This window comes from Anabrus simplex, chromosome 1 (assembly GCF_040414725.1).
Source record: "Anabrus simplex isolate iqAnaSimp1 chromosome 1, ASM4041472v1, whole genome shotgun sequence".
Taxonomy (NCBI): Eukaryota; Metazoa; Arthropoda; class Insecta; order Orthoptera; family Tettigoniidae; genus Anabrus; species Anabrus simplex.
In genome coordinates this window covers 571665471-571809649 of record NC_090265.1, presented here as the reverse complement: position 1 = coordinate 571809649, position 144179 = coordinate 571665471, and positions in this window count along the sequence as shown.

The window sequence follows — 144179 nt, the reverse complement described above, 5'->3', positions numbered from 1 at the left end:
AAGGTAACTTTCTTTTCTATCTTACCATTCCTCTCGATCATACATACTGATACCTATCACACTGGTCCATCATAGCATCCCAGCTATTCGATTCACACTATGGAGACGCTGATAGCAATTGGGAGTTTACACACTGAACGGAATACTGCAGAGCAGTCTTCACAGCTCTCTGTGGATAGTTCATTACAGCACTGGAACTTGGCATTAGTAGAATAATAATAATGCAATTTGCTTTACGTCCCACTAAATACTTTTACGGTTTTGGAGACGCCCAGGTGCCGAAATTTAGTCCCCCAGGAGTTATTTTACGTGCCAGTAAATCTACCGACACGAAACTGGCGTATTTGAACATCTTCAAATACCTCCGGACTGAGCCGTGATCGAACCTGACAAATTGGTGTCAGAAGGCCAGAGCCTCAATTATCTGAATCACTCAGCCCGGCGGCATTAGTAGATCTCGAGCATAGTACTGATCGTGAATAGTGAGAATATTTACCGTTTTTCATTTGATCGAACCTCAATGTAACACAGCACGGCACAGCACAATGTAACACAGCACTTGGAATTATATGCTGACAAAAATACGACTGGATTTCATAGGTAGTGCACACGAAACGTTTCACCAAGCAGGAATGGCTCACCTCTACCGCACTCCGATATGCATTAACGAAAGCGGTGATCATTTTGAACATTTCCTTCACTAATCGAATGGCCATGCACAAGTCCATTGCACCTCTGTCGGTAATAGCTTATTTTATTGCAAATAGATCTACTTAGAGAGCTACTTAGAAATGAACATAACAAAGTACCTGCAACATGAGAACTGCACATTTAGATTTGTCTTCGACAACGCGACCCCACACGAACATTTAACAACGAAATAAAAACGTCCTATATCAGACTCACACCTCCGACTAACGAGCAGCGCTTTCCTCCTCTAACTTCCAGCACGCTCGGCCATCACGAGCTGTCGTTTGCAAGCATTATATCAACACTACTTCTAGTCGTTCAGCCATCATACTCTCTATACATGATCTTTCTGTGGTACTGAATTTTCACAATTCTTCACTATCATTCGGAATTTTATCGTTAATGCTGATTTCGCTCTATGGAATTATGGAAAGAATAGCCAGACCAGACATCACTGTGAGTTGCCAAAGTCAGTGTTTTGGGTTAGACTATAAACTGCGGGTTGCATAAAACTGAGTAAAAAGGGGCAGCTGTACCACTCGGTATATAAAATAACATGTCCTGACTGACTGACTCATCATCGCCGAGCCAAAACTACTGGACATAAAGAAATTACATTTTGGGGATACATTCATATTAAAGTAGGGGCTGCTTGGCCGATGAGGTAAACGCGTGCTCGGTTCGCCCGGAAAAACGTGGGTTCGAATCCCCGTCAGGAAAATTTAAGAAACGAGATTTCCACTTCCGGAGGTGCACATGGCCCTCAGGTTCACTCAGCCTACACCAAAAATGAGTACCAGGCAAAGGCGACCGGGCGTAGAGCTAACCACTCTACGCCATCACGTGCCGAGGTGAACAATGGTGGAAGCCTTTACCTTCAACTCCTCCAAGGGCCTTCATGGAGGTGACTTTGCTTTGCTTTGCTTTGCTTTTATTCATATTAAAGTGTACGTGCTCACGAAGGAAGGATTTCAGGATGTTTCGTCGCTATGGAGGTGAAAAGGAGTGTGAATTGTTTAAATGAGTATATCTATATTTCAAAAACTTAAAAGTTTACAGAGGTAAAAATTGGTATTTGGAATCTCCTTTAAAAAGAAAGGAACAAGTATTTTCTTGTTTTTGGAAAATCGACTTAAGGGGTGAGAAAATAAGTAAAGGAGTTGAATTCTTTTTAAGAGGATACTTATATCTGAATATGTTACAGACGTGAAAGTTGGAATTTTTAATCTCCTTTAAAAATACACACGTATTCATTGTTTTCGGAAATTCCACTTAAGGTGCTGAAAAGTATTGACAAAGCGGGTGAATTTTAAAAATAAGTACCGGTATAAGAACTAACATGTTACAGACATGACACTTGGTATTTGGATTGTCCTTTAAAAATACAAGAACATGATTTTTTCGGAAAAGGCACTTAAGGGGGGTAAATGAAATGGCATGTGGCTTTTAGTGCCGGGAGTGTTCGATGATATGCTCGGCTCGCCAGATGCAGGTCTTTTGATTTGACTCCCGTAGGCGACCTGAAAACTTTCTTTATTTTTACAAGAGATCCCAGATACTAATTTTCACGTCTGTAACATCTTAAATTTTTGAAATATAAGCATACACATAAAAAAATATTCAACTATTTTTACACTTAACGGGGATGAACAGAAGTGAAAAAATAGCTGAATTTTTTGTGTGTATGCTTAAGATATAACAAACGTGAAATTTGGTGTCTCCTTTGGAAATAAAGAATTTTTTCGGAAAATCCACTTAGGTAGGGATGGGGGTGAGGGAGGGGCTGACAAAGGGGCTGAATTATTTTTATGGGGATACTTACATCTCAAAAACTGAAGATGTTACAGACGTGGAAGTAGGTATTTGGAATCTCCTTTTAAAATAAAGAAACCTTTTATTTTTTTTTTCAGCTTAAGCGAAGACTGTTTCTTACATGTACTGTACAGTTCTATGTCGCATGACCATCTTAGTTCCAAAAAGTGATACCGTAAACGTGATTTACTAAGAGTTTCTGGGGTAAATGAAACTCAGTTTTCCGGTGAGTTTTTATACTTTAATTTTCAGATAATGTCCTAGTACAGTAAAAAGGAACGATTACTTTTATCAAATTATGAAATCCACGCGAGCGAAACAGTGGATAACTTCTTCTTCTTCTTATTATTATTATTCGTCTTCTTCTTCTTCTTAATCGGTTTTCCTCCCAGGGTTGGCTTTTCCCTCGGACTCAGCGACGGATCCCACCCCTACCGCCTCAAGGGCAGTGTCCTGCAGCATGAGACATTGGGTCGGGGGATACAACTGGGGAGAATGACCAGTACCTCGCCCAGGTGGTCTCACCTGCTATGCTGAACAGGGGCCTTGTGGATAGGATGGGAAGGTTGGGAGGGATAGACGAGGAAGAGGGAAGGAAGCGGCCGTGGCCTTAAGTTAGGTACCATCCCGGCATTTGCCTGGAGGAGAAGTGGGGAAACCACGGAAAACCACTTCGAGGGTGGCTGAGGTGGGAATCGAACCCACTTCTACTCATTTGACCTCCCGAGGCTAAGTGGACCCCATTCCAGCCCTCGTACCACTTTTCAAATTTCGTGGCAGAGCCGGGAATCGAACTCGGGCCTCCGGGGGTGACAGCTAATCACAATAACCACTACACCACAGAGGCGGACCTGCGGGTAACAGTTCGTGTAAAATAAGAGGCTGATACACACCAACGATATAACTTCTTCGTTGCTGACACACTGCGTTTTAGGTGCTTACATGTGAGGCCAATTCTATATTAGAGATGCTTGACGCCTATCACTTAATCCAACGCTTCTTTGTACCCCACATTCATCATTCTGTTACCGTGAATACAAACGAGGAGTGACTCGCTGTTACTAATACGGGAGTATGCGACGTATATTTGGCTGTGTGAGAAGCAGCTCGAACTGAGGTCATGTGCAGCTTTCAGAGTCTGTCCATGTGACTTGTTGATAGTCATCGCGAAGCACAGACTGGCGAGGAACTGCAAACGGAAATTGGTAGGGAGCCTATGTTACTGTCGCATCTGGAAGTGTGTGCTACTGTTATTACTTGGCTACGATAGGTACTTCGGTAGTCGAAATGAGGTACTACCTAGGCATTTCCCTCGAAAATGGGCGAGACATTTGGAATTATCATACTGACAATGGCCGATGTAGGTGTACAGATTAATACTCCAGGCATCCGAACAGTAGGCTATGGTGAATAAAGGTCTTTACCAAAGAAATGAGTAATAAAAGTAACTGACCAGTTATAACAAGTCAGAACTACGCGCAACCATAATAAATGCGCTAGGACTGAAACATGAAAATACCCCGTTAATATCTCCCTTATTATTCCTCCTATACAAAAATAATTGTACACGAGAGAAAATTTTTATAAATAGATTTCCATGAATGTTGGTATATTCCCATTAAGTGCTAGTCTTGGACACTTTGTGGAAGATCAAGTCCACTGTTCCGGTCTTAATATAAACTCCCAGTCCATTCGGGGATTTTAAATTTGTAGGAGACCTTAAAAACACCTTTGGATAGGTGGTTTATAAATATGAAGTTTGGTTTTGAAATAGTTTTCTAGTTATAAATCAGCACCATGCGCACCCGCTGTTGGGTTATGTCTGCTAGGAGTTACACGGTAAAATATTCGATAATAATATCTCCCTTATCATTCCTCCCATCGAAATAGTGTGTATAAGAAAGTGTTTTAGAAACATATATCCATTATGCTGGTAGGTCATGGATGTTTTGTGGGAGAGGAAAATCACTGTTCCTCACCGCCAAAATATTCAGGGATTTAAAAATGATATGGACCCTAAACAAAACATTTAGATAGATGGACTCTACATATGAAGTTAAAATATATCCATTAGTTTTTAGTTATAAAAATCAAACAAACGGACACCAGAGCTAAAAACCTCTGGACAGTAATTATTAAACACCTGAATAAGATAACTATAAGAAAACTTCGCCAAAATAATCAATTAACAGACACACGATCGTTACGATTTTATTTATAGTCCCAGAGAAGGAGATATGCTGTAATAGAGTAAATTCTCACTTCATCTCACTCATCTTCTTTCAGACGGTTAGTGACCTGTATCAGGGTTACGGTATCATGGATTATGAAACCCTGTAAATGGTCCCCCATCCGAGATAATCTTCTCCGTTCACATCTACATATCCCTTCTATCTAGTCTTCTGTGATCAATTGTATCAGGCTGTATTTGTAGTTTCGCAAAATTGTTGTGATCGGAATAGACTGACCTCGCAGGTTTTCCCGGCACGAAGGAGTGCCTCTTCTCAACAAGAGACGTCTGACCGCATTTACGGATAGCCACACGAATCTGGAATCATTTTTTCCTCTCGGAAAGAAAAGTGTTACAATAGGACTGGAAGATAGCAAATCATAATTATCATTATATAAAATAAAAATTGCATATATATATATGCGTATATATGAATGAAAAGAAGGCTAAAGAGAAAATACAAATTAGCAGATAAAATGGAAATAATCCTTCGGAACCATAAGGGATCTCACCTTCTTGGGGAAGGAGCTTGTGTCTTTAAAGGAGGTTTCTCTGGCTCCAAAGAAAACTCACTTCACTTCCTATGTGTGTCCAACGGTACTGTAGCCCTGTTTAAGTGAGGGAAACATAGGAATTAAGCAGCTTTATAATCTTCATCCACTAGCAAGGCCTTCTCTGTAGCCTTCACAGAGCGTACTGTGGGTATGTTTCACAATAATTAATACACAAAACAAGGCAGTATGGAAGTGAAAAATGGCTATCCATATACAAAGTTTCAACATGTGTACCTTGCTAACAAACCTCGAAACACTGTAAAATATGGAGAGTAGATGTGAATGGAAAGGAAACTAGAGGGAGAAAGAATGTAGATGGGAGAGGAGATGATGAAAACTGAGAGACAGAAAGGTGGGGAGACCGAGAATGAGGAGAAAATTCACCAACAAGCCAAGCCGGAAACACGGAAATAATCCTAAGTGACATTTAATTACTTAAAAAGGATTTGTTCTGTCACGTATAGAGTTGCAAAATGTTTTATTAAATCCACACGTTATTTTCCCGAGTGGCTGTATAACGCGCCTACTGTAACAATACGTGCAGATAACGAGTTTTGTAATGTGAAATTCACGGTTGTAAACATACTTACAGGATAAAATTGCCTTGGTGAAGTTACGAGTAATGCAGCCCATAGAAGCTCATGGCGGCGTACTTCATAAGTTCTTAATATACTCCTAGTGCGTTGTTCTAATGGGGAGCCCAACGTGCTTCGTGGTCGGGAAAGAACAATATTGTGGCTCATAATCCATTAAGGGGCTTGAACCTCATGACAAGGTGACTGCTGTTCATCAGAAAGTATTCATATATTGGAGCACCGAGCAAGTGGCCTGCAGTTAGGGTCGCGCAGCTGAGAGCTTGCATTCGGGAGATAGTGGGTTCGAACCCCACTGTCGGCAGCCCTGAAGATGGTCTTCCGTGTTTTCCAATGTTCACGCCAGGCAAATGCTGGGGCTGTACTTTAATTAAAGCCGCTTTCTTTCCCCTCCTAGCCCTTTCCTGCCCCATCGTTGCCCTAAAGCAAATTGTAAAAGTATTGGAGCGTCACGTGGTCAGTGTGTGCGTGTGGTAAACTGTTTAGTACTATAAAAATATTAACAGTAACAACGTTATTGGTTCTATGTTCTATTCACTACTTTTTTTTTTGCTAGGGGCTTTACGTCACACCGACACAGATAGGTCTTATGGCGACGATGGGATAGGAAATGTCTAGGAGTTGGAAGGAAGCGGCCGTGGCCTTAATTAAGGTACAGCCCCAGCATTTGCCTGGTGTGAAAATGGGAAACCACGGAAAACCATCTTCAGGGCTGCCGATAGTGGGATTCGAACCTACTATCTCCCGGATGCAAGCTCACAGCCGCGCACCTCTACGCGCACGGCCAACTCGCCCGGTATTCACTACTTTAAGCGGTTTTCGAAGAAGATCAAATGCAAGAAATTTATCTTGAAGTTCGTCTACGTGCAGGTAAAATATTGCTGGTGTACATGAGAACCTTCAAATATTACTGGATTAAGAGGAACCGAAATAGCCAACTTGGACTCAGAATGCTGGCGGTCTACCCAACACGGTCTTCCTTCCTTCTTTCATTTTCTACCGCATTATCCAACACCTGTTGTCTTGTGGATGCAAACTGCTTCGCACATTTGGATGTGGCCCTGTTTTAAGGCCGGATGCGCTTCCTGACGCCAACCCTGTATGGAGAGATGTAATCACTACTGCGTGTTTCTGTGGTGGCACGTAGTGTGGTGTAGTGTGGTGTATGGTCTGAATATGAAGAGGAGAGTGTTGGGACACACACAAATACCCAGTCCCCGAGCCAGAATAATTAATCAGAAGCGATTAAAATCTCCGACCGGACCGGGAATCGAACCCGGGACCCACTGAATCGAAGGACAGTACGCTGACCATTCAGCCAACGAGTCGTCAGCCCAACACGATTTAGGCCGCGTGCACACCGAGCGCGCTTCGCATAGTGTGTCGCGTGTTGCTCAACGCTAAGCGTCACGCTAAGCATAACTAGTGCTTTGTTCGTAATCCAGGTGTTCACACCGTCCGCGCTCTGCTGCGCTGAACGCCTATCTTACAGCTAAGCGAAGCGCCAGACAACGCGCAGTGTTGGTTAATTGCTTAGCGTTACCTAGATGGTTCTGAATCTGTGGAAGAAATTATTCATGCAGTGTTTCAAAGAGAAGAAATATGTAACCCAAGACACAGAAACTATAAAAATGTAACTGTTTTGCAAAATAAGTGGACTTAAGTATCTACAACAGTTGTATCGCATTCCTACAGTAAACATATACAGTAATATTACTTCTACTGTCACACTTTACTGGGCTTAGAATTGTGACATGATGAAATTGGGTATGGATTTTAGTGCGGAAGTGTCCAAGGAGAAGTTCGGCTTGCCAGGTGCAGGTCTTTAGAATTGACTCCCGTAGATGACCTGCATCATGATGAGGATGAAATGATTATAAATACACACATACACCCAGCCCCCGTGCCAATGCAATTTACTAATTATGATTACAATTCCCGACTCTGCCTGGAATCGAACCCGGGACTCTGTGACCAAAGGCCAGTACGGTAACCATTTAGCCATGTAGCCGGACACTTTGTGACAAAGTGCATAGAATCTCCCAGACTCTGTCATATCGGTTTATAATTTTGCCAATGGAGGGTGGTACTCTGCAGGATTGTAGTGGGCTTGGAAGTAAATATTTCTGTTTATTAATTATATTTGTCACACATTTACTCCATTTTTGTTACGATGATTAATTGTGTATGCTAATTGTAACAATATTGCAAAATAATATTTATAATTACTATATAAAAAGCGCGATTTAGCCGGAAATTTAATTTCCACGTGTTTGCTGCACGGTGCTCCTAGATAATTCGGAAAATTGAATTTCTCCCAATACTTCTCTGCTACTTGACGCTACATTTCAGTTGCAGGGTTTGGAAGGTCAAAGGTATTTTTTGTCATTCTTAAGTAATCATAAAATTTATCGCGATAAAGTCTTGCATCTCTGTGCAAACGATGGAATTCTCTGAAAGTACCGTAATTCGTTCTTCATTAAATTCATGAACCCACTTTCGATTCTTTTTCCTAATTTTCAATTTTAGATAACTGTTATCCATCAACAAACTGTTCCTATTGTACTTGGATAACGGCATTAGTTTGTGACCACCCTAAAACGCCTCGCACCAAACTAAGCTGAGAGCACGGCGTAGAGGTTTCGGTGTGAACAGCAAGCACGCCTTGCGCTATGCATAGCATTTCACGCTACACGCGACACACTATGCGAAGCGCGCTCGATGTGCACGCGGCCTTACTTTCCTTAATTTGTTTAATGTTTTTGTGATTTGATTTACATCTCACCGACACAGACAGGTCTTAGGTCTTAGGACGACGATGGGCTAGGAGCGGGAGGGAAGTAGCCGTGGCCCTCATTAAGGTACAGCCCCAACACGCGATCAAATTTGTGCGGAGTGATGATTCAATATGCGTCCTTCAAGAGTGCTTACACATCTCATCGTCCGAACGCTTAAAACATCAAAGACCGGGCGAGTTGGCCGTGCGCGTTGAGGCGCGCGGCTGTGAGCTTGCATCCGGGAGATAGTAGGTTCGAATTCCACTATCGGCAGCCCTGAAGATGGTTTTCCGTGGTTTCGCATTTTCACACCAGGCAAATGCTGGGGCTGTACATTAATTAAGGCCACGGCCGCTTCCTTCCAACTCCTAGGCCTTTCCTATCCCATCGTCGCCATAAGACCTATCTGTGTCGGAGCGACGTAAAGCCCCTAGCAAAAAAAAACAACATCGAAGGCCGGGCTGAGTGGCTCAGACTGTTAGGCGCTGGCCTTCTGACCTCAACTTGGCAGGTTCTATCCTGGCTCAGTCCGGTGGTATTTGAAGGTGCTCAAATACGTCAGCCTCGTGTCGGTAGATTTACTGGCACGTAAAAGAACTCCTGCGGGACTAAATTCCGGCACCTCGGCGTCTCCGAAAACCGTTGAAGAGTAGTTAGTGGGACGTAAAACAAATAACATTATTATTATGATTATTATTATTATTATTATTATTATTATTATTATTATTATTATTATTATTATTATTATTATTATTATTATTAAAACATCGAAGGAGTTATCATTCAGTTTAGACCGAATGAACTTCCTTACTCAATGCATCGACTCGTTCTTCATTCATTGCTCATAGTGCAAGTTGACGATGATGATTTTGTTAGGATCACCATATGTGCCGGAAATCCGGTATTTTCCCATATTCAAGGCCGGAAATTTTGTTAAATCTGAATGTCGACACTCTACCAGTAATCCAAAGAGATGTTATTTTGAAATTTTAAAAATTGACTTTCATCTGACTGATGATGATTGCCCGCAAATTGAAGCATGTAACCCCAAGGTTCCTCCCTTGATGTTAGATTGGAGTGATTATTATCTAATATCTATCTCTTTTAGACGTTTGCCATCATCGAATGATATATTTCACCCCATACATTTTCACAAGTGAGAAAATGGGAAATCACGGTAAAGGGGCTCTAGTCAAGCTGACAGCTACGCAACTCACAGGTACCATGCAGCCACCATTGATACTTAAAGAACTCATGTCCTACGCCAAAGTCCTTCATCTATAAGCAGTTCAAATAAAAATGCTATCTTATTTTCAGTAAGTGAACAGAATATGAGTATTTCACGTACAGGATTTTTAAAAAATCCGGCAGATTTAGGTTTTTTATTTCTACAATACTGGTGACGTGAGGACCTAGCATATTTCTGAATTAAGAAATTGGAGAAATACCGCTGACATAACTGAAAAGTCTGACTCCATCGCTAAATGATCAGCGTGCTGGCCTATGGTCCAGGGGTTCATGGGTAAAATTCCCGGCTGGGTCGGGGATTTTAGAATTCAGTGGTTAGTTCCGATAGCTCGGGGGCTGTGTGTGTGTGTGTGTGTGTGTGTGTGTGTGTGTGTGTGTGTGTGTGTGTGTGTGTGTGTGTGTGTGTGTGTGTGTGACGTTTAAATCATTAGAATTCATCATATGTAGGGCTCCACCCTCATAGATGCGCAGGTCTCCTATACAGCGTCAATTCGAAAGGCCTGCATCAGGCTTTTTCGGGGGTCACAAGCCATAATAATTATTATTTATTATAAGTGAAAGGTATAAAAGCAATAATAATAGATTTAAGCATATAAGATTCACACCTAGGAAAGCCTACAATCAGTCAGTCCTTCCTTAGGGTAGTCCGCTGACTTCATCATTGGCTCTTAACCAGTACCGAAGCCTTTTGAGGATATGTAATAATAATTGCAGTCACCTCCTTGTCCATCATTTTAACTGAACGATCAGTTGAGGGTGTCCTGAGTTCGATTTCTAGCCGGGTCAGGAAGTTAAAACACGTCTGGTCAGTTCCCCTGGCTCGGGGAATGGATGTTTGCAATTTACCTCCTGAGGCCTGGTGTCCTTTTAAAAGGACACTGTATGAAAGTGGAATATCTCAGAAAAATATTTTAAAAATTAATAAAAATTGAGCATGTGTTTAAGTTTTTGGAAATTCATTTACCTTGGTGTGGTATCCTCCTCACTTCACTGTCTCCCGCCAAAACACTGTTAGAGAAGTAGATACACTTATGTGATTTGAAGAAAAGAGAAATGTTCTGGGCCTCCCTTCATCTACAACAGCACACTACACTACCTTTTTTTACAAGGTGCTTTACGTCGCACCGGCACAGATAGGGCTTATGGTACGATGGGACAGGAAAGGGCTAGGAGTGGAAAGAAGGCGGTCATGGACTTAATTAAGAAACATCCCCAGCATTTACCTGGTGTGAAAATGGGAAACCACTCAAGACCTTTCTTAGGACTGCCGTCAGTCGGGTTCGAACCCACTATCTCCCAAATACTCGATACTGGCCGCCCTTAAGCGACTGCAGCTATTGAGCTCGGTCACTACACTACTAACTACCACAGAAATTCTCAATAGTCTACACATCCCTCGACATAGGATTGGTGTCAGGAAGATTATTAGACCGTAAATCTAGGGTACAATCCACATATTCTACCGACTAATGTTAATTAGAGGTGCTTGGTTTCAAGTCACATGCGTAGGTAGGAAGGGAGACAAACACAGCCACTTTTTCGTGGTTTTCTACGTAAGAGTGGAGGTTCCAGGGGGCATAATCACTATAAGAATAATCAGGTGAAAGTACAATCTTGTTCTGGTTAGCAGCTGAAGGTTGCAGGGAATCAATTAGAATTGGGACAGGAGTGGGAAGGATGCAGCCGTGACCTTAATCAAGGTCCATCCTCAGCATTTGCCTGGTGTGAAAATAGGAAACCACGGAAAACCATCTTCAGGCCTGCCGACAGTGGTGTTCAAACCCACTGTCTCCCCTAACCGCAGGACCAACTCGCTTGGTATCTATCTTGTCCCCTATGGACGCGGTCCGTAGTAGGCAGGATTAAAGCAGCTTTTGATTTAGGGATAACGATTTAACGTACAATTACTTGAGAAATTGTTGCGATCCTGCTAAGGGCACAAGTGAGGCAGTCACTCCCCACAGCCACTGTGAATAAACCTCCAAGAAACCTAGTAAGGAGATTCCTAAACATTGACAGTGAATTACTTTGGTATTACTTAGCACAGAAACAGGTGACGATGGAATAAGTCAGGGTTAGAAATAGGAATAATTAGGGTACAGCCCCAGCATTTGGGAAATAACAGAGAAACCATCCTCAGGGCTGCTTAAAGAGGGGTTCGAACCCATCATCTTCCGAATACCAGCAGGGGATGATCGTGTAGCCAACTCGCTCGGTTCGTTAAAATGACTCTCGCTGGATGAAAGACATTTAAGTCTCCACGTCACTTCCTGCGAAATTCATAACAACAATGAATAGCAATTGATGTCGACCTGCGTGGGGCACCAAATCGTCCTTACATTCCTAACAAAGCTGGTTGGATTTCACCTGAGATCGGTGACATTTAACAGTTTAAATGTGCGACAGCTAAGCATCGCAGGCCGATGACCTAGATATTAGGCCCCTTTAAACAACAAGCATAATCAACGTTATCATCGATAAGCATCGTTCGATTCAGGTTGATTACGGACATCTCACAGACACCGTGATCTAGCCACTCGACTCTCAAGCCGATTTCCCAGGTTTGAATCCAGGTGACATTAGAATCCCGGTGACATTGTGTGGATTTTATTAAGACCAGCGCTTGGCGATAGGAAGAGCACCCTAGTTTTCAAATCTCCAGGCAAATCCTAAATTGGGCCTGGATACACGTCAGCCCGTCACAAAAAAGAGAATGAAGAAAAATTACGGCACAACAACCGATTGAGAACCTTGGAATACCAAGGTGAGTGCTGCCCATCTACACGACCTTCAAATACTGGTATCTTCCTCGCCTCTACACTAGCATCATTCCCCAATTGGTCTCAGGAGCCTGGGTGAAGCACGTTCCCGCCCTCAGTTCAGAATGAAAATCGATCCACTGGACGGGAATCGAAAATGAGTTCTCCGGATAAGGGGCAGGCACGCTACGCCTACACCAGAGGACTGGTTAAAAACTTTAGAAGGAGGCAGTGTTAAAAGAAGAACGGTAATTATGTATACAGAGTTATTCTTTCCTGATGGTTCGGCAGAAATATCATCGAATCTAACCCAACATAAATCACGTGATGGCCTCCAAAGCAATTATGGTAAATACAACCACTGAAAAAAGTACTGTCCACGCATGAGTACTGACCGTTCGCTTTACACATTGTACTGTAGGTGCTTAGTGAACCTTGAAATTAAGGGTATCTTCAATTTCCTCTTCACCATGTGGAACAATTTCCGTCCGTCATCCACCGAAGCTTGAACATTGTCATTTTAAGCAGTATTTGTATATTAACGATAGAGGGTAGTGTCTATATAAATAAAATCATAACGACCGTGTGTCTGTGCATTGACTATTTTGGCAAAATTTCCGTACAGTTATCCGTTTCAGGTGTAATAATGACCATCTGCAAAAGTTTTAGCTTTGGTGTCTGTCTGTTTGTCTGTCCTTCTATAACTTTAAAACTACTGGATATGTTTCCATTTTCCACCAAACTTCGTATTTGGAATCCACCTGTCCTTGGGTAGGTTTTAGCGTAAATATCGTTTCTAAATCCCTGAACTGAGTGGGGATTTTTACGAAACCGAAACCGTCATTTTGCACTCCCTCAAAGTATACACAACTGAACTTAAATGGAAATCTACCTAAATTAAAGAAAATTCACTTCTAAACATGTTTTCTCATGTGCATCATTTCGATAACAGGATTAATAAAGGAGATATCATTAACGGACTGTTTTTCTGTACAAGTCCCAGCGGACTTAACGCAAGAGCGGGTGCGTGTAAAGCGTATTTCTTACAAATTGAAAACTACTGAAGATATTTGAACCAAACTTTATATATAGTGTCCATGTGTCCAATGGTAGGTTTCTTTGGTGTCTGTTAGTTTGTTTTTTGTTTGTTTGTTTGTTTGTTTGTTTGTTTGTCTGTTTGTTTTTCTGTCTTTCTGTAACTTGAAAACTACTGGATATATTTCCACCAAACGTCATATTTAGAATCCACCTGTCCTTGGGTAGGTTTTAGGGCAAATATTGTTTCGAAATCCCTGAAATGATTGGGGATTTATACGAAACCGAAACCGTGAATTTGCACTCCCTCAAAATATACACAACCAAACTTAATGGAAATCTACCTGCCTTAATGAAAATTAATTTCTAAACTTTTTTTCTCATGTGCATCATTTCGATACCAGGATTAATAACGGAGATATCATTAACGGACCGTTTTTCGGTACAAGTCCCACCAGACTTAACGCAAGAGCGGGTGTGCGTAAAGCGTATTTCTTACAACTTGAAAACTACTGAAGGTAATTTAACCAAATATTATATTTAGCATCCACCTGTCCAAGGGTAGGTTTTAAGGTCTATACCATTTCAAATTCCCGGAATGCACTGGGGTTTTATAGGGGACCGAAATGGTGATTTTTACTCTCGCACAATATATAAAGTACAAGACCAACCCGACTGGAAATCGATCAAACTTCTTGGAAATCCAATTCTAATTTCTTTTTCCTCATGTGCATTTTTCAAGAGGAGGATTAATAAGGGAGATAGGGAATGGTCGGTTTCTCAGGCTAAGTCTAGCGGACATAGCCCAAAAGGTGTTATACGTGGAGCAGATTGCTTATCTATCTACATAAATCACATCGTAACGACCGTGTGTCTGTGCTGAGAAGTTCCTAAGTCGCTTACTGACTTTAAAAATATATCAAACTGCATTTAAATTGAAAAATATGAAAATTAACATTCATTAAGTAAAATACACAATCGTCGGACCTTGTACTCACACTTACTTCTTACCTGCTTGCTTACACATACGTTATTTGATGGGCGCCAGCTACCACTCAGTGCAGCAATAATAGAATGAGAATCTTGACTATCTCTGGATGTGGGGTAATAAGCTTACTTTTGACAACATACCATATAAGTTCTCGGAAAAGGAGATTGGCGTTCGGTTTCCCCATTAAATTTGAGGTTATCTAATTCTGTCATTGAAATAATATTATGAATTAATTTGATCGAGCAAAATGTATACTTTAAATTGTATATAAAAATAGTAAGTCTTGCTGCGATAAAACAGATGAGAATATGAAATTATGACATTGCAATTGTAAGAAACTGGGCATGAATTTGAATTCTTGACCGGACATTTAACAATTTATACGAAATATATCCCTCACTGGTACACTTGACTGTACCTTCAACACTTTGAGTGTAATTACGACGTATTCCTTAGATCTGATGTTTACTGTAGATGTGTCAAGCCTAATTTGGTGATGTATCCATGTGACTGCTTCTTCTCCATTCTGATGACTACTTGGTAAGTCTATCCTTCTAATCACTTCGCGGTAAGCCTTCCCGTCCGTATCTTCAACTAAGAGACCGACCAACTGTAGCCTCACTCTCTCAATGACCAATGATTAATGACCGACTGAGGCCTCTCCATCTCGTTCAGTTAATGGCCAACTGTGGCCTCTCCTTCCAGTAGAATAATAACCGACGCTACAAGATACAGCCACCTTTTATAGACGTTGGTTGACGCACCTACGTAACCTCCAGAAATAACTATGATCTACTCCCACCTCGCGACAAATATTACACCCTATGGCGAAATCGCCCGGCGGCACCCTAGGTAACTCCCACCTCGTGAGCTCATCGCTATATACGCACGATGACGTAGCAATGACCTAGCAGTAACGCCAGCAGTAATTCGCAATGTTACAATGTCATATCCACATCTGATATACATCAACTCTCACTGTACATGTTTTTAGTGTTAATCTACACACACGTATATATGCATACATTTAACTAAAATCACGCAAGCGACAAGCATTGCAGAATGGAATTGAATAATAATTATAATACAATAATAGTAATCTCGCAGATAAAATAACAATAGTATGGATATAATAATAATAATAATAATAATAATAATAATAATTAAAAAATACAGATATCAAATAGTAACGGGATTTGAACCGTTACAGTGCATTAACTATTTCGGCGAAATTTTCGTACAGCTTTCCGTTTAAAGGGTAATAATGATCATCTGCACATTTTTTAGCTATAGTTTCCTGGAAGTCGTAAATTTTACCCCCCTCGCTCAAAATCAAGATTGCCTCACAATCTGCCACACGAGCTGAAAAATTGAAATTAAGCAAAATTATACTTTTAGCCGGTAACCTGCTGAAAACTTCCAAGATCTTTAAATATTTCACTTGTTATGCCGAAGAATATCGAAATATATGCAATATAAGGACGGTACAGACCTTCGTTTCGAGGTATTTCGCGACTAAACGGTAAGTCCTATCACAAAATGGATGGCACGATCTCCGTTCAATTTCGATTGATCTACAACTTTGGTCCTGTGATATTTTTTCGTCTCTCTCTCTCTCTCTCTCTCTCCCTTATACAGTAGATTTGGCTGTATATTTCGATTGTTCGTAAATTTTGTGTTTTTTTACACGTTTGTTACTTAGATTGACACACATATAGGAAAGATAGAGTCATCGAATTTGGCACGCACATTGACACGACCATTGGCTTGGCCTATATGCGAACCCTATTTCATGATTCTAGCTTCCACATAAGTATGTGAAAAATAATGTAAAATGATGAAAATGTACCCAAATTTCACCCCATTCAAATATCGTAACTCAATCGAACCCATAAATATGTGAGATAAGAGAAAATATTTTTGACACTAAACATGTAGAGCGATAAAAGGGACGTCTCAGGGCGTAAACCGTTTGTTGGTACGATGTACCGTTTAGGAGCAGTAAATCTCAAAATAAAGGTTTGCACTTACAAACGTGCCCATGCTTATATGTCATCTATATAAATATAATCGTAACAACCGTCTGTCTGTACATTGACTATTTTGGCGGAATTTCCGTACAGTTATCAGTTTCAGTTGTAATAATGACCATCTACATATTTCTTAACTTTGGTGTCTGTTTGTCGGTTTGATTGTATGAGTTTTTCTAACTTGGAAACTACTGAATATATTTCTACCAAACTTGATATTTAAAATCCACCTGTCCTTGTGTAGGTTTTAGGGACAATATTATTTCTGAATGCCTAAATTTACTGGGGGTTTATCCGAAACCGAAACCATGATTTTGCACTTCCTCAAAATATGCACATCCGAAATTAATCGAAATCTACAATCCTTAATGGAAATCCATTTCTAAAACTTTTTTCTAATGTGAATTTTTCGACAGGATTATTAATAAGTGAGATATCAAGAACGGTTGGTTTTGCAGATTAAGTCCAGCGGACGTAGCCAAAAGGTGTTGTACGTGAGCAGATTCCTTATCTATCTATATAAATAAAATCGTAACGACTGAGTGTGCTTGTACATTGACTATTTCGGTGAAATTTTCGTACAGATACCCGTTTGAGGGGTAATAATGATCATCTGCATAATTTTTGGTTTAATTTCCTGAAAGTCCTAATTTTTACCCCCTCACCCAAAATCCAGATTGCAGCATACTCTGCCAGACGGGCAAGAAAATTGAAATTTGGCAAAATTATACGTTTCAGCCTGTAATGTACGAAAAATTTCCAAGATCTTTAATTTTTTCATTTTTTATCCTCGAAGAATATCGAAATATGAAGGCAATTTTTATGATGGTACAGACCTTTGTTTCGAGGCATTTCGTGGGATAAACGGGAAGTCCTATCACATAACGGATGGCTCAATCTTCCTTGAATTAGGAGTGATCTTCAACCTTGTTCCCACCGAGCTCGATAGCTGCAGTCGCTTAAGTGCGACTAGTATCCAGTATTCGGGAGACAGTAGGTTCGAACCCCACTGTCGGCAGCCCTGAAAATGGTTTTCCGTGGTTTCCCATTTTCACACCAGGCAAATGCTGGGGCTGTACCTTAATTAAGGCCACGGCCGCTTCCTTCCCACTCCTAGCCCTTCCCTATCCCATCGTCGCCATAAGACCTATCTGTGTCGTTGCGACGTAAAGCAACTAGCGAAAAAAAATCAACCTTGTTCTTATGACTTTTTGTCGTATCTGTATTGCCTATACTTTAGATTCGTCTCTATTTCTCTATTGTAAGTAAATTTGGACTTTTTACCTATATAATTCGTACTTTCAATCACTTACAGGAAAGATAGTATCATCAAACTCTACAAGAACATTGGCCCACCCAGTACCTATATGTGAGCCAAATGCTATGTCACATAATTATCCGAAAAGTAATGCAAATTTCAACCTATTCAACGTTTCTGACTCAATCTGACCCATGAATAGATGAGATGCGAGAAATTATCACAGGACCAACCATTTAGATCGCTAAATACTGCGCCTTACGGTACAATTCCTTTTTCGATATGACGTACCGATTAGCAGCATTTAATCTGTAAATGAAGGTCTGCAATATTGTAAACATGCATATATTTTCGTATATCCATCTATATACACTGACTCGGCAAATGTCATAGGATAGTCACCTAATAGCGTGTGAGGCCTCATCTGGCCCTGCGAACTGCAGTGAGGCGCCGTGGAAGTGAGTCGACAAGTCCCTGGTAGTCCTCTGGACGTAGCTGGCACGAAATCGTTAGCAGAGCGGCCGCCAATGCTGGTCTGTTCGTGGGTGCAGGATCCATAGCACGGAGCCTGCGTTCCAGGACATCCCAGATATGCTGAACAGGATTCATATTGGGGCTTCTGGGTGGCCATGGCAGTCGTTGGACCTCCGCTGCATGTTTCTGGAACCATTTCCGGGCGACATGGAAGCGATGTGGCGGTGCGTTATCATCTTGAAACACCGCAGAACCGTCTGGGCGCTGGAAGGCCAAAAATGGGTGGATATGGTCTCCGAGCAGCTCAACATACCGCGTACCATTCAAAGTCTCTTCCATAACAACTAGGGGGCCCATTCCATACCAGGAAAAAGCACCCCAGACCATTACAGAGACACCAGCGCCCTAGACCACACCTTTGAGGCAGGCGGGATCTACCGCTTCATGTGGTCTGCGCCATACACGGTGCCTCCCATCGGCATGGTGCAGTTGAAATCGTGATTTGTCCGACTAAATCAGGTTACACCATTCTTCCAGTGTCCATCCATGGTGACTGGCGACAAATGCGCGTCGTTGTGCCCGATGACGTTGGGTTAACAGTGGCACCCGTGTGCGGCGCCGGCTCCCATATCCCATAGAGCCCATGTTCCTATGGATTGTCCACTGGAAGACGGGTCTAGCACGACCTGTGTTGAATTGAGCCGTGATTTGTTGCATGGTTGCCCGTCTGTCACTATTGACAATCCGTCTCAGATGTCGCCGGTCACGGTCATCGAGGGTGGCTGGAGGGCCGGTCGTTCATCTGTTGTGGACGGTGACACCCGCATTCATTCATTCATTCATTCACGATACACACTGGACACGGTTGATCGTGTGAAGCCGAATTCCCGCACCACTTCCGAAATCGCACTTCATATCCGTCGGGCACCGACCATCATACCCCGCTCGAACGGTGTCATCTCACGACCACGTTCGATGTTACACCTGCCACATGCACAGCCACTGCTCACAAGGTCTCCTATACAACTGCCGCTGACACAGGGGGCGTGTGGTGCGCAGACAACACACCTGCGCTTCAGTGCTCCGCTATCCCATGACATTTGCTCAGTCAGTGTATATTCATTGATGTCGATTTGTAGCGATCGAGAAACGGTGTGTCTGCTATTGTAATCAGTACTCCCTACACCGACTTTGACTGCTGGCAGTAGGAATAGGGTCCTTCTCCAACTCCTGTGTAACTGGCATTAGTAAGTAGGGCCTACCATTGTGATGAATAATTCACCTCTCGATTTGTCTTGCAGAAGGCAAGGGAGCATGCACTTTTGTTCAGAAGTTCCCTACCCTATAGTGTTTGGCCCTAGGCCAGGGTGCCCGCCATTATAAACAAACGTTCCAATCTAAAATTTGACTAGCATTAGGCATAGTGGCCTGCTATTTTCATGGAAACTCACTAATTCTGTGACACTGGCAGTAAGCAGGCTGGCAGCAGGAAAAAGGGCCTGTCATTATAATGATAACTGCACAACTCAATTTTGACTGGTATTAGGGAAGTTGCCTGCTATTATAATAAAAACTCTTCAACTGTAATCTGTCTGAAAGTAGGAAAGGGGTCTGCCATTGTAACTAAAACTCCCCAAATCGATTGTGACCGCGCAGTAGGCTATGGGGCCTGCAATTATAATGTAAACTTGCCAGCTCGATTGTGAATGGCATGTGAGCCTGCCGTTATCATCACAACTCTGCAACCAACACTTTACACTGGAAACAACTTATGGGGACCTCCCCATGCTATTTCTCGGATAAGGCTAAGAGACATGCAATTTTAAAACAATCTCATTTACTGCACGGACAGTATTTACGTCGATATCCGTATACAATGTAGAATACCGTAGCGAAGCACGGGTACGTTTGCTAGTTATGTATTAATACAACTTCCCCCATGAGGAGGCTGCCACAAGGACAAAGTATATCAACTACACAGTATTTTGTCTTCTAAGTTTGCTAGTATGCCAGATACAAAAGGCTCAGGAATAAGTGTGGAACAAATTTGAAATGAGGCATGATGTATGGTTCTTCAGTTTTTATATAAATGGTTGCGGAGTGTGGTTACTGAACCTCGTATTGCGGCACTAGCGATGTCGTGAAGTCGTGTCCGGTTGAGACCGAGATAATTTCATACCTGTACAAGAAATTTATGGATTGTGCCTCGAGCTGCGATCATGAGTCCATGGACAGAAATATTGTTCCCTTCTACATATAAAGGATTTTATTGTATTTAGTTAATTTTAGGCATTCATTTTGAACGCGGGATACGGTTATACTGTATAGTGGTTCATTACATCGTTCTTCATTGCTAGAAGAAATATCTGCACTCATACCTCCAACACTCTGATAGAGGTTATCTGGCAACTATTGTCTCTGTGGAGCATGCAAAGAGGTGTGTAAACGTACTTCCTTTTATTTTTTCCACTGCTTTGGTCTCTGTATCTTCTACTTCTATAAGGTTTTTGGAAAGTTATTTTACATAACTATCAGCCTCAATTCTTGTATCTGGACTTTTATAAATTTGGTTATATCTGGTTGTGTAAATTTCTATTTCAGCGTGTGTTTAGAATTCTCGAAATACTAGTTTCATACTTCTGACGGAGGTTCTTGGCAATATTTTCCCCCCAAAACTCCTTAGACATGCTGTATCCTTTTCTATAGCTCGCCTGGTGGCTATGATTGTTAAGGGGTCAAGTCTATGATGGTCGGACACAGTAGTTAATCAGTTCGAGGCCCGTAGTTCTAAAAAAATGTCACCATCAGAATGTTGGTTGGCAAGGTAGAAAAGGCTGAGGTATACAATTTCTAATACCGAGCTCGATAGCTGCAGTCGCTTAAGTGCGGCAAGTATCCAGTATTCGGGAGACAGTAGGTTCGAACCCCACTGTCGGCAGCCCTGAAAATAGTTTTCCGTGGTTTCCCATTTTCACACCGGGCAAATGCTGGGGCTGTACCTTATTTAAAGGCCACGGCCACTTCCTTCCCACTCCTAGCCCTTTCCTGTCCAATCGTAGCCATAAGACGTATCTATGTCGGTGTGTCGTAAAGCAACTAGCAAAAAAAATATATATATAATCACTATTTTTGCATGCGAAAAGCCTGGATTCAATTCCAAGCATCTCCGCAGCGTTAATATGGAGTAAGAGCAGAATGACGCTATTGATGGTGATTCTTTCGTCAGATGGCGACGCAAAGCTTTGAGCAGACCCCTTGGTGTTATTCGACAGGAGTAGGCTACGTGCCAGGTTTCACTCTCTCCCTACCTCGTTATCATCATCCCACATTCAGACGTGCAGGTCGTCCATAGGAGTCACATAGAAAGACCTACACCAGGCGAACCGAACATGTCCTCGGACACTCCTCACACTCAAAGCCATATGATAAGTAAGTATCTTTCTCTAATACTGCTACTAAATGGCAGCCTCGCAAAAGACGTGTGCACAAATTTTTACTGCTACAGAGGAAGTACTGAAATGTGACATTTTTTTAAGTTCAGTTCTAATTCAGAGACACATCCGCCAGCCACCTCTTTCCTGTTCTATACGGAGTAGTCATCGTCTGTGCATCCCATTAATATTGCACTAGTTGCTCCCGGAAATGAGTGTCTCTTTTTCCGCTACCGGAAAGCTCAGATATCCCTTCAACCCGCCCCTCATACATAGAGAATGCTGCCTGTGGAGGGTTCTCTCTTCAACATCACATATTTATTTGATTCCATCCGTTAATTCGGCACGTTAATTCGCAAAAACATGTTTTCACTTTCATCTCCAGACGTTGTTTTTCTATCTGTCTCTCTCTCTCGTTATATCTATATGTATAAAATAACATATCCTGACTGACTGATTCATCATCACCGAGCCAAAACTACAGGACACAAAGAAACGACATTTTTAGGATACATTTTTCTTACAATGTAGGTGCTAACCAAGGGAGGAATTTTGGATATTCCGTCGCTAAGAGGGTGAAAAGGGGGCGAATTTTTAACATGAGTGTATCTATATATCAAAACTTAACAATTTAAAGACATGAAATTGGTATTTGGAATCTTCTTTAAAAGTAAGGAAACACTTTTTTTTGTTTACGGAAAATCCTCCTAAGGGGCCTGAAAAAAGTCGAAGAATGGGTTGAACGCCTTTTATGAGGATACTTATATCTCTAAAATTGACAATGTTACAGACATTAAAATTTTTATTTGGAATCCTTTAAACTTAAAGAAACAATTATTTTTTTCCTTTCGCAAAATCCACCTAAGGGGTTGGGCTGGGTGAAATGAAGTGAGGAAAGTTGAATTATTTCTATGAGAATACTTATATATAAAATACTGAAGATGTTACAGCCATGAAAATTGTTATTTGGAATCTCCTGTAAAAGTACAAGACACGCATGATTTGTTTTCTGAAAATCCACTTAAGGGGAAGTGCTAAAGGAGGTGAAATTTTAAAATGAGCACCGTACTAATAGTAGATCTCAAAACCTTAACATATTAATGACGGTAATATGGGTTTTCTTGCTTCGGAAAAAAACTTAGGGGTGGGGGTTGTAAGAAGGGCTGAATAAGAGGATGAATTGTTTTTATGAGGTTACTTATATCTCAAAGAATGAAGATTTTATAGACATGAAAATTTGTATTCATAATCTCCTTTAATAATGAAATACGTATTCCTTCGTTTTAGGAAAATCCGATTAGAGGGGGGCGGTAAATGAATTGAAAAATGAGTTTAAATTCCTTGATTGAAGGTACTTATATCTTGAAAGCAAAAGATTTTATGGACGAGAAAAATAGTATTTGGAATCTCCTTCAAAAGTAACGACACACGTATTTTGTGGGTATGGAAACAACTTAAGAGAGGTGCTAAAGGAGTTGAATTATTTTTATGAGGATACAAATAAAAAGTGGACTTAAAACAATACACCTGTAAGGCGCTTTTGACTGGGGGGTGAGAAATTAAGACAAAAATGTGCATTTATATGAAACCGTTTGAATTATGAAGTTAAAATTTCAAATGACATCCTAGGTGTTATATAACAGAAGCTTTGAAACAAATTTAACCCATCACAAATGGGTGTTAAGTTCTGAAACGTTTTAACGCACAAAGACAAAATTCCAAATAGCAGTATATACTTTAAATCCTAGGTGTGAAATAGGAAACATTTTTTAACGTTCTACCACTAAAGTGTTAAATGAGATTGTGTCCGTAAACGAAATTATTCATTCCTCCAAAACAGTTTGACGTACAAAGTTGTAATTTTACGAGAAGAGCCTTCTTTGATGTCCTACGTGTAAAATATCGTGTACTTCAAAATATTTCTCTCCTACGGGGTTTAGATGGTGATTGACACTTCAAAACACATTATCCATTCTTCCGAAGTCCGGCTCCATGGCTAAATGGTTAGCTTGCTGGCCTTTGGTCACAGGGGTCCCGGGTTCGATTCCCGGCAGGGTCGGGAATTTTAACCTTAATTGGTTAATTTCGCTGGCACGGGGGCTGGGTATAGGTGTCGTCTTCATCATCATTTCATCCTCATCACGACGCGCAGGTCACCTACGGGTGTCAAATCAAAAGACCTGCATCTGGCGAGCCGAACATGTCCTCGGACACTCCCGGCACTAAAAGCCGTACGCCATTTCATTTCATTCTTCCGAAACCTTTTCAGGCACGAAATTATTTTTTTATGAAGGGTGGCCGTCTATATCCTAGATGTTAAAAATATTTAAAAGCATTCACCCCTTAAAAAGTATTCATTCCTCCATTATCGTCCGACGTACAAAATCAAAATTTCACATGTTGGCCGCTTTTATATCCTAGATGTTAAATAATTAAAACATTCAAATTCTTCCGTATGAGGTTCAAATGAGTGTTAGGTCGGAAAATAAATAATCACCCCCCCCCCCCAAAGCCGTTTGACGTACGGATAGTAATAATAATAATAATAATAATAATAATAATAATAATAATAATAATAACAATAATAATAATAACGTTACTTGCCTTACGTCCCACTAACTACTCCCTTATGGTTTCCGGAGACGCCGAGGTACCGGAATTTAGTCCTGCAGGAGTTTTTTACGTGCCAGTAAATCTACCGACACGAGGCTGACGTATTAGAGCTCCTTCAAATACCACCAGATTGAGCCAGGATCGAACCTGCCGAGTTGGGGTCAGAAGGCCAGCACCTCAACCGTCTGAGCCACTCAGCCCGTCGTTCGACGTACGAACCTAGGGCGTATTTTAGAGGCTCAGCTGACAGGGGACTCTCCAAAATGTAAAACTTTGAATACTAACTTTCAGTTTAAAACCGATACCAAACACGGGTATCTTGCTAGTCTATATAAATAAAGTTGTAGGGATCCGCTGTCTGTAATTTCGGTTGTTTACCAGTTTTTCAGATATTTCTCAGTTTTAGGTCAAATCAAGATCGTATCTGTGGTTTTCACTTTTCTTGTATGTTTGTTCCACCAACACGGCGAAACGGCTGGATAGATCTCGACCAACTTCATATTTAGAGTAGGCTACATTCATCCCGGGGAAGGTTTTGATACGGTTATGATTTAGAAATCTCTGAACAGACAGGTTTTATAGGAAAACCATTACAGTTTTCTTCCCTTATTCTATTGATTTTTGTAAAATCCGTGGACTAAATGTGAAGCGTCCCTTCATTATAAACAACTTTTGTTATGAACAAAATTTCACTTACACTTCAAATGCCGGAAAAACTCAGTACTTCTTGGGAGTCTCATGCTCTGTATTGAGTAAACGACAGACCGACAATGAACTTACAGTTTACCACGGCAACGATTCTGACTGCTTGCCAGCAGGGAAGTAACGTATTGTCATTTTCTTTATCATTCCTGTAAACTCGTAGTTGTTCTCTGGGTAGAAAGCAAGAGAAACGTCAAGAGGCCATTCTGCGGGATCTGGCGGAATACCGTTGGCGGTTTCAATCGTCCTCGAATAGCACTAACGGGAGCTGTTAATATTTGAACAGTACCGGAGAGTGTAGCACGTTATTTCACACCGTAATATATTTTCTGGCATTTGCTATAATTTTTACTACACTTGTATTCTACTTCTGTTTTCCGCTTTAATTTCTTGCCTCTACCTTGCCTCTTTAGGCTTAAGTAATAACACCATATGTCATCTTATTTTTTTACCTAAGAATCCCCGCGCCTAAATTTTTCCTCTGTTCCCGCTTTCTTATACCCGTAACTCATACCATCACAATTTAATGGAGGGACATTTTATTTTTCAATACATCCACTTGGTATTTACACAATTGTCCTCTCCGGATGTCCTCAGTTATAATCCTATTTTCTATTAATTTCAACCTTCTTAACTGTATTAGGTGCAGTCGCTTAAATGCGGCCAGTATCCGGGAGATAGTAGGTTCGAACCCCACTATGGGCGGCCCTGAAGATGGTTTTCCGTGGTTTCCCATTTTCACACCAGGCAAATGCTGGGGCTGTACCTTAATTAAGGCCACGGCCGCTTCCTTCCCACTCCCAGCCCTTCCCTGTCCCATCGTCGCCATAAGACCTATCTGTGTCGGTGCGACGTAAAGCAACTAGCTATATATAACTGTATTAGGGGCTGCCTGTCCGAGGCGGTAAAGGCGTGCTCGGTTCGCCCGGAAGGACGTGGGTTCGAGTCCACGTCAGGAAGTTGTAACATTTAAGAAACGATATTTCCATTTCCGGAGGTGCATATGACCCTGAGGTTCACTCAGCCTACACCAAAAACGAGTACCAGGTTAATTCCTGGGGGCAAAGACGGCCGGACGTAGAGCTAACCACTCTACCCCATCACGTGCCGCGGTTAACAATGGTGGAAGCCTTTACCTTCCACTCCTCCAAGGGCCTTCATGGCCTGTACTCTGACCGTTCACAACGTCACCTATGGTATGTCACGATGCCCAGGAGATGAAATACGCCATTTTCCGCGTCATATTGCGGTAAAAACTGTCCACCCGCTCCGGGATGCGATTGGCAGTATGCCGCCTCGCGCGACCCAACTCCAGTTGTCGGTAATTAGCAGCGAGGCATTGCAGGAGCGCTGGTACTTGAAGTTTTCTCACTCCAACTACGAGCGAGATGGAAAGAGACGCGTTATCACGTGACAGAGAATCTAGGTCACTAGGAGAGCTCAGGGAGTACATCCAACGTGAGAACTAACATTATACCGTATTTCCCTCATTCATTCACCACTGACAACTCATCGAGTTCAATTGTTTTTCCCCTGATAATTAATATAAATCGCGAAATACTCAACGGAGAGTCGCGTACAAACATTCATTTGAATAAGAGAATTTTACACATAATTATGAGACCAAGAAGTGCTCTACATAATTGAAAGAACGGTAGCTACGCCGTAACAAGGGCGCGTCTTAATGGTTACCAGATGTTGGGTCCCAACCGTGGCAGCCAGCTCAAGGATTCCCCTAGCGCTCGTCATGATTACCGACAGTGACGAAAGGACGCCTTTAAGATTGCTTGAGAAACCACGAAGCTATATTAATCATGTTCATTCAGTGAAAATGGGAATATAGGAGCTACAATTTGATATCCTGTTCGTCACTCTACGTTGCGTATTACCGGAGCACATTTTGAGAAGGGGTTGTATTTTTCCCAACTGCCAGCTCCAGGGCCTCTCGCCTATATAGTAGGGAGCTGAGGAACGGACACCAACAGTTCACTTTCAGTTCAACGTCACTTCGTTACCATTTCGTCGTGATTTGTGTGTGAGTCTTTTATGAAGAAATCATTCTGTAATGTGAGCAGTGTAATGCAGTAATTTATTAAAGTATGTGAATGTATGTGGAAATAACCACAATCTGAGTAAGCTGTTTGCGCGTACAGTATGCCGCTAACAAGTATAGTAGGAACGGTACGAAACCGTGATGATCGCTGTCAGTGTGCCGAAGAGGTCGTGCATCAAGCCTCATATATGCCTAAACTAAGACGGCTCAATTAACAAAAATAGGCACGTATTTAACTAAGTGCGTGGAGCGAGTGTACTCGATATGAACGTGAAATATAAGAAAAGTGAATGAACGGCACATTATCGGCATGATTAACGGCAGTGCCACGTTAGATCAATCCCTAACGCAGTAGAGAGCTCGACTTACATATGACTAAGTGCAATAGAGTATGTATGAATTATTGATGTGTAATACGAGAGTGCTAACACATTAGTGACCTAACCAGTGACGTTCCTAAGTGAACCAGTGGAGCTTCAGAACCTAGAGTAGCTGTCAATAAGAACGATAGGTAGATGAGAAGGTAACAGTATCGGGCTTCAGGGACACAACCGCATTCACATGAGATAACTTCCCCTCATTTACATAAGGAGTCTACAAGAACGTCGGAGTGAGCGAGATATCTAGCTGCCTGCCGGAAATTCGCCCTGCGTAGCAGAGAGAACGAGACATCTAGTTACCTGCCGGAATTTCGCCTGGTGTAGCAGAGATCGTCTAGAACTTTGCACGAGATCAAACCGTCATATTCGTGACGTGCCAGTTGGTCACCAAAGGACTTCACATCGCTGAAGGCATCATGAAGACCGAATAAACACATGGGTGTGCCCTCCTGTAAAGCTGTGTTCGTGGTTTCCTGAAGGTTGAATCATGCCTGCGGCATGTTCACATAGGTGACATTTCTCTATGCAAATGGCTTCTATCAGCCTCATTTCCCAATAACTTATGTATCTCTAGTAATGTCCAGTAGAGGGCAGCACCCTCAGTAGTAAAACAGGGAGATCGTTCATTTTACAAGAGCTGTAACGTTTTTCTCTTTGAAGCTCATCTTGTCATTGTGTATGTGGCAGATAACAACAATGGGAGCCACGATGATCGAGGTGGCATTTTTGTGTCATAAATATTCATTTAACGTCTTCAAGCTTTGAACGTACATGCATTTTTCTTTTAATTTAAACTATTGATAATTACAGGTATGTTGGTTTGTTTTAAATTTTTGTTTTTGCGATGATGCATTGATTACTTTTACAGTTGGTTGACATATATCTTTTCTATTCCGTTATATGATATGCTTTGTGTGGGTGTGTCTGTTTGTGATCTTGTAATGTTGGCAAATGGTTCTCTGCGTGGCTATGTTTTGGTGCACTGCGTGCTTTTATACTTCGGCATCCCAATAATAAGCCCTTCGTCTCGACTCGTAGCTACATTCAGGTCACACGAGGCGCGCAATACTGATGGATTTGAATAAAGTATTCAACCACCCCGGCCGTAAAAATTAATTGCACGGTGCACGCTGATACTTGGAATATGTGAGACCTGTTGGTCATGATCGTGTGGGTCGTAATTCATGAATCGTATTTGACTTTATTGTCTGAACGGCCGTTCGCATTTTTATTTCCCGATACCCTCATGTGTGTGTGTGAATGCTGGATGTGTCTGCGTGTTAATGAGTGAGGGGAGAGAAAAGGTGGTATGTCGCTCGACCTGATTTATTACTTTGTTTATATCTGTGCCTTATTTTGTTCTCGGTACAGATTTCTTTATTTATTTTTCGTCCCGTGGTGTCTGCTCGCCCCAGTGGCCGCCAAGTTTGCTGCGTGTATTCTGTTTTGGGCATGCCTGTAGTATTCTTAGATCTATCATCTTTGATTTGGTCCAGGGATGTTTATCTCAGTCTCGTACCGATACCTCCATTCTTTTTATCTACCTTTTGTTCTCCGTGCTGGGCGGATTTTTGAGGAGTTATTGAGATTGTTGATTGCATAATGGTGTAAGTAAAGACGTGCTATGAATGGAAAAGCTTCTCGTAAAAGGGGCGTTCTAAATAGAGATGTGAGAATGGTAATTACGCTGCCCTATGATGTAATGAAGGTGTCATTGGAAGGCGCTGAGCTTGTTATTATGCGTGATTGAGTATTGAAATAAGTGTAATCTTGCGCTCACGCCTTGATATGAAGATATTCATTTCTGAAAGGTACGTTCTTGTTCATAACCGTTACATTCTTTTTATTTTCAATTATGGGTTCTTGTTTAATATTTGATTTCAATCTTATTAATAAACCCTAATTTTAATTCATTCTGTTTTTCATTGCTGGTAGTTGTAGTTTTTACCCCTTGTTCACCGACAACGAGGGTCATTTCCAGCTCAGGGCTATATCTCGGCCTTTCCTAGCCGGGGTCCACGCCTCAATTATTCCCGATGTATGTGTCACTTTCGGTGTAATATCATCGTATTGATTTCTTTGGGATAGTATAGGGGGTGGTTTGGCACAAGGATGAGTACATTTCCAACTATTTGTAGCTTTGAAAGACGTCTCCTATTGTAAATATAGAGTAAATTTGCATGTAGATGTAACGTAGATCGCCAATATGCTATTTCAGCGGGATAACAGCATTTTATATGATGTTTTATAGGAAATATTTCTTCAATGGTTGGGGCAACCATATTTCGTTTCGGTTTATTTATAAGGGATTATAGTTCATGACGTAGATTTAAGAACCCTAGATTAACTAAGTGCGAAGTGTCGTAAAATAATAGGGCGTAAATATTCTGTATAAATGATTCAGATTATCACCGATTCACTAGATAACAGGAGTCATCACAAGGGCCCCAATATGTTAATTGGACACTTCGCATAATTATATAGGAAAGTTCCATTTAGAATTTAAAACATCGGAGATTGCGACTGACACATGAAATTGGAATATGCATTGTGTACTTATTTAACTCGAGGTTTGCTTGAAATAAATTGACCCTTGTAGTAGTTCGTCTCCAAAAATAGCCTGTTTTGGCGTATCGAGTGGGAAGGAGACAGCTTACTGTCCAGACTGTTGTTTGATATGATATTGCGAATGTAGATGAAGCCCCTTTCGAGTTAAATTGATCAGTGCGAGGAATATGCCGCACTACAGATAAAATAATTAATGCCGGAAGTAGATACGAGATGTAAATAACAGGAAAGGAATGATGTATTCGGCTGTGAAAGGATAGATTTAAATGGACCCAGAAAGGGTGTCCCGTTGTGTGTTGAAAGTGAACCAGGCCGTGTCTGGAGTTATTTATGTTGATCGGCAAAAGGGGATGGAGACAGGCCGAGCGCTCGCTCTGTCTGTGAAGAGTAGAGAAGTATTGTCTGTCGTATTCCCTTGGCGACAATGACTCAAGAAATCTACAACTTTAGTCCTGTGACTTATTGTCTTGTCTCGATTGTTGATACGTTCGGTAGTAATCAGATATGTCTACAACTCGATTGTGACTGGCATTTAGAATAGGTGTCTGCCTTTTTAATGAAAACTCTCTATCTCTGATGTGAATGGCAGTTGCCAAGTGAGCCTGCCGTTATAGTAGAAACTCCCGAACTCGGTTGTGATTGGCAATAGGAAATTTGGCCTGCCACTGTCGACAGAACTTCCCCAATTCATACCTTACGTCGGAAACAACGTATGGCGTCCTCCCTCTTTAGTTTCTCGGATAGGGCTAAGAGACATGCAATTTAATATGCAATCTTACTCACTGCCTTTACAATACTTTACTGATAAATCCGTATACAATGCAGAATTCCGCAGCGAAGCTAGTAATACATATTCTTCCTTTAGCTATCAATGGAAGCAATCTGAATTCGTCATTTTAGGGTATTGAGAAATCGTACTCATCGGCCCAGTGAATTAATTCAAATACAGTTCTGTATGATGACGCATGTCATTTTGATATACATGGCTTTGAAGATAGAGCCTCAGCAGCATCAATGATCGTGGAGTCAAAGTAGGTATCTCTCATAGTTTTCTTAACCTTTCTTGGTGGAAAAAGAACTGACACTGCATTAAGAAACTACAAACATTTTTATTTTGATAGCTGCCTTATATAACAGAGTATGACATCGAGTCCCAAAATTTCCTTACTGTAGAAATAAACACGGGTAAGCCAGCTGAATTAATCTCAGTTTCTATTTCGTAGAACGAATCCGTAATAGTTCAATTTATCGTCAATATGCGCATGCGCGGTTGACAACAAGGTTGAAAAGTAATAAGCTAATTTTCACTACGAACGGAAATGTTTAGAGACGTCAGCTGTTTTGAACCAACGTGAGCTTCAGGAATTAGGATTTTATTCGTAACTTCAAGTTTAATAATGAATGAACACGGTAAGATGGCAATGTAATGGCTAAATAGGATTGGTTGAAAGTCTGAAATATATATAATTAGTCATAAGGTTTGTTATGAAACGAACCTAGATGGCACTAGGTAGGCGCGCGCATATTCTGACTGGCTGACTGAAGGAGTTTTCGTCCAGAATCAGAAACCGTTCCAACGGTTTAATGATGGTTTCCAACAGTTTAAAAACATTGTACGAACAACACATTAGTATTCAGCAATTCGGATGATCGCTACAACGAACGCGAATGTGAATGGCGCTTGCGACTTATAGTTAGCAACAGTTTCTGTCTGTATTACGAACAAAGCTTATGATATTATTGCTGACCTTACTGATCTTCCTTCAAAATTCGGCTACCTCACCCGAGATTGAACCTGTGAGCTTGAAATCATGGAGCAAATATCCTACAACTTACCCACCGAGGTAGCTGTACAACAGTTGAAATGATTCTTTACAAAAAGTTAGGTAATTGTTCTGTTGTACTAATCCAACATCTTATATGAAAACCAGGATGGGTTAGGTGATCCCCGTGCATTTATATAAATACTATGACTAGTTTTAAGCCTTAGACAACTTCTATCTAAACAACATCTAAGTCGGTCACGATCTTCCATTGCGTAAACAATGTTCATCCGGTGTTTAGCTAGACGTCTTTTAAAGTTTCATATTAGTTCGAAAATGGAAATAGGAATATCTTCCATGCAACTCTTTGCTTGTCTGAACCAATGAAATTCGTCGGTGCGTGCTCTAAGAATGGCTAAGAATGAGCATCACTTGCCCAGAGATAAGAATATCGCTTTCGGTGGAAATAAAATCTGATACACTAAAGGGCCACGTCACCGAACGTGGAAGTGTAGCTCTGATTATAGTGTTGTTACGGTGAGTGTAATCTAAATAGCTCTTGCGATGGGAAGATGAACCTGTGTAACCGAGTGAGTTGTACGGGCCATATACATGTAACTTGTATTCTAGAGATCATACGTTCGAAATACACAGCCCTAAAGATTGTATTCTGCAGTGTCCCCATTTTTACAACAGGCAAATACTGGGGCTGTTATTAGGGCCACAGTTCTTCATTTCCAATCCTTGCCTTATCCTGTCTTATATTTGAGGAAAACTTACTGAATCAGCGCGACGATTATCCGCGAAGAACCCTCCCCCCCCCCCCCCACACACACCCAATTTACATTTTAGTGTCACTATTAGGTGTGCTAACTTGCCAGTAAATGTGATAAATGAATCCCTCCCTGATGATGTAGGGTATGTGACAGCCCTCTGACGATCGGAACAAGTTATTTTGATGTGAATATATAGTTGAAGTGACCTATAATTCTGAAGAAATAAATTATAATACAAATAATAAATAATTAATAACAAATAATTAATAATAAATAAATAAATAAAAAATAAATAATAATACTACAATAATATAATAAAATATATCGGTTGACAAGAATTGTAGTCAAGTTGACAGTTACCGGACTGAATCTTGTGTCATATGTTCCATGGTACATAACCTCTGATTCTAATTCACTCCTAAAATTTGAAATTAAACAGTGTACTCAGCAGTGTTTAAACATGGCCGGTTGAACGTCGGTTTTAGACAGAGCCTAAGTGATAAATAACTTATTTGCAGTGCGGCAGTCATACTTCGACAAACTTTAACCGTAAACATCGTCTAATTACCGTTCCTGCAATCAGCTAATTGAGTTTAGTGCAGGATATTGACCAAACCGTCTGAGAAGAAGATCTAAGCCTTTGTAATGTGGGTTTATAGGTGGCTACTTACACTATCATGGGTTGAGCATGTGACGAACCGAATACGCCAGCTTGTCATGTAAGAGAGAGGTGAAAGACTCTGACGTATCTCTTGGTTCAGGAAGCTAATTGACCCGTATCAGATGTTTTCAGTAGAACAACTCCATAACGGTGTCCGGACATTTCGTACCAGAGAGATAGACTAAATTTCTATGTGTATATATGTCTGTTATGCTGACGGGACTGATTTTGTTCGCTTTTCACAAGAAAACGGCTAAATCAATTTTGTTATATAGAGCCGTAATAAGGTTTTTAAACAACATCAAAAATGACATCCGACCATCTTAAAACAAAATAGTGGAGGTTCCAAAATACGAATGTGTTCGTTGTGACAGTGACTTCGTTCACATTTCACAGGAAAACAGGTAAACCAATTTAGACTTTTTACTGTTGTTATGTAGAGCTGAAAAAAAAGGCTGTTAGTAATATTAAACATTTGAGAAAAAACGGTGGGCGTTCTAACACTTGATTTTTTCTGTGTGGTCAGGGATTTTATTCGCTTTACAATAAAACGGCTGAAAGTATTTCGATGAATCCTTTGAGTGAAGCGGTAAATAAGTTTGAGGCTATCTTAAATCAGCATCCAGCATTTGAAAAAATAAAAACGTTATATTCAAATGACTGATAAAAATGCCAGATTTCTTACACTTAACCGATTTCAGTGAAATTCGATATCATTAACTATTTTTGGATGCAGAGTATAAATTTGTTATTAATTTTTGATACCTTTCAAAATTAAAAGGTTAAAAATTATAAATCCATGACGATGGGTCAATTTTGAAATCTTTATATTCGCAAATCTGTCTACATAACCGAGATTTCTCCCAAGATAGGCAATATCCCGCTCACATCACCTAGGTACTGAGAGATATTGTAGGAGATCATGAATATTCATGTCTGAATCATTTTCACTGCCAGAAGAATCTTGCGGCTTTGGCTGCACATCGTGTATTATAAATGTCATTATCGGCATCATATTTATTCAGAGCACGGAATTGGAGCTTGAAATATCATCTTTACCATTTTCGCTGCATTCACTGTGAATATGTGACAAGTTATCAACGTATAATTCATGAATAATATCACTGAATCTCAATAGCCCATCTGGTGGCCAATTATCGTTAAGGTGTCAAATATATATGGTCTACCGAGCGAGTTGGCCGTGCGGTTAAGGGCGCGCACCTGTGAGCTTCCATTCGAGAGACAGTGGGTTCGAACCCCATTGTCGGCAGCCCTGAAGATGGTTTTCCATGGTTTCCCATTCTGACACCAGGAAAATGCTGAGGATGTACCTTAACTAAGCGCACGACCGCTTCCTTCCCACTAAGAACCCTTTCCTATCCCATCATCGCCATAAGACCTACCTGCGTCAGTGCGACGTAAAGCGACTTGTAAAAATAAATAAATAAATAAATAAAAATTAATTAGAAATAACAAAAAGCGGAAGGATTTTTTTCTTTGATTTTACAATTGTAAACAAACATTTTATGTGGAAAGAGATTAACGTCAATATAACGGGCGGAGTTTAAATCTATATTTGTAACACGCAGAGTTGTGGGAACTTCGATGAGTGCATCGAAGCCACTTCAGCACCAATATTAATGTTCTTTACGTCCCACCAGCTACATTTTGACGGTTTTCGGAGATGCCGAAGTGCCGGAATTTTGTCCCGTAGATGTTCTTTTACGTGCTAATAAATCTACCGCTACGAGGCTGACGTATCTGAGCATCTTCAAAAACCACTCGACCGAGCCAGGATCGAACCTGCCAAGTTGGATTCGGAAAGACTGCGCCTCAACCATCTGAGCCACTCAGCTCGGCCCTCTTCAACATCACTAGAGTGATTTGTATCCACATCCGTGAGTCCCAAATCATTTTCCTCCACCGGCAGATCTGCTCGGTTGGAGCTCCAGTAGCGCGGATGTTGGCTCACAACGCTCAGTCATCGTTACAGACACTACCGATAATTCATTTGGTGCTCGACATTGGTAGTTTTGTACTATTATGGAATTCTTCTTTCTTTCTTAATCTGCTTAATCCGCCAGGGTTGGTTTTTCCCTCGGATTCAGCGAGGGATCCCACCTCTACCGCCTCAAGGGTAGTGTCCTGGAGCGTGAGTCATTGGATCGGGGGATACAACTGGGGAGAATGACCAGTACCTCGCCCAGGCGGCCTCACCTCCTATGCCGAACAGGGGGCTTGTTGTGGGATGGGAAGATTGGAAGAGATAGGCAAGGAAGAGCGAAGGAAGCGGCCGTGGCCTTACGTTAGGTACCATCCCGGCATTTGCCTGGAGGAGAAGTGGGAAACCACGGAAAACCACTTCGAGGATGGCTGAGGCGGGAACCGAACCCACCTCTACTCAGTTGACCTCCCGAGGCCAAGTGAACCCCGTTCCAGCCCTCGTACCACTTTTCAAATTTCGCGGCATAGTCGGAATTCGAACCCGGGCCTCCGGGGGTACCAGCTAATCACACTAAACACTACACCACAGGGGCGGACATGGAATTCTTACAAGCCATTATATCCTCTCGAAGGAATATTTGATAATTTTGAAGCCTCTGTTTGTCTACATGTCGCGACATTTTCAAAATAGAGACTTTTCTCACTTCTTCTCGCCACAGTTTCTTCAAATTATCACTAATAGTTGGTTAGCCGTCCTTCGTCCGGGAATGGAATCATTGTGAACGATTAGTGTTACCCGAGAAACACTGCGATTGGGTGACCGCGCTTAACTTCTCACTTTTTATTTTCCTTCCAGAATGAACAATGAATCACTTTTGCTATATATTAATTATCCAATTTGGAGATAACATCTATTTCTATTAAACAATATCATTCTTTCCTTGAAGGGTAATTCGGCGAATGAGATGTTCGGGGAACGTAAGGCGGTTGGCGACCGTGGTCTATACTTAGACATTCTCCGGTATTCGCCTTATTGCAGGAGAATGGAAAACCACGGAAAATCATTCTCAGGACAGTTGACGGTGAAGACCAGTCCCTCTGCGTCTTCCGAATGCAGGGCTGTAGAGTCGCGGTAGAGCCGTGGCCACCAGTAAGCTGAAGCTCACTCTGCTCAATTCGCTCATCGAAGCTCCCATGACTCTGCGTGTTACAAATATAGATTTAACCTCCGTCCGTAATACTGACGTTAATCTCTTTCCACATTAAATGCCCTAAATACTAAGTTCCCTAAAATTATATACATCCGTTTTTTTCGTTGTGCTGTTACAAACAAACAAAGATAAAAACTAAACGCGACATTAGTCACTACATTCACTGCCCGATACAACAACAAAGTGTCAGTTAATATTAAATGATACAGAATGAAAGACAAAGTTATTAATTAAGTGTATATATATACTCAAGAGCCTCCGTGGCTCAAGCGGCAGCGCGCCGGCCTCTCACCGCTACGTTCCATGGTTAAAATTCACTCCATGTGAAATTTGTGTTGGGCAAAGTGGAAGCGGGACAGGTTTCCTCTGGGTATACCGATTTTCCCTCGCAGCTATGTAGAGGCTTCATTCATTCCATCCCTGACCCTGTTGAATGACTGGAATGAGGCTGTGGATATTCATATATATATATATATATTAAATTTTTGATCACCGGGCGAGTTGGCCGTGCGCGTAGAGGTGCGCGGCTGTGAGCTTGCATCCGGGAGATAGTAGGTTCGTATCCCACTATCGGCAGCCCTGAAGATGGTTTTCCGTTGTTTCCCATTTTCACACCAGGCAAATGCTAGGGCTATACCTTAATTAAGGCCACGGCCGATTCCTTCCAACTCCTAGGCCTTTCCTATCCCATCGTCGTCATAAGAACTAGCTGTGTCGGTGCGACGTAAAGCCTCTAGCAAGAAAAAAAAATTTTTTGATCATTTTCCTGCTCGTTCCATCTTACAACTTATACTGGGATAGCGAGGTATACGATATGCATAGAAATTAGGATAAATGGTGAGGATCCTTCTCTATTCTAATGGGAAATTAGAATTAAAAGGGAGACTTAATACACACACAAAATCATGTGGAAATTACTGTTACCTTTCATTGAACCACTTGCGTAAATTTCACTAAAACTTAGCTATTTATTTATTCTTCTTCTTAATCTGTTTAAACGGCACGGCACAGGGCGGTCAGGTGTACGCGGCTGTGAGGTTGCATCCGTGAGATAGTAGGTTCGAATCCCACTGTCGGCAGCCCTGAAGATGGTTTTCCCTGGTTTCCCATTTTCACACCAGGTAAATGCTGGGACTGTGCCTTAATTAAGGCCAAAGCCGTTTCCTTCCAACTCCTAGGCCCTTCCTCTACCATCGTCGCCATAAAACCTATTTGTGTCGGTGTGACGTAAAGCAACTAGCAAAATAAAAAAAATTAACCTGCAGGGTTGGTTATTCCCTCGGTCTCGGCGAGCGATCCCACCTCTACCGCCTCAAGGGGGGCAGTGTTCTAGAGCGTGGGACATTGGGTCGGGGTATACAACTGGGAAGGATGACCAGTACCTGACCAAGGCGGCCTCACCTGCTATGCTGAAGAGGGGCCTTGTGGGGAGATGGGAAGTTTGGAAGGGATAGACAAGGAAGAGGGAAGGAAGCGGCCGTGGCCTTAAGTTAGGTACCATCCCGGCATTTGCCTGGAGGAGAAGTGGGAAACCACGGAAAACCACTTCAAGAATGGCTGAGGCGGGAACCGAACCCACTCATACCCATTTGATCTCGCGAGGTCGAGTGGACCCCGTCCCAGCCCTCGTACCAATTTTCAAATTTCTTGGCTGAGTCGGGGATCGAACCCGGGCCTCCGGGAGTTGCAGCTAATTACACTAATCACTACACCACAGAGCTATTTAGCATTTTAATGTAATTATAGGTGACTTGCGATTTCACAGAATTAATGTCAAAAGTACTGAATAGAACATTATTCGAAAAAAGTCGAATTTCATAAGAAACATCGGGAACATCATTACATAGGATGCTCACCCCGCTTTAGATTAAACTTTTTGCAAGCACGTTGATTATCCGAGTTCTGCTACGTAATCAGAGAGCGGAAAAACATCAGCAGGTCATTACAGGCAAGAGCGGACAAAGCACTTAATTTACAGTAGACGACGGTCATCAAATAACGTTCAGAATAGCTCAAGTTTGTCAGTGGAACTACACGTCTGTGGCAAAATTACCACTTCACGCACGAGAAAAATGTTTTACGTTGACATTTAGCGATATGGAGTGTGTTCCGTAAAACTTCACTTGATCGTTAAAAATCTAATATTTCTTTGGAAATAAAATTTTACTATTTCAGAAAATGCTGAGGGAATCTCGGCATGTTTAATAAACATGTTTGGTAGGGTGCGGAGTAGAATCCCCATAGCGTCCCAAAGGATTGTGTCTAAAGTTCTTAAAACAATAAGAACTAGCTTTCATCTCATACTTCGTAAGTAGTGAATTAAGACTGGCATTACATGAGTAAACAAGATAGTTTATTCTCCTTTGGTCCAGTCGTAACTTCATCTGTGTAATAGAAATTTGTTTTGCATTCTCTAGGATTACTTTTCAAAATAACATATAGCAGGAAACTAATAATAATAATGCCGGGCGAGTTGGCCGTGTGGTTAGGGGCGCGCAGCGCGAAGCTTGCACCCGAGAGATAGTGGGTTCGAACCCCACTGTCGGCAGCCCCGAAGATGGTTTCCCATTTTCACACCAGACAAATGCTGGGGATGTACCTTAATTAAGGCCACAGCCGCTTCCTTCTCACTTCTAGGCCTTTCCTATCCCATCGCCGCCATAAGACCTATCTGTGTCAGTGCGACGTAAAGAACAAATTCTAAAAGATAATGATAATAATAGTAATAATAACAACACATGTTTAGATAAACTGGCTGTATTACAAAGATGGATCGTGAGAAAAAGCTTAGGTCCAATAACAACAACAGAACAATAGAAATTATGAGGTAATAAGAAAATATATCAGAACATAAAAATATAACAGAAACAATAAAAAAGGAGATTGTTTTTTTTTGCACATATCTATAGAATACATGATAACGGATTGACAATAAAGACAATAAAGAAATACAAGTACCTTTAAGATAAAGATATATTTAGAAATAAATAAAATAAGAGTATATTAAGGAAATACAGATTTTTAAAAACATTTGTTTAAGAATAAAAGTAAGAATGAAAAGGTAACCGGGTCCAAAGTGATCTGAGGATATAAGAATAAAGCATAGTGCAGTGATGAAGCAATACTGGAGAGAACGGAGAGGAAACAACAAGAAAGGATAAACTGAAATTGACATGTGATCCCTGGCAGGCCTCATCATGAAGTAGAAGGACAACGCATTTTTAGCATCTTTCAATTTCAGTATATTTAGGGGATCTCTGGATGCCCGAATTGTATTGCACTTGATTCATTTAACGTGCTGGAATCTAACGACATGGAGTTGTCGCATTCAAATAACTTGAAATTGTATCAGCCTCATTTACGATCGTATATGTTTTCTTTGGAAACTAGGAACAACAACTAACCATCTGCGACACCAAGACCAGAACGAGTTTAAAAGCGATTTTCCAATACAAACCGTGGACGGATGTCAGGACCTCTAATCTTTTTCTGTATCTGCAGTGTAACAATTCCGTATTGAAAAACAAATCTTTACAGTTAAGCTCTTTGGTGATACATACATACATACATACATACATACATACATATATACATACATAAGAAATAAATTCACAAGAGGATCCACCTTTTCAATACAATATATCAAGTAAATAATATTACATCAGTCTTGGGACTAGTTTCAGCCACTGCATCTTAATTAAGGCCACGGGGGCTTCCTTCCCAGTCCTAGCCTCGCCCTATCCCCCTGTCGCCGTAAGACCTGGATCGGTGCGACTTTACATCAAAGGGAGTAAGAAAATAGAAAAGAAGCTATTCAACAGCATTACGATGAATATTGATAAATACTTCATATTTCATCAACATATTTCTTTGGAAAGTAGTCATGTTTTCCAGAGAGCAACCATCGTATTTTTTAAGCTACTTATATGGAAGTGGTTAATTTTGAAGTGCTTCGTAACAAATGCACTGTACCTTCTGAAAGAGATCTGATTTGCGCAGCAGTTTAGCAAGTGGATTTCCACGAAAATTCTGAAGGATCCTATGCTGAATTTTCACTTGAAAAATCATTTGGCATTAGGAAGTTTATTCTTAGCTGAAAGCTCTCCTTTATTCTCGGCATCTCAATGTTCCTTTTATATATATATATATTGTACGAAACAACGACTTCCCGCAGTTACGGGTTGCCACAATGGACAAAGTAAAGCGTATCAGGATACAGAATGTTTTACCATATAGAAATATAGCAGTAATACGGATTTTTAAATTATGGAGGTCCGAACAAATGAGACCTTAGGATGTGTACACGTCTACGTATGGTGGTGGTAACTATTCTTTCAATGTTGTTCATAGGCAGGTCGAACTTCTTCCAGAATTCTATGAACAAGTCAGGTATTGTGCCACGAGCACCAATCATTAGGCCGATAATCTCTACTTCATTCAGCTGGTATTTATTTTTGTAGAACGATATGGTGGTCGCGTACATGTTCTGCTTTTCAAGATGAATTTCAGTGGACTGGCCGACATGGTGTTCGAATCGGATGGTCGGATCCATAATGAAGCATTTCTTGTCGTTATCTTTAAAGGCAGTTATGTCAGTTCGTCTTGTACTCCCCGTCATAGACAAACCATGAACTTCTTCATGTACATGCAAATTTTTACTACGGAGTTCTTCTGCAATTAGTGATCTTATCTTGTGGTGACGTGAGTTTTCTCAGTACTTCGCCGTAGGAGCAAGAAGCCAGAACGTGACCCAGTGTTTCTTTCTCTCTGACGCATAATAGTTAAGGCACAAAGTGTATGGAACTATGATTCGGATGTACACTAAATTAAATTACAACTTTTCTATTCGTTATCTGCGGCTTCCAGATAATGTATCCCGACTTGTCATAAATTTTACACCCCACCTTTCAACAAAGTCAGTTTGATATTAGAGCAATGAGATCTCGTGAAAAATTGCTCCATATAATCACTTTATTTTTACAAAATACCGTATATCGTAGCGGAGCATGAAACGATTGGCATGGGCGTCTCATGAAGACGGACGCGGTTTGTATCCCAGTTGATGTATGCATGCATTTCTGAAATGAAACGTGGCATCTCTCTGGTTCAAATCCCTGTTAAAACTGATCGTTGCATGGCTAGATTACGATGTCAACAGTCACGTAAAAATACAAACTTAAATCACTTTATTTTTCGCTTTTCGCAAATTGCTGCATTAGTTTCACCTCACCTTAAATCTATTTACCCGGAGGCCCCGGTGTCGATTTCCGGCCATATTAGGGATTTTTAACTGGATCTGAGGGTTGGTTCAAGGTCCACTCTGCCTATGTGATTACAATTGAGGTGCTATCTGACAGTGAGATAGTGGCCCCGGTCTGCAGAGCCAAGAATAACGGCCGAAAGGATTCTTCGTGCTGAACACAACGACACCTCATAATTGGCAGGCCTCCGAGCTGAGCAGCGGTCGCTTAATAGGCCACAGTCCTCCGGGGCTGTTGCGCCATGGGGTTTGGTTTCTGTAGGTAGGAACAATTCATTGTATCGAAGCAGTACCATTCATATTTTTCTTGTCCTTCCCTCTATGTCTAACAATTAGTTTTATTACCAGATCTCATTTAACAAGTCGTCAGGCTTCATAAAGCTAAGAAGTAGTGTTTATAACCTCATGATACATAATATGATATAACTCTCCCCGACCCCCTACAGGCTGCATTATGTTCATCCTACTAGTTAATATGGCACTGCTCCATTCATGTATATTAGCTAATTGGCATGTGCCAGCTAGTCGACTCTGCGTGTGTTGTGCTGGAAGAGAGTATTGCTCTCCAATTACCACCACGACTATTTCGTAGTGACACCGCCGATAAATCTGTCTGGCGTGGCGCCAATATACAGTACAGTGGCACTAACATGTGGAGGTTATCGGAGCTGTCCTGTCTTCGGCAGAAAGGAAAGAGTTCATTAAATACTTGTTGATACTCCCTTCACAGACTCTTAATTAGCAAGCGTAAAATAGCGACCATGGCATCACAACCCGAGTCTGACAATGTTTCCACCCACTTTCATCTTTCCTATCCGACCTCCCTTGATTAGCAATTGTTCTCTTTCGTTCCGGACATAATCTATTAGATTTTCGAGGCGTAAGGAGTCCTTCATTTGTTCACCCTTCATGGTACTTCAACCGAAGGATCGAACCATTCTCTCTTTCTCCTTCTCCTTTCTTAATCCGTTTACCCTCCATGGTTGGACTCTTCCCTCAGACTCAGCGAGGAATCCCACCTTTACCGCCTCAAGGGCAGTGTCCTAGAGCGTGAACTTTGAGATAGGGATACAACTGGAGGGAATGACAAGTACCTCGCGAAGTCGGCCTCACCTGCTATGTTGAACAGGGGCCTTGTGTGGGGATGGGAAGATTGGAAGGGATAGATAAGGAAGACAAGGAAGTTGGGCAGCATTCCGGCATTTGCCTGGAGGAGAAGTGGAAAACCATCGGAAACCACTTCAAGGATGGCTGAGGAGGGAATAGAGCCCTTCTCTACTCAGTTGACCTCCCGAGACTGAGTGGATCCAGTTTTATCCCTCGTACTAGTTTTCAAATTTCGCAGCAGACCCAGGAATCGAACCCGGGACTCCGGGGGTGGCAGCTAATCACACTAACCACTACAGAACAAGTGGACACTATCGAACCTTCTCGTTCTATGATTAGAGTTAACAGCTGCTTTCTTCTGTTTGTAAGGTTTTCTGCTAGGCGAGACAGATGATATTGCCATTTATTTATGTTTCCGGTATCATAATCTGTCTGTCTGTCTGTCTGTCTGTCTGTCTGTCTGTCTGTCTGTCTGTCTGTCTGTCTGTCTGTCTGTCTGTCTGTCTGTCTGTCTGTCTGTCTGTCTGTCTGTCTGTCTGTCTGTCTGTCTGTCTGTCTGTCTGTCTGTCTGTCTGTCTGTCTGTCTGTCTGTCCCTAATCAGCTGTCCTCATGAAACTGAGAGAAACCCAATACGGTATTTCTTACAAAGAAAGAATCCAATGCAAGGCGAGGAATTGAACTTATACATCTGTTAGATTTTCTAACCATAATAATGGCCGCCTCCGTAGTGTAACTGTTAGCACTATAGGCTGCCATCTTAAGGGACCTGCATTCTATTCTCGGTACTGCCAGAAATGTAAAAATGACACGAGAACTGCTATGTGGCTAAAATGGTACATGCATCTCAAGCACTTCTCCATCGGGAGTGTTCCTGAAAAGCTTGGACAAGGACACGAGATTATACGTACGTTGTCAATAATAATAATAATAATAATAATAATAATAATAATAATAATAATAATAATGCCTCAGCTTCCGTGTGCACGCATTTCTTATTTGACGTTGTGTGGTGTGTGAGTTTCAGGGAGTTTGGGGACAGCACAAACAACCAGTCCCCGTACTAAGGTTAAGGTTAAAATCTCCGACCCAGTCGGGAATCGAAATCGGGGCCTTCTGAACCGAAGAGCACTGCGCAGACCAGTCATTCAAGGAGCCGGACGGCGTCCTTAATAATGTTAATGATCAGTAACACCCTGTCAGTTTGCAGAGGAACTTCAACTCTGTTGAGCGACCTGCGACTAAGAATTAACATTGTCGGGTGAACTATTGGTGTGTCCCCTGAGATGTTTCACATCTTGTGACATGGAGTTCTTAATACACTTCCTTGCCTTCTTTCGAATGCTTGTAACGAGCGGGTAGTTCATTAAAACTGGCCCCTCAAAGGACCGTTAGAGAGGAGTAAATGTGCTACGTGCAATACACAGAGGGAAATAGCCTTACAATATTAAGCGTGTTAGTGCACGTACCAGTTAGCCACGAAGATCACCCACCTGTTAAAGTGAGAACCAGGGTTCGATTCTTAATCTATTCAATACTCTGTTTTAACTTTCGGAGTGTTGCGTTGACCAAATATGTGTGTATTTCTACTCATTGCGAAATCCGGTATTGTGCTTTGAATCATATTACTCTTGAAAACAATTGTTTCAGACATGAGTTAATAATTAGCCCAGTATCTATCGACTTGAAGAACTTGTCGGAACCAACGTGGCATTGGCTCAACAAGCGTCTTAAAATATTCCTCGTCGAGGGCGATCTCATCCCATGCATCCAACATAACGCCCCACAAAGCATCATGCGAAAGCTCGGGAGGGTGACACCAGTGTTTCATTATATGGCGTTTCCAACTTACAAGTCCATTGTACCACATAGGGACATGAACTAAGGACTGGTGATCAAGGGTACGAGCATTTCTTTGTCTGGTAGCGAGTTCCCGGGAACTCGAAGCTTGGAACGCCACGCATGTGGCCGAGCGAGGGAATCCCGAAGCTGAAAATAAGGAGGAGTTATCCTCACCTCATGTTGTTGCTGAGTGGGAGAGGTACACTTTCCGGCATCGGAATATGGGAGCCATCTTGAAATCAGCATGACCAAATTCGTCCTCTATAATAAAAGAATTATCGAAATTTATAATACGACACTGCATTATGATTCAAAAGAGGTGGTCGTGATTTGAGAATCTATTTAGACTGTGTGACGTCCTCTTTGGTAATAATCCTCTGCTAAAAGAAGGAATAGAGAGTTGCGTAACAACGGAAAGTTACTGCGGCCATCTTTTCTATGTCCATTTTAACGGTTCAAATCGCGTTACAAGATGATATCCCTATTATTATTATTATTATTATTATTATTATTATTATTATTATTATTATTATTATTATTATTATGATATCTGTATTATTATCATTCAATTCAATTCAGTAATTATTATCGCTTGCTTGATTGTAGTTAATTTGTTATATTATATATATATATATATATATATATATATATATATATATATATATGTGTGTGTGTGTGTGTGTGTAGATTAGCATTAAAACGTGTGAAGTGAGAGTTACTGTATGATATCAGAAGTGTATGTATTGTGTGAATTTACTTTTGACATTGCAACATTGTGCAATACTGCTAGCGTAACTGCCGAGTTATCGCTCTGTCATTGTGTGCATTTAGCTATGAGCTCATTTTAGGATACACCTATAGCCGCCCTAGGCAATTTCACCATAGTATGTAACATTTGTAACCGAGCTCGATCGCTGCAGTCGCTTAATTGCGGCCAGTATCCAGTATTCGGGAGATAGTGGGTTCGAACCACACTGTCGGCAGCCCTGAAGATGGTTTTCCGTGGTTTCCCATTTTCACACCAGACAAATGCTGGGGATGTACCTTAATTAAGGCCAGGGAAGCTTCTTTCCCAGTCGTAGCCCTTTCCTGTCCCATCTTCGCCATAAGACCTATCTGTGTCGGTGCGACGTAAAGCCAATAGCAAAAAAAGTAACATTTGTAGCCGGGTGGGAGTAACATCATACTTATTTTTGAAGATTGCATAGGTGTGTCAGCTAATGGCTATAAATACTAGACCAGCATCTTATACCGTCAGTTATTGGGAGAGTGAGGCCACAGTTGGTCGGTCAGTCATATGGATGAAGTGATTCGCCAAGGAGTGTTGTAGTGAGATGGTAGTGAAGAGTCATTTGGATGAAGGAGTTGAACGGAGAAACTTGCCATGACGTCAGTGGACTACCGAGCCTTGCCATACGGAGTACTACTGAGATGGTAGTAGTCAGTCAGGGAGATGGAGAAGCAGAAGTCACATGGATATTTAGTCGCCAGTCACCATATGGATTAAATGTTCGGAGTGTGAATATTATTTCAAGCCATGCTATATCTCGTCAGTGAAACAAAAAGGATACATCAACAGATTAGGCTTGACATACCTGCAGGATACCAATTCAAAGGGATACGTCGTAATTACACTCAAAGTCTAGAAGGTACAGTCAAGTGAACAGTCAGGGATAAATTTCTTGTACAACTTTTAAATGTCCGGTCAAGAGGAATTCAAATTTAATGCCTAGTTTCTTTCAGTTGTGATGTCATAATTTCATATTCTCATCTGTTTATTCGCAGCAAGTCTTGCTATTTTTTACGATACAATTTAAAGAATATATCTCGTTCTATCTCAAATTAATTTATCGTTTTATTTCAATGGTAGAATTGGATAACCTCAAATTTAATGGGGGAACAAATCGACAATCTCCTTTTCCCAGAACCTATATGTTATGTTGTCAAATTAAGCTTATTACCCCACACCCTAGAGATATTCAAGATTCTTCATCTATATACAGTATTGTTACATGTTTCTTTTTTTTTTTTTTTGCTATTTGCTTTACGTCGCACCGACACAGATAGGTCTTGTGGCGACGATTGGATAGGAAAGGCCTACGAATGGGAAGGAAGCGGCCGTGGCCTAAATTAACGTACAGCCCCAGCATTTGAATGGTGTTAAAATAGTAAACCACGGAAAACCATCTTCAGGGCTGCCGACAGTAGGCTTCGAACCTAATATCTCCCGATTAATGGATTGTTACATGTAGTTGTGACCCTATTAAGTTACAATGTGTCGCCGAAACGTGGGACTCGAATAAATTCAGAACTTGTTCTGAATAACAGCATATCATAGGTTGATTTTGGGAAGAGTATGCATATATAAGCCATCGGAATTATAACCGGTAAATGTCAGGAGTGTAATTTTGTGATATATATTTGTATTTTGGGGGATGTCAAGGGATTTGAAAATGGAAATTAATTTGAGATCGCGTACCATTACTAGTGAACCAAAAATGGGTATGGAAGGTTCTGAAGCGAGTCAGGAAAGTGCAGAAATTAAGAAGCGCATTGAAACTCAAAAGGAAGTCTCAGGAGGAATAAATTTACAACAATTTAATTTGATTATGGCCAAAATGGCCGAGCTCAGGGAATAAATGATTGGTAGCTCTAGCAAGATGGAGGAAAAGATTGATATTAATAACGAAAATAGTAATAAAATAATGGAACAAATGATTAGTAGTAGTAGAAACAGATGGACGAATTAATTGGCAGTAATAAAGAAAATTATAATGCGATCATTATTAATATAGATACTAAGATATTAGAAGTAAATGATCGAATATCTAATCCAGAAAATAAGTCAAATGAAGAAGGTGTAGAAATTGGAGATGAAATGAAGTTGAGTCGGAGCAATCTTCATACTCAGACCGAGCAAGTCAAGGAAACATGTACAGGGGGCAGTAACAATATCGTACTGTTCAGTAATAACATTTCTAGCAATTGGGAAGAAACTGATGAGGTGGTTGTGATAAGATTGGACAAGTTTTACAATGCAGTTGGGGAAGATACGAGGGAACAGATTAGCAGAATCGAAAAAGTTGAAAGCAAACATGGGGATGTCAGTGAACTACGGAACAGGCAGGAAAAGCTATCATAGGAGAGGACGAAGGAAGAAGAAGAATAGCAGGAAGAAGTGAGAATAATGAAAGGGAAAGTGTGATGATCTGCCACCCCCGGAGGCTCACGTTCGATTCCCGGCTCTACCACAACATCTGAAAAGTAGTACGAGGGATGGAAATGCGGGCCACTGAGCCTAGCGAAGTCAACTGAGTAGAGGGGTTTCGACTCGCTCATCAGCCATCTTCGAAGTGGTTTTCCGTATTTTCCCATTTCTTCATCGGCAAATGCCGGGATGGCACCTATCTTCAGACCACGGTCTCTTCTTTCCTTATTCCTTGCCTACCCCTTCCAAACTTCCCATGCCCCACAAGGTCCCTGTTCAGGATAGCAAGTGAAGCCGCCTGGGCGAGGTACTGGTCATCCTCCCCAGTAGTATCCCGACCCAGAGTCTGAAGCTCCAGGACACTGCCCTTGAGGCGGTAGAGGTGGGATCCCTCGCTATGTCCGAGGGAAAAACCGACCCTGGAGGGTACAAAAATAAAGGAGAAGAAGAAGAAGAAGAAGAATATTTGTCAGTGCAACAGTAGCTAACAGTGTAGTTCTCTCGAGTTTGTTGGTGCATTCGATCCAGACTCAGTCCAGTTGGTATTTGAAGGTGTTCACATTCGATAGCCTCGCACCGATAGATTTACGGGCACACAAAATGCTCCTGTGAAGCAAAATTCCCGCATCTCGACGTCCGTAAAAGTAGTAATTGGGAAGTAATTAAGTGAAGCTATGTTGAATCACAGGATCATGTGAGATTTACGAAGTTAAGTAACATTGGACATGGTCAGAATTTCGATAGGTCAATCTTATGCTGTTGTCAGAAGGTAAAATGGAAATGAATTAACCAATATTCCACAACCAAAATATAGCTCAGGGCACCTTATCGGTAGACGCTAACCTACGAAGGCCATCCGGAAAGTGGTACCCACGCAATAAAGGCACAGGAGTAAATATTAACAAATGTACACATTTTTATTGGAAAGAGCATACTTTACACTACTTCTCCAAATAATCTCCAAGCAAATTTAGGAATTTGTCATAACGTGGGACGAGTTTTTGTATTTGTATTCCGCCGCCAGCGTACTGAGATACGTAGTCACGGCTCGTTTAAGTTCTTCATCGCAGTGAAATCTTTTTCCCGCCAGAAAGTCTTTAAGCTTCGTAAAGAGATGAAAATCTGAAGGGGCCAAGTCCAGGCTATACGGGGGATGGTCGAAGATTTTCCACTTGAATTGCTGCAAAAGTTGTTGTGTTACCGCAGCTGCATGAGGCCTGGCATTGACATGAAGGAGAATGACGCTTGTAGACAATAGACCTCGCCGTCGATTTTGTATTGCCCTCCGTAATTTCTTTAATGTTTCACAGTACGCATTAGCATTAATTGTGTCTCCACGGGCCATAAAATCAATGAGCAGTACACCTCGGCGATCCCAGAAAACGGTTGCCATGAGTTTCCTGGTGGACAGAACTGTCTTCAATTTTTTTGGTTTGGTTGGTGAATGAGCATGATGCCACTCCATTTACTGTCGTTTACTCTCAGGTGATGCATCACAAACCCATGTTTCGTCCCCAGTAATGATGCGAGTCAGGAAAGAGTCTCCTTCATCGGAATAACGTCCCAGAAACGTCAGTGCTTCAGCCATACGCTTGGTTTTGTGCTCCTCTGTAAGCATGCGAGGGACCCACCTTGCACATATTTTTGAATAATGCAGATGGTCTTTGACAATTTCATGAACAATTGTTCGAGACACATTAGGAAAATGTTAACAGAGTTCATTAATTGTGACGCGCCGATCGTTCCTCACGCTTTCATCTACTGCGCTCAGCAGTTGGTCTGTAATGACAGATGGTCTCCCTGAACGCTCCTCGTCATGTGTATTCCCCCTCCCCAGGTTGAAGTTGCGACACCAGCGCCGAACAGACGACTCGTCCATCACATTGTCTCCATACATCTCCGTTAATTGGCGATGAATATCACAAGGTCGAACGTTTCGTGCATTAAGAAATTTAATCACGGCCCTCACTTCACAACTGGCGGGGTTCTCAATTTGTTTAAACATTTTAAACGATCACAGACACAACTCAGGCAATGCTAGCGCCACGCAACCTCGCACAGAGCAAGCAGACAAGCCACTGACGTGGTCTGACCTTGCCCAGCGGCTACCCGAATCGTCAGCGCTTCATGCGGCGCTAACGGGTACAACATTCCGGATGACCCTCGTAGCTGAGGGCACTAACTAGGTCGTCAGCGTGTAATTTGGATAAGGTACTGCACCTCTGTCTTTGTAGTACATTGTCGTCTGCTAATTTCTCAAATCACTATCTTGTCCCAGTCTTTCCTTTACTAGTTCGCATGACCTACTTATGAACAAGTTCTTCAAAATCAGCCTCGAACAGCACTTATTAAATGTGTAACATGTTCGGTTCTGGGTTGGCTGCATTGTTCACGTTAAGAAAACCACATCGAAAATTGTCATCAGGAACGGATTACTCATCAGCTGATCGGTGTCAGTTTACTTCTAACACTGCCATGGAGACCGCATATTAAAGTAAGGTTATAAAGAAAAATTTCATAGAAAAAACATAATAAGTTTACTTCTCATGCAGTGTTTTCCATTCAACATACAATCTCATAATGTTAATTTTATTACTTAATCACCATGATCCTTGGAAAACATTCATTAGAATTAAAGTTCATTTGTACATGTTTCACTTAGAGAACAATGTGGGCGTAATAACAAAATATCATCTAAAAAAACACCCTTTTGAAGATATTTCAACAACACATGCTTCAGACGTCTATGGGAGTGGAAGAGCAAAGAGTACTGTAAAATGAGTCTGGCGGCTGTTGGGAAGCTGCCAATAGACCACAAGCCGCCACAAAAACCATTATCGTTTCCCGACGAGGGAAGGGTGATATATAATCGATTGTGGGCACTAGAATGGAATTCTTGAGTGTTCTTCTACAAGCTCATTTAGCAACGAACAAGCTTTCTGTCAAACAAGCAAGTGCTCTCCGCCTTATAAAAGTTAAACGACCGCAATAAATGGTAAATGAAAGCGGAAAGGGTGACATACAAATGTACAAAACAGGACAGTAGTTAACTGGAGTACGAATTATAAAGCCTTCGTTGTCTAATGCAATTAATTAAATGTGACATACAACAAAACCAGCGCTGAATAGGATATGTTTGAGTCATACAATTGCTGATGCTGGAGTTGTCGTAACAGGCAAACAAATACACCCCCAGAGAACATACAGTGTGATTCCGAAATTGATACCTTCGTCATGGATCTCCTACAGAAGACATTTTGAGGATAATATGTCATGAGAACTCTGGTCAATATATACAGAGCTACATAAATATTTTAAATATGTCTGTATTTTTTATTTTGAAATAGATGTGAAGATTTTAATGCTTAAAAAGTAGTATTCTTTAACCTGCTGGGATTCAGAACCTCAAAATGTCTCATGGCTTCGCTTACCTCATACAGACATTCATGATTCATATGCGGTGGACCAAGACTTTCGAAATGGACGATGAGAACTAGACGGCCGTGGAACTGATCAAGTGATAACGACTGAAGCTCTCTTGTATTTTATAACTTCGATATATCCTTACACCCTATTTTTCATGTAACGTATATAGTTCGTTACGACTAATTTATGATTGTTGTGCAGTGGTAAATGTGTATTTGTTCAATAGTTACTGAGACTTTTAATAATAATTTGTTATGTACAAGATCTTACAGCTTGTTTACGTACTTGCCAAGTAAAATAGCAACAGGAAATAGCGCGCGACCTTTTAATCTTATATTTAGTCACTGCTATATCTGAGTCATTCCTTTTTTCTAATCTTTCATTTTCCGGTGCTTTACACAGTGGGCTGATGACCTAGACGTTAGAGCCCTGTAAACAACAAGAAAGCCTTACTCAGTTACATGTGAGACGGTTTCTGAATGGGATTTTCTTAATACTCGTATGATGTGGCTTAATAAGTCTGATATGATCTGAAGTGTACGATTTGGAAGATGTCGATTTGTTGAATATGATGCGGTATTCTACGCTTGGAGACATTGTTACAGTGAAGTGGTCTATAACAATTGTGACCTAATTGTAATGCTCTTATATTATTTCAATTCCACATCACGTTTATGTCTAAAACCTATGGCTTTCTATATATTTTTCAAGAACGAAGACATATTTTCCCGTCTTGGCTTAGTTATTGTAACTTTAAAGCTTTCCAGTGTGTCAAAAATATCATTTGTAACACTATAAAAATAACATGTTTCATTCTACAAGAACATCCTCAGATTATATCAAAGCACTTTAAATCATGCGCATACATGTAAAATATGGTGAATGATTGAGAATTGGTGGCGAAGCAGTTGTTGAAGGTGACGGACTATTCATTATCAACTTAGATGTATAGAAATCATCATAATAATAAAAGTAATAATAATAACTTTGCTTTACGGGAGCGAAAGCTGGGTGGACTCAGGATATCTTATTCATAAGTTAGAAGTAACAGACATGAAAATAGCGAGAATGATTGCTGGTACAAACAGGTGGAAACAAAAGCAGGAGGGTACTTGCAATGAGGAGATAAAGGCTAAGTTAGAAATGAACTCGATGGATGAAGCTGTACGCATAAGCCGGTTTCGGTGGTGGGGGTCATTTGAGGCGAATGGAGGAGGAAGGTTACCTAGGACAATAACGGACTCAGTTATGGAGGGTAAGAGAAGTAGAGGGAGACCAAGACGACGACGATGGTTAGACTCAGTTTCTAACGATTTAAAGATAAGAAGTATAGAACTAAATGATGCCACAGCACTAGTTGCAAATAGAGGATTGTGGTGATATTTAGTTTGTTTTTTTTTTTTTTTTTTTTTTTTGCTCATTGCTTAACGTCGCACCGACACAGATAGGTCTTATGACGACGACGGTACAGGAAAGGCCTAGGAGTTGGAAGGAAGCGGCCGTGGCCTTAATTAAGGTGCAGCCCCAGCATTTGCTTGGTGTGAAAATGGGAAACCACGGGAAACCATCTTCAGGGCTGCTGAAAGTGGTATTCGAACCCACTATCTCTCGTAAGCAAGCTCACAGATTTAGTAAATTCACAGAGGATCGTAGAGTGAACGCTGAAAGGCATAACGGTCTATAATAATGATGTATATATGTATTATAACCGTTCAATGGCATGTGAGTCAGCTGTTGAGCCATTGAAGGTTATGCCAAGGAACGATCAACGGGAATTACTCGTAAAATACGTCCAGCAGCCAAAGATCAAGTTGTAATACGTCTAATTGTATATAATAACCGGGATAACTCGCTCATTCAAATAAGATGTTGGATGGATATATAATAAAGACGGAGATGCATAACCTCGGAACCCCGTGGTCAACGGATGTTTACAATCATGAAATGTTGTTTAATATATGAGCAGAGAATAGCTAGTAAAGTTTTCATTTTCAACAACAAGAAGAAGCAAGTCTACCATATGATATTCAGGTCCAGCAATAACGCGGCGGAGGCCATGACTTAACGTTATATGTTAAGTGATCAAGAAGGCACTGAAGAAATTAAATCGATTGTATACTTCACGAAGATAAACAAACGGTGAAGTGTTCCTTTGTACATCTTCCTAATCAGAAGAGATGACGTTATCTCGGAACTTATTTCCTGAAATGTCAAAAACATATGGAAGAGAAGTTACAAAGTAGCGAACTTAGCATAAGATATGAAACGCGGACCAGTATTATTAAGTGTAACAATTTTAATGAACTTTTGTTTTTATGAACAATTGTATTGTATGAAAAACTGAGATTGAAGGTTGACATAATCGCGATTCACACGTCTTAAGAAGGAGCTTTTGTAGTAATAGAAATTAAAGGAAATATTAAAAGACGTATTAGGAAGACAATAAGATTGTATTAAATAACGATCCAATATTTGATATTTAAATAAGGTGAGTCTTCTGGAATAATATTGGAATAATTGTATAACGCCTATACCAATGTATTAATTCTATGTATATAAGTTTCAGGTCCTTGGAGTCGCAATGATTGAAGTTTATTCCCTTGATGTAATGATGAGAGCCGACATACAGTGTTAAAGGATTAGCGTCCTAACAGCCCCGGAATGGTGCTAGGATGAATGCCAAACCGAGACCAATGGAATGGAGTTGAGAACAGTGTGGCATGATCTGCACTGATAAATACCCAGGATTTCATCTTCTTTATTCTATCTGTAGACGCAAGGTGGTAGAGTAGATTTCATTTCATTTCATAATGAAGTAACGTTAATTGAACAGCTTTAGTGACCTAATGCGATCATCGCAAGTGCCCAGTGATACTCCTGATTACAATTTAGTTCGATGAAGGTATTGAGATTATTTGTCCTATGCGAGATTCAGCTCGTAGAATGCGCATTTTTGTCGTGAGTTACCCGGAATTCTTTATGATTACTGTGAGCGTAATGAGGCGTTGTTTTCTCAATGTGAATCATACTTCCACGGCATAAATATTTCGTAAGGAGATGTGATTTAATGTCTATCTTAAGAAGGTCTTCTTGTGCGATAATATCATGTGCGTACATTACACAGTTGAGAATATTCCGTGCGATCAGTGCCGTGATGATTGTAATATGTTTTATAATGATGGCAGTATTCCTCGGATAGTTGCTTGTGTATTTCTTGGGGTAAGTAATAGGGACGAGATTTTCAGTAGCTAGCGCCTAACGGGAACAGCTGCAGTCGTTTGATGGGGCACTCGCGAGACCATTGACAGTGCAGTTCATTACAACCAGGGCAGTTAGTTTTGACTTGTGATTGTAAAATAAAGAGGTAAAGCCGGACAATAATGGCTTCGACTGTGGCAGCACGTGTATGCACTTTTATCTTTTTATTTTGCTCACTGACGTACTTCAAACTTTTCAATGCAGAGAACTAACAGTAACAAAGATACATTTTATTCGGTCCCAGGCGCTATCAGGGGTTGAGGAGACATTGCTTTCTCTTTTTTGGCCAACGTTGAGAGGCTTACCATGCTGTAAAACCCACCTTATGTCTCATAATGAAACAGAGTGAACACAACGAGGCTAGTTCATTTTAATTTGAAGGAGAAGTCCCCTACAATAAATGTTAATGTCAATTCCTTGCTGGGAGATGAGTGAAAGTTTAGTTTACTTTTACTCGTTCGACTCTCCATTCTTTCAGTTAACACCGGCATGAGCTAACTCGAGCGCTGGCTTGCAGCTTACCCCATCAAACGTTTTCTGAAGTAGTCGCAAGAGCGCACAACTCGCCCTATTGTGAATAAGTACGTTGCGCTTGAAGTATGGTGAATAACATAAGGATAGGGTCGTCGATAAAGTGTTTAAATTGTGAATGAAGTTATTATAGTAAATGGTTCGTTGAGAATAGGTATTATGGAAGCGGCATGAGTAATTTTCGAAGGTTTTCATGAACTTAGGATTGAGATGTGGATTTAAGCGTTCATCGTACAAACTGAGAGAATCCGAGATAGGCAAGCGGTAAGGTTATCATTAATTTTTGTTGTGTAACATGTCCGATGGTTATGAGGGGAGATCATCGAGACATTATTTTGCGACATGATGTGGTACGGATACCGAATATTTTGAATGAAGGATCTTTGACAAGAGGTCTTCAACATTAAATAATCACAATATGGATGTAGTAGAGTGTCATATTAAGCAAATTATTATCACCTGGTGTAGTGTAAGTTGTGTTTATTGTGTAGTTGCTTGTAGCATGAGTCTTTGTAGAGAGTAGACCTTCATGATTTTCTTTCAGGAGGACACTTCCGGAGAGATCAAATGCCGTTAATCATTTCTAGATCTTGTTGATTACGTTAGTATCAGCTAGGTATTGTGTATTCTTTTTCAGATGGCAAACGCGAATTCCTGGGTCATGCTGTTCTTATTTGACTGAGTTATCACTGAATCCAATCATAATGTATTTAATACTGTACAATCGCTCATTTAAGGATGGTCATGCTGATGACAGGTCATTATCAGGGAACTCAAGTTGATTAACACTTAGGCAATTTATGAGAAGAATGATAGAATGATAGGGCATTGAAAAATGAAATCTTGAATACATGAACAATAAACATGAATGAATATTGGAGATTTTCATTTTTTTTATAACGGGCGGATAATTAATAACAAGGAAATAATTTTATGAACGACACTAAGCCTTCAGCAAATCCCATGTTGATTTCATCTAGATAGAGTTTTCAATTTTAATTTTAATTTATTAATGATGGTAAATGATTATGATAGTAGCCAACAAAGAGTTTGATTCCTTTTATATGATTATTCTCCAACCACGCTGCGATGTACATATTTAATTATTACGATTTCATTAAATCGGAGATCCTTCCAAGAAACTAACATTTTGATGTTCTCTTTTATTTAAATGAGATATATTTTAGCCTTGCATAGTCAGTTGAGCAATTATTTGTTGAGATAACAAGGGCATTGCGTTAAATGTCAGTAGAACTGCATCGTTACTCTTCGAAAGTCCATGCCCTGGGTGGAATCTTATGTATCACCGCTGACTCTAACCGAGGCTTATTTACAAAACCTGCGAACCCTTAACTCTCACGGAAGGACAGGTTTAGTATGTATGTACGTATGTATGTATATAATAATAATAACAACAATAATAATAAAAAATAATAATGATAATGGCTTTACGTCCCACCAACTACTCTTACGGTTTTCGGAGACGCCGAGGTGCCCGAATTTAGTCCCGCAGGAGTTCTTTTACGTGCCCATAACTCTAGTGACACGAGGCTGGCGTATTTGAGCACCTTCAAATACCACCGGACTGAGCCAGGATCGAAGCAGCCAAGTTGCGGTGAGAAGGCCAGCGCCTCAACCGTCTGAGCGACACAGCCCAGCAGTACAGAAATATTTCTATAAGTTAATACGGTGAGGGTCAAATACTTGTTCATATCACCAACCGTCGATCACCGACAAGTTTACGCAACGTAAACAATATTATACATATACAGAATGGTCAGAAACAACGTGAACAGGGTATATGAGCGTTAGAGCGTTGGTCATGCCGATAAATAATTTGAGGAAAATACGTCGATGTCTCGCGCCGTTGCCATTTTATCAGCTGCTCAGGTTAGCCAATCAGATCGCTTCGTGGGCGATTTGATATGGGCTTTGCTAGGCGATGTTGCTAAATCTCCACGTGCCTTATGAATGGCTTGAAAGCACCAATAGATATAAACTTCTCCAGGGGAGGGACTTGAACAAGAACCTCGCTGCTGATATGCTCGGCCATAGCAAGCACCATTTCTCGGCGCGACTATCAAGCCCGACCAAGCCACGTGCAGATTTAGCAACACCGCCTTGTAAAGCCCATTAGAATTCGCCCACCAAGAGATCTGAGTGGCTAACTTCAACAGCTCATAAATTGACAACGGAGCAAGATATCGACGTAATTATTTCAAATTACCTATCTAACGTTCATATACTAAGTTCACGTTGTTTCCGACCATAATTTAAAGTATTTTGATAGAATCGGATGATGTTCTTGTAGAACGAAAATGTCATTCTTTAAGCTCTTTAAGTCTTTAGGACTTTTTAATCGTGAAATTACTAGCGTTTCGCCTCAGTATAGCAGTGGGCTCTTCAGTTGGAATGCTACACCTTTCCAATACGCTGGCGTTAGTGCGCCGTTGAGACACCACTGCAAGCCTCCTATGTAGCACAAAGCAGGAGAAGCGTGTGCCTCCACTTGTACGGAGGTCAAGTCATAAGTCATGGCAACTACTTTTTTCTCGTGAACAGGAGACAACGCGGAAAATCTAATATATGCATTTGGAAACGTACGGTATTTACTTGCGTATGATGCCACTAGATTGTGTATGTAAACAACAGTGTGGGCCTAAGCATGCACCCAAGTTCAGTGTGTGAGTGAGAGCGTCACAAAATGGAAGTCAACAAGCAGGAGCAACGATCGTATACTAAAATAGCAGTTTTCCGTGTCAGAAATGCACGCAAATGCCATGCAGAACTACGGGAAGTATTAGGTGTATGAGTATGATCTAATCCCCAAAGTCAGCCATTACATGGACGACGGTTTGCTAACAAAGAGGACATCGTTACAGCATTTCGGAGAGAGGTGTCATATGTAAGCAATACACATGAAGCGAATGGAATTCAGCGCCTGTCTCACCGCTGGCAACGCACAGTGGAAACCTTGGGTGATTATTTCGAAGGTCTGTAACCAGTGGAGACCTGTCCTTTTACGTAGTCTTGTGTATTCGTTGTCTATATCATAATAAAACAATGTTTACCAATGGCCTGTGTTCTGTCACTTTCATACGAGATTCTCCTGAAGTCAGAATTTGTCTTCAGACACTATGCATAAGCACATGCCCTGTATTTCCAAATGGATATCGTAGATTTCCCGTGTTGTCTCCTGTTCGCGAGAAAAAAAATACTTGCCATGACTTATGAGTCGACCCTCGTATAAATGCCTGCCTTTGGACTGCATCAAAAAATAAGTTTCTTAGAAGGAAACCATACTCTAATTTCATCGATTGCAAATGTAATCGAAATGTGGGTGTTATTACCGTTCAAACACCGACAAAATCACCGAAGATATATTCAGACTAAATAATGAGCCAAAAACATGGTGAACATTCTCATCTTTTGTTGATCGTGACCGGTTCGGATAAGAAGCTGACAATTTTAGTTGATTTTTGTACCACTCAATCGAAATTCTGCCTGATCCGAAACATCCACCAACAAAATACAACTAAGCAAGGAAACAAAATTTAGTAGCTAAACAAAATATTCAGACCAATAAATGCAGTAATCCTTCTAAGGCGTCTAAGAGAACGTGATAGTGAAAACGTGACAAAAAACTCATGTGAAAAAGTACAAGACGATTTTTTACAATGAGCATCGTAAAGCAGCTCGTATTGCAAACAGTGTACGGTCCAAAAGGACCAATTACATGAAAGATTTTCCGCTGGATTCTCAAAGGAGAACAATGCAGTACGTACAGATTACCCGATTAATATTACAAGCGAAGATGCGAAAGAGGTAGATTATAACTATAACCCCTGTATAAGTGAAGTTAAGGTGGAAATTGCGGCTAGGTCAGTTAAGATCAGTTCAGCTCCCGGGTCAGATAGCTTTACCATAAGGGCTGTAAGAAATCATGAAGTAGGGCCTCATCTACATTTTCATTTCTCTCCTTTTTGCTTCCAAAAACCCCGCACAATCTTACTTCACAAGGGAGGTCATGAGAATAACATTAGAAACAGGAGGCGAATATCTATTTGTTCTATTCTGATGTGGATTTTGGAGAGAATACTAAATGCGAGACCGGAATTACGCAAGTTTTAATAAAATCAACGTAAATATTTTCTATTTTTGGAACTTACACTTACTTCGATTCTGTTTTACATTCAGGTGAACAGTACAAGGATAGGGTCACAGTAGTTTTCCTGGATGTATTGATAGCGTTTGATTCAATCGGAGAAACACGTATAGAAAAATACACTACAGTCTAGAAATTTACCATCAAAACTCAGATCAGTCATATTGCAAATGCAGAAAGGAAATTCGACAGTTATCGGACAGAGAACAAGGCCAGTCGAAATTAGCTTTGGAGTGATGCAAGCGACAACCCTCCCGCCTGCTTTATACAACCTGGCAACGTATCTTCAAAGTATTGGATATTACCTCGTTCCTGACCTTCCAGACTTAACATGCATGGGTTTGGCTGACGATACAGTCATTTTCGGTAGCAGCCAAGAGCACACTGCAATATTAACAAGTACAGGTGTTGAATTATCTATGAAAAAGAGCTCCAACTAAAATCTTCAAAATCTGTAGCTATCAACATTGTAAAAGGAAAGATCCATAGTTCACCCGTAATTTTCTATACAGATAACAACGAGAACGAGGCGTCGATTTTGTTTCATTTTATACAAGCACTAGCAGTTACCCGCTCGCGTTGATTTTCTAATTTCCTAAAAGTAACCGTTCCACGTTCCTGTACTAAGACATTATCTGAAAATAACGTATATAAACTCAACGAAAAATTCAGTTTCATTTACCCCAGAAACTCTCGTAAACCACGTTTGTGCTATTGCCTATTGGGGCTAAGATGACCATGCGACATAGAACTGTGCATGTGTGAGACAGTCTTCTCTGAAGTCGAGAAAAACCAAACATGCTTCTTTATTTTTAAAAGAGATTCCAAATACCTATTTGCACGACAGTAACATCTTTAGTTTTTAAGATATAAGTATCTTCGTAAAAAGAATTCAATTCTTTCACCCTTCACTACTTATGTGGATTTCCCGAAAGCAAAAGATATATATTCCTTTATTGAAGGAGATTCTAAATACCAATTTTCACGACTGTAACATCTTCAGTTTTTGAGGTATAAGTAACCTCATAAAAAGTAATTCAACTCTTTGTCACTTCTGTTCACCGCCGTTTAGTGCCTTTTCCGGAAACAAAGCATGCATGTTCCTGTATTTTTAAAGGAATTTGAAAATACCAAGTTTCATGCATGTAACTTGTTAAGATTTTGACATATACAGCAGATATACCGTTACTCATTTTAAAAATTCACTCGCTTTTCAAATTCTTTTCCCCCACTTAAGTGGATATTCTGAAAACAAGAAATACGTGTTTCTTTATTAAAGGAAATTCCAATACCAGTTTTCACGTCTGTAACCATCCGTTTTTGAGATACAAGCATCCCCATAAAAGTAATTCCTGTTTTTCCCTTTCCTTCACACTCCCCCTTAAGTGATTTTTTAAAAAAAGACGTGTCTCTTTATTTACAAAGCAGCTTCCAAATACCAATTATCATGACTGTAACATCTTCAGTTTATGAGATATATGTATCGTCATAAAAAAGAATTCAACTCCTTTTCCACCCCCACTCCCACCACCAAGTTTATTTTCCCACAGAAATGCGTGTTACTTTATTTTGAAAAGAGATTACAAATACCAATTTTCACGTCTGCAACATCTTTAGTTTTCTTAGATATAAGTATCCTTATGTAATAATTCAACTAATTTTTCATTTCTTTCACCCCCTTAAGTGGATTTTTCGAAAAAAGAATGCATGTTTCTTTATTCTTAAAGTATATTTGAAATAAAATTTTCACGTCTGCAACATCTTTAGTTTTAAAAGATAAGTATCCTCATACAAAGGTTTCAACTAATTTTTCAGTTCTTCAGTTTTTGAGATATCACTATCCTTATGAAAACAATTCAACCCTTTTTAAGTTCTTTTAACCCCCTTGTTTTTCCCAAAACATGGAAATATACACTGTACTTCCTTTTTTAAAAGAGGGGCCGATGACCTTCGATGTTAGGCCCCTTTAAACAACAAGCATCATCATCATCAACTTTTTTAAAAGATTACCAATTTTCATGTCTGTAACAAGTTAAGTTTCTGAGATATGCTCTAGATATAGTCCTTTTTAAAATTCACCCCTTTTGTAACTCATGCTCACCCCCATTAATTGGATTTTCCAAAAACAAAAAAATCATGCTTCTTTATTTTTAAAGGAGATTCGAAATACCAATTTTCATGTCTGTAACATCTTCACTTCTTGATATATAAGTATCCATATAAAAGGTATTCAATCACCCTTTTTCATCGCCCTTAAGGGGATTTTTGGAAAACGAAAAAAATACGCGATTCATTATTTTTAAAGTCGATTCTAAATGCCAATTTTACCTCTGTAAACTTTAAAGTTTTGAGATATAGATATGCTCATTCAATCAATTCATCCCCACACCTTTTCACCCCCTTAGTGGCAGAATATCCAGAAATCCTCCCTTAGTGACCACCTGAACTCTAATATAAATCTATCGCCAAAATGTCATTCCTTTATGTCCAGTAGTGTTGGCTCGGCGATGATGAATCAGCCAGTCAGTCAGTCAGTCAGTCAGGACTTGTTATTTTATATATATAAGGTACTGATTGATATAAAACAGAAACTCTATCTTCTTTTGAACAGCACTCCTCTGTAAATTGATAAGAAATTACTAACTATCAAACAGTTTATCTGGTCCACACGTATCTCCCTACATCTGAACTGCTATTCTACTCTCCTAGAGCTTGTAGAGTTGAATGGGAGGAAGCGGCACAACTTCGAAACATATGCCCCATTCTAAGAAATTCGGGAAATTAATACGTTGTGAAAACACGCGATCTCGAGGCTGAGAACAGGAATTGCAGTATCAAACTTTGTCTGACCGATGAAGCAGAGGAACATACTAAAAATTGCAAATAATCAAGAGGGAATTTAAGAAGCGAGAGTACTATAAATGGTGTGAAGAAAGTTTTCATGGGAAAAGAGATCAATGAAGAACATACACCATCGAAACGTTTCATTGGACTATGAAAGGTTTGTCGAGATCTGAGAGGTCAGAAGCCCTCATGCTAGAGTACAGGGTTGTCCAAGAAGATGGTATCACTTACATGGCACTACATGATCTTATATCATTTATTTTTTCTCTTGCTGCAGACGAGATATGGCCACCCAACTTAGTTTGGAAGAGTGAAGGAAGGTAGCAGCTCGGATGGAAGTGTTTGGGTTGACCTCAATAATACGAAAAGCATTTAAGAAATAGTTTGAGAAGTATCCGTCGACTGCATGAAAAATTTGTACGCACCAGTTCTGTGACGAATGACTGTAAAGGAAAGAGTGGACATCCAAGGAGTATTCGAATGGAAGATAACATCATAAATGTTCAAGGCACACTTATTAGAAGCCCAGGAAAATCAAGTATGAGATTAGTATTGGAAACCGGTATCGTGCAGACAAGTGTCTGAAAAACTTTCCACCTCGATCTGGGAATGAAGCCGTACCACATTAAGATCGTACAGGCCCTTTCTGACGCTGATAAAAGCCTCATGTACGAGATGTTGTGGTGTTATTAGAGATGATGTGCATAGACCCTAATATTGTGTTACAAGACCTAATGACATTAGTGACCTTAAAGAACGTATAACAGCAGTTATCCGCTCCATACTGGCCGCTCGACGGGCCACAGTGAGTCAGATCACCACCCTGTGGAACGTTGGGAGTCAAGAACCCATTTCTACCAGTACTGTAAATAGGCAACTGCACCGCATAGGCTTCACCAGTCGACGCCCAACTCATCTCCCTTTGCTGACATCTCGACACAGAGCTCAACGACGTGCATGGGCCCGCAAACATCGGCAATGGTAAAAAAAAAACAGTGGTGGCGTGTCGTATGGTCTGATGAATTCCGGTTCCTGTTGTATCGAGCTGATTGGCGCGTGAGAGTGTGGCGTATATTCTATGAAGCTCTGGATCCTACGCCTCAACAAGGTTGTGTCCAGGGGGGAAGTGGCTCAGTTCTGGACCGGGCAGTTTTCTCATGGTCGCAATTAGGCCCCATTGTCCGGCTGCAGGGAGCGCTGACTAGTGCACGTTATGTGGACATTCTTTCAGACCATCTGCATTCCTTTCTGGGCCTTGCGTATCCTTATGGAAATGTCCTGTTTCAACAGGACAATGCCCCATGTCACCTCTCTGTGGTGGCACGGAGGTAGTTGGAGGAGTACTCCAGTGAAGTTACGACCATGAATTGGCCCTGCAGATCCCAGATTTTAATCCAATCGTGCATTTATGGGATGCTGTCGATGCTATTGTACGCTCCATGAACTCCGCATCAACTACGAAATATAAATTGTGGGTAGCAGTGCAAGATGCATGGATCCAGATCACTCCAGAACGATTCCAACACCTTGTAGAGTCAATGCCTCACCGTATTTCTGCCGTTTTGAAGGCTCGTGGAGGATCAACTCTTATCAACATCACATTCAGTGTCTTCCTATGACTTTTGGCCACTCGATGTATATCTGTGGTTCGTTATCCAAATGGTTTCGGCACATGCCAAACTGATCTGTAATACTTTGCGTTGGATCGGTGGTTTCATCATCATGGAGGAGCGTGTGGAATAGGCGACAGATCTGGTGAATGCGCTGGCCAAGGAATATGCGGAACATACTGACCCTGAAGAAATTAGTACGTATCACATGCGATTCAGCATTGTTATGTTGGTAAAAGACACCTGGAGGCAAAAACGTTAAGGTCAATACGAATGTAAATGTTGACTATAAATAAAAAGAAAAAGCGTCCACAACATCAGTAGGATATAAATCCCGGTGACAGCCCATACTATAAATCCAGATGCATGCCGATAAGTTGTTCCATAACGTACAAATGTTATATCATTCGTCCCCTATGCCAAATGTTTTAGACACGTCTGCAGCCAATAATATGCAGTCGAAAGAAGATAAAGTTTTAGCAAACGTTACTTTGGGTGAAAAAAGGTCCCGGTACAAACGACATTGACCCATGTGAGCGAAGATGGATTTGAATCCAACATAACCTAATTCTTGATCGAATATTACTGATGTAGCTGTACACTAAAGATACCTGCTTCTTCTCTATGAGTGGTGCAATGGATTCGTCCGGATTTTGCCTAACGGTGAGTTCGTATCCCCAGATCTCATGGTAGTCACATTCTTTTGAACACGAGGAGAATGCATAGACTCCATACACGCCACAGTCCTCTCATGATTGAAAACGACAAACAGTCTACTGAGTTGGCCGTGCGGTTAGGAGCGCGCAGCTGTGAGCTTGCATCCGGGAGATAGTGGGTTCGAATCCCACTGTCGGCAACCCTGAAGATGGTTTTCCGTGGCTTCCCGTTTTCACACCAGGCAAATGTTGGGGCTGTACCTTACTTAAGGCCATGGCCGCTTCCTTCCAACTCCTAGCCTTTTCCTATCCCATCGTCGCCATAAGACCTATCTGTGTCGGTGCGACGTAAAGCAACTAGCAAAAAAAAAAAAAAAATTACCCTGCTACAGAGTGTAGGGGCTCTCTGTCTTCCAGTTTTATGTTGGTTTCAAGATATGTGAAAAAAAACGCCCTTGACGTTCAACTGTGAACATCGCTTAATCATGTCATTATTGTCTGACGATCTACTCAAAAGATCTTTTGCATGCCGCAATGTACGACATGAAGTGCCGAATGGGCATTGTTCCACCTTTTAAATACTTCACCACCTCTGCCGTGTTTGAACCGCCAATCTTGGGGACCGCAGGCTAGAACTGAGCCACTTCCCGCCTGGACACAACCTTGTTGAAACGTAGGATCCAGAGCTTCATAGGGCATAGGCCACACTCTCACGCGCCAATCAGCTCAATACAACAGGAACCGGGATACATCAGACCATATCACACGCCGCCACTGTTTTTTGGACCATTGCCGACGTCTACCGCTGTTCCATAGAGTGCGCTCACGGTAAAGTGCTTCTATTCCACCTTCTTCTTCTTCTTCTTCTTCTTCTTCTTCTTCTTCTTCTTCTTCTTCTTCTTCTGGGCGAAAGGGCCGTGCGGTTAGGGGCAAGCGGCTGTGAGCATGCATCCGGGAGATATTGGGTTCGAATCCCACTGTAGTCAGCCCTGAAGATGGTTTTCCGTGGTTTCCCATTTTCAGACCAGGCAAATGCTGGAGCTGTAACTTACCTTAATTAATGCCACGGACGCTTCCTTCCAACTCCCAGGCCTTTACTATCCCATCGTCGCCATAAGACCTATCTGTGTCCGTGCGACGTGAAGCCACAAGCATTTTCTTCTTCTTCTCACACTGGTTCTACAACCTGGTGGCGTTGCAGGTGCGAAGTATTATTTGAGGACTTGACCAAGTTTTACGTTCGGAAGCCTTTCTTGATGTCAGTCTTGTTAGACCGTTACATGTGTCTTGTGTGGTAGGCAGTTAAGTGTGTTAATGCTGATGTGCGAATTAAGATCAAATATAACACCCAGTGCGTGAACTAGAGTAATTAACCAGACAAGGTTTAAATCTCATGCCTGCCCCAGAATCGAACTCGAAACACTCTGAAACGAAGGTCATTACACGAATCTTTCATCCAAGGAATCGGACTCTATGTTTCTCTTCCAGTAAGAATCTGCGTTTCCATTCAAGCTATTGAGGGATGTTAGTATGGAAATGTCATAATTTATGTTATGTTATTGGCTTAACGTCCCACTAACTACTTTTACAGTTTTCGGAGACGCCGAGGGGTAGAATTTAGTCCCGCAGGAGTTCTTTTACTTGCCAGTAAATCTACCGACACGAGACTGACGTATTTGAGCACCTTCGAATACCACCGGACTGAGCCAGAATCGAATCTGCCAAGTTTGAGCCAGAAGGCCAGCGCCTCAACCATCTGAGCCACTCAGCCCGGCCCAATTATTATTAAGGTTGATTCCATAGTATTATTGTTTTAATTTAAGCCACGGCAGCTGAATAAAGTGCGGTCTTATTTGCTTCTCTCCTTAGTTATCAAGAATTCAAGAATGAATCTACTGCAACGCAGCACAGAGGGAGGTGGGGAGTTAGGGGAGAATTACACCTACTTACAACTACGTGTAGCTTCCACGAAGCTTAAATGCAAATGTTTTCTTAATCATCTCACTTCAAAGAGTTAATAAATGGAGGTAAGTACTTTCTTACAACGTATTGTGGATTCACCGCAGTGTAATACGATTACAGTAAATGGTCTTATTGCAAAGTTCTACCTTCGGTGAGTATCTGCTTATGCAGCACGTTAATGAGTGGAAACTAAGAGAAAGTTTTGACTCGAACGAATATAACCTCATTTTACTCAGACGCAGTGTGTACGTGTGTGTACGCTTTACAGCATCATCAGACTGTACTACATAACTGAAACTCAAAGACTGTGAATTCTCCTTCTCTTTCCCTCCGGCTACTACTACTACTACTACTACTACTACTACTACTACTACTTAATAATAATAATAATAATAATAATAATAATAATAATAATAATAATAATAATCTCGTTGACTGAACGGTCAGCGTACTGGCCTTCGGTTCAGTGGGTCCCTTGTTCGTTTCCTGGCCAGGTCGGGGATTTTAACCGTAATTGGTTAATTCCAATGGCACGGGGGCTGGGTGTATGTGTTGCCTTCATCATCAATTCACCCTCATCACGACGCGCAGGTCGCCTACGGAGTCAAAGAAAAAGACCTGCACCCGTCCTGGGATATCCCGGTACTAAGAGCCATACGTCATTTCATTTTCATAATAATAATAATAATAATAATAATAATAATAATAACAATAATAATTTCGTATTGTTTTTATAGCCTGGCGAGGTCCTTATATGGCAGATCCTTCGACGAGGGCGTGTTGCGTCTGCCGTGTGTGGGGTAACTGCGTGCTTTTATGGTGGAGGGTTGTGTTGTGTGAGTTGTAGGAATGTCGAAAACAGTACAAATACTCAGCCGTTACCGACTTGCTCGGTTTTATATTTTATTTAGGGTTCCAGCAGGACTGAAATTCTAACCTGCAGTAATTCCAGCCTTCTGGAACATCTGATTTATCGAATACATATCTTCTACTTCTTTTCCTGCCGGGCTTATGGTTGAGACACTTGCCTCCCGATCCCAACTTGGCAGGTTCGATCATAGCTCAGTCCGGTGGTATTTGAAGGTGCTCAAATACATCAGCCTCGTGTCGGTAGATTTGTTGGCACGTTAAAGAACTCCTGCGGAACTAATTTCCGGCACCTCCGCGTCTCCGAAAACCGTGAATGTAGTTAGTGGGGCGTAAATCCAATTCTATTATCTTCTTTTTCTTCTTCTTTTGACATTTTTAGCACACTATGGTAGGACGTGGGTGTGAACTGTGTTGATCGAGCAGGCTTGGTTCTGCTTTACGGCCAGATGCCTCTTCCGACCCTCAACGTAAATGTAGGAGTATGTGTTGACTATCGCATGTTTTTGTGGTGGTTAGAAGTATGCTGTGTTGTGTGTGTTTGAATGACGAGGAGAATACTGAGATAAACACAAACACCCAGCCCTCGAATCAGAGGATTTGACCAGACACGATTAAAACCCACGACCCTGCCGGGAATCAAAGGTGGGATCCCCCGCTGAGTCCGAGGGAAAACCGACACTGGAGGGTAAACAGATTAAGAAAGAAAGAAGAAATCAATCACTACAAAATAATTTATAAAATAAAAGTTCACACATTAAAGCTAGAACAATAGACGTAATTACACACTGAATGATATTGTGCCGTTAATTCAAGTGTTTATATTTAGATTCCTCAAATCACGTTAAATAAAAATAATGTTCACTTTGAAAATACACAGAAATAGGAGAGTTTAAAAAAATTGCTATTTGTTCGGGGCGTCGACCCATGTGGATCTTTTGCCCCTACTGGCACTATATTTTATGAACCTGCGTGTAAGCGGAATGGCGGTAGTGTGCAATGTTGTGTGTGAGGAAAGGAAGATTAAGGACGTCACAAACACCCAGTCCACAGGCCAGGGATATTAATAATTGCAATTGAAGAACCCTGACCCGGCCGGGAATCGAACCCGGGGCCGAATACGAGATTTAGTCTAAAAGTATGTTTCGCTGCGTTGTTGCTTAGAAACAAAGGTAACGAACTCCCTTCAGCTTACTAATCAGAGAGTCCGTAATTACACCGGCAATTTGGGCACAGGTACCAAGTTGGTAAAACAGAAATTTGGAACAACGACAGCAGCAAACTGGCGAAGTTATTTAACAAGTGATTAATAGAGAAGGTTTCTATCGCGAGTCGTGTTCTGCGGGGAAAAATATGGAACCTGTCAACATTTGCATTGTGTGTGTATGCAGAGAGAAAGTGATGTCTGTGAAACAAGTGTAGAGGTGGTGTCGTAAATTTGCACAGGCTCGAAGAGCAAAATGGTCGTCAAAGTATAAGCATGTAGCGTGTAGCGCTAACGTTGGATCAGTTGAAAGTAAACAAAGGAAGTAATCAGCAGAAAATAATTTATAAAATACACAATTATTATTATAATTATTATTATTATTATTATTATTATTATTATTATTATTATTATTATTATTATTATTATAAACTGCTTTAGACAGGTTTTATGGAGACGACGGGATAGGAAAGGGCTAGGAGTGGGAAGGAATCTGTCGTGGCCTTAACTAAGGTATAGCCCCAGCATGTGCTTGGTGTGAGAATGGGAGACCACGGAAAACCAACTTCAAGGCTGCCAACAGTGGGGTTCGAACTGCTCGGTATTATCCTTCTCAATTATTATTTCGTTATATTTCAGAATTCAGAATTTGGAAGCGACGTGGGTCAATGCTTTTCTTCAAAATCACGAAAATTGTTCCTCTATTAATACTTTCACTACAAAACATCTCTTCGTGAAAAATGCTTAGGGAAGTAGTATGACCAATTCCAGGAAAATATCTCGCGGCCCGGCATAATATAGGCCTACCAGCTTCCGCGGCCACTGCTTGAGACATACTGCTTAGATGTAACAAAGTTAATCCTAAACGTATTACTGAGTTTCCACGTATTTGATTGTGTATTTTCTACTGAGGTCCGCTTCTGTGGTTAGTGTGATTAGCTGCCGCCACTGGAGGCCCGGGTTCGATTCTCGACTCTGCCACAAAATTTGGAGAGTTGCACGAGGACTGGAACGGGTCCACTCAGACTCGGGAGGTCAACTCAGTAGAGGGGGATCGATTCCCACCTCAGCCATTCTCGAAGTGGTTTTGCCCGTTTTCCCACTTCTTCTCCAAACAAATGTCGGGATGGTAGCTAACTTAGAGCCACGGTCACTACCTTCCCTCTTCCTGGCCTATCCCATACAATCTTCCCATTCCGCAGAAGGTCCTAGTTCAGCATAGCAGGTGAGGCCTTCTGGAGAAGGTACTGGTCCTCCTACCTATTTTTATCTACGACCAAATATCTGAGGCTCGACGAATCTGCCCTTGAGGCGGTAGAAGTAGTATCCCTCGCTGATACCTGGAAAAATAAACTTGGAGGGTATAGGGATTAAATAAAGAGAAATGAGTTGTCCATTACGTACAAGCCATGCATGTTTTTATTATAAAGCCAAAATGGTATATTATAACTTGGAAACGAACCGGGAACCTGTTCCTCTCCATAAAATCGTCCGAAGTATTGAATTACGGCAATCAGCCATCGTTCTCTGCCGGCTGACGTACAGAACAAGATTCAGTTTCAATCCCACAGCCATTCAGGCGTCCTTGAAATATTTATTCCTGTTTCTCCGACTTATCTTCATGCTATTTCTATATTAAAATTATGAATTACATGTATTCCATGGCTAGAATGAAACAAATATCTGACGCAACAGTCGATTATGGCTTGGTATGCCTTCTCAACCATATTGTTTGGATTTCTTGCGTCTCGTAATAGAGAGTCCTCAGTTTGGTCTCAGTAGGCTATATGAACTCCGCTCCAGACCTCAGTCCAGAATTAAAATTCATGAACTGACCCCGGAAGTGATCCCGAGACATCCGGGTAAATGACAGGCACGTTACTTTACTACAGGGCTAACACTCCGTATATAGTTGCAAGATCTAATAGTTGCAAGTCATGAGTATACGAGTAATATTAGGCGTGAAAATTAATTATTGTTGAAAAGTTATATTTTTCCTTTGATTTAGGACGTTGCTCAGTAGCATTAGCAAATTATTTAACGATAATAACACGTTTTTATTGTGCATTATTTCGATTTTTTGTCAATTTGGAATGATCAGTCATTATTTCATGTTTCAAGAAAGATTTAGGTCAGGAATGTTGAAGAATGTTCAGATCATTTTCTTTTTTATTTTACTTTATGCATGTGTGTCTTATTGCCAGACTGATAGAAGTCCAAAAGTGACCTAAACATTCAAATTTCTCTTTGTCTGTTATATAATGATGATTTAAAATTATACCAAACTATTACTACTTACGAAGATTCATTTGAAATGCAAAAAGACATTGACAATATTTATGTTTGAAGCAACATTTTTTTTTGCTAGTGGCTTTACGTCGCACCGACACTGATAGGTCTTACGGCGACGATGGGATAGGACAGGACTAGGAGTGGGAAAGAAGCGGCCGTGGCCTTCATTAAGGTACAGCCCCAGGATTTGCCTGGTGTGAAGTGTTAAACCATGGAAAACCATCTTCAGGGCTGCCGACAGTTGAATTCGAACCCACTATCTCCCTGATGCAAGCTCACAGCCGCGCGTCCCTAACCGCACGGTCAACACGCCCAGTAGAAGTGGAATAACATGAAATTTAATATTAATAAATGCTTAAGTATAATATTTTCTATGAAAAACACTGATCATTTATTTAATTATAAAATGAATAATATAACACTTCATAAGACAACTTAGTAAAGGATCTAGGCTCATAACGCTCAGTACAATGTATTTCAAAACGTACACTGAAAAGGTCGTTATTGAAGGACACAAGTCCGTTTCATAATAGGAAACTCTAGACAGCTGAAAAGCATACGCACTTTGACCACACTTTATAATGCAGCAATAAAGCAAACTTGAATAGGGATGTGTTGTGTGGAATTCGGGTTACCAAACCTACAAAAATGATATTGAGAAGGTTCAAAAGAAATTTCTTAGAATTCTCTAGTATAAAAGTCATAAAATTTCGGCTCTAAAGGGAAGAGTATTTTATAAAAACATACTCTGGGAATTTAAATTCACCGCTCTTATTAATCGAAGAGAAGTTAATGAACAAGTATTTCTGCATAAAGTAACACTATAATATATGACATCGATTTACTTGCTAGGGTGAACCTCAGTGAGAATTTAACTAATTTCAGGGCATGGCAACCATTCTACTGTGGACGTTCCAAGTCAGTTAGTCACAGGAATTCACCATTGGTTAGAATATGTGAAGAGTTTAATCAAATAGCCTTGAATATTAATAATATTGATTTTGCAATTCCAATTTACGAACATTTGTTTCACATTGGTTTACGCATATCTGATTCCTGAAGTTTCTTTATGGTTAGTATTAAGCTGTCCTTACTAAATATTCTCAGTATATTTCCAACACTGTACAACACTTCATTGTAAATGTTGTCTTAGGAATAGAATATCTCCTATTACTGCAGTTCTTTCCACCGATAATATTAATTCATGCACTTATTATAATTTAAAAACTATACAACGGGTATGCTGTACGTCACCCCATTATAAATTTAGACTTTTTAGTAGAGTGTCTCCTATTAATGTAGTTTTTTTTTCTCTGATAATATGTTCTTTCTTTTTTTGCAATTTGCTTTACGTCGCACGCACAGAGTTACGGCGACGGTGGGATAGGAAGTGCCTAGTAATGGGAAGGAAGCGGCCGTGGCCTTAATTAAGGTATAGCCCCAGCATTTGCCTCGTGTGAAAATGGAAAAACAACGAAAATCCATATTCAGGTCTGCCGACAATGGGGTTCGATCCCACTATCTCCCGGATGCAAGCTCACAGCTGCGCATCGCTAACCGCACGGCCAACTCGCCCGGTCTAATAGTATTAACTAATGCACTTATTATATTTTGAAAGCTGTATACTATACATCACTTCACTGCAAATTATTTCTAATGAGTAGAGTATTTCTTATTACTGTAGTCCTTTTCCACTGATATCATTAATTAATGCATTTATTATAATTTAAAACATTTTCTATGTGTGTACTATGTACTGCATTTGTAATTGGAGGCAACGTCTGTAAAAGGCAATGCTTAAATAAATAAATAAATAAATAAATAAATAAATAAATAAATAAAATTTTCCTTACATATGGTTAAATATATTAAATATCTTCTATGACCAAGCAAATGACCAGAAGTTACTGCTGGCTGAAAGAAAGGTTACGGAAAAGATCTAGTACCTGTGAATCTTGTGTTTCCAAGATATGTACAAAAACATAACACAAAAGTGCGATCATTAGGATAAAGTATTTCCTAACGTGTCTCATGCACAGGAAATTCACCAACCTTCGCACCCGCTCCTACAGCCTGCCATTCACCGCCGCGTACCTCAAGGCCAAGTGGAAATGGAAAAGAGAAGGGATTGAAAACACCATTTATATAACTTTCCACTTCAGTACAGAATTATTTTCCCAAGGAAATCTGTGCAAAAAATAATAATGAAATGAAAAAGCCAGAAGCGAAATCACCGCAAAGTGTATTTTTCTGTAAAAGCAAGAGCTACGCAGTGAATAGAACAAGGATATATTACTTGTAAAACCAATGTTACATTACATAGTCACCAAGATTCAGTTTGGTCAAGAATTTAACAATGTTTTTTAACTTATTTTAGTATCACTTTTCCATAAATGTAAGGGCAGTTTATTGATCATTTTCAGTAATTTTTAGGTCAACATCTTCCCCATAATTATCACAAATAAATTTGTTTATTATTTAATCATCTCCCCTACGTGGTGAATACTTCAAATAAAGGCACATGCTTAGAACATTTGACTGTTTTGTCCAACCCTGTGCTGCTCGATGACCATAAATCTTAAATGAAGTTCAACAACATAGGAAATTGCTTAGCTGTGTTTCAATGATACAGAGCCTTCTCTGTGCAACAACCTGAGCTTTTATCCGCCAACCAATATATTTTAACCCCCAACTCGCTTTTCAGATCTACTAAAATGCCACTACCTCGTTACATATGTGATAGGCCACTCCAGCGTCGTATAAATCTGTAATTACGAGCGTAAAGATATACCTTATATCAACAATATACACGTTGTAACTTCACTACTGTGTTTCAGAATTTAAATCAGCCTACTGATAAAAATATACTTTCACCCACGCATATTTAAACTGATCGAGGAATTAATATGTTTAAAGAGGTGTGACAGGGAGAATGGTAACAGAACTCGAAACCTAGGGAAAAGAGTCACAGTTTGATATCATAAATCCAGAGAATGGGCGACAGATTGTTCTTCAAACTCTTTGTCGGGATATGACTTTCAGTATCACTATGCGCATTTACTAGCCGGTCCTGTGGTGTAGGGGTAGCGTGCCTGCGACTATTATGGAGACCTCTGTTTCAGTTACCGGAGAGGTCAGGGATTTTTATCTGTTTCTGAGGGCTGGTTCGAAGTCCACTCAGCCAACGTGATTACAATTGAGACAGTGGTTCTGGCCTAGAAAGACAAGAATAATCGCCGAGGGAATTCGTCGTGCGAACACACGACACATTTTAATCTGCAGCCCTTGCGGAATGAGCAACGGTCGCTTAGTAGAGCATGGCCCTTTGGGGCCGTTGAACCATGAGGTTTGGTTCTAATGTCCATTAAGTAGTAAAAGTTTGTAAGTTGCTTTATGTCGCAGAGACACAGATAGGGTTTATCGCGACGATGAGATAGGAAATGGCTAAGAATGGAAAGGAAGTGACCGTGGCCTTAAGTAAGGTACAGCCCCAGCATTTTCCTGGTGTGAACAATGGGGAAACCACAGAAAACCATCCTCAGGGCTGTCAACAGAGGGGTTCGAACTCATTATCTCCCGAATTCAAGCTCACAGCTGCACGGCCCTAACGGCACGGCCAACTCGCTCAGTAGTAGTAAAGAACCCACGGCTGAGTGAGAATTCACAGAAAATTCTTCCTGCGTTTGTAGCATTGTGTTTCTCTCACCCAAGCTTTTTCTTCAGAAATGAGTATATTATATTTCTAACGTAATGTCTGAAATGAAAATAAATATTAGTATATCAAAAGTCTTCAGTGTGATGAACAGTACAAGAAGAAGAATGTTGGCCAACCTAAATGAAGAACAAATACCGACTGGTTTCCTAAGTTTAAAGATGACTAATCCTGACGGTTAAATCCATCGTCAAATACAATTATAGAATGATGAAGAGCATTCAAGAAATGTTTCAAATATAAACAATAATTTTATGGTATGAAATAAAATAATTTTATACTTAACTACTACAAAACTGTTGTTTGCTGTTATTACTTTTGCTGCTGTTTTTATCGGTGTAGTTGGTGGTGGTATATTGACTTACGGTATAGAGATATAATGAGGTCCAGTCACATATACAGAAGACCGACTCACTGACTGAATATTCAGAGTAGAGGCCTTCGGTTTAGAGTGTCTCCGGTTTGATTTCTGACCGGGTCAGGGATTTTAATCACGTCTAATTAACATTTCTGGCACGGGAACTGGCTATTTGTGTTTCTGTTAGTCTCAAAACTTTCCTCTTCATATTCAGATAGCACACCAGCTTATAAACCGCCGCAAAAACACTCACTAGGGATTACACCCGTCCAAATAAGGTTGGTATCAGAAAGGGCATCCGCCCGTAAAACTGGGCGAATACACATGTGAGACGCAGTTCGCACCCGAAAACACACAGATGTGATAGAAGAAGATGAATCACATATACAGAATATTTCATTTCATTTCAATTCATTTCATTTCATTTCATTTCATTACATCATCTGTTTAACGTCCACGGTTGGTTTTCCCTCGGACTCAGCGAGGGATCCCGCTTCTACCACCTCAAGGGCAGTGTCCTGGAGCGCGAGACTTTGGGTCTGGGGATACAACTCGAGAGGAGGACCAATACCTCGCCCAGATGTCCTCACCTGCTACCCTGAACAGGGTCCTTGTGGGGGATGGGAGGATTCAACGAATAGGCAAGAAAGAGGGAAGGAAGAGGCCGTGGCCTTAAGTTAGATACCATCCCAGCATTTTCCTGGAGAAGAATTGGGTACACCACGGAAGAATACTTCGAGGATGACTGAGGTGGGAATCGAATCCACTCTGATCAGATGACCTACCGACGCTGAGTGGACCCCGTTCCAGCCCTCGTATCACATTTCAAATGTCATGGCAGAGCCGGGAATCGAACCCGGTACTAGCTAGTACACCACAGAGGCGGACATATACTGAACTTATAGTATGCAAAACATATCTGGTAGACTTTCATGCTGTATTTTCAATTGTTCTGTTTGTATTAGATGTGCACTCTCCCAGGGTTTTCTGGATTTAAATCTTGGCAAACTGGAAAAAGTTACAAAGGTTGAACAACAGTACTTCTGCAACATAGCTCTCTCTTACATCCATTGATAGTGGTGATAATGTCAAACATCTTTATTCCAGCTTTCAGCTATTATTTATCAACTCTTAAATTTACAACACGGTATTCATTAGGTTTGTAACATATTTATTATTTATTTGGGGAGATCCATGAAGCAAATAAGCCTTAATGGTCGTACAAACATAGAATAATTTACGAACCTTGTTCTTCACCACAAAATCAGATATTTTATGTATCAACGGCTGCTAAATCAGACAGAAAAATCCTAATAATTCAATGAAGAATCAATTGTGATCTATTCCATTTCACAACAGGGAAGGTATCGTATTTCCCAGGTTACGTAATTCATGCTTCAAAAATGGCGTTGGATGTTCACATCTAATACAAAAGACTGTTAAAAATGAAAAGCCGCCCTCGATTTCTGAGCTTCAGTCATCTTTACAATACAGCATGGAAACTAGAAAAATGAAGCTTGTTTTTTAGAATTTCCTTCAAGTCGCATCGACACAGATAGGTTTTATGGCAGCAAAGGGACAGGAAAAAACTATGAGTGGGAAGGAAACGAATATAGTCTTAATCAAGGTCCGATCCCGGCATTTTTCTGGTATGAAAATGGGAAACTAGGAAACACCATCTTCAGAGCAGTGGAGTTCGAACCCACTCTCACCCGAATGCAAGCTCTTGGCTATGTGGCGCAAACCGCGCGCAGCCACTTGCTCGGTAAATGAGGCATTGATTTTTGAAGTAGTTGTTATGATTTGCGGTAAAAGTTACACATAGCAAAAACAGGAAAATGTAATTTAAGAACTGTAAGTCTTAATTGCAACCGGACGGTAGGATTATGTGATGCGAATAGGAGAAATAAATTACTTCTGAGATCATCTACCGCTAACTGAAACCCTGAAGTGACATACCGTACATTTCTTGAATCATTCACATACATACTGCCATTCTCTTGTGACTTAGTGTATCTCTGAAGGAACAGTAAGCTACCATACTTTCTTGGGTTCAATTCCAGGCCGTATTGAGGATCATCCATTGGTTATTTCCTCCGGCTCTGAGGCTGGGTATTTGCTTAGTGTTTAACATCAGATTTCATCGTAAGTAGGGCCCCATTATCATATGGGCTTCAACTCCAAAGGCTGGCACCGAGCCTCTCCGGAGGCCATACACAAAAGAAAGAGCTACTGTTAGGCCTACGTTCTTCATTCGGGTCGTCCATTTTTCGAGAACCTTCTGGTAACGTGTGAAATACCTTCTACATTATCCTGATAGCATTATCACGTTTTGATGAATGATAAAATTACGTCTTGAAGAAATGCACTTTTTCGCAAGCAGAGGAAAAATCTGTAAGGTGAAGAAATACAACATTAGCTTAACAAACTATTGCAATCATTTGTTGAATTAGCTTCAGAATCATATACAAAAACACTTACAATCTTAATCAATTGCCCATCTAAGATGAAAGTGAGTCATGCCACTTCTACACAACGTGGGCGGCAATTAATTAAGACAAACCACTATTAAAAATAAATAATATCCAGAACACATATACACCACGCTAGTCTTTACTTTACATCTGCCCGTAACATGGCGGATACTCGACTTGTTCAATTCTTTACCGAGCACCAGTGCCACTTGTGAGTCTAGGTAATACTACATCATAGGTCTAACTCTATGAGTACGACATTTTGCAACATCTAACGCTCTAGTTACGCTCTGAATGTCATTACTCAGCACCGTACATAGCTCAGTAGCTTCGACACTAGCATAATCATAATAACACCGGGCGAGTTAGCAAGTGCGGTTAGGGGCGCGCAGCTGTGAGCTTGCATGCGGGAGATAGTGGGTTCGAACCCAACTGTCGGCAGCCCTGAAGATGGTTTTTCGTGGTTTCCCATTTTCAGACTAGGCAAATGCTGGCGGTGTACCTTAATTAAGGTCAAGACCGCTTCCTTCCCACTCCCAGCCCTTTCCTATCCTATCGTCGCCATAAAACATATCTGTGTCGGTGCGACGTACTGTAAAGCAGCTTGCCAAAAAAAAAAAAAAACATAATAATGAGAAAGAGACTTCAGTGAAAACTACATTGTGCTCTGGCCTATGCCATTGCAACCATCAAACAAAACTGCAGGCGAATTATAAGACGTATTTTTGTCAAAATGGAAATCATTTGTAGAATTAGCTTCGGAATCAGATACAAGAACACTTAAAATCCTAATCAAACCAAACCACATGGCAACAACAGCCCCGAAGAGCCATGGTCTACCATGCGACCGCTGCTCAGCCCGAAGGCCTGCATATTACGAGGTGCCGTGTAGTCAGCACGACAAATTCCCTCGGCCGTTGTTCTTTCTACACCGGTGCCGACAACTCACTGTCAGATAGCTCGTCAATTGCAATCATGCAATCTAAGTGGACCTCGAACCAGTCCTCAGATCAGGTAAAATCCCTAACCTCGCCAGAAATCGAACCTGAGGCCACCAGGTAAGAGACAGGCACGCTACCCCTATCCGCGGGGCCGCCACAAGACTTAGGAAATAATCTGAGAATACATTTTTAATTTATAAACTTCTTTTCTGTACTCCTAACATCCAGTGTGTCCGACTCGTTGGCTGAATGGTCAGCGTACTGGCCTTCGGTTCAGAGGGTTCCGGGTTCGATTCCCGGCCGGGTCGGGGATTTTAACCTTCATTGGTTAATTCCAATGGCCCGGGGGCTGGGTGTCTGTGCTGTCCGCAACATCCCTGCAACTCACACACCACACATAACACTATCCTCCACCACAATAGCACGCAGTTACCTACACATGGCAGATGCCGCCCACCCTCATCGGAGGGTCTGTCTTACAAGGGCTGCACTCGACTAGAAATAGCCACACGAAATTTAAAAAAATTAACATCCATTGTTACTTCGAAGAAGTGATGTCATCCATTTCTACACCTGTTGCAATGGCACTTAGAGGTTAATCAAATCATTCCTGTGTCATGCCTCTCTTTCGTGCGATGTAATGAGAACAGAACAATGAGCAAATGAAATGACCAGTCAACAGCAGCAGTCGTTTACTTCAAGTTTTTTTTCCACTTAGATGCTTCCCTGTCAGTAAGCACGTATCATACAGTTCCGTAATCACACGAGTCTGTTCGTCAGTTGTTTGCATTTCGTCTATGCATGATGTGATCGAAATTACGCTTAATTCCCGTTTGTGTCACAATGCACAGCGTGCAATTCGTACTAAACTGCACGAAGTTCTAGATAATGATAATAATAATTATTATTATTAGAACAACAAAGTCACATCGCGTAATCCAAATTATATTACCAGGCATTTGTTTTGCCGGAAGCTTATACGCCTGAGAAACCATATCCCTTGGAGGTCACTCTAAAATTATAGAAATTGAAAACCCTGAAAGGAAAAGTCTCCGGAAAATTTATGAACCCACGAGAGAAAATTGAATGTGGATTAAGAGAAGAACAGCGGACCTCTACTCATCAACTGATAGGCTGGGCAGCGGTACACTCAACTAAAGATTATTTAAAGTAATCAACTCAAAGAAGGTCAAAATAAACTGGCTAGAAGAATCGTAGGTGGCCCTGCAAGAAATTAATATCGCGGACGACATCATAGAAGATCGTGGAGCCTTTAGTACATTAGTAGCCAAGCATAAATTCGTGGAGAAACCTAAAAAAGAAAACTGGTTGTAAGAGGTCCACAGTACGCAAGATGCAAAACAGTGCATTTATGAAGAGATTTTGAGACGATAAGAAGGCGAAAACCATCAGACCAAAGAACAAGTTCAAACCCGCTCCTTGAATGGGCATAACGAAGAAATAATAATAATAATAATAATAATAATAATAATAATAATAATAATAATAATAATAATAATATCTCCAGCTACCATGTGCAGGTACTTTGATATGACTCCGTCTAGATAGCTGTGAGTCAATTTTGACGTTCCTTTTTACTCTACCGGAATGCAGAATAAACTGAATCTCTCTGAATTTTTGTCAGGTAAACACCACATGTATTACCAAAGATCTTTTACATGCCATCATCGCACGACATGAGTGTCGAATGGACTTTATTCCGCCCTTCAAAAATTCGAATATGTTCACCGGATTTGAACCCGTGATCTTAGAATAAGAAGGCCGGAATTTTACCACTGATCTAAAGAGAGAGATAGTTCTATATTAGTACAAATATGACAAATTAAATTAGTAAAGACAATATTTATGTAGGAAGAAAGATAATAATATAAATGTAGACAGCCACACTGATATGCTATATTCTTTTAAATCTGTGTACAGTTTCATCCCCTTTAGACCCAAGAACAGAAGAAGTGAAGCAGTAATGATTTTAATTTATTAATATATAATTGTCTTAAGAACTCAGATTTAGCATTGTATATAACATTTTATTTATTTATTTATTTATTTATTTATTTATTTATTTATTTATTTATTTATTTATTTATTTATTTTTCCATTCACCCTCCAGGGTTAGTTTTTCCCTCGGACTCAGCGAGGGATCCCACCTCTACCGCCTTGAGGATAGTGTCCTGGAGCGTAGGACTTTGAGCCGGGGGATACAATTGGGTATGAGGACCAGTACCTCTCCCAGGTGGCCTCAATTACTATGCTGAACAGGGGCCTCATTGGGGATAGGAAGATGGAAGGAAGTGGCCGTGGCCTTAAGTTAGATAACATCTCAGCATTTACCTGGAGGAAAAGAGGAAACCATGGAAAACTACTACGAGAATGGCTGTGGTAGACGCCCCTCTACTCAGTTGACCTCCCGAGGCTGAGTGGACCCTGTCCCAGCCCTCGTATCACTTTTCAAATTTCGTAGGAGAGCTGGAAATCGAACCTGGTCCTCCGACAGTGGCAGCTGAACACACTAACCATTGCACCACAGAGGAGGATATTAATATTATTTTTATTACTTAATCCGTTTACACTACAGAGATGGCTTTTCCTCCGGAACCAGCGAGTGATCCCACGTCTACCGTCTCTAGGGCGTGAGACAATTGGTCGGGAGATACAAGGGGGCAGAAGGATCAGTACCACGCTCAAGCAGGCTCACCTGCTATGCAAAAAAGGGGCTCTTGGCAGAGGGGAATATCGGAAGGGATAGGCAAGGAAGGGGGAAGGAAACGACCGTGGCCTTAGGTTCGTACCATCCCGGCATTTGCCTCTAGAAAATGTGGGAAACCGCGGAAAACCATTTCGAGGATGGCTGAGGTGGGAGTCGAGCCCCTTCTAATCATTTGAATACACAAGGCTGAGTGGACCCCGTTCCAGTCCTCGTACCAAATTTTCAAATTTCGTGGCCGAGCCCGGATTTGAACCCGGATCTCTGGGAATAGCAGCCAATCACATATCCACTACACCACAAAGGACGTATAGAACATTCATTTAACAACACCATTTTGATAGTTTTTGTACAGTATATGTGTGTGCCCCAGTATTTAGAGTCCGTCTCCATGGCTAGATGGTTAGCGTGCTGGCCTTTGGTCACAGGGATTATTAGTTCGATTGCCGTCAGGGTCGGGAATTTTAACCATCATTGGTTAATTTCGCTAGCACGGGCCTGGGTGTATGTGTTGTCTTCATCATCACTTCATCCTCATCACGACCTGCAGGTTCCCTACGGGCGTCATTTCAAAAGACCTGCACCTGGCGAGCCTAACATGTCTTCGGACACTCCCGGCACTAAAAGCCATGCGCCATTTCATTTCCAGTATTTACATTTAATTGTGTCCGTCAAGTTGATATTACTGAATGTTCCCCTCCAGGGTTTAATTCCTCTGGCTCGGAGTCTAGGTATTTGTGTTGGTCTTAATATACTTCTTTTCATATACATAGAACATACAACACTACCAACTACCACAGAGGCAGGCAATAGTGAATACATATCTCCACATGGAGTTGACGTCAGGAAGGGCATCAGACCGTAAAACTGGATCAAATCAACTTCCAATACCGATCTAAACACATAGGGAAAGAGGCGAGGAATAAGAAGACAGCGAACATTTTGCAGAAATTGCGATACTGTTTAGATCACAATTATAACAATGGTTCGAACTAACAAATCTGTTTTCAAAAAAAACTAATATCATTTATGTTTAGTCCTCTAAAACCCATTATACTTAAATTTTATTTCCTAATCAAAATATTTCCCAGCCTCGCGATATAAGGATAGCTTGCTTGTCTTTTACCCAGAGGCCCCGGGTTCGTTTCCCGGCCAGGACAGAGATTTTTACCTGAATCTGAGGGCTGTATCGAGTCCACTCAGCCTACGTAATTGCAATTGAGGAGCTATCTGACGGTGAGATGGCGACCTCGGTCTAGAAATCCAAGAATAACGGCCGAGAGGATTCGTCGTGCTGACCACACCGCACCTCATGATCTGCAGGCCTTCTGGTTGAGCAGCGGTCGCTTGGTAGACCATGGCCCTTCGGGTCTTTTGAGCCATGGGGTTTGGATTTGATTTGATTTAAAATATTGCCGAATAAGAAAACAAAATAACGGCCGAGAGGATTCGTCGCACTGACTATACGTCACCTCTTAATCTGCAGGCCTTCGGGCTGAGCAGCGGTCCTTTACTAGGCCAAGGTGTACGGCTGTGGTGCCAAGGGGTTTGTTATTTTATTGAAAATATCATTTTGAGTTGAAGGGGATTAACTGACTCAGTTTCAGAATAAAAATGAAAAAAATGTATACCCAGGAGAGATGATGATTAGGCTCCGAATTTGAGGATTCCCAGTTAAAAGAAATCGTAATTGCGCTATGCTAAATGCTAACCGTTTAGCCCCATGGCTAAATGGTTAGCGTGCCAGCCTTTGGTCCATGGGATCCCTGGTTCGATTCCTGCAAGGTCGTGGATTTTTACCTTAATTGGTTAATTCCTATGAACATTATAAATTATCATAGCTATGGCCTAATCCTCACAGACGTGCAGGTCACCGATAGGCATCAGTTCGAAAGACCAGCAGCAGGTCTCTCCGGAGACCATACACCATTAAAATTAATTGGAAGCCAGGAAGTTTGGAAGTGTTTGTGGTGTGTTCACTGAAGCAATGCAGACGTTAAAAGAGTGATAATATGTTATGGACTGATAGCTAACGATATTCCGAAGCCCTAAAATTATAAATCATGATCAATAAATATATGGTTGCTGAGATCCTAAAATGATGCTCTTTGCTTTTCTTTTTTCTTTTTCTTTTTCAATTAATTTAATGTTATTCTAATTCACACAGTATTTTGCGACTCTGCGATGAACAAAATGGATAGCTTTGGGCAATTAATGAACTAAGTCTTAATTAAGCTGCAGCCTCAGCATTTACCTAATGTAAAAATGGGAAACCATGGAAAATCACCTTCTGGGCTACCGACGGTGGGGTTCGAACCTACCGTCTCTTGAATGCAAGCTTATAGAAACACGATCTGCAGTGCGTCGCCAACCCGTCTGAAAATCATATTATTATTTGAGGAAAGAAAAACAGCAAATAGTCACGGTACAAGAACTCAGAACGGAAAATGAGTAAGAAATAATTTAAGGAATAGCAGTAGCATCCATTATATTTCATGTTTATCAGAATAACCAAATATCTGAAATTATAACAGATTAACACATCTTAAACAAAAAGACACATACTGAGTCATTATGAAATTGTACGAAACGTAATTTAAAATAGTCCGGCCAAGCAGAGGTCGAGGAACTCCACCTTAACAACGGTCAAAGGTGCATGCAAACATCAAGCGAATTGTCTGACAGCGCAATGTTTCCTTTTAAAATAGCTCCCATTACTCAGTGACTCAGTACGTTTACTTTCTTCTTGTTGGAAGACATTAGCATCACGTCCTTCGACTCCTCGGCCAGTTTAAGCCAACAGACTGTAGTTTTTTCATCGTGCCTCTTCTCTCAACGAGTTCATTTCCTTCCACGTCTCCTCCTCTTCCTGGTTGCCGTGTCTTAATTCTGTCTCATTTAGCATTCACTCCCTCCCTTCTACAACAAATAACAGCTTGATGCAGAAGACTGTTAATGTGTCTACTGGAAAGTACGTGACGGAGAACAAACAGTGGCCAATAAATCTTACAGATTGAGATGTCAAGTCAGAGAAGATGGTATCTCACAGACATCTTGCATGGTTGCCTCCATATTTTTAGTTCTACACATGTCTCTTTTGGAAGAGACGTTTAAAATTAAATACGTATCTGTAATAAGATTCTCAAATTAACTGAACTGAAACATCTTTGCCTGGTCCGGAGATAGTACTCGTATTGTGTTAATACCTAACAAGTCGTAATATAGCTTTAATACTCAAATTAACAAAATAATTTTTCCATCAGCAAATATTAACGTTAAAAATTTGGTAGACTGCGTATTAATTTTAATACTCCTCGTTCCCTTGTGTTAAATGTCAAACAATAAATTGTTAACAGTTTCAAAATGGATGTTACGAATCATACTTTGAATGTCGAATCGGTGCATTTAGATGTTTTGAACAACATTCCTCACAGAGGAAGGGTTTTGGGACATAACGACTTTCAAAATGTAATAGATGGAGAATTTCTACAAATAGGATATTGATAACAGTTGTTAGGAAGGTAGCTGAAAAAATTCGAACAGAAGCTTACAACTTTCTCCTATTTACGATTGTATACAGCTGGCTTCTCATGTAATGGCTCGACAGCATGTTGGAAATTAGGTTTGCGAGGCCTATGGGATCTTCCATTTTCACGCTCTTCGCGTCCTATCTCTTTCTCTTGCTGGTACCTTCATGGTTCGAAGGGATCAAGCCGATTTATTTTTCTTATGGCGACGATGGGACAGGAAAGGGCTAGGAGTGGGAAGGAAGCGGCTGTGGCCTTAATTAAGGTACAGCCCCAGCATTTGCCTGGTGTGAAAATGGGAAACCACAGAAAACCATTTTCAGGGCTGCCGACAGTGGGGTTCGAACCTACTATCTCCCGAATACTGGATACTGCCCGCACTTAAGCGACTGCAGCTATCGAGCTCGGTCATTGCTTTCTTGATCTCGGAGTGAAATATATTCTAAGTTAAATTGAGTCTCGATACTCCAACTGGTTCCAAATGATCGTTGAAAAGTGGTGTTGAAAAACTGTGAATTTTAATTATTAGCGTGCTAAGGTTTAGTTCAAGGGGTCACGGTTTCGCTACTACTACTACTACTACTACTACTACTACTACTACTACTACCACCACTGAAATAAATAGACTTTTGTGAGAAACATCTATTTATTTTAGTGCAGGATAATAATAAAAGAGGCAACCAGCTATCATGGAAACTAAAACGGGTAATAAAAGAAGATCACCATCAATTCTTTGAAAGTTTTCTTTCTCCATAATTGCATTACAGATGCCATCCTTGGTTTTAGATTACTATCCTAAAGGCTATCAGTGTTAATCTTGAAGAGTGGTAATAAACCATATACGATCTTCGAAGAATATGCTCCAATTAACGAGGATATTATGAAAATCCAGATACAGTCGAAGTTTGTGGTCTGGAGAAAGAGTTATTGGAAACCGCGGATCATATGGTTAAAATACTAAGGTTTGGTTACAACGGAAAGTCGCGAAGAAAACAGGAAAACATTTGGCAGCTACCCTGGGCACATGAGAACCAACATAAATGGAGAGGTGCTCATCGAATTATGTGAAGCATTCGGTAAGTTGATGTCCACTGGCTTCATCAAATCCCATGTTGGGAACATTTCAAACAGACCACGTAGGCACACCAAGCCCCTTGGTAAACTTAAATGTTAAAGTACAAAGAAGGGCTAATACAGATTCCAACCACTACCTGATTAGAATCAAGATACAGTTTATTCCAAAGTCCATCAAGAAACCTCCACTCAATGTAAAGAGATGCCGAACTGACGAACTGAAAATAAACCAGGAGACCGATAAGTACCGACGACAGCTTAAGGTCTTGGAGTCTTCGAACTGGAACGGCCAGAAGGCTTTCAGAAGCAGCTTACAATATAATATTTGCCAACAAGAAGAAACACTCAGGGTGAAAGGGTGATTATTAAGCAGACCTGCAGAAACAGTCCGAGACATGGAATAAATTGTTTTCAACCAGAAAAAATTCTAAGACTTCAAGAAATAAAGAAAACTCACGGCAAAAATCCTTCATGATACAAAGACAAGGTAAAAAAACAAAGGATGCTCTACAAAGAGCAAAATTTCAATAAAAACAGCATGACAGCCTTCTACCGAATATTCAAGAATAAATGTAAAGGATTCATCTGCGGAAATTTGTGCTTTAAAAATGAACAACTTGGCTGAATATTTCAAAATATTTCTGAACTGTGAACTTCCTGAGTAACGATTGTTCTTTGGTAAATCCCTGTTTAAATAAAGGGATTTTATCTCATCGAATAAAGAAGAATTTAAAGAAATCATTAAGGAACTAAACAACAAAAAGCTCCAGGTAAGGAGTCAATTACTGCAGATCTATTCAAATTCGCTGGCGAACATATGGTTAATAAATGAGAGGATCTATTTTCTCATATTTGGAATACAGAATAAAACTCAAGTGATTGGAAGAATGTACTCATTCACCCTTTGCACGAAAATGGAGGCCGAGCCAACGTTAGCAACTTCCTCGTATAACATACAACCACCTCTCAAAGGCCTTGCAACGTAGACTTAAATACTCATCTAGACAAACAGATAGATGAATATCAGGTAGGGTTCAGGAAAGGGCATCCGTGTGCAAAGAAAATATGTAAACTAAAATCATAAATCTTAATAAGATCAATGTAAAACCAGAAGAAGACAATCTTAACTTTAGTAAATTTCATGAAAGCGTATGATTTCGTAGATCGTGGAGGGCAAATTATGTTTTCGGGAGTATAGGGCTGTTAAAAAAAGTTCATATATAATTACGTATACGTGTCCGACTCGTTGGCTGAACAGTCAGCGTATTGGCCTTCGGTTCAAAGGGTCCCGGGTTCAATTCCCGGCCAGGTCGGGGATTTTAACCATAATTGGTTAATTCCAATGGCACGGGGTCTGGGTGTATGTGTTGTCTCCATCATCATTTCATCCTCATCACGACGCGCAGGTCGCCTACGGGAGTCAAATAGAAAGACCTGCACCTGGCGAGCCGAACCCGTCCTGGGATATCCCGGCACTAAAGCCATACGACATTTCATTTTCACGTATACGTAATTGCATCATAGAAAAGGTCATCTGGGAATGGAGTTCGATAATGACTGAAAATGAAACTCAGACTGTAGGAATACTACCCTCATGTTTAACTGTGTAGTCATCATAGATGGCATCGTTCTAATAATAGGGAACTCTTACACAGCCAAGTGAAGGAACTACAAAATGTTGCAACGGAAACAAGATTACGTAATAATTTCCTTTGACAAAACAGCATTCAGACTCAGACAAAGCAGGTGACACGGACAGAACTATAACTTAATTTTGGAACATCCATCGTGTTTGCACATTTAAATACCTGGGAGAAATTCTCAAATCTAATGGAATTGAAAAGGAGGCAATAACAGAGAATGTAAGGAGGATGCAGATGGCTTTCGGATAAGTTCAAGTCCACCTCCATTCAAGCCAAATTAAAATATTACTGCTCAGTGGTCAGAACGGAGCGCCTTTGTGGAGCGGAAACAGTAACAGGGGTGGCAGACTCAGTCCTTGAAATAAAAGAAGAACAATATTCCTTCGAAAAATCTTGGGTCCTAAAAAAGCCGAAAAGGACCAACATACTTTTCGAATAAGTTCAAACCAGGAACTCTACAAAAATCTCGAAACAATCACGATAACGGTGAGGAAAAGTATATTGACCTATTATAGACACAATTAGAGGACAAATCAATAGAGTCTGGCCAGCAGAATTCTACTTCTGCGACAAAAGTGGAAAGCACAGCCTGGGTGGTTTACGCAGGTTCACAACAACCGAGCAAAAGTAGGTGTCAAGGAGGAAGATATACATGACCGAACAACATTTGCCACGTAAAGCAAATAGAAAAAAAACATTTAGGAAGGAGTTTGCGGGAGTGGGGGATGCACCCGAAAATCCACTGGCCAAATTACGGAACATCTCAGCGGAAGAGCGAGGAGGGAAAAAGAAAAGACTTAAGGATCTTTGGACGAAGTGCAAAGAGAAAGACATTAGTCTGCGTAAAGTCGTGGCCCATAGATGGCCGCTTCGATGAATCAATGAATTTAATAATAATAATTGTCATAACTTCATTATTTCTTCAAATTACCCTAAGTATTTCTGGGGTTGCAGGAGATACGGAGTTATGTCGGGATGTTCTTCCTGAAGCCAAGTGATATTTCTCAGAGGATCAGCCAAGATTCGAACCTAAGCTATTCGGGTTGAAAGCCAGCAGCTAACCCACGATACTAATCATGCCCCTAATAATAATGAAAATAATACCATGAAAATCCAGAGCCTGTTTCTGGTCATTCGACCAGGTCAGGAACGGAATCAATGAAGCCTCATCTAGCGGCGAGGGTGAGAATTTTGCCGGCTGCCGAAGCCTACCTATCGCAATCATCTGGGGCAATGATTAATGACTGAAAGACGAAATAAAATTACATTGAAGAGTGTTGCTGGAATGAAAGATGACAGAGAAAACCCGAGTTCCCGGAGGAAAAAAAGGCCCACCTCCGCTTCGTCCAGCACAAACCTCACGGAATAACCGGGATTTGAACCACGGCACCCAGCGATGAAAAGTCAGCGCACTGCCACCTGAGCCACAGAGGCTCCATTAATAACAATAATAATAATAATAATAATAATAATAATAATAATAATAATAATAATAATAATAATAATAATAATAATAATAATAATAATAATAATTACATCAGATTTATCACGCTGGGATGTGAGGTTTGGTAAAACATCGACAGGCAGGTAGAGGACGGGTCAAACAATACACATTGCCTGTAACTAAATCACAATGGCTGTGTTCCCGTTTTCCTCCTCATTTAACTTCCCTTTAATCTCGCCGCTGTTGACCCCCCGCCCACTCTATAATTGCTGTTTGTTATGTCTCTTCTCCAACCTTTTGTTTCTATCCATCACATAATTGTTAAATGTTCTCATCCGCAGCCCGAGTTATTTATAATTTTATTGAGCTGATGTTCCTCCCCTGCAGCGTAATGTTCATGGCCACGTGTTTCTTTGCCCCAAGAGCGTTCACATTAATCGATTTTAGGTCTTCACTGTTGGATTCTTTTGATTGTCATGGCCAAACGTTTGTCTTACATAATAATAGGATCATCCCAGTGGTATAATGGTAACCTCTCTGCCTCTTACTCGGAGATCACGGGTTCGGCTTCTGGCCACTCCAATGATGTCAATCCCGGACTGAGGGCTGGCACAGGTCTCACTCAGCCTCGTTAGTTTTACTGAGGAGCTGTGTGATATGACAGCAAACAGTAAAGAAAACGAAGTAATAGGCTGTGAATGTCGATACGCTGACTTATTTATTTATATCGTGTCAGAAGCATACATAAGTTTAAAATTAAAGATAAGGAAAAACATAAAACATAATATAAATACTCCAATGGCGAAGAGCCACATTAAACTATGTGAGTCCAAAACCTTGCAACATCAAGTGCATTTGGCTTCGCTTTAACCAGGTCTTCTGTTGTGCAGGTGAATGGGCATGAACGCTGACTGATCCACTTCAATATCTGTAGACCATCTGCCTGGGCAGCAGTCATCTTGGATGGTCACGGCCCTTAATGGACGGCATAGGGCAAGGGTTTGTATAGGTTTTCTATGAGACCGGCTGCGTAGCGTAGTTGATTAGGCGCTCGCCTTCTGCGATCCAGGTTGGAGGATCATATATTGGTGTAATCGGTTGGCATTTGAGGCCTTTTAATTACGAGAAATTTGTGTTACATCGACTGTGCTTTTCAGGACAGAATTCCAGCGTCTACTCATATGCATTGCTATTCTTCTTGTTTTTATGACACCGTCTCCAAACGGAGGTTGCCGATCCACGTAGCCAGCTCTGATTTCGACAGTGCATCACGAAAAGCTTTTTCCGATGTAGGCGCCTCTTCGAATGCCCATCAGCCATAAATTTCTCCGTCTACCAACGGACGGTTTCCCTTGTATCTTTCCTTCAATAATTAAATGTAATAACTGATACTGCTTGCCTCCTCATAACATGTCCTAAGTATTGTGTTTCCCTTGGTTTTATAAGTAAGAGTTCTTTTTGCTTTTTCATCCGATGAAGGACATCAACATTTGAAGTTTGCAATATCCAAGGTATGCGCAAGAGATGGTGATACAGATACATTTCAAAGCCATCTATACGTTTTTTAGTGCTTGGATCCAGGATCCAGCTTTCACATCCGTATAGGATGTTAGATTGGTTTCTATCAGCAATGTGGAGATTGTTAGTAAGAGCTCGACTTCAAAAGCGACACGATCATGTCACGGAACACGAAGTTCCAACGTGCGATTTCTGATTGTATTTTTTTTTTACAATTGTTGATGTTTTGGGTTTGGGAATAGGTATGTAGCAGCGGATCGTACGCATTCGTAGCTGCAGATGAGATCTGACCTTACGAAGAATTTTTTCATGGTAATGAATTGTTTCCTGGCCTGCTAAATTATAGATATTATTTCTCGTTTGGAATCACATTGGTCGCTCAGCATGGTACCCAAGTATTTGAAGGAGGATACTTGTTCTATTATACGTGATTTGCTCGTATTGACTGTTTAGAAAATACCATCATTTTTTGTTTTGGAAATGTTAACATACAGGCCAAATTCTTTACTAGAATGAACTAAGCGATTTATCATGCACTGAAGGGTGAGCAAATCATCATCTATTAAAGAGATTAAATAAAATACAACCCGATGGCTCTTACAGGCCGAGGGCGTGATAAACGAACGACACTGTCACCGACGTCTCACAATTGTTTGAATTTCTACCAATGCATGAAATGCAATGAAGTGAATAGTTCTTTGGGGATTCCTATGACTGATCACTACATCGAAAATCATCTATTACAAAACTGCTCAAAAAAGGAAACTTCACTTTCCAACGTTGTTACTCGGAATGCATTTCTGGAATTTTGACCCGTTTGTCTAGTGTTCTTGTCGGAATGTATGTGTCCACTTGGCTGTAGTTCACATTTGGTGCGCTCTCCTTGTGACAAGCGAATGTCAGTTTGGTTTCTATCAGCAATGTGAAGACTGTTAGTGAGAGCTTGACTTTTGAAGTCAAGGATTATGCCACGGAACACGAAGTTTCAACGTGCTAGAAATATATAATATATATTTTACAATTGTTGGTGCTTTGGGTTTGACTCTGATTCAAGAGCATCAATTAGAGTACGAACAAGTTCTTCTAGAATAGTTGGCCAGAAATTAAGGCAGAATCCTATTTTTAAAAAAGGGCGTCAGAGCCTGGTAATTTATTGGGAAAGCTTTTCCGGAAAGCTTAGTTAAATTTTTAATGCTCAGATGGGCATTGAGACTCTCTTACCGAGATCGGTAGCTCCAGTCGCTTAAGTGCGGCCAGTATCCAGTATTCGGGAAATAGTGGGTTCGAATCCAACTGCCGCCAGCCCTGAAAATGGTCTTCCGTGGTTTCCCATGTTCATACCAGGCGAATGCTGGGGATGTGCCTTAATTATGGTCATGGCCGTTTTCTTCCCACTCCTAGCCATTTCCTGTCCAATCGTCGCCATAAGACGTAAAGAAACATGCAAAAAAGATAAAAAATATTTTTGGCGATATTAGTCTTCCTCGGATGACATCAAAGCAATTAATATTGATTTACGTCCGTCAGTGCAGTATCCTCGAACAGCTATTACAATCAAGCAAGCAAGCAAGCAAGCAAGCAAACGAGCGAGCAAGCAAGCAAGCAAGCAAGCAAGCAAGCACTGATCTGCATTTAGGGCAATCGCCCAGATGCCAGATTCCCTATATGTTGGTTTCCTAGCCTTTTCTTAAATGATTTAAAAGAAACTGGAAATTTATTGAACATATCCCTTAGTAAATTACTCCAATCATTAACTCCTCTTCCTGTAAACGAATATTTGCCCCAATTCGTCATCTTGAATTTCAACGCGGATTTACTGTTCCATTTGTTGTATTTCGTTTACCGCTTGAACACATTATATTTAAAGGTATGAAAGAACTGTATATGTAATTAACACACGAATTCTGCAATGCATCGTAGGCAGAGTTGGTCCTATAGTATACTATGCCGGGGGACGAGGGTCCAATATTACCCTGCAGATGGGGTTCGTTTGAGTTTAAATACGATTGTGCCTTTTGTACATCATTCTTTAATAGTTTCGTTGTTTTCTATTCGCGGGATTCTTGGAGAGCAATGTTCCGTTTTTTACTCGGATAGCGTTTGTTTCTGAGGTCTCTGCTCCTTCTTGGATATGCAGTTGTATATACAGCTGTCGGACCAGGATCTGACTGACGTGTTGCAGATCAGGCTATTGGTATGTTTGTCAGGAGTAAGATGCTTCGGTTTCCTCCTCTCACGTGATTGTCCTGCTCTAATGATTTCTTTTTCACTTGTGTCTGTTCTTTTCAGATCTGTGTGTGTGTGTGTGTGTCATGCTCCGTAAATTTTTAAAATTGTGGGAAGGATTTAGGATTTTAGAATTTACAAAATGTATACTTGATTACGGTACATTCCGTCAATACTGATCACTGGTGGGACAGGTGGTTTAAGATCTACACGAAGTGGTCTGATACCACTTAACTTTTTAAGTATAAACGAATGTCAGAACGAAATATTTTATCGCCACTTTGTGTAGCATTGCAGTGTTTTCACGACGCGCAGGTCGCCTACGGATGTCAACCTGCACCGTCCTGGGATCTCCCGGCACCGAAAGCCATACGCCATTTCATTTTTTCCGTAAAGATGCATGTCAGAGTGTTTTCTCTTTGTAATTAAATGTGCCATATTTTTCACAACACACATAAATAACAATACTGCGCTCTACTTGAGTGCAGGAAAGCCCTATGTTCACTCCACACTGGCTCAAAGCCGACGCGTTGTGGTTGGTAGTGTGGTATGTTGGAAGTGTATCAAGGTAAACACAAACAAAAATCTTGTAGACCACAAGAGGAATTAATCAGGTGCGGCTTAAATGCTCAACATGGCAGGGAATATAACCAGGGATGTTCTGAACTGAAGACTGTGAAATGACCATTCAGCCAATGAGCTCTCACTTTCTTTATCATTGTGTGTGTATTTTTGTTATGATGGATACGATCCACTCCCCGTGATGATGGGCGGTTTGCGATCTGCATTTAGCATCTTTGGTTAAGGAGTTATTTACTCCTAGTCTCGGAGGCAATGATCATTACGTGAGTGCGTGGATTTCTGTGTCCAGTGTGATTTCTACATGTTATGTGTTGTGTAGTGTGTGATGATGATGATGATGATGATTATGATGATGATGATGATGAGGGAGAGAGTGAACCTCGGTGTCGATATATAGCCTACTCCTGTCGAACAACAAAAAGGGATAAGCTCAAGGCTAGAATAGAATAGAATTTTATTGTCGTTAGGCAAGTGGCAGTTGGAATGGACAGAGTCATAGGTGTATATTTACAAAATATTACAAGTATCTCATTAAGCAGAGTACATAAATACAAATATATACACAAGAGTTAAAATAAACATAACACTATTCGTCCAAAAGAGTGATAAATAATTACTAATTTACCAACGTGTTAGGATGGCGCTGGCCTTTATTACCCACCTTGGAACAGTGTTATTTTTCAATCAAATTCGGATACTGAGTAGAAGCTATTGGACGTCAACCAATTTTTAAGGGTTCTTTTGAAGTTACATAGGGATATCCTTTACATGCGCAGGTAGTTTGTTGAATAATTTAATACCATTATACCTATAGTTTTCTTGTGTTTTCCTCAGCGTAACATGTGGTAAATCTAAATCGTTCCTATATCCTGTGCCATATGAGTGTACATTTCTGCGAGTTGTTAGGTCGAGGAGATTTTCTTTAGTATTGAGTATACTATGATAAATGTATTATGAGGGAAGAGTCATAATTGCAAGGTCTTAGAACATAGGTCTACATGACTCCCTTGTGGCCTTACCTTTAATACATCCGACGAACGAATCACCATTAATAGAATCTTTCTTTTTGTTTTGCTAAGGGCTTTACGTCGCACCGACACAGATAGGTCTTATGGCGACGATGGGATAGGAAAGGCCTAGGAGTTGGAAGGAATCGGCCGTGGCCTTAATTAAGGTACAGCCCCAGCATTTGCCTGGTGTGAAAATGGGAAACCACGGAAAACCATCTTCAGGGCTGCCTATAGTGGGATTCGAACCTACTATCTCCCGGATGCAAGCTCACAGCCGCACGCCTCTACGCGCACGGCCAACTCGCCCGGTATTAATAGAATCATATGGCAACACTTCATATGAACACAGCGCAGAGGTTCGTAATCGAATCCAGGCTTCTGGCAGGCAATTTAATGATTAGGAATATTGTATACCAACACCTCTCCTATCCTGCCAGCCAACATTTTGATGGTAAAAATTTCATCCATCACCAGGAATCGAACCAAATAAACACGGTGTCAGACCATGAAGACTCGATGTCTTTGATCACTGACACCAAGTGGGCTTTCCCTCTCATTATTAATTTCTTATCTTGGTGGATTCCGTTTCCGTCCTTCTCTTACTGAATACTACTGATTTCTGTGCCACTCACTGCGAATATTTGTTTCTTGTCATGCTGGTCTGTTCAATATTTGCTAAGTATAAATTTCATTCAAATTTAATAGAAAATGAACGCAAAGTAAGTTCTCAACTACTTGTTCATTCGTATTCCTGTGAATGAATCTCTATGTATTTACAGAAGATTAAACTCCATGTAAGATGCGGGTGTGTCCCAAGACGACGAGCATTTCGCCCGCTCCATCTTATTATTTCCTACTCAACACTTTCCTAAGTTGTTCGCAAAAGAGACAGAAGACGATATACGGGCGGTAACAAAGGAATTGATAGAGCAGCATAAACGAACTTCCATTGAAATATTTTAAGTTTTATGCAGACGACAAATATCGCAGTTAGTGATTAGAAGATATTAAAAAAATATTACCTCTGAGCATTTTCTTTCGAGTAATATACTATAACCCTAATTGCAAATCAAATTAAAAATGACGGACGATCATTTTTGACAATATTTTAGCGCCATTGGTGATCACGTTAAGTAACTTACACATTACCGGAAGCCTTTCTTGCAGCCCAAAATCCCTGCATTATTTCTCTAGCAAACTGTCTTCTTACCTCTGTCCATCATCTGCTGTGATTCAGTTCTTAATGGAAGCCCTTGAAGTTGTTGATCCGTGGTCTGTATCTTGCCCGATCTGAGATGGCTTTCTCCCGGAAATCAACCCTCCTAAAATCCTTCCTGACCTCCTTAAAGAACCGAAACTTTAAGTCTATTGTCCAGTATATGGAATAACTGTTTTATCTGCCACTTTTTATCCATTCTGAACGGATGTCCACAGGTATTCACCTTTTTAGACTCCATCAGCCGTTCGTCTTCCTGATACAGTTCTTTCACCTACCGAGTCCATTCTCTTTCGAAGGATCTTTGTCACAAATTTCTCTCCTCACTTAACCCTGCCTTTCTAGTCATTCGGAAGCACTCACTTGCGTGAATTCCGTGTTAATGGCTGTGTTGTAATGTCTCATCTTAGCTTGCGTTGAAATGGCCATTTTCTTGTACAAGTTAGGTGTTCTACTCAACGCAGTGACCATCTTCTCTCGGATGCTGTCTTTCTTTCACTGGTTTTAATCTGGAAATGAAATGAAATGTCGTATGGCTTTTAGTGCCGGGATATCCCAGGACGGGTTCGGCTCGCCACGTGCAGGTCTTTCTATTTGACTCCCGTAGGCGACCTGCGCGTCGTGATGAGGATGAAATGATGAAGACAACACATACACCCAGTCCCCGTGCCATTGGGATTAACCAATTAAGGTTAAAATCCCATACCCTGCCGGGAATCCAAACCGGGACCCTCTGAACCGAAGGCCAGGACGCTGACCGTTCAGCCAACGAGTCGGACTTTAATCTGGATAATCTCCCTGATGTAACTGAACCTATTGACTCTTTCAATACTTCCATACTCTAGTCTTAGGTGATTGGGGGAACGGAACAGTTTTGTTGTTCGCTATGTACTTCGTTTCCTCGAAGGAAATCCGGGAATTTATCTTCTGAACAGAGGTGTCTGTCTTTCTAGATAATATGGCCAGGTCACCAGCGAAAGCAATACTGTGAATCTTGACACCATTCTTTGCTCTTCCGATATGTGCTTGGTTCAGGAAACCTTTCCTGGGAAGTTTCCTGTTCCACTCGCAGGTAATCCTCCTCAGCACATATCTGAAAAAACAAAAAAACAGTGACAGTCAACACCCTTGTTTTACTCCCGTTTTAATTTCCAACTCCCTGGAGAGTTCTCCCATGGATTTAAATTTTGAGCTAATGCAAGTTAGGGTTTATTTGATGATTTCCGTTGTTTTGATGACCACTTCAAATTCTGAAACGACGTCAAACAACACTCCCTTTCCATTGGGTTATATGGTTTTTATAAAATCTTCGAAAACCACTATCGGACCCTATGCGAGGTAATACTCCAGCACTATTTTCAAGCTCCCGATAATTTCGGTGCATGACCTTCCTTTTCTGAATCTCCTCGTTATTCGCCAAGCTAAAACTACTTGCTCCATTAACCAAGTCTGAAGCACTTAGAAGATTATCTGAAGAGGTCTCTGGAGCGATAGAGATGACAGGTAATTGTTACCATCAGTTCTGTATTCATCATTAGAATTCATCCTCACGGACGAGCAGGTCTCCTACAGGGCTCCAACTCGAAATACTTGAACCTCCGGAGAGGCCGAACGCTATTATTATTATTATTATTATTATTATTATTATTATTATTATTATTATTATTATTATTATTATTATTATTATTATTATTATTATTATTATTATTATTATTATTATTATTATTATTATTATTATTATTAAGTGTCTGGCCAAGACATCCTGCTACGGTAATGAAGTAGAACGTACAGCCAGCGACTCAACGCCGAGTGCTGAGCGGCGGTAAATTACTCAACTCCCTAAGGGGACCAACGGCTTCGGGCGGATGAGTCCCTTTAGGTGGGGTGATGGTCCCCAGAGTGGAGGAAATGCCACCTGAACCCATCAAGCAGCGTCTATTCTCCATGTTAGGAGCGGCTGCCCCCTATTGCTGGGCAGCAACACTGTAGATGAATGTCGAAGGGAGATAACACCTATGTGTCAACGGCAAGGACATTATGACTGAGCAGGAGATGGCAATGGTAAACCACTCCTGTATTATTACCAAGAAAATTCCATGCAAAGTCTCTCAGTTGTTTGAAGTATGGTACCCAATGGTAGTACCCCCAGACCAGTAAGTACCGAATATGCTACTGGGGAAGAGTAACGGTCACTTACAAGTACTCGCAGTTTGAATGACTTGAATGGGGTAAATCCTTCTGGAGGCCCACTTGCCGATAATGTCCCTCATGAAAGGAAGAATCTGCGCTGTACGACAACCCATCATATCGCAACATGGAATGTTCGAGGAATGAGTAAAGGGAAACTTGACATTGTTAAGAATGAAATTATCAGATTAAATATTGATCTGCTTGGTATTAGCGAGTTGCATTGGACAGGAAATGATTTCTTCAATTCATAGCAGAAAGCGGAATGGTGTTGCTTTCATTGTGAACAAGGAAATTGCAGCAACTGTGGAAAGTTACACAACAGTCACTGATCGTATTTTAGCCATCCGTTTACGAGGGAAACCACTCAATATCACTATTTTACAAGTCTATGCTCCAACGCAAATGGCATCACAGGATGAAATTGAATCATTTTATCTATATTAGAAGAAAATCTACATCAGATGCCTAGAAAGGATGTAACATATCATGGATGACCTCAATGCAAAAATAGGGGCACAAAAAGATCTCAGTATTACTGGTGGCTTTGGTCTAGGGGAGCGTAATGATGATGGTGACCGACTGTTCCAGTTCTGCATGGAAAATCACTTTAGAATCATGAACACATTGTTCGAACAACCTAAACGTCGGCTGTATATCTGAACATCCCCTAATGGTGTATATCGCAACCAGACTGATTATATTTTATGTAGCCAACGCTTGAGTAGCTCCATCCATTCTGTGAAAACCTTTCCTGCTGCAGACTGTGGCTCAGATCATCAACTACTTGCAGCAAGAATAAAAATTAAATATTGCAAAAATAAGAAGCTTGCAGCTCCAAAAGGGTGTCTCTAAGGTCCAAACTTCATACTCCATTGAGCTTAAGAACAGAATTGAATTGCTTGAGACTGATGAAAAGCATCCTGATGAGCTATGGCAAGAAATAAAGTCCATCATTACTTCAACAGCACAAGAACAAGTACCGTGCAAGAAACCAGAGATGCGTCACAAATGGCTCTCTTCACACACCATACAGATCGCGGATCAAAGGTGATCCTAATGGTAATAGAGAGCAATAATGAGCAACGATGGGAAGATCTTCACTTCACAGCAAAGTATTAAGAACAGATGACGTGAGTGTACTGAACAGCTATATTCCCACAATGGTAAGGCTGTTCCACCATGTAGCGTTGAACCATATGCATTAGAACCAGATATCCTGCAGGAAGAAGTGGAATGGGCACTGAAAAAGCTACCAGATAATAACGCTCCTGATTTCAAATGTATCTTAGCTGAAATGCTAAAGCCTGTTCCTTTGGCAGCTATCACTGCTTTGTGCCAGAAGATATGGCAAACTACTACCTGGCCAGTGGATGGAAAATACAAGTCTTGATCCCATTGCCTAAGAAAGGAGATTTCAGTGGCTGTTCTAATTATCGTACTGTAGATTTGATTCCACACGCTAGCAAAGTTCTTCTAAAATTCATACAGAAAGGTCTTGCACCCATCCTTGAAGCTCAGTTATCTGATGTTCAAGCTGGTTTTCGTGGCACCCGCGATAATATTGCTAATCTGCGGTGGATCATGGAGAAAGCACGGGAATACCAGAAAACAGTCTACATTTGCTTTATTGACTACAGAAAATCCTTTGACTGTGTCGAGCATGACAGACTATGGGAAGCCATGCTGGAGTTGGGAGTAACCTTAAATCTGACTCAGTTGATACGTTAGCTTTATACAGAAAAAAGAGGCAGCAGTTCGCACAACATATGGTGACACTGAATGGTTTAAAATTGAGAAATGTGTCCGTCAAGGCTGCATTCCGTCACCATTACTTTTCAATCTGCATGCAGAAATAATTATGCGGAAGTTAAATTTAGAGGAATTCGACATTGGTCTGAAATGATTGGAGGAAGAACTATAAACAGTTTGAGATATCCTGATGAAACAACCTTGCTGGCAAAAACAGAAGAAGATCTAAAGCTTTTAATTTCCCACCTTAGTGATGAATATGAAACAATGGGCCTATATCTCAATATAAAAAAGACCAAAGTTATAACTACAGGTGAGCGTGGTACAGATTGTCTAAAGCTAAATGGGGAAGAGGTAGAGAGTGTGCGGGTCTTCATCTTCTTAGGATCCAGAATCAGTCGAAGTGGAGAATGTAGTGAATGGCGTGAAGCAATTAAGATGACAGCAAACATTTCAGCAGTTGGATCGGTACCAGGAAGATCTCAGAACGATTCCCTTTGTAGGCGCTGCCTCAAGGAGATTGAAACTCTTGCGCATGTTCTGGGATCTTGTCCTCATGGTGAACTTTTAAGGAATACGCGTCATCATAACATTCGCTCGTTAATTGCGGCAACGCTAAAAGACCGTGGTTTCCAGGTATTTGAAGAGGTTCATGGCTTAGCGGACAACGGAAGCCACAGAAGGATTGACATCATTGCTTTCAAGAATAAGAAGAGAGGTTACATCATCGACCCCACAATTCGCTTTGAAAGCCATAAGTCGCAGCCCTCAGATGTTAACCTAGAGAAAAGTAATATTTACTTACCAACAATTCCTTACTACAGGGATAAATACCAGATTGAGGAAATCGACATAGTAGGTCTGATGATTGGAGCAAGGGGAACGATTCCCGCTTTTGCCGCTAATTTCTGGAAACAGATGTCTCTGCCAGTTACAGAGTTACGGGAGATTGCCATCATAGCCTTAAGGGGCTCACTGATAATTCTAAGATATCACTGTTACAATTACTGTAGGTTACCTTCAACATTTATCAAGTACAGTATATCTATTTATCTTCTAAAAATAAATGTAAAAGTATACTTTGTCGCAAGGCAGCCTCTGCATGAGAGGAAGTATTTCATAAAATAAAATAGAGACGGATTTCACTTGGACGTATCGCTATGATGACCATGTCCCCGATCTGGAATAGCAGAGATATCAGTTTGGTTACCAAGTACAGATTAGTCAATACGAATATATTCCCACTGTTCATTTATGGATGTGAGAGCTGGAAGCTGAAACAGGCAGACAAAAGGAAGATCGACACTTTTGAGCTCTGATGTTGGCAAAGAATCTTACGAATACCATGGCCAGCAAAAATCAACAATAAGGCAGTTTTAGAACGCATCAAGCTCCGTATGTATATTGGTTGGTAAGATTATGAAGCTGAGGCTAGCTTACTTTGGCCATGTCATGCGATCAAATGCATTGGAAAAAAACAATCATGCTAGGAATGATCAGCGGTACAGGAAGACAAGGTCGCCAGAGGACTCGTTGGTTAGACATCCGTTAAACAGACACAACCCTCACCCTGGAACAACTAAAGGAGGCAGTGTGGAGCAGGACAACTTCGAGAGCGCTAATTCATAGAATCGCCGATGGTCGGATTCGACTGAACGGTGGCATTATTATTATTATTATTATTAATTTTTAATTATTAATTTAATTTTTAATTATTATTGTAACAATATAAATTAAATATATTTCTACACTTATTCTGACATTGTATACGGAAGTATAACATTTGTTTACACTTGTTCTTAAGGGGAGTACGTACCTCAATTTTTGCAAAAATTTGCGAGTTTCATTTTAATGTATCTTAGTATTTTTCGGTATGTGTACAATAGAGCACCGTGTTTTATTTCAGTGAAATCGCGTTACAAGTGCCCATAATTTGGATATTCTATGGCCCCTCCCATTTATAAATGCCACGCCCTCTTCTGACTGTAGGCTGGGATTTACTTTTTGATAACTTTCTAGTTCTATGAAAGAAAAGTCCATTAGTGAACCGCATAGACTATGTTGGAGCTTCTCATCAGTCGAAATCGTATGAAGAAAAGTTGCCCACAGCAACAAATATCCAAAATAGCACAAACGGCATCAGTACCGAAACTTGCCCAAGATTAGACAGAAAAAGAGAACAAACTAACATGAAGTTTTCCAAGACATAATTACACCGTATGATGTACAGATAATATCTGGGATCTGAATACGTTTAATCCACCTTCACAATTTTTTACAGGTAATCTCTTTAATCCAACTTCAAGTTATAGCAATATTAGGCTAGATTTTTCTTCAAGGTTACTGAGTTGCTTGTCGTGGTTCTTGGTGCACGTATAATAAAGACAAGGAAACCTACAAACTCCATGGACTTCCAGGAGGAGTGATGCTTCTGATTTAGCCCATTTATCTTGCCCATCCCTATTTATTGAAGAAATGTTTGTATGGGAAAACCCAAAATGTAAACGAGTCTTTTAACAGTGTTATTTGGAGCCGTGTACCGGTACCTAAAAATATTTTTGTTGGGTATAAAACCTTAAAATTATGAATATATGATGCTGTTTCATCATTTAATATGGGAAATTCAGGCAGAATTAAAGTTCTAGAACATCTGGGGATCCAACCAGAGTGGAATTCACTCAGTGCGTTTCAAGCTTTTGATGTTCGTCGGACCAAAATGGAGGATAAAAAGATGTTTATAGTGGAAGCCAAGATAAGTAAGTCAATGAGAGCAATGAAAAGGAGTCTGGAGGAAAAGTAGAATGAGGAATATGCAGCAGGAGGTTTCTAAACTACACCTCAACTAAGATTTATATAAGCTAAACTAAAGTTAATTTTCTCTGCTTTTTTTTTCCTTATATAGGTACGCTCAGTCAAAAAACTATAAAAGGTAGAAATCTGAAATAATTATCAGTGATACTTCCACATCTTCTCTCTGTAAAGCTACCAGGTTATTTTAGATATCGACGGCTTACTTCTAAAACCTCGTATGTCCCGATGTTCTTCCTACGCATTATTTTCCTTAAGGCTGGCCACGCCTCCAAGCCACATATGGATATGCAGTCCATCAGAACAATTTTCATTGTGTTCAATTTCCTATGCTGGTGTGTAAGGGAAAATGAACCTTACTATACCGTATAGTAGGGATGTTGTTTGCATCACGTATTTACGCACTCATACAGTATAATGCATTTAAAGTTCAATTTTCTTTACACGCTAGCATAGGAAAATGAACACATCGAAAATTGTTCTGATGGCCTGCATATCAATATGTGGTTGAGAGGCGTGGCCAGTCTTAAGGGAAATAATGGGTAGAAAGAGCATTCCGAGATACGAGGTTTTAGAAGTAAGCCGTCGATATGTTAATATATATGAGACCAGAAAAAATTATTATTACTCAAATTTTTCATGAAATTTTTTAAATTTGGAACAAAATTCCCAAAAAATAACCATGCATCTAATCCTAAAAATAAAGACAGCACTGTAAAGAACAAAGTTCATACAATAACACTATAAAGTTTCAAATCTGTAGGACAAAGGACCTTTTACCTGAGCGTACCTAAAATTGGAGAAATTACCATTGTCAGCATAGGCAGTACGTACTCCCCTCAATATTCATCAATTCTTAACTGTTATTGTGATTTTTAATAGAATCTCATTTTCTCAAGAACAAAACGTGTCATTCTGCTATAAATTAATTGTTATATATTTTCAGATATTTTGTACTTTTATTAATCTTGCATTCATCTTTCGACGTGTAAAAGAAGCTCCAAGATAATATGTTGACACATCTGCACCTTTCAAAATCCATAACAATTGAAAGGGAGTTAAGCAAACTACGATACATTCATTTACTACAGTGTGGAGGACCAGCTGTTGGTTTCTTAAAAGATGAAATAGTTTTCTCGACCATCTCTTGGCACAGACAAGAGCAAATTTTAGCTTCCACCGAAGTTCCAGTCTCAATTATGGCTGTGGCACTATGGAAGCTGCTGAGGTATGGGTGTTTCTGAGCAATGGCATCCTAAAAAAGAACAGTGTATCCGGATGTCCTGCAAATTGCTACTCGCAGAGCTGGTCGTGCTGCACTTGGACTATCTGGCTCAATGACGAAAACAATGACAAAGTACCTCATTTTCCGTTATGCCTCATTGTGGCACCATCTGTATTTTTTGCAGTTTTCCTATTTTGACGTAACAGACACTGTACATACCAAACCCAGCTCATGATCAAACAACATAAACAGTAATCACAACTACAATAACTTTTTACAGAAACACTCAGACGTAGGCCTATATTCAAAAGCCTCAGAACCTTCCATTAATTTTCTTGGTATTTATGACTTTGAAACTTAAAATTTCAATAAATGTACGCATGAATAAATAAGGTAAACCTGTCAGTCAATCGGCGGGGGAGGGGGCGGGGGGAGGTTAACGCAGTAACTTCTATGCTAGCTTTCCACCCGGCCGGCCCAAGTTCGATTCCCGATCGACCACGAGTTGGAACTTTCACACGAAATATCACGTGGCGTCAAGGAAATTCAGACTTATGCCTCCGATGAAAACCACAAAAAAGCTGAAGGAGGGTCGATCAATCAATCAATCAATCAATCAATCAATCAATCAATCAATCAATCAATCAATCAATCAATCAATCAATCAATCAATCAATCAATCAATCAATCAATCAATCAATCAATCAATCAATCAATCAATCAATCAATCAATCAATCAATCAATCAATCAATCAATCAATCAATCAATCAATCCATCAATTCATCATTCAATCAATCAATCAATCAATCCATTAATTATTTTGGTTAATGATAGATAACCTGGTAATGAACGTATGTATTTCATCATTTGAGTAGGAATAGGTCTGAAGAACAGCACACCCTCAGAACATCAATTGTAATTCACAGTATTCGAAAATCAAACCAGTCAACTTCTCCTCTCGGTATCACTAATGGCAAGCGTTTTAATGGTTGAGAATATTTCCCTGACTGAATTTACTCTACGGAACGGCTCGTGTGTCTACAAGATTACAATAAAGAAGTTGTGGTTTCAAGCCCTGGAGATTGTCTTTTGTGTTTTCTCATTCTTCGTATCAAGTAAATATTGAAACTATGTCTTAATTAAGAACCTGACCACAACTTTCCCATTTCGGCCCTTTCTTTCATTCTATTGCCGAAAAACCTTCAGATGCTAGTGCGAAGTTAAACTCAGAAGAATCTTCTACTGAATGCAATGATCTTAGCTCGTTGGCTAACAAAAGTAAGCTAGTGAACAGAAGGTGGTACCTCCATCTTCTTGTCTCGCCCTAACACGCTGCCCAGTGCTCCGTGTTCCGACGCCTTAATTTATTAACCTTGCGACGTCAGACCACACGTGAGATGTTGCAACAGCTGGTTTCTAACCTCTGCAGCCAATTTAATGCTTGGGTGCAGTATTTCTTCTCTAGCATTTATTTCAGTACATCTCAAGCATTTGCAGGAACATGCCCCGTAACAGTAAAGCAACCACCAGTAGGACCTACAACAAGCTACGTGACTGGGGTGTATAGAGATATTCTACGAGACAGATTAAATAATAATAATAATAATAATAATAATAATAATAATAATAATTGTAAGATCATGACGGCCTCTCCCTTGTGGTATGCAATCCATTGAACGTCTGAGGGCAGTGTAGTGTCTCGGAGACAGGCAGACTTTATGAAATGTATGAGTATTAGTATTCACCTATTTGCTGGATAGCACTCGTGAAATTAAGTAATCTGGTTTTAAGTTGCCACTACTGTCCGTTCAAACCAAACCTACCAATCAGCGCCCAGCTCGCCCCTATGAATACTGGTAATCTTAGACCTTATGTCTCTATTTGGATCTTCTACTGTGCGGCGAGAAGTGAGGTTCTCCTTCCAGAAGACTATGGACGTCCTGGGGCAGATTGTAATGTTGGCGATTATATCTTAATTTAACTTGTGAATTTATTTGCATGTGGCGATGGAAGATACCAGCATTCCCCTGAAGCATGTAGGCCTAACAGATAGGGTTTGCCGCGTTTACCTTTTTGCTATAAATCTAGGCTTCTTGCATTCTGTTAGTTTGTAATATATAGGTTTCTAGACTGTCTAGAACGGAGTGTAATCCCGCTAGGCGGCATCTTGTAATTGCATAAGGACGTACGACTGTGGACCCTCGCTTCCCATGTTCAGTTTGCTTTGGTGACTAAGTTTCTCTTTCTAAATTTTTCTATCTCGCATTTCGGTCTTTAAATTGTCTTTCTTGTCTTAGTCACCAACATAGTATGGCTTACCCTCAGTGTTACCACCTTCCGTCCTATTAGGTTTAACGGCAAGTCATATCATAGGATTGCTTGAGCGGGTCCAGCATCTCATTCTATTTTGTTTTCGGCCATTTCTATTTCACCTTTTGTCATTTATAATTTTAATCAGTTTAGTTTGAGCTTCTGCTCCTGCTTTGATGGGATCCTTCCGATCCTAAATGTGGTGTTGTTGCTTCTTTCTGAATTAAGGGCATATAGTGCTAAGTGTTGTAAATGCTGCTAAGATTTTAAGTGAAATAAGATATATCCTCATGTGTGTTCTTGACCAGATTGGCCATTCAAAGATAATGTTAAGTGTTCGATTACCCTCTGATGTGTTACAAGTGTCATTGGAATTTCTAGCTTGTTGTTTGGAGATAAAGGCAAAGTATTTTGCCAAACCTAAGATTGTCTAAGAATAGCAAATCTTGTCCTGTAAAGTAAGAGCTACCTCTCCCCCTTTAACTATTGTTTATTAACCTCTAAAGCTTATAATATTTTTTTCATCCCCTTCTAAATTGTTATTTTCGCTTACTATTAATTTGTTAACAAAATCTTTGGCCTGGAAAGATACTGATACAATGAAATGAAATGGCGTATGGCTTTCAGTGCCGGGATGCCCGAGGGCAAGTTCAGCTCGCCAGATGCAGGTTTTCTATTTGACTCCCGTAGGCGACCTGTGGTCATGATAAGGATGAAATGATTATGAAGACGACACATACACCCAGCCCCCGTGCCTGCGAAATTAACCAATTATGGTTAAAATTCTCGACCCTGCCTGGAATCGAACACGGGACCCCTGTGGCCATAGGCCAGCACGCTAATCATTTAGCCATGGAGCCGGACACTGACACAATATGTTTTTGGCCGTCTGAGCGTCTCAGGCGGTTGAGACGCTAGCCTTCTGACCGCAACATGGCAGGTTCGGTCCTTGCTTAGTCCGGTAGTATTAGAAGGTGCTCAAATATGTCAACATTGTGTCTGTAGATTTACTGGCTCGTAACAGAACTCCTGCTGGACTTAATTCTTGCATCTCGGCGAAAAAGTAGTTAGTGGGACGTGAAGAAAATTATATGATTATTATTATTATTATTATTATTATTATTATTATTATTATTATTATTATTATTATTATTATTATTATTATAGATATTTTGGAAATATCTTCATAATTTAAATTTTTATGCGATCTTTTCGTTTGGTTGCCTATGCCTACCAATTCATCTCCTCCCTTGTTGCGTAATAATAATAATAATAATAATAATAATAATAATAATAATAATAATAATAATAATAATAATAATAATAATAGTACCGGTTTTATATCCTATCAATCATTTTTACTGCTTTTGGAAACGCAAAGACAGTCTTATTTATACAGTAAACACATTCAATATGAGATACGTAAGGTCTTGGGTTTCTGCCATGTGAAGAAGGCAAGCTGTAAGAAATCTACGTTTCATAAATATTCCAGTACACTTCTTTAGACGGGAACCACGACTGTTCTCACAATGCCGAAGATCTGAATTCAATTGACCACATATATTCTACTATAAAACAGGTTATTCTCACGAAGCACACCACAAGACAGAAACGAATTTTTGAGCCGTCAGCTATCCAGAACCATATGGACAGGCAAAAATTCACGTGTAAAGGCAATGATTCGAAGAATATTCAGATTTATAGAGCCTTGCAGTTGACAGTAGATACGTAAATTTACCAACGAGAAGGCACTCTCTAGAATGTGATAATTATTTTTTGCATGCTTTTAATGCTGGTTAAAGGTAGAAAAATGTGTTTTTCTTCCCTTTTTATGTACTTTTTATTTTTTACTTTATTTCTACAATTTTGCTTTACGTCGCACTGACACAAATATGTGATATCAAAGGACTAGGAGTGGGAAGGAAGTGACTGTGGCCTTAGTTAATTCACAGCCCCAGCATCGGCCTGGTGTAAAAATGGGAATCCATGGAAAACAATTCACGGATGCCGACATTGTGGTTCGAACCCACTGTCTCCCGACTTTTAATTTGTTTAACGTCGCAGTAACACGGGTGGGTTTCCGGCAAGGAAGGAATAGTAAAGGACTAGGAATGATGTGGTGATGTCCGTGACCTTAATTAAGATACTTCTACCGGTATTTGCCTGGTGTGAACCTTGGAAACTACGAAAAACTGTGCGGTCCAAACCCACCACCTCCCGAGAGCAAATCTTGCAATTACACAACGTGTACCAAGTAGTTTGGATTTTTCTTAAAATATGGTTTCAGATCTTTTTCAACACATTAACTTACTACGTTCAGAAAACAAAATTAGCCTACTTAGCCTCGACAATTGTTCTCTCACTACATATATGGAATAAAATTGATCAAATTTCTGAAGAGTAGCTACGAGCATACTACATTAGCACTTTTATATTTTATATTCTTCGTGCAATAAAGGCAGCAAAGTTGTTTTATAGCACCATACATAAATATAAAATTCCAAAAGTTAATATGGAGTATAAACTGGATAAAAGTGCACATAAATCCCTCCAAAATCACCTCATGACATCAGGAAATTGTATAGCAACACTGCCAATCGTGCACATACCTCAGTCAACCAGCACGCAAAGGAATAAAACTTGAAGCATTACTACTGTGGTGTTTTGCTAGTAATAATGTCAAATACAGTTCCACATTTAAGGTATCCTTCCTAAACTACACAGCGACACCCATTAAACGTCAGTGCAGTACTCAAAACGAACTAGGTATTTTGCATGTTGTAAGTTAGTTGTTTAAATAAAGTGATATTCCCTGTTTATCAATTCCAATAGAAAAATACATAAGTAAAAGGATTTCTTCACATTCCATATAAACATGAAATGATTTTATCACATTCTAAGTAGCCTGGTGTATTTATAAGATAATTCTAACATATTTCAATTCAAACATCAAAAGTCCACTTCCAATCTGTCAAAGGAAGTGAAATCCAACAAGAGTCGATTGGAAATACAATAATAATAATTTAGGAGAATGTGTTCGAAACCCCTTCACCCCTTCTCGGCAGCTCTGAAGATCGCTTCCCGTGGTTTCCCATTTTACAACAAACAAATGCTGGGTCTGTACCATAATTAATTCCACGATGGCTTCCTTCCCACTCCTAGCCCTTTTTTATTACGCCGTCGCACTAAGAGCTACCTTGTGTCGGTGCGACATGAATCAAATAGTAAAATAATAATAATAATAATAATAATAATAATAATAACAATAATAATAAGATTGGTCGACAACACACTTGTTCTTTTATAATGTTAAAATTAATTTTCAATAGGCCTACTGTAAGTTAGAAAATTTGTCAGACACTCAGTGCATACTAAAATGACCAACTGCTGAACTTACAATCATAAACATCAGAGAATCTTTTATGACGCCCCAAGTTATATGAATTACTAACATACAGTTGAGAAAATTGGCTTGTCTTATGGATATTACCACCTCTCTCTCTCTCTCTCTTTCTCCCTGTGTATGTGTATTGTAACCGTTCAACACTATGCTAATAGACATGTTATGAGGTTCAGCAAGTCCTATATGTCGTTTTCCGCGTCATTCTACGACATACTTTGTAGTAAAGAGCATTTTATGCCCGGTCCGGGATACGAGCGGCACTGCGCTAGCTGGAAATGTAAAGCTCTAATTACGCGTACCGACAGCGAAACCTTGAAATTACGCTGCCTATCCAGCGAGCGAGAATGACATAGCACGCTACGCGCAGAGACTACCTGGGTCAGGAGGCGGAGTTAACTTTAGAGGATTATAACTTGAGAACTGGATATTCTCAGCGATTTCCCTGTATATTTATGAATACCAACTCACAAATCCGCGTGTCAAATAATAATAATAATAATAATAATAATAATAATAAATGTTGGTACAAGCCTTAGAAATTTCCAAGGAAGGACTAATTGAAATACACATAATTTACAATATCTAATTATGTCATAAGATGTACTACTTAACGAACGTATTGGTAATGACGCACATTAGACAGATGTACATAATGGAATGCAGAGGTCGGGAACGCTTATCTTGACAGAAATAAGGGAGTCCCCGTCTCATAACACTTCGCGCGAAAATATCCAAGAAAAAGCTTGTGAAATTACTAGAGATTCAGCGATGCGATTTACAAGAAAACAGATCAGTGAGAAGGGGAAGTCAAGGTCTACAAAATGAATATTCACGCGATCCTGAGGGCTCAGTATTAGCGGACTGATTTGTGCCTTGTGGACGGAGCTTAACCTCACCATTGCGGGGACCCACATTCCTTATAAAAGGAGAACAGAACAGCCCTTAGTTACCCATTCGTACTCATTCGTTGCACAGACTCAGTCCGTCACTGTGTCAAACAGTGTTATTCATTGCTAACTAGTGCTATGTATTACTATCAAGTGTGAACCAGTGTTGTTCGATATTGTCTTAGACGGCAGGCTACTCTTCGTTAGGCCGATACACGTTCCTAATGCAATTCTATTTATCTGATGTGAATAATAATTGAATACCTGCCGGAAAAAAAGTTGTAACCCTCACTTTTCTAGAATGCTGGGTTTCCGTACATAAACGATGTATGCTGTCAGAGTGAGGCATGTAAGAAGTTATGTTCGCAAACATGTACGTTAAGCGCCGTTTTTCTTTTGTTTAAATTTCGCCACGGGTCGTGCGAGTACAGAAATGTTGTATCAATGGAGGAGGAAAGTCGTGTGTCGCTAAGTCCGACTGTGTGCAAAGATATAAATAGGGGTCGAAAACGCAAATTTAATATATAGTAAATGGAAGGAGAATGAAAAGAAATACAAGCGGAATTCGGGGCAACCATATTTGGCTCACAATAACAAATCAGTGCCTGGGAAGATCCTTGCTGAACAGTTGGGTGCAAAAACGTTGTATGCCAATGTAAGATAGTCAACGTGTTTAATGGGAGATTCATATATCTTATATTTGAATGCGTAATCAGAGTTTTTATTTTCGACTGTATTATACACATACCGTATCTAATGTATTATATATACTGTATATGCATATAAATATGTCTCGCTCTCCTTACAGATTGCTCATTGTATTCATTAAAGGAGGTATTGCCTGTATCTGCGGAAAAAGGAAGCTAATCTGCTAGATATGTGTCGATGCATTCGTAAAAAATATCGAGGTTTTATGAGAACATAAAGACAAAGTGAAGTGACAATGTAATGCTTATTCATCATTGCAAAACGTTCTCGCAATAATATTGCTGGTATTCGGTGAATTCTGTTAAACAATGGGAAGCTCTAACAATGGGTATTGCAAATTAGAAGCATGGTTACGTTTCATTATTTGTATACAGAATAAAAACAATAAATAATATTGAAAGCTGTAAATATTTTCAATAGTATAAACGTTGCAACCCGCAAAAATGTGCTACTTCCGTTACAGTTACAACCTTTTTGCACGGATGTCCAACGATCATCTCTTATATCTTGATTTTAAAGTCGCACATTGTCAAAATTATTATGCATTAATAACTAGTGAATTAATTTAAACTAATTGTCAACGGCAGAATAAGTATTCACAAACAATTCGCTTGCTTATTTGTTTTTGTTCTCTCCTGAAAAATTTGCATTTTGAGGGTTACAATGTTTTTGCCGGCAAATATTAAGTTGTTGTGTGTGGATATATATGACTATAATCCCAATATATATTCAGGGAACGCAGGTAGGATTTATCAGTGACGGCTCACACAGACAGATTTCAAAGAACGGGTAATATTTCAGTAATTGTCATGACGTAGTGAATTATTGATAGTAGAATACAAATAATTATTGTACCGTAACTAAGGCACGTGCAGTGTATAATTGTGCTCATCAAACCAAGGATTCCATTCTACCAGAATGCGCTGGTGTGCCTGCATTATTGTAGTGCCAAGAACCACATAGAACTTCCAATAGAACGAGATCGCAGATCAAGACACCATGGATCCAACGCAGAAGAAGATTAACCTTCGAATATCTGCCAACGAGGGGTCAGCGATGGAGGCCTAAATTCATACGGGTACCTCCTAATGACAGCATGCTTACACACAGCAAATGATTACATGATGATTCCTAAGCATGAAAATCATTAACATCGCCGTAGTTTGTAAAATTTAACTTTCTAAATATAATTTTTCAGCATGCATGATTACGTATAGGTAACGCAATATGCGTGTTCCAATGGGGTGAAGTTTTCTTGTTTGATTTCGTTTTGGTCTTCTGTGGTTATGGATTAGCACACATTTATTCCTTGCATTTTTGCATTAATTAGTGTGTAAGGCCCCGTAGTGTACCGCGTTTGAGTGAAGCATTTGTAAGTGTAGAATTTATAATTCAGAGGACTTCATAATCCGTTCCAAGTCAATTAGCTGAGAGGGTCTTCTCAATTTTCAAACATATATTATTTAAATGCTTCACGACATTAATGCATGTATACAGCCATCTGCCGTTTAAATTTAAGGATGTTGACAACTAAGAAAATATGATTTCGAGGTGCGAATACATGATCTAGATAGTTACGCGAGTGATCGTTACGTTAAGTAACTACCTGTCGAATTAGGACCTTTTAAATGTATAAATAACGTGGATTCCAGGTACACGTATGTGAAATGTAAGAGGAAAACAAATTTGTGAAAATGTTTTAAATGACAGATTGAATTATGAGAATAATAATAATAGTGATGGAGTGAACCAAGATTGAATATTGTCGAAACATTGATAACATGATATTTAGAGATAGCCATGAATGGTTATCTGCATTGAGAAATACGAAAGAAATGAACTGAGAAATACATATTTGTGTCTTGGAATTAGTGAAAATGTTCCCCTCAGCTGGCAACAGACTGGTTTAGAGGAAGAGAGAGAGAGAATTATGACCTTCAGAATATAGGACAAGTGTTGAAGCGACCGAGCCTTCGAGGCTGGCCCGTTATGTTTGTCACAATGTTCGCAAAATTTGCATAAGATGTTTCCTCGTTCCACATTGTATTAAAGATACACGTGTTAATAATTTATCACCATCGGCGTTATATGTTTCGTGATCCGATAGGTGAAGTACAGTCCTCCAACTTTTGTAGTTAAATGAGATTATAGTACAGTTTCCAGGTAGCACTTCAGAATCAGACTAACAGGGTTCGATACTCGGTTGGTATCGACATCCCTTGGATCTATACCAGATGACCTAAAAGCGGTTACAACTTCAGAGAGCATTTAAGTGTGTGAATTATATCTTATGTTGATGTATTTACAGATGATAGCTTCATTCTTCATGTTTATTAGGTATTTATGTATTATGTCAGTGTATGGTGATTTACAAAATACCAGCGTTGTTTGTGTCCGCTTTGTAAGATGATATAATAAGATAGTGTCCCAGAGAAACGCGAATATACGATAATATGATGTGTAATTAATATGATGAAGTAGATTTTATTAGCGGCAAGCGACGACACGATTTTCATGACTGGGTAAATATGCGGAATTGTATTTCATAAAATATCATAATACCACAATGGTGTACGACAGTGTATAATATTGTTTTTCTCACGAGGATGCCATCCTGCCATCTTTGTGTTGTTGTATCGTAATATAGCGGATACAAGCGGGTACCGACATTAGACAAGGGTACAGATTCCTATTGATTAAGCAGTGTAATGTATATGTTTACAGTGTTTATAAATTAATGTGGATATGCTAAAATGTTATTCAGAAGTGAAACAGACTGATACATTGACATTAAACGGCATTTCCATATATAACCGATTTCGTGCATAAAATTGCCACTTAAGCAATAGATATTTCATGTGACTCTATCAGTTATTAAAATTTATGTTTTGAATGGGGAACAATCCATCTTCTTATTGCATTGTATAGTGTATTCCTCTTGTATTATAGAGCACCCTACTTTCAATACATTTAGCTTAACTTTCGAACAGACCACTGACCCTTATGCTCTTGAGCTTAGCCAATGTATCAGTTGAAAGTAGGGAGGATGAATGTTCTATGCCCGGGTTTGATTTCCGAAGTTCCTCATTCAGATTTCCATCCAAACATTTATTTGTGAAATTAAATTTTATATTCAGCACTCTGCCGACCCCGGGATAAGTGCAATATATATGTGTGTGTGTGTGTGTGTGTGTGTGTGTGTGTGTGTAAAAATGACGTCATGATCCTTCAGTTCCCCAGTAAATGAAAGACACGTAATTTCGAAGTGTTTCACAATGCACTAAACTAAAGAGCAAAGTACTGTAAAAGACGCAACAGCCTCGCATGTTAACTTACTCCTTGTACGTTAGTGGGCATGGCTAATAATATTCAAAAGCAACAATAAGTAAGTTGAGAGCAATTGATAACTGTTATAATACCAACGTTGGTTGTTACATCAATCTCCCTCATGACTTTTAACACCACTGAGATACTTAACGAAACATGACAATATTTAAGTCCATCTTACTTCTGCAGTAAATTCTAATAATTCATAGAGCACAAATGAAGTGTCCATATGAAACAGGATCTAATGCTCGTATTTAGGCCAAGCTCATATCAGTGGCGCAATCGGTTAGTTACCCTTTTGTTCTCAAAGTGAGTTCGATACTGACAGAGTTTGGTGATATTATAGGACGTTTGAATGAGATAATTCGGTGTTGCTGGCTTCCAAACCATTAATGAACTCCTGAAGTACAAAATTCCGGCACGTCAGCATCTCTTAAAATGTACACCAATTAAATAGACTCTAAACGGGCTACATTATTAATTAATCATTACACTTTACTGTAAATAACGCATAGCTCGGGAGGGAGTTCTTATTCGTTCCAGTATACAGGATAGTCCCTAACGTTAACCACCGAAGGTTGCTTAAACATCCAGAAATTTTGAAAAACCTTTCACATACAGAAGGTTAGGAGAGGGGATCATGAAATAAAAGTATATAAAACCTGTATGGTGTGCCTCCGTGGCTCAGGCGGCAGCGCGCCGGCCTCTCACCACTGGGTTCCGTGGTTCAAATCCCCTTCACTCCATGTGAGCTTTGTGCTGGACAATGTGATGATGATGATGATGATGATGATGCTTGTTGTTTTAAGGGGCCTAACATCGAAGGTCATCGGCCCCTAATAGTACGAAATGAAAGAACAAAAATTTCAAAGGCATCGACTGACCAAAATAAAAATAAAATATGTCATGAAGAATGAATGGATTGATGGACAGGAGCCCAACAAAACACAAAACAAACAAACAAAAACCAGTGGATCGGACTCAATACAGATCGAAAATAACATTATTACCGACCAAGGAACCACTTATAAAGCACAATGATGCTTGGTGTCTAAAGGGGGTGCAAAATCCACGTCTAAGGCCCCACAGAATGGTACATGTCGCGAGTAAAATAGAACCATGGTATGTGTCATGTTGGGGTATTAATCAGAAGTAGCGAAGACTTACGGTGTTCCACAAAATATGGTACTACTCACAAGTATTGCAATACGTACAGGCAACGCAGACCCACGGTGCTGCTCATATAGTGGTACAACTCACAGGCTACGCCCAGACCCGCGGTGTTGCTCACATGGGTACGACGCACGGGTACTGGAATCCACCAGGCAAGGCTTTTACTGCTACTAATCACAAACCTATTTCGTACCGAATTTAGTGGTACTACTCGCAAGTACAGGCAACCTATGGTGTTCCCCGCAGGATGGTACGATTCAAAATTAGTTTCATGGTTCTAATTCAGTCAGCCCTCTGAGTCGCCTCTTACGACAGGCAGGGGATACTGCGGGTGTATTCTACATGTGCGTCCCCCACCCGCAGGGGGTGCTGGACAATGTGGAGGCGAGAGAGGTTTTTCTTTGGGTACTCCGGTTTTCCCTGTCATTTTTCATTCCAGCAACACTCTCCAAAATAATTCCATTTCATCTGTCAGTCATTAATCATTCCCATCCTCGCCGCTACATAGGGGCTTCATTCGTCCATTCCTCTCCGGGTCAAATGACAAGAAACAGGTTATAGATTTTCGTTTTCGAAACAGGTAGGGAAGTATAATTTTCAACAGATTCTTTCGTATTTCAAAATGAAAATTCCCCTATTATCATTAGCACTGTTAAACGCAGGATAATAGAGATTAGTAATGCCATTTGTTACAATTGTAATGTGATGTTGATGTTTGAGCTCATTTTCTTCCCCTTTTCACCTTGAACTTGAATACCAAGTTTCACAAATTTGCGTGACAACGTTTTCACGTTATGCTGTTGAGCAATCATTCAATACGGCAACCCTGTTGATATAAGAGCAATCGTTTTCTTAACATGGAGCGAACTATAGGAACTATATATAGGAATTACTTCAGCTCATTGGCTGAGTACGCAGTGTAGTGGCCTTCGATGTAGGGAGACCCGGGTTCGATTCCCGGCCTAGGCAGCGACTTTAGCAACGTCCGATTAATTTCTTTCGCGTGGAACCTGGGTGTTTTTGTTCATCTTAATACACATTTCAGTTTCATGCATCACGTCACATTACCAACTATCACAGGAGTACGCAGTAGTAAGTACGAGTACATCCCTCTACACAGTGTTGGCGTCAAATCATGCATTCAGTCACAAAATTGGGCTTAATTCACGTGTAGGCCAAGTTATACTGGGTAAAGAACAGAAACTATATAGGATCTATATACAAATAAAATTTATCTCGTGTAGCTTGAGCACCTGTATATGAAAGATTCGAGGACGAAGAGATACATACCGAAAGTATGTTCATGCAGTTTACCAGTAACCAACCTGTTGGTTTTACACTATTGTCCATATCGTGACAATAGCTACTTGGAAACCGAACCACATGAACATGACATTTCCTTTAAAATAATTCGACATTCATCGGCCAGCATTCGAACCACGGACGCCTCTGACGATATCGCCATTCAGCTATGACGCCCTCACGCAAATTACCCATTGAATTATCGCTTAGCTCAAATATTTTCGCCGACATAGACTGATGACAATTTAATGCACACTGTCGTCAGATACCATCAAGCACACAAAGCACTCCAATTCGATTTATCACAAAGTACTCGTATGTAGAAAATGACCTCCTTAAAAGTCTTCCACAATACCACAATAACATATATATGTGATAAGGTCGGGCATCCAAGGGCACCAATAATGAATGAATAATACTTTACCGCGGTTCTCCAAACAGGAGACCATTAGAGGACAGGTTAGTCTGGCGAATATCCCTGGACTTGTGAGAGGGGTGGGTTCAAAATCTCCGTCGATTGCCCCCAAAATGGATTTCTGCAAGCTCCTATTTCGATCTCATATAAATTCCTGGGTTGTGAAACATCACCAGGACTGAAAACCCAGTTACAAAAATAAACAGGTCAAAACCAAATTATATCAGAGAGAATTTACACATGCAATGAGCACATAGTGATGTCCACTACGCCATAAAATCTTAAGAGTCCCCGCATTTGCATAGTTTTCTGTAAAACTGAATTACTATTTTTTAAATAAGACTACGGTAACATTTCCAACTCAGTTATCTCGGCTAGATCATTGCATTCAGCATTCAGTACCGCAGAGTTTCCAACACATATGTTTCCGATTTTCTACTGCCGTGCCAACTCCGTATCTAAACGTATGTCTATGAGTTTAATACGCCAAATGTCATGGCATGAGTTCCTTTCTTCATTTAAGAGTAAATTATTTATCCCAAACCAACCTTTTGCATCATTAAAACATGATTTGATTGTACTAGTAATTTTTTCATGATTTATCAGATCCTCAAAAAGCTGAATCATGTGTAGAGGGAGCAATTTTTCAGCATTTATTCGCACCTGAATCATACCATTATTCAGAAAATAAATAGGCATAATACAGACCCTTGGGGAACTATGTGCTGTACTGGCAGTTCAACATAGTGGATTCGATTTCGTGAATATGATCGAAAACGTTATTACAAAATCCATACATTAGCCAGTCAAGTAAAACATAATGATACACAATCGAATTCATTTAAATTCTCCAGAAGTCCTTTGCTTCGATCACTGGCCCTGTCATGAACCTATGAATAGTTTGTGGTCTCCGGCTGAGTAAAGTTAGTTAATAGCTCTATGGCCACACTATCGCAGTGGCTTTGGAGGAATAACGGGTGCTAATGGCGATGTCATCCGTTATGTTAATAATATAATCCGCAGGAATGTTTGACTAAAAGTGTCTGTTTCTAAGTTGCCACTATTGGTATGCCAAAATAAGCCAGCCAATCACTGCTCAGCTTTCATTTATACATAGGGGTAATCTTGGACCTTATGTATCTACCTGAATCTTCACCAGTGCAGCGACAAGTGAGGTTCTCTTCACCGGAGGGTACAGGCGAGCTGGGGCAGAATCTAAGGTAGGCAGCAAGGCTTTTCTCTATCATGTGAACTTACTCGCGACGGGAAAATGCCAGGGTTCACCTACAGCATGTAACGGATAGGGTTGAACCGCGTTTAACTTTATCTTAATGTAGGATATTTCCACTTCATTTAATTTTGTAACATGCAGGTTTCTAGGCTGTCTTCGGTCCAAGTGTAACCACCCAAGTGGGTGTCATGTAATGTCTTAAAGATGTACGAGTGTGGACCCTCATTTCACTTATTCACTTCACATTCTGGTGATTATGCTTTTCTAACTTCTAAATTTTGTATCTGCATTTCAGTCTGTAAATCCCTTCATGCCTTATTCACCAGCGTAGTATGGCTTATCCTCTCTATCACAGGGCCTTCTGCTCCATTAGGTTCTATGAGAAGTCATGTCACAGGATTGATTGTTTAGCATCCCATTCTATTTTTTCGTCGGCCTTTCTATTAACCGTTAATTTTTCTCTTGCTTAACCGTCTCGTATGAGCTTCGGCTTCTGTTTCTTCTAGATCGCTCAGACCCATATTTTGTGTAGTAGTTACACTCTGAAGTAAAGGCAGCGAGTGGAATGTGGTGTAAAAGCTGATCTGATTTTAGTGTATTGAGGTACCTGGATGTGGATTCTAGGCCCGTCCTGCCATTAAAAATTAATATTGAGAGTTAAAGTTAAGAGTCAGGTATCCCTTTGGAAATTCAGGCTTCTTAATTGTATTACCAAAGACTATTAATAATCTTGACCATAATTGCCGGTATTGGGTCCGTATTGACTTTATCACAATAAATAGAGAGGTGGATGATCCGCCTAGTCAATACTATGTCAATACTATTGTAATGACTAGGCGGATCATCCACATCTCTATTTATTATTATTACCAAAGACTAGCAAGTCTTGTGAAATGGGAGCTCCTTCTACCCAGTTATTTATGAAGATCTGGAGCTCATATTTTTTATATTGTTGTTACCCATCCTACCTCTAGATATTTTTAATTTTTAATTAAATGTGTGTTTGTTGGTTTGAATGAGAATTGACACAGTAAAGAAAAATTTTCATAATACACATTTTGTGTGTTTGGACATTTGTACTGTAGCACGGACCCTGCCGTTTCTACCCCTTTCCTGTCCTTGTTAGCGCAACACTAATATAAAGTTAATGATTGACATGCAATGGCTGCCGAATAGTTAATCAATGGTATTACAGTAATATCATGAATACGTTTTCCTGAATTGTAAGACATTCTTAAGTTAGAAAATAATGCACCGAGCGAGTTGGCCGTGGACGTTAGGGGCGCACAGTTGTGAACTTGCATTCGGGACATAGTGGGTTCGAATCACACTGTTGGCAGCCCTAAAGATGGTTTTCCGTGTTTTCCTATTTTCACACCAGGCAAATGCTGGGGCTCTGCCTTCATTAAGGCCACGGCGACTTCTTTCCCACTCCTAGCCCTTTCCTATCCTATCGTTGCCATAAGACCTATCTGCGTCGGTGCGACATAAAACAACGTTTTTAAAAATGTGATTTGAAATATAGACCAGTCGCCTTCAGACTTACCTAAGTGTACGTATGGCAGGTTCATAAATCTACTTTCCTTTCTGAACATCTGGTTGCGTGCCTGACATCTCAAGTAACTGTTGGATGAATGATTTCTCCAATCTATTTCCGAAGATTGACGGCAATAATGCCGGTAATAACCCGATATCTTGAATACATACCAATCAAAATATCTCAGTTCATACCAGCCATGATTTTCATAAATTAACTTCTAAGAATTGACTGGCAAAATATGAGATCGCTTCCCAGTATCGCTATTAATGAAATATGATTTCCCTCTCCTTATTGCCTCAATGCGTCGTAACAGTGAACATATCTTCACAGTGAAGGTTCATCTCCACATTCGTTACACACATCACATCTTCAAAGTACCATGATCTTCACCACTGGCATTGATGGGAACGTACGAGCATTCGAATTAGGAAATAAGAAAGTAGAGAAATTCTCCTCGGAGGAAATACACTGAAGTTCGGAAACAGAGTTCATTTGTGGGATAATGACGGAAAGACGTGATCTCCTCAAGACAGAGCAGTATGTGGACTCGTTTTCCATTAAGGCGCCTCTATCCCTTTCAACGACAGTTTGGACCAACTTGGATTGGATTCAGGCGTAACTGTTAATCAAGGAAAGGAAACTAACGGGGAACAAGCAAAGCTTCTCTTTTATCTTTAAAACATTGTTCATGGCAACAAATTTTGGTGGTACAGCAAAGATATGAAGTTTAGTGGCCTGCCTCACATATCTTGATGTATACTGTAAACCTGTATTTTCCGAACGATACAAAGTAACTGATACTTAAGTCAGCAGGGTAGGTCAACCAATGTCTGTCCCTTCCTTCCTTCCTTCCTTCCTTCCTAATACCGTTAATCCACAATAACGTAAAAAATTTACATCATGATTAAATAACTCTTTACTGGCTAATTTCATATAACGATTTTATAGAACAATAGCAGATATTGAATGCATTAATTTTGAGGCTGTTGCGATGTGCGATAGCACTTGCGGGATAATGTGATGATCAATCAATCAATCAATCAATCAATCAATCAATCAATCAATCACCACTGATCTGCATTTGGGGCAGTCGCCCAGGTGGCTGATTCCCTATCTGTTGTTTTCCTAGTCTATTCTTAAACAATTGCAAAGAATTTGGAAATTTATTGGACACCTGCTTTTGTGAATTATTCCAATTGATAACTCCTCTTCCTATAAACAAATATTTGCCCCAATTTAGCAAAGTAAAAGCAAAATCATCTCCGTACAGGCCATGAAGACCCCTGGAGGGGTGAAAGGTGAAGGCTTCCACTATCCGCAACCTCGGCACTTGGTGAAGTAGAGAGCTTAACTCTACGCCCGGCCGCCTTTACCCCCAGGAATTAACCTGGTACTCATTTTTGGTGTAGGCTGAACCATCTGCACTTCCGGAAGTGGACATCTCGTTTCTTAAATTTTACGACTTCGTGACGGGGAATCGAACCCACGTCCTTCCGGGTAAACCAAGCACACATTTACCGCCTCAGCCAGGCAGTCCCTATTTGCCCCATTTTGTCTTCTTGAATTCCAACTCTTTCCTACTTTTAAAAACACTACTCAAATTTATTCGTCTCCTGATGTCCATCCATGCCATTCCTCCGCTGACAGTTCGGAACATACCACTTAGTCAAAGAACTCGTCTCCTTTCTCCCAAGTCTTCCCAACCCAGACTTTGCAACATTTTCGTAACACTACTCTTTTGTCGGAAATCACCCAGAACCAATCGAGCTACTTTTCTTAGGATTTATTCCATTTCTCGAATCAGGTAATTCTGGTGAGGTTCCCATACACTGGTACCATACTCCAGTTGAATTCAATCAAGTCGTCCTGTGAGTTTATTCTCCGTTGCTTCAATTAGAACATCGAAAAAAGAGGAAATATGTAATCATAATCAATAACGGTGATTGCTCATCTCGAACTGTTATGAATGAAGACACTTCTATAGGAAGAAATAGAATAATTAAGATGCAGACAGAGATATCAAACAGCTATTTAAACATTTTGGTAACTGAGGTACGCAGTAGAAGTACTAGAAATAGTCAAAAGACAAAGTCACCTCCGTACAGGCCATGAAGGCCGATGGAGGAGTGGAAGGTAAAGGCTTCCACCATTTTAACCGCGGCACGTGATGGGGTAGAGTGGTTAGCTCCACGCCCGCCCGCCTTTGCCCCCAGGAATTAACCTGGTACTCATTTTTGGTATAGGCTGAGTGAACCTCAGGGCCATATGCACCTCCGGAAGTTGAAACCTCGTTTCTTAAATGTTACGACTTCCTGACGGGGATTCGAACCCACGTCCTTCCGGGCGAACCGAGCACGCCTATACCGCCTCGGCCAGGCAGCCCCTACTACTACTACTACTAGTAGTAGTAGTAGTAGTAGTAGTAGTAGTAGTAGTAGTAGTAGTAGTAGTATATAATATCATTTTGTGTTTGGACGTTGGCGGCACATCTACTCATAGTCAAGATCACTGATATATCTATGCTTCCTCCACAGAAGCTTGAATGTTGTTCTCCTTTTGAATGTACTTTTGAACCATAGAGAGCTTCAAGAGTTGAAATTATATAACTATAAAAGTTCGTAAGCAGCGTTACCCAACGTCAGTTTTACTAATATAATTACAGTCTGCTCCTAACTTCCGACACGTTGTACGTTATGGATCTTGAATGTAACATCGGTGTGAGATATACTTTGAGTGTTAAACCCTAACAGCTACATTTTTAATGTTACGTTAATGTGACTTAGTATCGCTGACATAATTACGCCTAATTTATGTTCATTTCGAGTTCATTTACAGTACAAGACTTTAAGATGATGACAGCTCTTTGCAAGTAAGATATTTAAAAGCGGTTACTTCTCATCCATTTATGTGGAATTTGCTATGAATGTATATTATTAAATCAATTGCTCTTTTTCTGTGGTTTTCAGAATCGCCCTGCTTATATATAATCGATTACCACTACTGATTCGTTCTAGTCTGATATTTTACGCCGCTTCATTTTCTTTTCTTTTTCCTCATACTTTATGTTTCACTTTACGTGGGTGTAAATCAGTAATTGACAAATCTATGTGTACATACTGTCCATGTAAATTTGCTAACCTGCATTCCTATGCTCTTCTTTTACGTTGTTCTGAGTTACCAACAGGACTGGAAAGAGAAGGCCTTTAACACATAAAAACAAGGTATATAAAAATACTTGCAACTTCCAAAAATACTCTATGGCACTGATATGAACGGGAATAAATAGTACAACATATACGAACCATTACACTGTGTCGCCGGATTCTAAAAGAAGCTCATATTTTATTTCACAAATGTGAGCAGGCTTTACATCAAAACACTGAACTTTCAGCTTACTTCCTGGGTGATGGTATCACTCAAAAGAATCTGGCTGAGATTCCCTATCACAAAGTAGAGAAATTCAAAAACGAGTTTTCGACTTTTGGACGGACACGTACTATCATAGGCGCACTTTCCTCGTTAATGAACGGCAGACTTTAGCTCAGTGTTGCCAACCAAATTTTAATTTAATAACCTAGATGATCGTCCAGTATAAGCTAGAGAAACTTAAATAAAGACTAGAAAAGGTTCGAAAATAAGCCAAATATTTATAGCACTGCACACCGGGTAGGGAATGACATTGTTCTTTGTTCTGTTCAATTAGCAAACTACAGTACTATAACCGCAAACTATGGACATGTAATTATGCACACTGAATTAGCTTTGATGGTTGGAGGTGGTGGTGATTATTGTTTTAAGAGGACCACTAATCAGAGAGAGAAGAACGAAGGGGATCTGACACTTAAAAAATGAGGAATTTTTCATAATTCACCTTGGCCTTGATTCCTTACAGAAGTTTTTCGGTGTATCTAGCACGTTATTAGCAACCTCGTTACTGGTCAGCAGTAGAATGGCGTCATCCGCGTATGCCTACGCGCGTGCTGTGAAGCATTCGTTAACTCTTAAGTATCGCGGATCTGGACCGCTTGATATGCCGCTCGTTATTTCAGATAGTGCGCGAATGTTACTACAAGTACTACTAATAAAAATACGTACCAGATTAATTCTTGGAACTATAGGCGACGAATCCCTTTTCATTCAACTCCTCTAGGGATCTTCCTAACCTATACACAGATAACTTTCGGATAAATAAACAACTGATACGAACAATCTTGATTCAGATCTCTTTTTTACGGATGTCTTCCTTTTTCTTCTGCTTTCTGGACGTTTTCCCAATTTATTGGAGCCGGTGCTTGATGCTATTTTATAGCTGGACGCCTTTCTTGATGCAAACCCGAAGTGGAGGGATATATTTATTACTGCTTCACCGAGCAAGCGGCTGTGCGGTTGGGTCACCTAGTTATTAGCTTGCATTCGGGAGATCGTGGGTTCGAAGCCCACAGTTGGCATCCATGAAGATGGTTTTCCGTTGTTTCTAATTTTTACACCATGAAAATGATGGGGCTTTGCCTTGCTTCCCACTCCTAGCCCTTCCTATCCCATCGTCGCCATAAGACCTAACTCTGTCGGTCGATGTAAAGCAAATTGTATTATTTCGTGTTTCTGTGGCAAGCCGGCGCCGTGGTGTAGGGGTAGTGTGCCTGACTCTCGCCCGGAGGCCCCGGGTTCGATTCCCGGTCAAGCCAGGGATTTTTCTCTCGACCTGAGGGCTGGTTCGAGGTCCACTCAACCTGTGTGATTAGAACTGAGGAGCTATCTGACGGTGAGATGGCGGCCCCGGTCTCGAAAGCCCAGAATAACGGCCGAGAGGATGCGTCGGGCTGACCACACGACCCCTGGTTATCTGCAGACCTTCGAGCTGAGCAGAAGTCGCTGGGCAGGCCAAGGCCCTTTCAAGGGCGTTAAGTGCCGTGGGGAGGTGTTTCAGTGGCGGTTTGTAGTGAGTTGTATGTACGTGGAGAAAAGTGTGTTGGGACAAAAACAAAGACCCTGTCCCCGAGCACAGGAATTTACCACAAGCAGTTAACACCTTTGGCCCACGAGGGAACTGAAGTCTGGACGTTCTGAACCGAAGGTGACTAATACTAAAGAAGTACAGTATTAAAATTTGCCTATGATCACGATGACATTTACAATAAAATAAAAAATATGAAAACTAGAAAGGCGGCTGGAATTGATAAGATTTCTGGGATGTACTGAAGACAATGGGTTGGGATATAGTACTATATCTGAAATACTTATTTCATTATTGTTTGGATAAAGGAGCTATACCAAATGAAATGAGAGTTGCTATAATAGCCCCTGCGTATAAAGGAAAGGGTGATAGACATAAACCTGAAAATTACAGGCCAGTCTGTTTGACATCCTGCATGTAAACTTTGGGAAAGCATTCTTTCTGAATATATTAGACATTTTTGCGAAATTAATAACTGGTCAATAGAAGGCAGTTCGGGTTTAGGAAATATTATTCCAGTGAAGCTCAACTTTTGGGATTCCAGCAAGATATAGCAGATATCTTGGATTCAGGAGGTCAAATGGACTGTATCGTGATTGACGTGTCTAAGGCATTTGATAGGATGGATCATGGGATACTACTGCCAAAAATAAATGCAATTGGACTAGACAAAAGAGTGACTGAATGGATGGCTATATTTCTACAAAGTAGGTCTCAGAGAATTAGAGTAGGCGAAGCTTCCTTTATCTGATCCTGTAGTAATTAAGAGGGGAATTTCTCAACATTGTAAAACAGAAATCAAAAGAATGTGCGTGTGATTGATCATCAAGATCAGTGACATCATAATGAACTGTTGAACAATTTTAGACTTTTACATTTCTTATCCAAGCACATTTTAACACTGCAATGTATCAATGTAATATAGAATTAGTCATCTAAAGTAGTGTTCTAACATTATATGTTATTTTTAAAAAATATCAACGTTCTTCAGCAACTGAAGATGACCCATACATAGAGTCAAAGCCGGTACTGTAATGTAAAAGGTTTTAAGTACCTTATAATAAATAATAGTATTGATTAGGTGGAAAGACAATATGTATACTTGTGATCATTATGCTAATGATGACAAAAATAACAATAATAGCAGTATAAACTGTAATCTCAGAAGTATAATAGCCTCCATGTACTCTATGCAGAAAAAATATCTCAAAGACTGAAGAAGCCTAGAAAGCCGTAAGTTTTCATGCAAATACTGGAGAACACTAGCCTGCAACGAATAGTAATGTTATTGGCATTACGTCCCACTGGCTACTTTTTACGGTTTTCGGAGACGCCGAGATGCCGGAATTTAGCCCCGCAGGAGTTCTCTAACGTGCTAGAAAATCTACCGACACGAGGCTGTCGTATGTGAGCACCTTCAAATACCACCGGACTGAGCCACAATCGAACCTGCCAAGCTGGGATCAGAAGGCCAGCACCTCAACCGTCTGAGCCACTCAGCCCGGCAACGTGAAAAGATGTAGGAATTCTTGGTAACCGAAAATTCCTACGGGAGTCCCAAAAAGGTTATTTTTCCGTAAAAACCGCAGGTTGTAACAATATCCTTTTCCATTATCGTAAAGAGTTCATACTTTATAAGCTCATAATCCCTTTTAAGAAAACCGACCTGAGCAGTTTGGAATTAAGAATTCATTAGGGTTTGAACCCCACTGTCGACAGTCCTGAAGATTGTTTCCGGTAGTTTCCCCATTTTCACATCAGGAAAATACTGGACACGGTCTTTACCTACCTCTCTGAACCGGTGTGACGCAAAACAAAACAACAAAAATTCAATACTGGGGTACCAGAAAAGGGAATTATCTGGAAAAGGGCGTTCTTTCCATTGTCACACTCCCTTAATTTTCACACCTAAATAACGACAACCTCTGTCATCTCGGGTTTTGTAATTATAGGGTAATCAATGAATCGCAAGAGCAGTCCTTCAAAACGCAAGTTTCTTTTTCTTTCCGTATTTTCTCGCAGACGCACTCATCACTGCGAACGATCAAGAAAATATAAAAATATAAGTTAAAATAATATTCATTGAAGTGTAGTTTCTTCCTTATTTTTTTCTTTTTTCTTTCTTTTCTGCTACTTGTTTAACGTCTCACTAAGAAATCGAAGATTTTTGGGGACGGAAGGATGCCAAAGGGCTAAGATTGGCAGAGTACCGGCCGTTGCCATAACAGGAAAGTGACAGTTTCCTCATTTTTGCAAAAAAATTATTATACATTCTGATTTCTATTGTATGCCGGGCTGGGTAGCTTTCACTGCAGAAGGCTGGCCTTCTGACTCCATGTTGCCAGGTTCGATCCTGGCTCAGTCCGGTGGTATTTGAAAGTGCCACCCTCATGTCGGTAGATTTACAGGCACGTAAAACAACTCCCGCGGGGCAAAATTCCGGAATCTCGGCGTCTATTAAAACTGTAAAAGTCGTTATTGGGACGTAAAATCAAAAACAGTATTGTTATATTTATTATTTGTAGTAGTATTTTCAAAAGACATCAGTTCACAAACCGTGAATGACCCCAAGGATCCTGAATTTTTACAATTTGTATGATAATAACCAAAAGTATAAGAAGTATTGCAAAGAAAAAATTAGCCGTATACAGATAACCGATATTTCATTAGAAACGATACAGAAGTATAAAAATCCTATTTTTTACATCTTCATATGCGGTACTGTGCCGACTCCGCGGTGTAGGGGTAGTGGGCCTGCCTCTTACCTGGAGGCCCCGGGTTCGATTCCCTACAAGGTTAGGAAATTTTACCTGAACATGAGGGCTCAAGGGCATTGTCCTGGAGCGTGACACTCTGGGTCGGAGGAATACAACTGGGATGGAGGACCAGTATTTCGCCCAGTTGGTCTCAACTGCTATTCTGGACAGGAGTCTTATGAGGGGATGGAAAAGTCGGAAGGGATAGACAAGGAAGAGAGAAGGAAGCGGCCGTGGCCTTAAGGGGAGTCATACACTATTCATGCCATGTTTAGTTACCACTTGACCAAAATGTGACTATTTCCTACACTATTTCAAGTAGAGCATTGCAAGTTAATACGGTTATATACAGCATCCTAACCTATTGTTTGATATGGTACAAAATCAAAATATAATGTAAATTAGCCACACTACTCATTAATAAATGTTGATAAAATTATTAACCACATGACATCTCCTTAAATATAATCTTAATTGTTCTTTTTTTTTCTTTTGAATTGAAACTCACAGAATATTGTAGAGGATGGACTAAGGTGAAATCTCTTAGTGCATTCAAATTCATTTCACAGATTTAAATATATTTATATGTATATTTTTACATTTTATGACCTATCTATATCATTATATTGAGCCTAAATTTTGTGTCAGTTCCATTATTTTAATACATCCTCTATACAATTCATATCTGAACAACTGTGCAAAATTTCATTTAGATCAAACATATGTTTCTTGTGATATTATCTTTCTTGTTTGAAAAATATGAGTTTTCAGGAAAACGCATGTAGAGTTGTAACACACACTAATGTGAAATTTAAAACGTTGGGATTTCAGGGTAGGTCTAGAACAGAAGTTTCCAATTGGTAAGGGCTCGAGGGCCACATTGGAAACCTTAGGTATGATCGCGGGCCGCACTTTAATAATAGGCCAAATTTCGTAAAATTCTACAAATAGAACAGAGGTACCAGCATGAAATAATGTTCATAGTTCAATTGAAATGAAGGTTTGATTATTGTAATTGCTTAAAACACTATTGTACATCAGCATAAAGGAGTGAAATAAAAAAATAACACTATTATACCCAGGATAATTGAATTCTGAAGAAGAGCACCCAATTTGAATTAATATTTGACGAATGATAAGACATAAAAGATGCCTTAAGAATAAATGAAATTTATAATGTAGTCAAAACAAAACTAAGAGAAGGACAATTTAGCGGGAGTAGTGTTGTCGATCAGCTGAATCTACCTCCTGCTCTGTTGCTGCTAATCTCAAAAGATGCAGCAAGGAAGAATCTGAAAGTCGACTTCTGTATTGATTTGTAATGAATTTCATAGAGGGAAAAGCACTTTCACATATGTACGTGCTCCCAAACACTGAAGTAATTTTTTTGTCCAAATTGTCTTAACTTTGGGTATTTTTCGCTGTTTAGCAGTTTAAAAAATTTGATCCCTTTTCTTGTCTTGTCTGTACGAACGTATCGGCTTGTAGAGTGCACAGCTCAAGTTGTAGTTTTCGTTCTTGTTCCTCGATTGCAGCACCAAGGGGATTCACGGAAAGTTCTATACTGCTTCTCAGAATTTCAGTTTCCTTGAATAATGTGTTGAATTCTTCAATGATCTCTTGAATGTGTGAAATGAAATCTGAAAAATATATAGTTTCTTGGTCCTTCTCCGCCGCTACTTGTAGACTGCAGGGGAAATGAGTCAACTCATTGTTTTCTAAAAACATTTGAAAATTTTCTATTTCTTTCGAAATTCACTAATAGTTCCCACCATATCTAACACCTCGTGGTTTCTTCCTTGACGATTCAGGTTGAAGGTGTTAAGGTGATTTGTCATGTCTGTTAAGAAAGCTAACTGCTTTAAAAACTCCGGGCTTTGAATTTTCTCTTCTAGTTCTGAGGTATCTGACAAGACATATTTATTAATCAATTCGGGGATTTCCTTGCGAATTGCAAAAAAACGTTTGAGGCACTTCCCTGCACTCAGCCACCTTACATGGTTATACAGCAGCAAGTCTCCATATTCTGCGTCAATTTCCAGCAGAAACTGTTTGAATTTTCTATGCAAAGGGCTCGATTTCCAACTCTTAGCATATTAATAATTTGTTTTCTTAATTGATTTCCCACAAAACGCTCCCTGGTGAATGAGACAGTGGAACATTGGACATGTTACGCCATTTTATTTTAGCAATCCCGTCAGATATACATGCAAGTGAAAATGATATCCATACTAAAATAGCCTATATGCTCTCGCAAGAATGAGGGTTTTACAATTTTAAAAATAATAAAATAATCTATTCAGTACAAGTGAATAAATAAAAACAGGAAATAATATTAAATAATGAATTACACCTGACTTGAGATAATTTTTTGACGGAGCTATGAAATATGTTTGGTATATTTTCTTCAAATTCCTTAAATATATATATAATTTTTCTAAAGCTTTCGCGGGCCGCACAATATGGCTTCGCGGGCCGCCTTTTGGAAACCGGTGGTCTAGAAGAAGCGCTATGAAAAACAGAATCTTCGATTTACATGCAGCGTTACTCAGGAAGGCGGTAATTTCAGGAGAAGCGGATAATGTGGAGAAGAACAATGAAAGAAACACAACTATTAATTAGACATTAGCGCTTATTATGGGTATGAAAGGAAATATTGCGAAATCGATTTTGGTTACCTTAGCGACATAATCGTAACTTCCAACCAATCGGCGAAATTATGATGTCTTAATATTAAAAACGCAAATTTATTGTAAATAAAATCAATGATCAGTCAAGAGAAGTTGTGTTGCCTTCAGGCAAAACCCTTTAATATAAAAAAATAATGACTTAAATCAGTTCAGTAGACTGTCCAAAGAAATGGCCTTGTGTATCAAATACATGGACTATTTTGTGCACATTTCTGTGCAAAAGATCGGAAATCCTAAAAATATTTTCCTAATGCTTTTATTATATGCAATTTAGGGGAAAATATACTGTTATGATAATACATGCAAAAATATTTACGATCTCCTAGAAACTCTCTCTCTCTCTCTCTCTCTCTCTCTCTCTCTCTCTCTCTCTCCCTCCCCCTTTCCTTTACTTCATAATAATTTTCAATAGGTCAACGAATTCCACAAATACGGTTACATATTTTACTCCATGAAGTACTCTTCGAAAGTTGAGTGCAGAATTATAATATTCAAGTGGCAGAGAAGACGACCAGAGAGAATGCGCTATGCTGTTTATTGGACAGCTTTAATCACACGATGTGCGTAGATAAAACATTCTACTCTTTCGCCATCTTCATCACATTTGCATTCCAATATCACTGAAAATCGTCCAATAACACGAACAGTTGGATGATGAGCCCAGGCATTTAGTTGTCAATTTAAACGGGATGAAGTCATTCCCAGTTCTGCCCATAAAACCAACAATTGTATGATATTCCATTATACAGTACACACTAATTTAACAGATCCCAACCAATTACAAAATTGTGTTGCAATGCAATTTATGTGGTACATATTTGAATTTACAACGCTTGGCTAGGGAGGAAGAATCTCTGTTTCATGTAACACACTGCCATGTGTTGTATCACGTCCCAGAATAAAATAGGACAATAAACACAATATATTCATCTAGAGGAATGAAATGGGTGAATATCTCACATTAAAAGGTGAAAATAAGATACACATATTATTAACATTTCTATTATTACAGAGTGAGTTGACCGTGCTGTTAAAGTCGCGCAGCTGTGAGCTTGAATTCGGGAGATGGTGGATTAGAATCCCACCGTCAGCAGCCCTGAAGATAGTTTTCCGTGGTTACTTATTTTCACACCAATCAAATTCTGGGGTTGTACGTTAATTACTGCCAAGGCCGCTGCCTTCGCGATCACAGTCCTTTCACATTCTTGCTCGGCGAAACCTTCAATGTGTTTGTGCGACGTTTAACGACTAGCAAAAGTAGATATTATTGTTATCATCATCATCATCACGATTCATTCATTCATTCAGCTCTTTGGTTGAATGTCTTCGATTTCCGGCCGCGTCGGGGTTTCGCTACGCGTTCTGTATAACTCTTGCAGTTCGCGAACTGGTATTTGAGTTCATCTTAACACACATCTTGGAATACACACAAAAAAATCGCACGACAAACACCAAAGAAACACGCAACAGTAAATTCGTCCCTCCATAGAAAACTGGCGTCAGGAAAGGTATCCGGTCGCAAAACTAGGCTAAATCCATTCAAAGTGCCTGTCCTTTTCCCAATTACCTAGGGTTGGTACTGAACCCGTATGGGACTCATTCTTAAGGCGTATCGTGGGTACAGGTAACAGGATATAGGATCGTCGAAGAGAGAAAAATAAAAATTAAATAATTTAAAAGTCTAATTTAATAATTAATATCCCTATTTCAATGCAGCGGATTACGACGAAATTATCGTAACATTTATACCAAAATGATTACACTTATCAACCCCAGATGGAGATTAACAATTACCGCCTTTCTTAAGTCGGATAAATTCCTGTTTGTATAAGCGTACAAAATTTAAATGTTGTGAATTAATTTATTCGGACATTCCCAAAGAAAATTTAATATCAACTCTGCCACCAATAATTAATGTATTCAAATCCAAAATTTCCTGTGATTTAGGAACGCGCCGATTCTTACTTTGTGACCTGAACCAAATCATTGTATATCGTGCATGCGATCCGAGCTTATAAGTTTATAACCTGTCCAAGACTGCGTGAGTTAGGAGACAGTAAAAGAAGTAGCTCACTAAATTAGGTATCACACACAACAAAATATAGGATTCCTTATAAATAACAAAACATGTAAACGTATGATCTCTAAACGTATACCTTTCTAATAGAAACCAGTAACTGTACAATTGTGTCCTATAAATCTAACTTTAATCTCAAGTAGAAGACTCAACAACAATTCAAATTATTTACAGTAAAAATAAACACTTTAATAACTGCATGAGGTAGCTGAGCAGAATATTGGGCTGGTCATTCCGCAATCTTCAATCAATGAACAAATTATTACACCTTACACACACTGTCCTAATAGCGTACCCTAACATTCTAATTCCAAACTAGTTGACGATATAGTACACGTAGTATATTCAATTATACTCTTATAGACTTGCACGAGTAAGTTCTTAAATCACTATACCAAATTATATGTTCTGCCCCAGAGCTATTATTTCACAAAAGTTGTCGTTATTTAAACACTAGCGTATGCCCGACCCGAGATTCAAACAAAGACACTCGTCACACTCGGGGTACGTAATGCGTATAGACCATAATTGAAGTACAAGATTAACCGAAAATCAAGGTATTATAGACGTCGAAGAAAGTTCGGTTCCTCACGAACAGGTGAATTCTTGAGCATAGGTTTCGTGACGACTGACCAATGGTAGACTGAACTATTCCTCACTTGATGTAGTAATAACTAGGCGATCAATACATTAGATTTATAGCTTAAATATGGAATATCATGGATAAACTAATGTTAAGACAATATTATTTAGCTAGAATCTCTTATCAGTTTATTGTCACTTGCGAACGGTCGGGCAGGTGTGCAATCATCCGCCAAAGAACCGGCCATGGAATATGCGACACATCGTCATGTTTTTGGAGATCGCATATTACTTATTCCACTCGTGAAGGAAAATTAACTCTCACGTAGCATACGTACGGTTTCAGTACTTTGTATAGAGGAGATATAACTCATCTTAACAGCCGGTTGCCTTTCCTGACGCCAACCGTACGTGGAGGGATGTATACATATTGCGAGTTTCTCGGGTGATTTTTAGTGTGATGCATTGCCTGTAAATGAAAATATATAATATGAACAATAACACCAAGGTCCTGATGTAGAAGGATTATCCAGACAAATTAAAAATCCCCAACCCAGCTAAGAATCGAACCCAGTACGCTGTGCCGTCTTCAGCATTAGACTTCATCTTCACCTTCATCTTCAAAGACGTGCATGTCACCAGTGGGAGTCAATTACTAAGACCTGCACCAGGGCTTCTCTGGAGACCACATGCCATTAAGAAGAAGAAGCGTATGTTCTCAGCTACCTTGTGCCGGCAGTTCGATTCGACACTACTGTCTGCATTTCTATTTAGACGATACTATTTCCCGGAAAAGATGATAAAGGAACGGATCTCTGCTGGGCGACCTATGAATCAGGTTTTAATTAATTGTGTTGCGAAAAACCACAAATGTGTCGCCCGAGATCTTCACGTGTCGGCAACGTACAATATGGAGTATCGAAGGACATTTTATCTCCTCTAAAATAAAGTAACCAACTACTTGTATTGGGTTTGAACTCGCGATCTCGGGATGTGAAGGCACTCCACCACTGATCTATGAATGGAGCTACTTTACTTTCGACGAAGTAATCGCAGATACTTATTGTTATTAATATCACGTTTACTGAGATCGTGTTCTTTGAAAGAATATCGACTTCATCTAAGAAACACGGCGTTCAACATGCATATAAAAGTTCTATAACGCAAACACAGACATAAAGTATCTCTACCCTACACTTGCTTTCTGACAGTGTGCAATAATCATTTTAAGGGTCATATCTCAATACGATGCCTTTGCTGGCTGGACCTAGTGCTTACAGTGCACTATGTCTTCTGGTATGGGCTAGAGCAATTATGTTACTTTCATTGATCTGTCTCTGTCTTATCCTTGGCTTTGACAATATGAAAGTGACTGAGGTATGAGCGTTACTAGTAATGCCATTCCTTCTGCAGCCAGTCCCTGCTATGAATGGTGTGAAAATATTGCTCATAGGGCTGGTTGGTGCATGTATTTCAGTGGGCTTGGCAGACTGATATGTAATAGCAACTTCTGGTCCGGTGAGGAAAGCAACGGGAAACTACCTCACTCCTCATTTCCCAAGTACGCCTCTTCAGTGATGCCTAGGCCATTTATGACAGCTGATGGCATAGCTGTTGAGGATCCAACCAGCCTTAGTGCTGAAGACTGAACATACATACATATCTCAATACGTTGTATAACTGCTAGTTATGAATACTTCCATTTTCATTTCAGAAATCACCTCATCCGAGGGTCTGCCGTACAAGGGCTACACTCGGATAGAAATAGCCACACGAAATTAATTATTTCAGAAATACTCGCTTGAGCGACTCTGGTCGATCACAGAACAGAAAACAGTAGAATGAAACTAAATTAAAGAAGACATATGCTTCCACTACTCGTCAAGAACAGAAACTTACTGAAACTTTGTATAAAATTCGTGTAAGAACTCATTTCAACTTTGTATGACATATAACAGTTTAGATGTAGTATGTCCCCATTCTTAGCTAATCATAAATTTATATTAGTCTTAAATAAGTCCTTTATACAGAATGAAGCGAAATTCGCGCACTCGGGCGTCGCAGCGCGACTCCTCACATGCCAGGAATTAAAAAAAATGTCTCTCATAAAAGTTCGTCCTGCGAGTATATCCGGCAGAAAAGAACGTTGAGAAGTGGCAATCTGGCAACACTGTAACCACATGTAGGGTAACTACCTCTGTCAGCACATATTACTCGAGCTGTACAGTTGGTGCAGTGGATAGAGTTTTGGGTTAGCATGCAGGAGATCAAGGGGGTCGATCCTGGTTTGAGGAGAATGTTTGTTTTTTCGTAAATGTAGTCCAGGTGGTATGGTATCTGGCATCTTAATCGTCAACAGCGATTGCAGCGCGTCCTCTAGAAACCATTTGCACTTACATACTACGATCCTAGAAATGCACGAACATTCGTTTTCATTGGTCAGCTTTGAAAGACGCCCTTTCCACGTCGTTGGCGTGAATTTATTCGCACCGCTTCATCTACTAGATGCGTTATAACGTGTTCAGCGTTACTAAATTTTGTAAATGTAGAATACATGTGACCTAATAAACGGTGTCTTACTGTATTACAGTATGTAATGTCCGATGGAAATTAGCAAATAAAAAAGTGCGCCTCAACCCAGAATCGAACCCTCGACGTCCTGCATGCTAACCCAAAACGCTATCCACTGCACCAACAGTACAGCACAACTACTACTTGCTGACAGAGGTAGTTTCCCTACATGTGGTTACGCTGTTGCCAGATTGCCACTCTTCAACGTTCTTTTTCTGCCGGATATACTCGCAGGACGAACTTTTGTGAGAGACATTTTTTTATTGCTGGCATGTGGGGAGTCGAGCTGCGACGTCCGAGTGCGCGAATTTCGCTTCACCATGTATAAGGGATTATGAAACTTGTGCGGTAAAATATAGGCGAATGATAAATATGTATATACACTTTAGTAACTCGTTGAGGCCGTGATTATACTATGTGCGAGCGTTAATGGTATACGAAGGCGTGTAAACAACCGAAAAATTCAACACCAGCAAGGTTAGATTATTATCTGCATGAATTTAATGGTGTTCTTATGTGTTTGATTTCCTGTCTGGCAAGTTACCCTGTCATGGTAATGGAAGCCAGCGGCTCAACGCCGAATGTCAGGCGGTGATAAATTAACCCGACGCCCCTAGGACGTCAAACGGCTTCGGGCGGAGGAAACCCCTGGGGAGGGTGACGGTCCCACAGTTGATTCAAATCCACTGGAGCCCATCTTGTCAGATGGCAGGAGCTTCAACAGAATTGGCTTCGTGGGGCCGATGACCTTCGATGTTAGGCCCATTGAAACAACAAGCAAGCAAGCAAGAACTGGCTTCGGTCCAATGAGGACTTAGTGCGCTGAAAGGACTCACGGCCAGACACGATTAGCTGGGTTAGCGGTACGAGTGCCATACTGCGATGTGGAAGGCAACGGAAAACAGCCGTATTATTTTTTCCTTTTACAATCATCAAGGCTGAGAACAATAAACATGTGGCCTTCATTCCACGGCAGAACATAGATGATCGGAGGGTGCTAAGAATCTCCAGATCAACCATCAGGATTGCAACAAGGAATATCCGAAGTATGTACGAAGCAGGGAAGATCATCAATACCACACGAGTGATGAAGAGACTTGGGCTAGAGGTAATTCTTGTAAGTGAAATGGCATGGCCGGGATGTTGTCAATGCGTGTGTAACGGCCAGACCGTGTACTACGCCGGGGAACAACGAGCCGAATAAAACGACAAGGAGTCGCTGTGATCGTTTCACGCCGGGTGAACTGCGCCGTGAAGAACTTCGTGCCGCTCTCATACTGCGTCGCATTACTGCAGCTGCAAACCAGTGTTCTCAATGCTAATATTATCAGGGGTACGCACCGATTGTGGATAAGGAAGATGTATAAAAGTTCTGTGAACAGGTCTACGAGGTGATGCGAACGACGAAAAAGCAGGATCTGAATATCATCATGGAGGGTCTTCAGTGCGAAGATAGGGGAGGGAAGAGCAGGAGAAGTGGTGGAAGATTTCAGAATGGGTGTGTGGAAAGAGAGGGGAAGTGGACTCATTCATTTCTGCCAGGAAAAAATTATAATCGTCCTGAAAGCTTTCTTTAAACTTCTACCACGCCGTCTTCACACGTCAAAACAGAGCAGGCGACGTAGTCAGGAACCAGATTGGCTACATCCTGGTCAACGGGAGGTTCAAGAACAGCTTCCAGGCATTCAAAACATACCCAGGATTTGACATGGCATCAGACCACAACTCGATGGTTGGGAACATGAAGCGAAATTTCAAGAATTTTCTCAGAGCGCCTAGGACAGCACTGATATAAACAACGTCAAAGACACCGAGGTTCGCTGCAGAGTCGAAGTTGATCTTGCGGAATGACTGAAGCATGATCTGAAGGGGTTGTGGACAGGCGTGAAGCAAGTGCTCATCACGAAAGCTTCATATTTTTACTGTCACTCAGAAGAAGTTTGTTGTGAACAAACATCTTCAGAGGCGTCAGTATCAGCAAATTATCTCGAGGAGCGAACTTCATTCCTCACTTCACTCTAGCAGTCTCTCATGCAGCAATGCAGGAACCTACTGGTAGAACGTGTTTCAGTATTGCTCTAGTAGTTCGTTAAGTCTCAACGCGATATCAGTACCTCTCAACTAAAGTACCTCCACCCCCACCATATAAGGATACATTCCTCTAAGAACTAAATCTACACTTCTTTCCTGACCTTCTCCCAATCATATAGGTTCGGCACTGTTGTCGAATAAGCACATGTTTATTTCAATTTTTTTTTTTTTTTTTTTTTTTTGCTATTTGTTTTACGTCGTACCGACACAGATAGGTCTTATGGCGATGATGGGACAGGAAAGTCCTAGGAATGGGAAGGAAGCGGCCGTGGCCTTAATTAAGGTACAGCCCCAGCATTTTCCTGGTGTGAAAATGGGAAACCACAGAAAACCATTTTTAGGGCAACCGACAGTGGGGTTCGAACACACTATCTCCCCGATTCAAGCTCACAGCTGCGCGTTCCTAACCGCACGGCCAACTCGCCCGGTAGCACATGTTTACGGCCGGATGCCCTTCCTGACAACAACCCTGCCCGGGGAGATGTATTCATTACTGCGTGTTTCTGTGGTGGTTAGGAGAGTGATGTGTTGTATCTGGATTAAGATGTGTGTGTGCAGATGATCACCGAGCCAGAGAAATTAACTATAACTCCGCGAGTTGGCCGTGCTGTTAGGGTCACGTAGCTGTGAGCCTGCATTCCGGATATGGTAGGTTCGAATCCCATTGTCGGCAGCCCAGAAGATGGTTTTGCAATGTTCCCCATTTTCACACCAGTCGAATACTGAGGCTGCATCTTAGTTAAGGGCACAGCCACTTCCTTTCCAATCTTAGAAATTTTACCATCCTATCGTCGCTGAAAACCGCCAATGTGTTAGTGCCACGTTAAAAACCAAGAAAATAATAAGAAGAACTACACGCAGTAAAAGTCCTCGACCCAGCCGGGAATCGAAATCGAAGCCCTCTGAATTGACGATGAGTACGCTGACCATTCAGTCAAGGAGCCAGACTAAGAACAAAATGTGTTATATACCAAACTAAACCAAACCCCATGGCACTACAGCCCTTGTAGGGCCTTGACCTACCAAGCGACCGCTGCTCAGCCCGAAGGCCTGCAGATTACGAGGTGTCGTGTGGTCCGCACGACGAGTCCTCTCGGCCGTTGTTCTTGGCTCTCTAGACCGGTGCCGCCATCTCACCGTCAGATAGCTCCTCAATTCTAATGACGTAGGTTGAGTGGACCTCGAACCAGCCCTCAGGTCCAGGCAAAAATCCCTGACCTGGCCGGGAATCGAAACCGGGGTAAAAATGTATTATATAGACAAGCTCAAGTTGCAGACAACCGAAGTGAGGACGCGTAGATGCGCTTCCGAAGTCATATTGGAAGATCACATGAAGGATGAATACACAACAGGAAGCCTTAAAGTTGCAGACGTAAATTATAAAGTACAAGACTCGAGATTCTGTCTCGTGATGAATTGTACAGAAAATCGAATGATAAGCAGGATACAGGGCCTACAGAAAAAAAGAATCACTGTAGAACGATATATAAAAACAACGGTTTAGTAGAGCAGACAACCCAGGATCATAGGACCTGGTGCTGTTGTAGCCTACTAAAGAGATCTGGGAAGAAGGAGGAAGAATAAAAAGAAGTGTACCTCCATGCATTTTTATTAATCTCTTCTCTTCGCTTTGTAAAGGAGGATTCTCATAATAGAAAATATATGTGAACATCCCAGTAAAAGACTTAATAGCTTAATGCTTACGAGAGGCAGAAATGGAGTTTTCAACAGAAGTACAGGCAACTATAAAAATTTAGAAAAAAAACATTAGTTCCTATGTAAGATCAATACGTGGTATACCTGTGAATATAGCAAAGCAAAACCATCTTCATAGATGCCTTGGAGGAGTGGAAAGTGCAGCTTTCAGTATCAGTAACCTCGACTTTAAGTGGGAAAGAGTGGTATACTCTCTGCCCAGCCTCCTTTGCCTTCACGAATTAACCAGGTGCTCATTTTTGGTGTAGGGTTAGTAAACCTCGGAGTCATACGCACCTCCAAAAGTGGAAATACCGTTTCTTAACTTTCGACTTTCTGACGGTGAATTGAACCCAAGTCCTTCCGGTCGACCCGAGCACGCCTTTACCTCTTCGGCCAAACAACCCTTCGTGATCATAGACTTCTCGGAATTTAATATTGTACAGGTGCTTCCAAAGAGGTGAAATATAGGTGTATGAGGAAAAAGATCAACATAATTAATTGTTTCTTTACAATTCAAGAAGTCGACTTTTGTTCACTCTGGCCTTCTTCCTACGACTTTACTGCAATTTGAACAAACGGTAGCGAGCCGATGTTGTTAATATTTTCTATCTGACATTAATACAGTGTAATTAAAATCTTTATAAATCCTTTAAGTTCTTTAAATGCTATTAAGGAGAAGAATGAAGCCACGCAACCCTTGTAATCGACACTTAGAAGACCGCAATCTAAACGACGGGGCAGTAAATTAAAGAGCACACTCTGGGAGAAGGCGGCTCGTAAATTAGGTGCTAAACGATGAGCGAGGCGGGCTTTGAGTCTGTGGTTGAAGGCTCTCTCGTTTCACCCCTTACTAGAGTGACACAGTTTAATTGGACAGTAGCTGTTAGAAGGCAACTTGTTTCGAACACTGGCCACAACATCTCTGGGTTGCTCTCTTGAGTGAAGCACGTTCCCTCAGTTTTCACTCTCAAAGCAAAACAAAGTCATCTCCGTACCGGCCATGGAGGCCCTTGGAGGGGTGGAAGGTAAAGGCTTCCACTATCCGTAACCTCGGCACCTGATGAGGTAGAGTGGTTATTTCTACGCCCGGCCACCTTTGTCCCTAGGAATTAACCTGGCATTCATCTTTGGTGTAGGCTGAGTGAACCTCAGGGCCATGTGCACCTTCGGAAGTGGAAATCTCGTTTCTTAAATTTTACGACTTCCTGACGGGGATTCGAATCCACGTCCTTACGGGCGAACCGAGCACGCCTTTACCGCCTCGGCCAGACAGCCCCTCAGTTTTCACTCAACCATGCAAAATTCATCAATTTTTTGTATTAATCCCCTGCGAGTGTGGGGGCCATGGAATACATCCGCATTATCCCCTACCTGCTTGTCGTAATGGACGACTGAAAGGGGGGTGATGGGCTGAAAGCCTGGGAGCGTAGGTTGGCGACCATGGTTCCCTTTGCTGAGCCAATCATTGCTTGCACTTACTTGCGTCAGACTTTTCACTTTCATCTTTCCTCTCGGGTCTCCCTTGGTCAAGTCTTGCTCTCTTCCGACCGCGATGATATTAGATTTGCGAGACCTTCCAGACCAACCCCTTTTTTGCCGATACCTTCATTCTTCGAAGGAGCGAACCTCTACCTTTTTCCCTTCTGATTTGAGTTAATAGAGGATGGTTGCCTAGTTGTACTTTCTCTTAAAAATGATCACCACAACCCTTTTATTACTGAACATGAAAATCCTCAGCCGGTTTCCAGTCATTCGACCGAGTCAGGAATGGAATGACTGAAGCCCCCATCTAGCGGCGGGGATAGGAATTGTGTCGGTTGTCGAAGCATGTCGCATTCCTTTGAGGCAGTGATTAATGACTGACAGATGAAATGAAATGATACCGGAGAGTGTTTCTGGAATGAAAGATGACAAGGGAAAACCAGAGTACCCGGAGAAAATTTGTCCCGCCTCCGCTTTGTCCAACAAAAATCTCACAAGGAGTGACCGGGATTTGAAACACGGAACACAGAGTTGAGAGGCCAGCTCGCTGCCACCTGAGCCACGGAGGCTCAACCTTATTATTATTATTATTATTATTATTATTATTATTATTATTATTATTATTATTATTATTATTATTATTATTATTATTATTATTATTATTATTCTTTTACAAAGTTCTTGTAGTCGGCACATAGTGTGGATTTGATTCAGCTTCATGGCCGGATGCCCTTCCTTGACATCAACTCTACGGGTAGATATATATTTACTATTGCATTTTTTCCATGGTATTTGGTAGTGTGATTTCTTGTATGTAAATGAAGATGTACACTAACAAGTACACAGGAATTACGCTGTTAAAATCCCCGAACTGGCCGGTAATCGAACGTGAGGTCCACTGGAATGAAGGCAACTATACTGATCATTCAACCAAGGAGTCAGGCAGCAGGCAGACACTACTTACATTTAATATACAGGGCTATTGACCACGATGTACCGAACACTGATCCTAGTAACAGTCTTCATACTCTTCATAACTTCATAGGCTTGTAGACAAATCACTATTTTTTTCACCACCTATACATACATAAATTTCCATCGTTCTTCTGTGGATAAGTTTTTAAATTATCAGCAGAGCTTGTGCCTCCGTACCCAAAACACATTAAGTTATGTACGCCGTAGCTAGAACACAAAATACAAACGCATCTCTTCTTCAAACAGGTTTCCGATATTATTATTATTATTATTATTATTATTATTATTATTATTATTATTCATTATCATTATTTTATTTCCCTTAAGTCACATCGACACAGATGGATCTTACGGTGACGATAGGATAGGAAAAGGCTGCGACTGGGAATGAAGCAACCGTGCCCTTAATTAAGGTGATACCTGATGTGAAAATGGGAAACCACGGAGAACTCTTCATGTCTGCCGACAGGGTGTTTACAAGCTGACAACTAATTGACTAAAAGCGCGTACCAACTCACTCGGTGCGAAATGTAATGTATCTGCCTGTGAACAGGAAAATGGTCAATGGGAGACAGGAGTTAAATTTCGCAAAGCCATCATCGTCAAAGTTTACAAGATTGAAGCAAACTTTTAACTTGCAATATGAGCAGTGAATGAAGAACGAGTCACTGCACTAATTAGTTCACTTCTTCCAAATCGAAAACGAACTGGTTTGGTATTAACCATCAAAGACGAACAAATATGTAAACGCTGATGAAGAAAACAAACTGAATCACTGCGCTGTACAAATATGATTGCTCTGAGGAATTCGCGATTGATTTAGACGAAGTGATCTTGGTCTTAAATACATCTCTTAAAAATGAAAGTGTACGGAGTGAGTTCGCCGTGATGTTAGGGGCACGCAGCTGTGAGCTTGCATTCGGGAGATAGTAGGTTCGAACACCACTGTCGGCAGCTCTGAAGATGGTTTTCCGTTGTTTCCCAATTTCACACCAGTCAACTGCTGGGGCTGTACCTTAATTAACGCCACGGCCGCTTCCTTCCTACCCCTAGCACTTTCCTGTCCCATCATCGCCTTAAGACCTATCTGTGTCGGTGCGACGTGAAATGAAAGTGGTTCTTTTTTCTTGTCTCTCCTCTAAAAGTTTCTTTCACACGTAGGGGGCGACGATTTTAAAAGCTAGCCTTGATCATTATGTAAACTCTGACGTTGTAACTCTTATCTTCTAGATCAGGGCCTCTCAAACGCCCAAAATCTCACTCGTGCAAATCGAGGCGCAAGAGCTCCGTGCACTTTGCATCGGTCCGCCTCGGTTCAAATCGGCTTGACTCGGATGGTGTAGTGTGCTGAGGCTGACGAAGCGTTCGGTGATAGACGGCTTGTTTATCAGTGAAATAGATAAGCGCAAGACAACAACATAATAATGGAGCAACCTGAAGAAAGCAAAGACTTCCGAAAATTCTTTTCAATCGAACTGGGAACATTTTGTATTTTTTCTCCGTCGTGATGATGAAGCCAAATGCTTAATCTGTGGACAATAATTAAGTGATAAGTTAACTAAAAAAATCTATTTTCCAATACAAAGGCATTGCTCAAATTCTACGAGAATTTGTCGAAGAAAGATTTTCCTAAGCTGCTTCTGGAAGTAGCTAAGATTATTTCTATGTTTTGTTCCACATGCATATGTGAAAGGTATTATTTCCTGTTTTGACTTGTACGGAAACTAGATTGCGTGCGAGTAGAACTATTTCTGATTGTAATTTTTAAAGAAGGCTCTCAGAACTACTGTCAGCCGGTCCCTTGTTCCAGGCATAATTGGTATCATTGCAAAGGTAAAGGAAAAGGAGAGCTAGAGAAGATAAATTGTCTGCTCAAACCAAATTGAAAGAAGAGTGTTTTAACACCGGGTAACATTGTCCCATACAACAGTGTCACCGCTCACCGCACATAAACAATTCGCAGTGAGGGGAGAATCAGCGGGGAAGGTGGAGAAGGCGACGACAGGCCGAACGGTTGAGTCAGGTGTAGGGGAAGTGGAGTCGGGGTCTGCACTCTGGTCAACCAAGCGAAGTCGTCTTTTGCACCGTGCACAGTGCATGCAACAGGCGCATGTACTCTGAGAAGCCCTGTTCTAGATGTACAGTCTATCATCTTCCTAATCAAGAGGCACATTCTTTATGCACTACTCACATGTAAAATGTTCTTGTTCCCTTGTGGACAAGGTTTTCCATTAGGAGGTCATACTGTGCATGTGAACAGGACGTTGTATGTGTTGCTTTGAACGGTGTCAAACAACATTGTACTGTCCCTACCTCACTGCAGGTCGGGTTCCTCGTAAGTGTGATAGAACGGAGAGCCCTATCGGCGGCCGTGTTTAGCCCAAAAATTAACCTACTACTCAATTTTGGTATAGGTTGAGTGAATCTTGAGGCCATGTGCCACTACAGGTACAGAAAATTAAATTAAATTAAAAACTATATTTTTCAACTTCCTAACCGGTGAACCAAGCACGCCTTTACCGCCGTGGTAGGCAGTCCCTGCGTTAAGCACAAGAGAAGGAAGAAAGCCGTAACATGAGAGTGCCGGTACCTCAGTGATGGCGGTTTCTTAAATGAGACATATTTCTAGTTCCCAAACAAAATAATACTCAGAAAAAATTCAGTACTAGGAACGTCATATTTATGAATATGTGTGGAGGCCTCTGAAATGTATTAATTATTGGTTTACAAACGGAATATCAGATTAAACCGATCAAAAGTGCATGAAATTAAATTAAGCCCGCTATCACTGCGAGATATGA